The sequence below is a fragment of the Cavia porcellus genome, unplaced genomic scaffold (assembly GCF_034190915.1).
Source record: "Cavia porcellus strain 051 isolate PalLab524CR breed Dunkin Hartley unplaced genomic scaffold, mCavPor4.1 scaffold_30, whole genome shotgun sequence".
NCBI classification, from domain to species: Eukaryota; Metazoa; Chordata; class Mammalia; order Rodentia; family Caviidae; genus Cavia; species Cavia porcellus.
Window position 1 is genome coordinate 17,983,226 of NW_026947513.1, and position 144,179 is coordinate 18,127,404.

Genomic DNA, 144,179 nt, shown 5'->3' on the forward strand with positions numbered 1-144,179 from the left:
CTTAAAAATCAAGGGATGTGGGAAACAAGTTCAGATGTTGATAATCATAATTTAAGTACCTCACTCATGAGGATCAGGGAACATCAGCAAAACAGGAGTAGCTGAATGGAGAATAATCCCCAGAACTATTGTTCAGAGGTGGGAAAAAAATACTGCCTAATACTTTCCAATAAAACAGGCAAAATTTGACTGAGATTTCCAGAATTATTTTAACACTCTGGGAGGAAGGACGATTACAAGTCAAGTGAGAATCATTCTGGATCAGAGATTTTTAATATCAGCACAATTGATGTTGGGGGCTGCCCTGTGTATTGGAGGATGCTTAGCAACATCTGTGATGTTATTATACACAGCTAAGCCAGGCAGAAATAGTACAGGCAGGCAGATAGGGCCAGGGCCTGGGAGAAGCCTGGAATTTGGTGCATATATATTTAAGATTGTTATCTCTTTATCTTGAAGTTTTCCCCTAACTAGTATGTAGTGACCTTCTTTATCTTTTTTTGATCATTCTTGGTTTGAAGTTCACATTGTCTGCAACGCAATAGCTACCCCCTGCTTATTTGGGGGGTTCCTGTTGCATGGAGTATTGTTTTCTATCCTTTGACTTTCAGTCTGTGCGTTTTCTTTTGGGTTAGATGAGTTCCTTGTATATAGCATATGGTTGGATGTTGCTTCTTGATCCATTCTGCCAGTCCATTTCTTTTAATTGGTAAATTGAGGTCATTTACATTAATGGTTATAACTGATATATATTGGTTTATTTTTGACATGTTATCTTTCTGCTGATGATTTTTTACCTTTTCACTCTTTTGTTGCCTTGCTTAGTGGGTTTTTTCCTATGCCTGTCTAGAATGTCTTTGCAGGTTGGTTTGGTGGTCATGAAATTTTTCCACTGTTCTTTGTCATGGAAGTATTTTATTTCTCCATCAATTTTGAATGACAGTTTTTCAGGGTACATCAGTCTGGGTTGAAAGTCATTTTCCTTTAGGATCTGAAATACTTCACTCCATGCTCTTCTTGACTTCATTGTGTTGAGAAGTCCGCTGTGATTCTGATAGGCTTTCTTTTATAGGTGATCTGTCTCTTCTCTCTAACAGCTTTTAATATTCTGTTCTTATGCTGGATTTCTGGGATATTGATTATTATATGCCTGGGTGTAGTTTTATTTTGGTTATGGCTATTTGTAGTTCTGTATGCTTCACTGATCTGTATGTCAGTTTCCATTCTCATGTTTGGGAAATTTTCAGCTGTTATTTTTGTAAATAACCTCTTGTTATCATTTGTGTTGTCACCTTCTTTTTTGTTTATACCTATCAATATTATGTTGCTTTTCTTTGCATCATCTCGCAGCTGTTGAATTGTTATTTCCTGATTCCTTGTTATTTTTAAAAGATCTTTCCTTTCCTGTTCACTAGCTGCAATCTTGTCTTCAGGGTCTGAAAGTCTATCTTCACTTTCATTGAGTTTTGCCAACTTTCAATGAAATTTTTAATTTCCTGTGTATCTCTTTGAATCTGCTTCATGTATTCTGTTTGTTTCTTATATTGTTTGTTCAAGGTTTCCATTGTTTTTGCATTGTCTCTCTAATTTCTTAACTATGTCTTCTTTAGATGTGTTCAGCTTTTCTTTCATTACATTTACCATTTTTTCTTTTACCTGGGGGATTATTTCTGATCTGAGTTATTTTATAGTTTCCCAGAGTTGTTTCTTTATTTCAGTTGCTATCATTTCAGGAGCCAGGTGTATGGCTTACATTTTGTTCTATGTTCATGTCTCCTAGGCTTGCTTGGGATGGGCTGGAGGTTTGAAATTGCATTTGGTCTTTTGTTTTGTCATTTTCCTATATTCCCTTAGGAAAGCTGAGAGCAAGATCTCAGTTATTTCTTGGGTTGTGAATATCTATCCCTATTGCTGGGAGTTTCCCCAGCCACTTGGTTGAAGGCAGGGCCTTACCAGTCTTGGAGCAAAGTGCCAAAGCTTTCCTGTGGGCCAGAGAGTGCACACTTTTGGCTTGCCAGGCAGAAGTAGGCAGCTGCCTGCCAGCTCAGGAGTTGCTGGGTGGGGCTCAGCTAGGCCCAGAAGGACCTCCCTCCCAGTGCATTGTCCTCCAGGAGGCTGGGCTTATGAGTCTAGAGAGTCTCCAGGCTCGAGGGAAGTGCCAAATCTTCCCTGTGGATTGGAGAGCACTGTGCACTTGCAGCTCGCCAAGCAGAATGCAGGCAGCTGTGGACCTCTTGGGAGTTGTTGGGCAGGCCAGGTAGCAACAGTTTCATTTCTGCTGATAAGTCCAAGTCCCAAGTCTCCTCTGAAATATAAGACAAGCTTTAGCTGCAAGCTCCTGTACAAATGAAAACAAAGTTAAACACTTCCAACATTCAATAGCACAGGACAATCATTTTCATTCCAAAAATTACAAACAGGAAGATACAAAGGATTGGGGGGAAAACAAGTCCAAAATCAGTGGGCAAACATTGAGTCTTATAGTTTCCTGTGCAGTATATAAGGTAATCTGTGACAAATTGTTAGCTCCAACGAGCTTACATGGCTCAACACTTCTGGTGGTTGGAACTCATATAACTTCTCTCTTAGGCCTGCTCTGCTCCCTCCTTGCAGATTTCCTCAGATGATCCACATACCTGGTTCCTCCAAATTTCTGAGGTCTCCACTGCACCTTTGATTTCACCTTCTTCACCTGAAACATTGCCCTCTCAGGGCACCCTGCCTGCTCAAGGCCTTCAGTAATTGGAGTGGAAGTTTTCTTAACCCTGCAACTCTTGCATTCTGCATACACCTAAAACTGGTACAACATGGGTGAAGCCAAGGTCTGCTGCCAGTTGGAGCAGTAGCCAGGCTTTCCTCTCTATTGGTTTTAGGATTTGAATCCCTGGATCTTTGGGCACTCTGAATCCAATTCTGAGGAACAAATTTTCTATGCTACTACCATTCTGAAACATGGTGCTCTGCAGCTTTCTCCACAAAGCAAATCTTTCACTTTTGCAGTTTTAAGGCTGCAAAGAGTGGTGACTTGCTGCTTCTTGTGATGCTCTCATGCTATCTTTTATATTCTTCTGTTTCTTCTCAGAAATCAAAACTTCCTCAGTTCTTTGTAGTACACAGATTTACTGAAGTTTCCTATCTGGCTAAATTCACAACACTTTGAATCACCCTTCTGGGCTCTTTGCTCTTAATTCTCAGAGTAAAGCTGGCTAAAGCCCCACAATAGACTTTCCACTGTCTCAAAAATTTGACTGTCTTGAAATTTCTTCTGCCAGATTAATTTGTCCACTACCTTTAATTGTAGTCTCAGGCAAAATCTCTGGACATGAGCAAAATGCAAGCCATAACCCACATCATCTGGAGTCCAGCATCCAGTACAATCCTTCTTCCCAAACATGGTCTTTACTAGCAGGATTTCTATTAGCCTTCTGGTCTTCTGAGTTCTGACCAGACTCACACACAGAACAGCCCAAGGCAGTCCAGAATTGCTCTATCAGGCAACATCTTTGAATCTTTCCAAACTCTTCCCACAAGCCATTCCCAAAGATTCTTGAACTACGTGGTCAAGTATGATCACAGCAATGACCCCACTGCTGGTACCAAGTTCTATCTTTGTTACTTTTCTCTCATTGCTGAGACAAAATACCTAACACCCAAGATGAAGGGAAAAAGGTTTATTTGTCTTATAGTTTGTGGAGGTTTCAGTTCATAATCAGCTGGCTCCAAAGCAGGTTGGCATGGCAGAAGAGCAACAGTTCAAGGCATCCAAAGACAGCAAAAGCAGCAAGAACAAGAAGAGAGGAGATAAATCTTCTTTTCCTTCCTTATACTGTAAGCAGGTTACCACTCTCTAGAGTGGAGGTAGCACTTACACCATCTTCCTTACATCCTCTTACACAGGATGAGGATGTTTATAAAGTTAGGATGCTGGCCTCCTGCTGAGTCACTTCATTAAACTTCTAAACTTCTCAAATTGACACAATGTATGAAGCATTACACAGTGTAACAGGGTTGAGAGGTAGTGGCCCATTAAGAGATTATTTAGGTCAGAGAGGCTCCATCCACATAAATGGATAGCACCTTTCTTGAGACTGTTGAATCACTTGAGAAAGGATTGTTTCTCTTAGTAGTAGATTGGGTTTTCTGGAAGTGCATTAGTTACCTGGTGTCTTGGTTACTTTTACTTTTGTCTCATTGCTAGGAAAAAATACCTGACACCCAAAATGAAGGAAGGAAAAGTTTATCTTACAGTTTTTGGAGGTTTCAGTCCATAATCTGCTGAATTCCAAGGCAGGGTGGCACGACAGTGGAGCAACACTTCAGAACAGCACCCAGAACAAAAAGAGAGCCAGAGAAAGCCTCTTCTCCTCCCTTATATTTTACACAGACTATCCCCTCTGCTCCCCACAGTGGGTATAGCACTCATAAAATCTCTATGAGTTCCTCTTGTACAGGATGAGCATATTTATAAGTAAGAATCCTGGCTCCCGGCTGAGTCTCCCAGTTAAGCTTTTAACCTGCTCAAATTGACATAATGTATCAACCATAACACCTGGTTATTATAAAACAAGGTCATTCCTGGTATTTTCCGATTTCACACAAGCTCACTTGCCACTCTGGTTCATGCTCCTGCCATAGGATGTACCTTGCCATGTTAACATGACATAGCATAAAAACGTCACCAGATGTGGCTTGGACATTCCAGTCTCTAAAATCACAGGCCAAAGTAAACCTCTTTTTCTTCAAAAGTACTCAGTCCCAGGCATTTTGTTATAGCAACACATAAGACACTGACTACAACTTCCAGTAGAGGTATCTTCTAAAGGCAGATGTGGAAACTGTGGCAGGCATGTGACTTAGCATGAATTTTTTTTTCCAGTCTTTGAAACCTCTATGAGACTGATCATTTTGCAGAGGAAGACACTGAGGATCACAAAGATAAGACAGATTTCTCAGTATCGCAGTAGTGAGTGGCAGAGCTGGATGTCAAATTCAACAGCAAACATTGGGCTACTTCTCTGAGATGAGATTTCTTGCAGTAGTCACATCATCTCCATGAATAGATTCAGGAGACAGTGCCTCTTCTGAAACAAGATACAGTCTTCTTCCAGAACCCACAGGAACTCAGCCCCCAGGTAAGAAACTGAAGCTTCTAATGAAAAAAACAATAAAGATAAACTGCCAGGGTCAGAAATTGGTTCGGAAAACCCAAACTTGACATTTTATTCTCATGAAATAGCTAATGATATTACTTCATACTTACAGGTAGAATTTTGTAATGAATTTGTGTATTAAAAAAGCAAGGATACTTTCAACACTCCTGAAAAAATCACTAACAAATGACCAAAGAAGCCATCTCTTTGCAGTCTCACTTTTGGCCAGAAGATGGGGCAAGGCGCCTCTTTGTGCAAGGTGGATGAACAAGAACACCTCCTGGTCAGCCCAAGATTGCCAGACAAGGAGGCTGCACGTGTCCTTTCTGGTGCTTGGAGACACCATGAGGGACATCCGGGAAGACCTGATAATAGTCCTGCAGGACGGTGCTGGAAAATAAGGCAAGAATCCTTAGGTAAAAACCAACCTGATCCACCAAAAACAAAAGTTAGGGGATGCAACAACTGGCAAGTGGGACCCTAGACCTGTTGCTAAGTTGTGTGACCCCACTCAAGCCCCCAACATTCAGTTGTATGGGCAGGAGGCCCTGCTCAGTCTTTGAACAGAGCAGCCTGGCTATGTACAGACCTGAGCAAGCTGCCAGGAGTGGACCCTGCAAAGCCAGGGACAGCCCCCTGCCATCTCCGGAGCTGCTAACATGCCAGTGTCAGCAGGGGGTGGAGCCAGTACCCCAGGTCAGCACTGCTGGTGAGCATGTGTCCTCTGCCACACTCCCAACTGCTCCCTTCTCCCACAAGGAGCTGAGCAGCTAGTGATTCGTCACCATCCATTCTGTATCTGTCCAAAAGGCTGACCTCTTTAAACAAAGAAATGAGGAATTTCTACCGTCTTCCCTGGTGCTTCTGTCCTAAATCCTGGGGCAGAAATCAGGTCAGCTTCTCCAGTCTCACACACACATACATATACACACACGTGCGCACTTCCAAATTAAAATTCAATGAGATCACGAAGAGTATAGTTTGCTATACACACATTTAAAAACATGAAATAAAAGTTGTATTGCAGGCAGTGACAAATGACTGTTTTATGAAGGAACCATGTAACTCCATTGAAGAGGGTTGGTAACAAGAGAGTTGTACTTAGTCACACTGGCAGACTTCTGACTGGATATCTGAAGGCTAAAAACACAAAGATCTGTGTACTTGCACTACACTAATTGGTAAATATATTTCTCAAAGCGGTATATGTTCAGGCTACATGTAGGCTATGTATGTTAATAACTTTCTTGTTCCTGGGACAAAATACCAGACACAACTTGAGGCGGTTTACTTTGGTTCACAGTTCCAGTCCACAGCGATCTCTAAGGCAGAAACAGGGGTGACTGAGGGCTGAGGGGCAAGGCAGAGGAAAATGTGCTTAGCCAGTGGCAGTCAGAAACGGACAGAGAGAGAGAGAGATGAGACAGAGACAGAGAGAGGAATCAGGGACAAGAATATAAGCCCCTAACAACTCACCTCTTCCCCTCCTAAAAGCAAATGAACTACAGAATTCATCACTGGATAAACCAATTGAATATAACAACCCCAAAAGCCAATCACCTTCAACATGCATGAAACTTTTGGGGGGCATTTTAGATATAAGCCATAACACTAGATTGAACAAACACACATGCAAAAATTTGTAGGTAATAAGAATCAGGTTTTCTTACTATACAAGAAAAAATATATAAATAAGGAAAACAAGAAGGTCAAAACGAATACCAAGGAACAACACTGGAATCAGAGGTATCAATATGTCTTGGGCTTTTAAGATAACAGAAACACCAAAAGATGTGTGCATATGCCTGTGTGTGTGTGTGTGTGTGTGTGTGTGTGTGTGTGTGTGTGTGTGCGCGCGCGCACAAGGGAGGGCTAGAAGCTGAGGTGCCCAGTATCAATGAGCACATCTCCTATCTTTCACTTTTGAACATCGTTCTCTAATAAAAAGTTTCCCTGGATTTGTTATTGCTTCCAGAGCTGTGGTAAGGAACACACAAAAAAGATGAGCCTGGAGCATCTTGAGGTGCCAGAAATAAAGGGTAAGAGAAAGGGGAACAGAGAGAAAAGGAAAAGCATGAAGTCACATTGAAGGATAGAGGCAGGCACCTGAAAGAGATCCTATCCCAGTGTACGTACTGCAGGCAAAGTCCACCAGCAGATGGTGCAGTGGGCTGCTGGACTCTCATCAAAAGCTAGGCTGATATGGAAGTCCTAACTCTTAGGACCTATGGATGTGTCCTATTTGTAAATAGACCCTCTTTGGCACAATGTAAGTCACACTGGATTACAATGGGCCTGAAATCCAATGAGGAATACCCTTCTAAGGACAGGAGATACACCACAGGAAGGAGGCCATGTGCAGACCGGGGGATATCTGGAGGTGAAGCAGCTGAGAAACAAGAATGCCAAGCACTTCCGGCAGACACCAGAAGTCAGGAGGAGGCTTGGAACAGACTCTCAGAGACTCCCGAAGGAACCGACTCCTTAGACAGCTGGATTCCAGGGAGTGGCCTCTTAAACTGTGAAGGGATGAACTTTTATTTTAGGTCACCTAGTTTTGGGCACTCTGTTAATGGGAGCCCTAGGAAAATCAGAGCTAGTAAGCCTTCTGACTAAAGGTTTAGGTGCAAATAGGATATTTGTCTACTCTCCATAAAATATGCTCTCAAATATTTTTTTAATTACAAAAGGGAAAAAATAGTAAATTTACCAAAGTGACACTTGTTGGACATCACTAGGTGACACATCACCATCAGCTTCCCCTGACATCATAGAATGGGAAGTTACCCTATGGTAACTTTCCCTAATGCAACTTCAGTCTGCCACAGAAAACAGGGAAGCCGAAGTTGCAAGGCATTCTACAAAAAAACTGAGCCATGTATCATAAAGTGTCACGATTGCGAAACAGAAAAGCAGTCCTGGCTACCAAAGATCACAGGAGACGGGGAACACTGGACAATCCAGTGCAACAGAAGTCCTGGAATTGAAGAGGTTTAAGCAAGTGATGAGGTCTAAGCAAGCTGATCTTTAGTTAACAGTATTGAACCGCTGTTCTGATTTTAGTGTATGTGCTGCTGAGGGGAGCACTGAGCCAATGCTGACTTCTTAATCAATTGCCCTGTGGTTATGTAAAACGTTAGCATAAAGGGGAACAAAGTAAAGAATATACATAATCTGTTGTTTTTGCAACTCTTCTATCTAATCTAAATTATCTCCAAATTGAAAAATATTGGGGTAGAAATATTGCAGGAGGGAAAATCCAATGAATATCTTTTCAAATGATGACTTCCTAAATCAAGACACAAGAAATCAGGCTCTGCAAGATTAAGCTCCGCCTTGTTGCAACGGTATTTTCAGTATATAAGGAACCACGGAATGAATCATACAAAACGAAGTTTTTAAGTTTAAGTTTTTTATTTTTATTTTTTATTTTTAACTCTGCTTTGGTAGTACAAAAGTTGTAAAAGTACAAACCAGACAGTTAAAAATACATTTGACATTCAAGACACTGAAAAATTTCCTTTACAAACTTTTTACATCAAGGTGGTAGCCAATGCATTTATTACATCAAGAAGCTGTATCTGGCATTAGTGTTTTGTACAGTGAGTTCATTGTGGGTCCCTGATCCTTCTGAGAAGGAGGAAAAACACATGAGCTGTAAACATCAGTTGCTTTGGGAACACTTAAGAATTCTCATCAGATAGTACAAACGAGTAAAAAGCTTATGTGTTGAAAATAGTGAATGCTTAACTTTTGGCATATTTGGAAGCCAGCCAGACAAAAACTGCTCAAGTATGAGAAAATATTTAAAATGTACTCTCAGTATAAATACAGTTTTAAATATTTTGAGTATTCTCTTGGTTTGCTTATATTGCTATAAAAGTGCTCTGACTTGAATAAAATTAAAAAAATAAAGCTGCAGAATATCTTACATTTTTATCCCTCAACATTTAGAAGGCAGAGTATATGAATATCTTAAGCAAAAAATTATGGATTTTATTTTTAAAGAAAAACAACTGGCCTAGATAGCATGTGTATTATTTACACTAATGCACACCCCAAGATCCCCAGACGGGGACTTTCTGGACAGCCATGAAACTCACTCCTATGCTGACTTCTCTTCCGCCATGTAGATGAGGCTATGCAAGATGCTGTTTACTAGTGGTCAGGAAGAAGTCACATGAAACTGACTCTACCATTCACCGAAAAGGTTATATATTTTTAGTTTGATGCAAGAAACAGAATTAAAAACAGGTATTTATAGTAAATACTTTGAAGTACATTTTTATGGAAATCATATTTTCAGGAGCCAAATGAGAAAGGTGCTTTTTCTCTTTGAAAGAAAAGAAGTATTCAAGGTGCATTACCAACACTGACATAGAGGCAGGAGTCTAGTCTTGGAGATTTCCTGACCCCTCACCCCAGATCTACTGAAAATACTATCTTTTGCCTCTGTATTCTTTCAGGTCGTTTATGAAGTATAAAGCTACAGAGACAGATACAGAGAAACAGAGTCAGAGAGACAAAGAGACAGAGACTGACAGAGACAAAGAGACAAGAGACAGAGGACAGAGACAGGGAGAGTTGGACAGAGAAAGACAGAGAGACACAAAGGGAGGGTGAGAAAGAATGAATGTTTCCAGGCCTGCAAGGAAAGAAGCCACTAAGTATCTTAAATACCAAGCGTGAGTTAGGAGACGAGAAGCAGCTGCACAAGGGAAACACACAGAGGTCGCATGGACCTGTGTTGCATGAGAGAGATGGTTGTTTTGTTTTGGGCTCAGTTTGTCATATTTTTTTAGTGAATTTAAGCCATTTCCCCCTTTATTCCATGGAGTTAAAAAAAAAAAAACAATTGATTAAGTCAAAACAAAACAGAAAATTCCCTCAGTATTTTGTGAGCACCCAAGGAAGGGCGTGATGGGAGCAGGAGTGAATGCCAAGTTCCTGCCTGGCCCAGCATCCAACCCCATCAGACTCTATGACCTTCAAGGGGTCACTTTCTCAGTGCTAGATTAGATTATTTTCCAGGATTTTCTGCCACAAAAGATTCATCTTTTGTAACAGCCAAATTATGTACAAAGATCACCTTACAACAAAAATAAAAATGGGATATAAGGTTTAGGGTAATAGCAACACACACACACACACAGCATGAGCTCACACTGCACACAAACAGTTCCTCTCCACATTACATAGTGGTCCTAAGGGGAAAGCCGCAGGGTGGACACCAAGACCAGAGCTTGGCGACTGGGAAAGGGGGTGACTGGGGGTGCGTGACAAGATAAAAGAATGAATTCTTTCCTTTTGTAGGAATGTAACGAATTTTTCACCAGACTTTTTAAAACTAAAACTGTTTTCAAAGCAAACAGTTGTGTAACCAGTGCAGCAACAATATTCCCTTTTAGGCTGTGTCCACATCCTGGCTGGCATCATGATAGGAACTACAAAATATATAAAAATATTCCTTAGGCAACTTCATAGCTTGTAAATGTTCAGTCTCTCAGGACTCTTCAAATAAAGTCCTCACTGCAAGAGAAAAAGGAAAAAGTGAAGCTTTAACAGGAGGGAAACATTACACACTGATCCACCTGAATATTTAAAGACACAGAACAACTGAAACCCAACCTCCCCCCATCCCCATCCCACCTCATCCCTTCCCCTATGACGCACTTCTAGAATTCAGTCAATGGAAATTTAAGTATCACAATTTCAAAAGGATCTCATTAACAAAGCTTGAGGAACAACAGAAGAAAAAAAAAAAGAGTTTGAGACCCCCAGGAGACTGGGAGCATCTAAGGTGGCTTCTAAGGCGGAGGAGGCAGCTGTGCTCCCTGTGGGTCCTGCAGTGCTTCTCCTGGGAGCACATTCTTGAATGCCTGTTACATTCAGTCACATAATGAGCTCCACAATGATGATCTCAACCACAAGGAACCTTGCATGTATCAGATAGGACGTCATTTCAAAGCCACACCACATGCGGATCACCTCGGGTCTCTACTGAGCATTTGAAACACTTGGGTCTTGGTTGGGTTTCATTGGCCAAGAACAGTGTTCAATGTGATGTCTTCCTTATCTTTTGAGGGTTTTTGCTGCACTGGGATTGAACACATACAGGGCAAGCACTCTTCTACTGGGGCACACATATTACCAGCACTTAGCTCTCCATTGAACCTAGAGAATGTTGTGTTGTGTTTTTATGGCATTCTAACTACTGGCCCTTGTTATGTCTACATTTACACTGCATTACAAAGAAAGCCGCCAATCTTGTAAAATACTGTAGTTTCCTGCTCTCCAAAGGGATTTTTACAAACAATTTGTCTGGTTCACAGCTTTGTGCTCTTTTACTTTCATGAATACTGAGCAAGATCAACATTATTGAGCCATCACTATCCTCCAGTGCAGGTGAACGTACACACACGTGCAGGTGAGCCTGTACAAGCCTGAGTAACAACATGGTCTGACTTCCCAACACCGTGTGTGCCTGTAAATGTCAAGCAATGCCAGAGATAAAACCGGCTTGCAGCAATAAAGAAGTACCAAAAAGATAACAAAGCTCTTAATTTAAAATTATACCATTCACTTATTTTATAGCTCAATTTTCAAGATAAATACTCCACTATCACCCATATTTCCTTTTCTGCCATTGATAATATTCATAGTGTTCTGCAGTAATTATGAGAGAAATCAGAGACAAAGACACATAAACAGAGAAAAACTGATCTTCCAAAAAGATGAGTTAAAGGATCATTATTCCCTTAGCTAAAAATAGAAATGAAATATTGTCCCCCAAAATGGCACAAATCAAGTATTTAGTGATAATTCCTAATACTGCTTTTTCACAACCCAACACAGTTGAACCATGAATTTGTACCATCTAGCTGACCACAATAAATGTGAGATTGCTTTCAGGAAAGAATCAATAAACATGAAAAATAATAGCACAGAAAAAGCTAAAATGACCAGAGATAAAGAAATATAAAAATGATCTGAGAGGGGAAAAAAAAAGTGAGAATTTTCCAGGAAAGCCTTAAATTAGGCTATTAACTAGAAACTAGGGATTTCACTATTTTTGCCTCCTCTTTTTTTCTCTCTTAGAAACTTGCATTTTTGTATTGAGAAAAATAGCAAGAGATATCAGGTCTGGTGTGTAATGTCTCATCACAGAAAAAGTTTTAACAACCCATTTAGAGTAACAAGAAAGTGACTAAGAAAGATTTTGATATCAGAAAAGCGGGGTCACTGCTCATGTTACATGACTATACAACACAGAAGCTTTTGGAAATGGTTCACAGGAGGGGTTTGGAAATGTCTAGAGATGCCGACTGATGAGGCCTAAAATGCTGTAAGCCAGAGTTTGATGGTAGATTTGTGTTGCAGCTCAGACCAGAATGCTGATAAAAACACGAATGGCAAAGACCAGGCTCTATAGACTCCAGCTGGGAAAAAAATGCTCCATTGGTAGCTGGATTTGACGTTATGTTGTGTTTTACCCTAAGAGAAAATTTGTCTATATTCTGCTCATATTCTGAGACTCTGGGAGAGACTGTGATTAAGGATGGCAGACCAATCTGTATATTTCAAGACAGCTGAACATTCACGCTGTAGCATGGTTACTTGCTTTCAGCAAGTGAGAAAATCAAAAACAAGAAGCCCATTTAAAAAGTTTTCAGTTTTTCCAGAAACGAAATGCCAAAAAAGATGGAGCAGAGCAAAGATTGCTGGAAAGATTAAAATTAAAAAGAAGTACAAGAAGTACTTGAAAGCACCACAGAACCAGCAAGATCTCACCCTTCATAGCCTCAGAGGTGCAAAAGTAAAAGATTTTGATTACAAAAGTTAGCTCCAAGGCACCCTGCTCAAGAATGGATGTTTAGGGAACTGAATCCCTGGGACTGGATTCACAGTACTCAGTCATCTATGTGTTCCAAAGCCTCTGCAGTCAGGGTTCAAATGGGGCCTGGCTACTGCTCCAGTTGGCGGCAGACCGTCTAGCCACATGGCGCTGATTTTATAGGCATGCAATACAAAAGTTGTGGGGTCAAGAAAGATTTTACCTAGATTTCAGAAGAAAGCCTGAGAGGCCAGGCAGTGTATACCTGAGAGCACAGTGTGTGAAGCTATAAAAAGAAGCTAAAAGTGCAGTGGAGACCCAAGAAGTTAATAGCAGCCAGAAATGTGGAGTATCTGAGAAAGCTGCAAGGAATGAGCAAAGTCAGCCTGAGAGAGGCCTTGAGGGCTAAAAGCCACTGGCAATGCTGTGGGGGTTGGGAATGGCTTTGAAGTATGTATCTTGCCACCACGTGCCCTTGGTTCTGGACATGGAGCTGTAAGATTTAATGATTTAATCATAGGGGCCTGATGAATTTCAGCTTGCTTTGGTCCTACTGGTTTCAAGCTCCATGTTCCTCTCTTTTGGAATGGGAATGCTTACCCTGTACCATTATAAGTCAGCAGCATTTAACCTTCTTTTTTTTATTTTTACAGGGGCTCACAGCTAAGAGCCTCTTAAATCTCAGCAAAAACTTTGGACTTGGAACTTTTCAGCAATGCTGGCACTGTCAGGTTTCTGGCAACTCTTAGAGATGGATGAAATGCGTATCACATAAATGGCTATGCCTGCGTCTTTGGGACCCGAGGACCAGAATGTGGTTTACACCTAGATGTACCCCAAGAGTACTTACACTCATAGGAAGGGCTCTTGGGAAATGACTGGATTATAGGGTTTATAATGAATGGGCTTGCTGTTAGAAAATGGGCCTGTGAGAAGAGGATCTCCCTTCCTGGCTTCTCCCTTGATTCTCTCTGCTTCCTGGCCACCATGACATGAGAAACTTCTCTGCCAGGTCCCTCCGCCATGAAAGCCTGCTGTGAAGCCAGCAGACTAAGCACTGAAAACTTCTACCAAATGTAACCCAAAATATATGTCTCTCCCTTTAAGTTGTGGGTTTCAGGTATTGTATCCAGTGGTGAGGAAAATGACTAAGACACTCCTTTACACTAAAAACACAATTCACAAATCCCAAGTATAATTATTTCCCTCCAAAAATGAGATTGATGAACAAAAATTAAGAACTTCATTCACCAAACATTTATCAGCAGTAAAGAAAGAGGCCAGGCCATCCTTTTCCTCGCAGGCCATAAGCCTGGGTTCAGCTGATCTCCATCCCTTAGTTTTCCACTGTAAATTTGTACTTTAGCTTTACAGGAGCCAACTTGCATCTCCGTACCTTCCTCTGAGGGATACAAGAAGCAATCTATGTGTTTACCCACTTGGTATGATGAATGGCAAGGAGTGTGCACATGTGCAAAAGTGTCGAAATGGGATTTGGATCTACCTTTATGCTACATCTAACTGATTCTGCATATGTTTATCTGAGCATCCCAGAGGGTCCAACAGAAACCACTGCAGCATTTGTTAAAACAAAAAAAGTTTTCTTCTGACTTTTCTGGTAGAAATAGCCAGATTCAGTATAACAGCACATGAAAAATCAAATTTTCAAGTTTTTGAGGAAGTCAAAAGGAATCATCAGATTGCTCATGTGTGGATGAAGATGATCCATTATGATAAAATACATACTTTCATAACCAAAGAGCAGTGTTGGTAGATGATGATTTTGATACTGACCAATATGAGCCAAACTTCCCATGACAGCAAAATGGAGCAAGAATCAAATGATACAGACACAGGGAATGCAGACCTCCTTGATTTAGATATGAGGAAAACAGCCACGTGAGTACATATTTGACTACTCAAATTTTGTAGCCACACAACTAAATGGAGAAATCCAACGTTAGAACTATGTTCAAAAATCTAGTGAGGCTCTTGGCAGAGATGAAATGTACTGGACAGAATGTCACCACAGCCATTATGACAGACAAAATCCTACAAATACTGTGAAATACACGAAGGCTGAAAGGCAAATAAAAAGTTCTGTATGGACAAACAACATATTCAAAAGTGTATTTATTACAGTGCCTCACTAACTGAAAGCATTCATAGGTCTACTGTACCTAGCACAGATTTCTCATGGTGAACACAGGAATGTAAAAGACTGATGGAAAAGCAATGGGTCAAAATATGACATAAAAATTTATGCCCTTGTAGATATAAAGTTTTTTATTCTTTCAATTTAGACATTTATCCTGGAGCTCAGCCATCAGGTCCTTGTTCCTATAGTAATAATCCAAATGATGTTGTAAAAAGACTTGTTGCTCCAATCTCCCAAACTAATCAAAATGTGACATTCAACAATCGATATACCAGTTTTCAAATGATATTACATTTGCTAACAGAGCTCAAGTTGACTAGCGCAAGAACTGTACACAGGAACAAAGCAGAAATTCGAAATGAGATGTTATAATTTCCTTGAATTTCAGAAAGATGTAACATTGGTCTTGTATATGGCAAAGAAAAACCAACTGGTACTGCTGATGTCAACATTTCACCATGACAGAAATACTGATACAGAAACCACAACAAAACAGAAGCCTGAGATGGAGGCTTCCAACAACAAAACTAAAGGTGGAGTAGATGTTGTTGAGGACTTATGCAGCAACTGTTACTTGAAACAAAAGCCTAGGCCAATGGTTGTGTTTTACTTGATCCTAAACATGTGTGGCACAGTTTGATTACTTACAAAGAAAATAACAAGTGCAAAATATCACAGAGATATTTTCTTAGAGGACGGGGACTAGAGCTCATAAGAAATCATTTACAGCAAAGGAAAAGTAAAGTGTTTCTGCCCAGCGAAATACACTGTAATACTACGGAGCACACTGTGAGCTGGCAAGTAAACAGACAGGTGCAGAATCCCAAAGACCTACCGTGACAACAGGAAACTAAAAAGATGTCACCTGTACTCTACAAGAAAGGACAGGAAAACAAAACACACGTACTATCAGTGTGAATGGCACATGCAGTTGTCACATGTGGAGACTGCCTTGGGTGTGGCAGTGGAAGTAAAGCTTATTTCTGTGGTAGAGTTTTATGGGTACTTTCATTGTAGTTCACACAGGTTTTTATTTCTGATGTTATCTTTTAGGTTTTATAACCAGCTGATATGAAAATGTGACAGCTATTCTAAAATACACAATACATATTAAGAATTTAATAGTTTGTTTTATTGATATTTTCTATTCCTGTTAACTACACATTGTGTAATATTAAAAAAAACTCCTGACAGGGGCTGGGGATTTAGCTCAGCGGCATAAGCACCTGCCTTGCAAGCAGGCAGTCGTGAGTTGGATCCCTGGTACCGATAAAAAGGAAAAAGACAAAAAAAAAAACAAAAAAACAAAAAAACAAACTCCTGACAAAACAGTAAGACCACTGAGACGCCAAGTATGTCCTACAAAAAGACCAGGAAAGCAAAAGACAGTGTAAGAGATGCATGTATGCTGTTGCCATGTGTGCAGACTGCCTTACATGTGATAACTGAGGTAAAGATTATTGTCTTTGTAGAGTGCTATTGGTAATTTCATTGTGGCTCATATGAGAATTTACACTTTTTTAAGACTTTGTACACCAAAAACCAACTGATGTTGAAAATGTTGATGCTGGGGCTGGGAATTTAGCTCAACGGCATAAGTGCCTGCCTTGCAAGTATGCAGTCGTGAGTTCGATCCCTGGTACCGACAAAAACGAAAAAGACAAAAAAAAAAGAAAATGTTAATGCTTCTTGAAAAACACCCAATAAGTATTAAAAACACAATACTTTATTTTTGTGATTTCTTTCCTGTGAGGTACTCATTATTTAATATAGTAAAACCCATAACATTAAAATTAATAATTCATTAATAGAAATAATCTAAAGAATAAACATGGGTCTGAGAGACCCACATTTATGCACTTTGATAACAATATTAGTCTTATGTGCCAAGAGGTATAACGTATTACTTAACGGTAAAGATGAAGCCGTGATTCTATACTTATGTGTGTTTCCACAGAAGCTATAATTCATCTCTGATTAGAATTTGGATATGCGGGGCTGGGGATTTAGCTTAGCCGCCTAAGCACCTGCCTTGCAAGCAGTCGGTCATGAGTTCAATCTCCAGTACCGATAAAAAAGAAAAAAGACAAAAAAAAAAAAAAAGAATTTGGATACGCTTTGTTTAAAAGGACTTTTCAGGGGGAAAAAATCTGTTCTCTTTAAAAGTTAGAAACATGTTTTAAGAAACTAGAACCCTGGGCATATTAAGGGACAGTGAATACTAGATCAAGAAGGGCAATGGATTAAGGACAGATTTATAAAAGAAATAGTACCTCATAAGAGGACGATAGAAAAGATAGCTTGAGAGCCCCACAAGAACCAGCAAGACCTCATCCTTTACAAACTCAAGAGTGGCAAAAGTAAAGACTTTGATCACAGAAGAAAGCCCAAGACACCCTGCTCAAGAGTGGCTGTCTAAGGAACTGAATTCCTGGGACTGGATTCACAGTGATTAACAGTCACTGACATTTACAAAGTCTTTCTAAAAAGGTAAGCATTCCAGGTTCATTAACTCCACCTTTCCAGTGGTTCCATGAGTCAGCAACAATTCCTGTCTTCACAGGAGGAACCTGAGGCTAACAGGTCAAACAAGTTGCCTACAGCCACACAATTAAAATGGGAGAGCCGGCAGTCCAACCCAGGTGATCAGACTAGAAAGGCCAGCGTCAGCCCATCCCAAAAATACTACCACCTGATGGCCATGGCAATGTCTGGGCATCACTGAGATCTTCTGGTACTCTCACTTCTCTCCCCCTATCTACATGGTGGGGTGCTGGGGGGCAACAGAATAGAAACTAGAAATGCTTGAGGGCCTTCCCCAGGGAAAGTCACTGTGGTTCTGTGAACAGTTAAATGATGTTAGTAACCTGTATCTAAGAGAGCCCAGCCCCTGAGAAGATGGAAAGTTCACCTATAGAGCTGGGGATGTGGCTCAGTGGTACCATGTTCTGATCTCATTAAAAGACATGGACCATAGAACCACTGGAATGTTAATTTTCTAGAACACTTTTAAATAAAATAAATGGAGAAAGTTGTTGATGGAAAGAGTCAAGATTATAAAATCAACACTAACACTAAAGTCTTGGGTATTACTACTCATTATTTTAAGTATCAAACTTCTTTGTTAGAGGGGGCTGGGGATTTAGCTCAGCGGCATAGGCGCCTGCCTTGCAAGCAGACAGTCATGCGTTTGATCCCCGGTACCGATAAAAAGGAAAAAGACAAAAAAAAAAAAATTCAAAAAAAAAACTTCTTTGTTAGAGGACTTTCCTGTCCCTGTGCCTGCTGAACAAAATGTTGTTACATGCCCACAGATCACTGTGGCTGAAAATATGATGCCACAGTCTGGCAGTCATTCTGCCTGCATAGGTTGGCATCTTGGCAGATATAGGTTAACAGGAACACACCAGGGTGCACATTTTTACTTAAGGTACTTAATGTCAGCAGAGCTCAAATCTCAAAGCACAAATTAAGAAGGAAAAAAACCCTCGTTATAACTACTAATTCCATCTTTGCTTAGTTTCAGGCAAAAATGTCCCAGAAAGCATTTCATTTTGTGTTGCCCCTGACCCCTTTCAAGGTCATCTTAAGATTTTCCAAAGTCTTCCTGAGCCTCCACTGCTGCAGAGATTCTCTGGGGAAAAGAGCAGCTGTTGCAGGTGCTCTTAAGTCTTCTCAAAGGGCCGGCAAAGGCAATGGGAACACTGATAAATGTTCCAGTCTGTTCTTTGCAGAGGAAAAGGCTGTGGAACAAAAACTGAGAACATGACAGTCAGGTAGATTTCTAGGTTCCCTCCTCCCACTTAGGGCCATAAAGGTACAGCAGCTTTTCCAACAACAAAGGACAAACAAGGAAGGTCACTTTTTAATTATGTCCAGCATTTCTACTCATCATGGCTAAGTTAACATGGCAGAGTAAAAGCCTCAAGTATCTGTGCATGGAGTAAAAACTCAACAACCAGAGAACCAAGAACTAAAAAGTCATCAACTCCCTCGAATCACGGAGGTGGCAGGAACCCATATCCTATTTGTGTAGGACAAGAGCAAGGGTTTATATACAGAATGATGTTGCCTGAGCTTGTGTATGCACAGTAAATTCTGACAGGATACTGAGAAACTCATGACCGTGAGTCCCTTTTGAGAAAGGGACAAGGAGATAATTTTGGTAGCCGAGGTGCAGGAGGAGTGAAGATTTACTTCTGTTTTTAAACTTTTTACCCTGAAGATCTTTATGCTGTTTGAATATTTTATTGTGTACATATCTTTAAAACTTGAAAAAATGATTGCATCCCTGCAATCAGCAGGCAGAGGTGAGTTGGGAGTTTGAGGTCAGCTTGGGCTAACAGTGAGTTCAAGCTCTGCCATTAACCATCAGCATGACCTTGAACCACACAGGAACCTCATAAGGACTCGGTCTGTAACTCAGAAACCAGGAAGCCCAGGGGAGAGAAGTCCACTGCAAAACTACAACAGAAGCCCCATGAGAGCACGGCCTCCGTCTGTCCATATGTCTTACAGCCTGCTGCCTTCCCGATGCTGGCCAAGTGCCTGGCACACAGTAGGGGCTCAGTAAATACCTTTTAAAGATTCAATCTTACATGAATTAAACTGAACTAGCAGTCACAGTTCCTTCTAGATCTAAAAGTCTATGATCACTATCTACCTGAGTGAAGACCAGGTAACACACAAGCCTGCACATGACCCAGACCAAGCTTTAAAAGCCAAATGGAATCAGATGATCTCACGGTGTCCAAAGGCAGCCATCTTACAGTGAAAGCCAGCAAGGCTGAAATGACCACAGCAGCGAGCTGGGGCTCTGTGGAGAAAGGCGCGAGTGCTTCTCCCCTCACCAGGGAAGGTGCAGTGCCCTCCGCCCACAGCCACCCGTGTGTTACCTCCAAAGTGTGCATTTCTCTCCATCAGAGACCTGTCACTACTCAGTTCTGGAACCTGGGAAGCGTCCATCCCTCTGAGACAAGCTCTTCACTGTGAAGTGGGGACACCGTTACCCACAACTCCTAAAACTGCTTCTGACTACCGTCCTCCCCATCTTTTCACTTCATTCGGCTGATTTTACCTTCCTCTTCCTCACACAGCGCACCTGGATACATGCAGCCTCTGTCCACCTCTACATGTTGGACAGATCAGTGAAATGAGGCCCCTCACAGGAGCAGAGGGCATCATACTCCGTGGCTTTACCTGGAGAAATGTGTTAAGCAACTGAAAATTGAGCTAGACGGCTACATCTATAACTATTTTAGCTGCAGTGTCTTGCTATTAACTTCTATTCCATTGTGTCTATTCTGGACCAGTGAATCAAATTAAGGGACTTCCATCGAATCTGAGATCCTTTTACTTTTTAACAAATATGTACTTTAGCTGGACAAGGTGTTATATGCCTATAATCCCAGTTAGGTGGGCAAGAAAATCACTTGGCCCAGGAGTTCAGGACCAGCCTGGGCAATATAACTTAAAGTCCACTTTTAAAAGAGATTTTTTAAAAAATGTATTTTCTAACCAGAGGTAATGGTGTACACCTGTAACCCCAGCATTCTAAGAAGATGAAGCAGGAAAACTAGGGCCCAGCATGGGCAACTTAAAAGTGAGACTAAATCTCAAAATAAAAATTTAAAAAGAGGAATGTAGCTCAAGGCAAAGGCCCTGGGATCAATCCACAGCACCCTACCCCCATATTTTCCCTGGAAAAAATAAGTATGTGAGCTAGGAAGAAAAAAATAAACTACTGATACTTGGCATTTCTCCAAGGAGGCATCACCTCCTTCCCTGGAGACTTAAAAGCTGAAAATCAGTTGAGAGAACTGAAAACAGCTGCAAAGTCGGGGGATGCCCTCTAAGAGCCTACATGACAGAGGAAGGAAAGGGGAAGCTTTCCTGCAGAGGACAAGGCTGGTGGAAGGTCGAGAAAGCCTACTGTAGTGGGCCATGGACGCTCGGGCCTCAACACAGTCTCGATAAAAAGCAGACTCATCCCACAGCAGAGCAGAGCACAGCAGGCTGGGTGTAGTACAGAAACCTTCAGCCCGCATGACACACTCATCTACCCCTCTTCTGATCTTTCAGACGAAAAGAACTTAAATCAGTGAAACTTTCAATCACCTTTTTCCTAATTTTGATTTTGCCTCTAAGAAAGATGCAGTTATTTCCAAAGTTTCCTTAACACAAATGGAAAAGTGGCCCACATTCCTGAAGGAGTTGGCAAATACTACTTATTTCTGAGATGTCCTAAGAATCAAAAGCACTTACAGTCTGATGCAGTAAAAAGAGCTTCACAGTGCCAAAAGCTGATGATTGAGAAATGACCCGATACATAACAGCACCCAGCAATTTATGAGAATTCTTACTATTAGTGATCATTCAGCAGATACTAACTCTATGTCAAGGACCAATTTAAAAACTAGACATATGTCAGGTCATTTAACAACAATCCCATCTTAAAGAGGAGAAAACCAAGACTGAAAAGGATAAGCAACTTGCACAAAATTATTGGTACTTAAGTGGCACAGTTATAATTAAAACTAGGCACTTTAAAAAACTTGCAGTAAAATAAAAATTAACAATCATCTCAATAATAAAGCTAAATAAAAAGAATTGTCAACTGATTAATTTTTGTTTGAATAAAAATATTAACTATAAAACTACTAGAGGAAAACCGGGAGAAATCTTTGACATTGGTCTGGGCATGGATTACTTTAAATATGATGCCAAAAGTACAGGTAGGTACCAAAGGCAAAACAAGATGAATGAGATTACAGCAAACCAAAAAGCTGCTGCATAGCAAAGGAAACAGTGAAAAGACAAATTACAAAATGAGGGAAAATATTAGCAAATTCTATACGTGACAAGTGGTTAGTTAGGAATTCACAAGGAGCTCAACTAATAGCAAAAAAATCTGAATAATCCAATTAAAATGGTCCAAACATTGAATACTAACAGTGAAAATGTTTAATATACTGTCATGTGAACTTAAACAAAGCAGTGCTTTCAGTAAAATACAATGAGAAAATGGAAAAAGGGGCATATACTTCAGAAACATGCAATAGTGAATGCTTACTGCAGGATCGTTTTTAAAAAGCAAAAAACTGGTTACAATGGAGACAAGGCAGTGGCATTTGGAGACTGAAAGCAATTCGATTTATTTAACTTTGAAGAACAAAAGCTTATTCTTCTAAGAAGAAACCAAAACACATTTTCTGTGGAAAAAAAAGAAGCCATTTTAGCTGCATTGCCAAAATAAATCAGGCAGTGTGTAAGTTAGATCTGACCACCAAAAAAACCTCCAAAAAACAAAAAAACAAAAACCCTCAGGCCAAAAAAGAAGCAGAGTGAGAAGAACAAGGGGGAGGAGAGGACAAATAACAGATATTGTTTCTAAAAGAGCAAATGAAAGAGCGGGAGAGAGAATTCCTGCCTTGTCATCTTAACAAATTATTTAAAATATTCATCCTTTGGTATCCATAGGAGATTGGTTCCAGGAAACCCCTAAGGATATGAACATCTGTGAATGCTAAAGTCCCTTATATAAAATGGCACTACACTATTTCCATAAAACCTCCACACATCCTCCTGTGAACCTTAAATCATCTCTAGATTACTTATAATTAAAAAAAGCAATATAAATGCTATGTAAACTGTATTGTTTAGGAAATGATAACAAGGCCAAAAATGTGCCCATGGTCAGGACACATTTTTAAAAATACATTTTGGATCCACAGTGGAATCCACCACTGTGGAGCCTATGGATGCGGAGCCCTGCCTGTGCCAAGTCTACTTTCTGCTAAAACAATGAAAGAAAGGAGGAAGGGCAGGCAGAGGGGAGGGAAGGAGGGAAGAAACCATTGAGTGGATCTGCACTTACATTCAAACACTTGAATCTGCAGTAAGACCAGGGAATCCAGTAAAACAGCTTAAGGAAAAATCCAAAACTTTGAACAAAAATATCTTTCAGGAAAAAAATACAACTGTAAAGATTATAGTCAACTGTATAAAAGACACATACTAGTCCTTTACTACTTTATCAGCTCTATTCTAGGGCAAATCTGATTCTTTCAAGAACCACACATTTTGGTCCAGAAGAAAAAGTTTCAAGTTGTTCCAGTTGAAAAATCAAGTCATATTAAATCTTCCCAGAAATACTCTTCCTTATATGGGATTTATAAGCAAACTAGCAGAAAAAAACCTTACTGGTTATATAATATTTAAAATGCCAATGACAATTCCCTTCTTCATCTATTTGAGTCCATGCCTATTGGAAGAATCACATTTGGTCACTGCAATAGCGTCCAGCCTAAGCAGGGACCTGCTTTTCCTTGAACCAAATGAACGAAGCTTGTGATACCAAGCTTCCTGGGTTTGACTCTAAGTTCATCGTTTTATTCCTGATAACTCTATACAAGATGCTTAAACTGTGCTTAAGACCTTCATCTGCAAAACAAGGTATTAAATAGCATCTACCTATTCTGTCATATGATTAAATAAATCAACACATGACACATGAAATGGCCTTTCAAAGCATGCCAGGTGCAGAGGACTGCAAAACCTGTATTATAATTAATTTATTTCATGGATCATGGGCATTCATGTTCTCTCTGCTTTTCCATAAGAAAAAATTTTATTTTTAATTTCAATATTACAGCAAACTAGAAGCTCAGAAAAGGCCCCTGTCTAGGACTGGTTGCATGTTGCTGATGTGGTCAGCACAATGCAGTATGAATGCTCTCTATGGAGCGTCACCTGCATCCCAGGCACTCCCTTAAATCAATGTGCTTAACACTTTTATTTCACATTCAAGGAGAATAAAAGGTAAGGGCATGTAAATACAATTTTCAAATAGCAAATCTCTCCAGTACTCTGGATTGGATATGACCCTGCTGGATGACCGTGTGCTTTGCAGACAATATCAAATTATAAACCAGTTATTTATGGTTGGGTCATCAGATGATTAGGTCAAATTTCCATGGTCAAATACAAACAGAATTTGGGCCAAGAAAACCAAATGAGCAATGTTAATTCCTTGGCCTGGTCTAACCCGGAGGAGTGTGACAAGAGGATCACCTTGCGGTTCCTGCAGGGCTGAGCCAGATTCTTACACAAACAACCTGCTCCATCTCTCAACTCGCTGCCACGGCAATAACGCCATCCACACACACTCTGACGAGTGTGCCACACTGCCCTGACAGCTAGCCTGGTTGGGCTTCCCCACCTTAGACTTGCATAGACGCTTCTCTTCCAGACAAACCCTCCCTGACTGGAAACAAACACTTTTCTAGCTTACCACTGTCACTTGCCAGTCCAACTCTAATATCCAAGGTACTGTTTTCTCTGCTCCATAAAACTTCCTGTGTTGACAGAGATGGTCTATATTTGTAATATCCAACAGGATGCCCCCTGGCCACCTGTGGCTGCTAATACTTGGAACGTGACTAAGTGCAAGTAAAGAGTGAAATTTTTAATTTAATGAAACTTAGCCACAGATGAGGAGTGGCTACCATATTAAACCACGAAGTTGAGATTACCAGGAGTCCCCCTTCATCAGCCCTGTACCTTGAAGGAAAGGGAGAGTGTACTTGATCTCGGAGCTAGAGACCCTGGTTCGAATCTCAGCTCCTCTTTTCAGCTATATGCTTTTCGGTATGTACCCTACCCTTTCCTGTATTAATCTCATCTGTAAGAGTGGGAAGACCCTCTCAAACCCATGAGATGTTTATAATGAGATCAGGATACTGACAATACGAGATGCGCTTACTGTTCACCTCGTCACCTGCCTCTTCCTACATTCCTCTTGGCTCTTTTGTGAACGTTACCAGGAACTGGCTCAGATACCTAAGACAGACTTTTCTATACTGCTCCTCCTCTTTACAGAAAACCCCTAGGTGCCTCCTAAGCTACGAGGAAGGGCCCTTATCTCCCCAAAAGCAAGTCTGTAAAAACTGGTCCTAAGAGGATACCAGAGAATTCAGGAACACGAGTGCTCCAGTTTGCTTCTTGGAACATCTTTTTAGCCCCTCTAAACCTAGATGATGTTAAGAGAAGCCTCAACCAAAACACCCTTCGTCCCTTCCACTGACCGAGGGAACTGACACACAGCAAGCAGAGCAGACACGGATGGAGCACTGCTGAGCTGTCAGGCCTGGCTTTCCTGTTACTCCACCAAAACCTCACAGCCACCCCTGAGGGAGCATCCTCTGCATTTGCCAGTGAGGTGTAACAAGCTGGCACAGCTTACCTGTGTCCACATGCCAGCGAGTGGCAAACTAGGATTTAAACTGGCAGCTGACTACAGGGGTCAGGCTGAGCATTACTATTTTCCTGTACCTTCAAGGCCAGGCTTGAGCACCCTCCACCAGCATCAGTTCTACACCTTTGTTCAAATAAGCACTTCTGTCAAGTTCAGGAACGACCAGCTCGATTGGAACTCTTAGAGCATGTGTACTCTCTTGCCCTTGTACATATAGTAGGCATAGAATGGGTAAATGTTACTCAATCCAGAACAGAAGGAGTAAAATGAAAGCTAAGATAGTATTGTGTTATCACAGGTATTTTGCTTTGCTCTGGTAAAGCAGTTATTGTCCAAAATTAAATTAGCCAAATCAAGAAGCATTCATCTTGCTTTTTAATTGCTCTAAAACACTTAGTGGAAAGAGTAATGTTCCTACTGGAGGTTTTCAGGGCAATGCTCCTATTGAGAGTATTTCCTTTGATGTAACGCATCAAAGAAAATGGTTTCCAATTCAAAGGAAAAGGCATTGGTTCATTTGCTCTTGCCTTTTTCAAATCACAGTTTACTTAAAAATGACGATATGAATACATGTGATTCAGCCTGAAAGTTGTTTGTTTGTTTGTTTTTTTTTTTTTTACAGAAAACAATAAGCTGCCTGGATTTTTACCTTTTTTTTTGGTAAGAAGACACATGCATTTCTTGCCTTGTGGTTTCTAGTTCCCCTCAGTCCCCGCACCACTGTACCTCTGCAGCCTCCACGTTCATGACCGCAGGCCAAGCCCCTGATGGCCTCCATGTGAGGCAAACGTGATCTCTCGGCGCCCTCGCCTCACCACTCCCACCAACCTCTGCCACTTCCCCGAGACACAGACTGAGCACGGGAGGCTCTCAGGACCTTTCCCACCCCAAAGCTGCCCACGCTGCAGCTCACCTGCTACTCTGCACCACTTGGATCTCTGTTCACAGGAGTCACAGGCGCCTCCCCATTAACACTCTCAGTCCCGCTAACAGACATCAAACTTCTCCGGTCCTTCTGGTTTGGCTTGTGTTCCACTTTTGTGACTCTAAATCTGAGGAGGAAAAAGAGGTGGTGTAATGGCTTTCCTTTTCCAGTGAACAGCAATTATGAGGGAATCAAAAAGTATTTTATCTACAGGACCCCTAACAAACTCAGCCAAAAGTTAAGATAGTAATGGAAAACATACTCAAAAGGAGTGACACTTCAGACCAGCAAATACCCCGTCCCTGCCCTTCCCGCCAGCTTGTTTTGACTCAACCATATCACAGACTGGTTATTTTACAGAGTATGAAAGTGCATTAGAAAACACAGGTATTCAGATACAAAATAGCCTTAGCATTGTGGTTTCTGACAATGAAATGGGTTTTAGAGTTTCTTTAACGAAAGTTCAGAAGACTGGGGAAAAATATAACAGGTCAACAAAGTACACAGTCATAAGCAAAATAGTCACTAGATTTAGAAAAAACAGTCACTAGATAACTACTTCACCAAAACACACAACTGTCAGATGATTTTAGCTCAGTGCATACATGTGCACACACAGAGGAGAGCCCCAATAATGCATTCTTTCAGTACTAGTTACAAGTAGGATCTGGGGGTTTGTTTCTGTTTCTTAAAGATATACTCTTCATTAAAGACTAAGGAAAAAAAGACATTAAGGAAGAGATTTTCATTGAGAATTGGCAATCTAGAACATCATGCTCAAATCCCTATAGTCTTTCAATAATATTTTCTTTCTAGTTTTGGTCTTAATTTCCTTTAAAATAATGTAAAAATTCTCCTTCTTTGTCCAAATGTGATCACCAGCCATGAGGAGGAGGAAGCAAAAGAGCACACAGACCTATTCCATTCGACTGGAAGACTGTTGGGCAACACATGCTGGAAAACAGCCTGTGATCATGACATGCTCACAGGGCCCCATATCCAAAAGAGAGAGTGGGATTTGGGGCATTTAAAAATGCCATGTTAAATCTAGGTTGAAAATTTCAGCAGATTTTTTTTCCAAGCAAACAAAATATGCTTTGTCCGAAAAGCTCCAGGTTCTCATTCATCTGCATTCATAAATTCCCATGACTCTGCCTCTTAATAAACATTGTGGTCATGAGTTGTACTGTTTTGCTGCAAGTGGCAAACAGCCCTCAGTTTTCTTGTGGTTTGTGCAACAACATGATGAAACCCAACTGAATTAAAATAGTAACTATGATAACAAACATTTCCTGAGTGCATAAATGCCCCCAACAGGTCTAAAACCTTTGCCAAAGTCATTTCATTGAGTCTTTAGAGTAACACTATGAGGTAGATGTCACTGTCACCCTCCTTTGACACAGGGGGAAGCTGAGGCACACAGACTCAGTAACGTTTGTAAGCAGTAATGCCCGGACTCGGCATTACTGTAAGCAGTAATTTCCCGGACAGGAAAATAGTGATGTTCAGCCTGACCCCTGTAGTCAGCTGTTAAGGAGGCGGCTGCAATGAGTCAGGCTCCTGTGCCCAGAGGTTGTCAGTAGAGAAAGAAGGTGCCATGGAAACAGCTTTTTCTCAGTGCTCCCCCTGTCCCCAGCATGCACTACCTAAGTGCCTTCCCAAACGTGGCCTTCGCAATGAGCTTCCTGCAAGAGCCCCAAAACTCAAACTGCAGGGACTGCAGAAATGCTTCATGTCAGGTTAATGTGTCCCTCCAACTGCAAGATCTCATTTCACAAGGAAATGGTACTTCAGGACTGAGATGCCCAGGGCACAGGGGAGGTAAAGTGAACCAAGTGGCCACCACAGTTTGCAACAGATCTCACGGGGCACAGAATGCAGAGTGCCGGATCCATTCGTCTCTTCTCCCTGGCACATGGCAACATGGTATTTTCTGGCTGCCTGGCAGTTAGGTGTGGCCAAGTGACTAATTCTCACAGTGGATTGTGAGCCACAGTGCCATCTGCCATTCCCAGGACTGTCTCATGATGAGCCAGTCTGTACACAGTAATGGTTTTAAGCTCTGTTACAAGTAATTAATCATTTCCCTTAATTAAAACATCTCCTGATCTAGCAATAGCTACCTTTTAGGAGTCTTCTGTTATTAAAAATATCCGGATAAGGAAACATCCAAAAGCCTACAGGTGTGATCTGAGCCAGGCATATACTCTACATTTAAGGCTAAGCACAAATCTGGACATCATAGCAACTCACACAAACCAGAAGCATCCTAAAGGACCTTACCTGCCGACAGAGAGGACAGTGACCTCCCCTTGGCGTCGTGGTCGGGCCTCTCTGGACTTGTTAGTGGGCTTTATGAAGTGCCACCGCTTGTGCCTGCACCGCTGACACACGTCCCGCTCGACAGCTCCGCCCACAGTGTGCAGATGGTGGCCACAGACATGCTTCCCTGGGGTGGCTCCCGGTGACAAGGGCCCAGGACTCACAGGAGGGCTCCCAGGGGTGCTGGGAGTCAGGGGGCTATGGAGAGGAGAAAGAAAAAAGGGAAAAAATAGCAGTGGTCTCATAAAAGAAATCTTAGCCAAAGCACTCTCTGGCTGTAGTGTAAGAAGAGGATTAAATTGGGGGGTGGGGGGTGTTGCACAGATGAACTTTATGAACTAATCTTACATGCATGCATTCAGCTCTCAGGACCACACAGGGACAGCTCACTTCAAACAATACTAATGTGATTTATCACTTCTAGAACTCAATTAATTGGCTAGAAATAAACCACTGCTTCTCATGATGACATGGAGTATTAGGTTTCTTTCTAAAACATCCATCTCCCTTCTCACGCAATTTCATTAGTTTCTCACACACAGCCGAGTGCCTGCCTTTTCCCCAGCAAGGCAATCTCTTGAACATTTATGCCCTGGGAGGCAGAAAAACTTAAATTCCAGTGAATTATCAGATGATTTATAATAGTAAAAATATTCAATCCAATCTATTGTATCATAGGACAAAAGTTTTAGGTCAGGTTATCAAAAGTGATGCTAAAAACAGATGTCAATGCTGTTGATAATAGTAATAAAAAATAACATTTAGCATTCCAAGAATTTTATGTTAATTCAATTAACTTTTATAAAACCTTATGATACAAGAATTAATAATTTTCTTATTTAAAAAAGGAAGACTGGGTTGGACATGGTAGTGTATGCTGCTTACAGTCCCAGCACTCAGCAGGCTAAGACAGGCGGATTGCCACTAGTTTGAGGCCACCCTGTGCCACACAGTGAGTTCAAGGGCAGCCTGAACTATACGGTGAGACACTGTCTCAGCTTTGATCCCCAGAACCACAAAGGGTAGAAATAAAAATGAGGGCACTGAAGCTTAGAGAAGCTAAGTAACTTACAAATAAGTATGGATCAAGATCCAAACCTGGAAAGTTAAATTGCAGACACCAGTCTTACCGACCATACTATATGGTGCTTCAGAAACAATAGAGATCACTTTTGATCATCTATTAAGAAATTTAGCCAGATCAGTCAAAATATAAAAAGTAAGTATATAAAGGCTAGATATTGGCTACTTTCTAAAGGCACATGTCCAGGCTCTGGCCCCTGGGAGAGGAAGGATTAGAACAAGACAGGGCAGGACTGACCAGCTTGAGCAGCCTCTGATGTGTCACAGACCTGATACTTGAGAGGCAGTAAGAACCCCAAAGGCACGTGGAAGGCTAGTGATCGCAGACACTAGCTTTGGGCTGCTGTCACCTGTCCAATGCACACATATTTCGAAGAGGTACAGGCCACCAGTGAGGGGGCAGTATCCACATTCAGCCAATTAAAAGTTCCTTAGTGCTCTCTAGTGATGTTCTTAAGTTATTAAATAAAGAGCCCCAGCAGGACCTGCCTAGAGGAAAAACGTATGAATCCTACATCATATGTTGGGAAGCTGCGTTTATGCTTTCAACTACAGTCACTCCACAAGCATTTATCAAACACTAGCTGTGTACACAACCCAACAACAGCTACTACAGGACACCCAAAGATGACTGAGACACAGGCACCGGAGGTTGATATGGTTTTAACCTTAATTGTCCACAGTCAGGGCTGGAGTATGTGAGCAGTCTGCACTCATCTGTGAATCACATCACCAGAGCTTCCCTAGCTCACCTCTCTGCAATCAAAGGACCCAACATCCAAACCCAACGCTGCATTAATATTCAGGATGTGCTATGTGCATGCCCACCCATGAAACAGAACAAGATTCACCTCCCTGCCATGTATCAGTGCCAACTGGCCTTCCTGCTGCCGCGATAGCACATTCTCTGGCACCCCAGACCAACCACTGCACCCTACATTTTGGTGCTCCTGCCCCAGCCCTGCCTAGGGAATACCAGGTTCAGATGATGCCTCTTCCACAAGCCTCCCCGATCTTATGCTAGCCCCACAGAGCACTCAGACTCCCCAACTGTGCTTCTCCTGCAGCACATTCATCTCCATCCCCTGCAAGGCCTCGAATGGCCACCTCCATCCCTGGACTGAGCTCCTCCTGGAAAGGGCTATGAATGCCACAGGTAACAGAACCCAGCACATGGTAGACAATCAATGCTCCTCATTGGAAAAGTGAAAACTGAACAGTCATCCTATTATGAGGGAATATGGTGCTCAGTGACCATAACCTACAAGTAGAAAGATAAAATTATGCTGTACCATGAATCCCCAAATCAATTGTTCATTTAATTGCCATATTCATAATGGTATTTCAGTGCCCCAGTACTTCGCATTCCTTCTAACAACCCAATGAAGTCAACACATAGTCATCTCCATTCTACAGATGATGGAATGGAGCTCAGTGTGGTCAGTTAATTTACCCAAGAACCAGTGGTCAGAAAGAGGTGGAGAGAACAAAGTCTCCCAGTGCCAGGGTGTTGTTCCTGCTCTTTGGCCTCCATGCCTTACTCCTCTGGCAGCGCTGATCTCTAACACAGCAGCGCTGACCAACAAAGGATCTCCCTGGGAACACTACAACGTGCAGACACTTGAGGTTGTCACACTTTGTGGGGACAACGAGGGGCAGTGCTCTGACATCTGGGAATGGAGGCCAGGGACACTCAGAGATCCCACCGTGCACAGACAGCACCTGCAGCACAAAGGGTGCCTGGCCTGGCCCCCCACACCCACAGGGCCGAAGTTGGGAAACCTGCTCTTTTCCAGCAGCATTTCAGAGAGCACATGAAGAGACGCTGAAGACACGTTCCCCTCAGGGGGAGGAAAAGCACTTACCTTTCAGCATCAGCCATGCTGTTGTCTGCTACCATCGCCTTCAAAACATCCACATTTGCTAAGGGATACAAAGGAGATTAAAGAATTAATATGGGATGAATGAGTAGTCACAGCATTATCATCTCAGAAAAGCTGCTGAGAAAAACACGTAATTCATGTCATTCCTTCAGTCCCTGGATGATGTCCTGGGCCCTGGGTCAGGGAGAGAGGTGGGCCAGGCTGAGCTCCACTACTGGACAATTCCAGCCCTGAAGTCTGGACAGATGTGGGAGAATTTCAAGAGCTGATCACAACACATAAGTTATAGAATACAGGATGAATTAAACTAGGCTTAGAAGTTTCTCTTTTTTTAACTCCAACTACGTGTGAGAGGGGGAAGCAAGGCTACAACAAAAGCAAACTGAATCCATGCTTCTTGGTGCCCTGCCCACACCCACACCCACACCCCTTCTTCCCTGCACCTCCTGTGGAGAGGCCGTGCTCTCAAGTACACAAAGATATGCTCAGTTGCTCCCAGCTCTTTCACTGGCAAGGCCAAATACCATGGCTGACTCCTAACCTTTTCCATTGATCTTTAAAGCATGGTTCTCATGACTAACCACAATAAATTTTCTAGAGGAGAGAATAAAAAAAATTCACTGTTTCGCATGTTAGCCACTACCACTTAATATGCAAATGACATCCCCAGAGCAGGATGATGAACTCCAGCTCCAACTCTGCTGTGTAAGAGCTGAGAGGTAAGGGTTTGAGAAGCATACAGTGCTTCTCAGCCTGGGTCTCCTTCTGGCCCCATCCAGGAACCTTTTTGTATATTTTCCCCTTATCAGCCAGATGTGAAAGTATTATGCTAAAGATATATCATCTGTCTTTTTCTGTGCGTATCTGTGTTGTAGGAGACTAAGAATTTTTTTGGTTCTCCTAAGATCCAATCTGCACCCTCTTGAGGGGTACACCCTTGAGAATCCATGAATTGTTTTTAGTAAGAAATATTTGTTAGGTAAAATGGTGTATACCCGTAATCATAGCACTTTGGAGGCTGAAGCAGAAGGACTACAAGTTCCAGTCCCATGTAGAAAATTAAGCAATTTAGTGAGATCTTGTCTCAAAATTTAAAAAAAAATTTAAAAAGGGATGGGGATGCAGCTCAGAGAAGGCCCAGGGTTCAATCTCAGTGCTACAAAAAAAAAAAAGAAAGAATGGAAGGAAGGAGGAAGGAAAGAAGGCAAGGTTAACCCAACATACCATTCTTTGCTAAAAGAAACATTTTCTTTGCCCTTCGTAAGTTTCTGTGAGGATGTCAAAATTCATTTCCAAACACAAGTTTTGACTTAAAACAAGGTTCTTGTCATTACAAAAATACCAATCAGGGACCCATAGTATCTCTCCCATACACAAGGACAACTGAGTTATTTTCCCTTTTGACTAATAAAGGGGATCCAAGAAAATAGTTTTCTTTCAAGTAATGGGTGGCTGTAGTTTGGATGTGATTGGTCTCCCCAAAAGGTTCAGGTGTTGGAAGACTATCCCAAGCGTGGCAATGTGGGAGGTGGTGGGCCATTTAGGAGGTGGGCGGGGCCTACTGAAAGGTGGTTAGGTCATTGGTAGCGCTGTCCTCAGAAGGAACTGATACAGTTCAAGGGGTCAGGAGTGCCCACCTGGAATCCCAGAACTCTGAGGTTGTCGAGGAAGACTGCTGTAAACATGAGGCCAGCCTTAGGCACACAGTGAGTTCCAGGCCAGCCTGGAGCACACAGCAAGACCCTGTCTCAATTAACTAATTAAAAAAATAAACCAACAACAAAAAACTGATACAGTTCTCATGATATCCTGGTTGGTTCTCAAAAGAATATTGACACAACAGAGGGCTGGAGATGAAGCCCAAGGACAGGCAACCTGTTCAACATGCTGAGGCTCTTGGGTCCACTCCCAGCACCAAAAAATAAAAATGGAAAGCCCAACTCCTGATTTGCTCTCTGATTTCCCCTTGGTACATGCTTCCCCTGTGATGTCACCCACTGTGATGTGACCCAGCCACCCAGGCCATCACCAGAGCCGAATCAATGAAGCTGCCTGACTTCAGGCCTAGAGCCTCCAAAATTATGAACTAAATCAACTTGTTCACTTTATAAAATTCCCAGCTTCGGGTATTTCAATATTAGTAACAGAAAAAAGACTAAAACAGACATACAGTTCCATATATAATTGTGTATCTTATTGTACACAAAATATACAATAATTTGCCAGCATACACTTAATAAATACCGTCATTTACCAAAGTATAAACAGAAAAAAAAAATAACACAGGGTATGAAAACAAAGATACCAATTAACAACTTAGAATAATGAGCTTCTTAAAAACAAAAGTTTAAATAGCTCCCTGAAAAAATTAATCACCATAAAATGATGAATGCTTTTAAAATGAAACACCAAATCATAAAGTGATACCAGGAAGATAAAATATAGTACAGTCATTACTCGAGTTTGTTTCTTGTATACTTGTGTTTCTCATAATTTCATGAATTCCTGTGATTCACTCCAGTCTCTTAGAAATAATTAGCAAATAGCCCCTTTGGGCTGAGCGAAGTTTCTAAGAGTAAACTCCAGTTTCTTTGTAAGCATCATTCACACCCACCCTGTATAAAAAGGGAGAGCACATGGGACTGACACATGTACACACCTGTGCACGTACGTGCATATCCCATCTCTGGGCTAACTTGCAAGTCTACAGAGGGAGTACCCTTCAGTAATGTGTCCTTTGGAAACATTTCTGTCTTCTTGTAACAAGAAGACTTTTAATATAACATCGCTATTAGGGCTTAAACACATGCTTTAATTTGGTTGTAAAATTATAGTAAGAGTAAGTTTTATAAAGTTTGTACTTACTTTATAAAAGTAAATTATAGTAAGTTCTGTTGAATAAAGAGTTATCTACGGTATCCACAGAGGAATGGTTCCAGAGCCTCCCAAAGATAACAAAAGTTCAACTCCTTTATGTAAACAGTATTTGCATATTATAACCCATGTACATCTTTCTGCATATTTTAAATCATCTCTAGATTACGTAGATATCAAATGTAATGCACATGGTATAGAAACAGTAATTATACTGTGTTGTCTAGGGGAAAATGACAAGAAAAAGTATGCATGTGTTCAATATAGATGTGATTTTTTTTAACACTTTTTTGGATAGAATTCATGGATACGGCCAGCCTCTCTCCTCTCTCTTCTTTGCATGTTACTCATAATTCCAATAAGCCAAGAGACAGTGTCCTCACATGTGCCAACTTGCTGTCAACTGTTCTTCATTTCATAGGTGTCTCGAGAATGGCAGGAACCAGTTAAAGGGCAAAAGAATAAAAGAAATTTTGTAATTTTCAGTTTTTCCTCTGTTTGTCCTGAATTTCTTCTTTTTTAATTTTAATGTTACATTTTATTAAATTTATTATTAATTTCTTTTGAGATAGGGTCTCACTGGGTAGTTCAGAGTGGCCTGGAATTCACTATGTAACCCAGGCTGGCCTCAGACTCACAATGATCCTCCTGCCTCAGTCTCTCAAGTGCTGGGACTTCAGGCATGCACAATTTCTGCTTGATAATATGCACAAAAGTCAAAATCAAGCAAGAAAAAATACCCTGCTGTGTCTCCTACCAGTATTTCCTCAAACTGTGCTGCATATACTCCACAAATTTCCTAAGCAGCAACTAGTATTGCCATCACCAAAATTTATATGCCAGCTAAAACTTTATAGACCTTACCATACTAGGCTCTTCCAGTGACTCTAACTACAGGAAGAATTATCACCATTTTATAGATAAAGAACTGAAGCGTAAAGATGGTAACTGATTGGCTGGGGTCACAGTAGAGTGACAGACTTGGCCACAATGTTAGGTCTGCTTCACCCAAGAGCAGGTGCTTTAAACCCTCCCAATCTCCTCTCTGCTGCTTCAATGTCCTGGTCTTCACCCATTGACTCAGGCTGAATACAGTTAGAAAGGTGGGCCTGCATAGTCATCAGAGCGCCTTGCAGAGCCCACGCCACAGTCATTAGTTGTAAAGGTATCCTTTCTGCCATAAGATAAACAGTGTCAAGGTAAGAACTTCACAAAAGATCTCTGGCCTACCGTGAATAAGCAAGGATCTTTAGGAATAACTGCTGCACTCTCAGTTTTTACTACTGCAGACAGTTTAAGGACCCACCAAAGAAACTCAGCTAGAGTCCCTCGTACTTTCTAAACTTCCATACAGTGCAAGAAAACTCAGACTACCCAAAAGCTACTCAATTTGGCTCTCTCTTACAAGTTAAAAGACAGAACTGGCATTAAGCCAACTCAGTGTAGGGAGGACTGCAGTCTAAGCTCCTAAAACCTCAGAACTTCCTGAGTGATGGGAATGTCTTTTGTTATTCATAATAAGGCAGGCACCAGATCATACTTGAGTCTAATGGGATGCGCAAGGGCGGGGCCGGTCATCAGAAAGACTGGGGGATTAGAGTTTTGGAGCTTTCAAAATTTCCGGAGCTTCCAAGCTGCTGAACCTACAGAGATGCCAGGAGAGTGGCACACTAAGGAATGGAGGGACAGCAAACTGTTCCCACTGCTCTCCCCAATAATTTGTCCTATGCATCTATTCCATCTGGAGGTTCATGAGCTACATTCTTTATAACATACCAATACATGTAACAATCAAACGTTTCCTTGAATTCTAGAAAACATTCCACCAAATTATCAAACCTAAGGGGCAGTTGTGATTTATGTCTTGTAGGTCACATGTACCAGAAGTCTGGACTGGGGACTGGCATCTGAAGCAGAGACGGTCTTGAGGGACTGAGCCTTTAACCAAGGGATCGCATGCTAACTCCCAGGCACACGGAATTAGAAGTCCAACTGCTGAACACTCAGCTGGTGTTTGGAGAGCTGGAGAATTGCTTAGTGTGGAAAAAGCCCACATATCTTGTGTCAAAAGCGAGGCGTGAGGGTGTAGGGAAACAATGTGTGTTTGCCCTGCAGGTCAGCTAATAGATCTAACTTCCAACAACTGGTGCATGAGCTAAAATTGATTTCCAAAATCAAAGACGTGTTTGAATAATAAACAAGAGTGGTGAGGGGTATAAAAAGAATCAAGATGTATTACATATATGTACCAACTCTCCACGACCAATTTAATCATTATGTACTGCAATACGTGCACTAACAAAATTTTTCAAAACTAGATTAAAAACTAATGCTACCATGAGTACAGTTTGGCTACCTGATTTCCATGGACTGCAGAAATTAAGAACTGCAAATTAAAGGACAGGAAAGGAAACACAGTGGCTTAAAAGGACACAGGATCTGTAAGTGGACAGAAAGAGATGGGCTGCTCACCACTCCTGTGAATTTAACTCTTTGGAAACCATTTCTCCATCTGTAAGGTGAGTATACCAACTCTGAGCATTTGGTGAGAATACACATATCAAGTACATACATACCCAGTCAAATACATAAAGCACACTCTAAAAACAGACCTGGAAACTATTCTGAAGCATCTGAAACTGCCGTTCCTCCAAGTGAAAAACAGTCAGACAAGAGTTGAACACACTGAGAAACAGCCCGAGCCAGACAGGGTTGGGGTACCTGCACGGGGAGGGGCAAGGGCAGAAGTGTGGGTATTTACTGAATATATATATGGATTTCACTTAGGCAAATGGTTCTGCTCTATCAGTGAGTGCCGCATGAGTCAACCAGTGCCAGATAGAACAAAGACAGCCCAGGGAAAACATTTTCTTTTAAACTATTGCAAGTACTCAAAGTAGGCCAGGCATGGTGGTGCACACCTGTAATCCCAGCACTTGGGAGGCTGAGACAGTAGGATTGCTGCAAGTTTGAGGCCAGCTTGGGCCACAAAGTGAGTTCAGGGCCAAGCTGAACTGCATGTTAAAATCCTGTCTCAAATGAACAGCTACTTTGAAGAAAAAGAGATATTACGGTATCCACTGCTGATTCCGTATGGTCATGCTGTGAAATCCAGGAATGCTTTTATTCTTTGTGCAGAGTGGTTTTAGTCTGTTTTGTATTGTTTAATTTCAACATACATGAAGGTATGGACAGCTATTTTGACAAGAAAAAGAAATATTACAGCAGCCATTGTTGATTTTCCTATTGTCTGGTTGTGAAGGCCTTTAACACCTTCATTACTCTGTTCTGATCAGTTTTATACCTTTTTGTTTTATATGAATTCATTGTGTATGAAGATATAGACAACTATTTAGAAGAAAACAAGAGACATTATGGTAGCCACCGTAGATCTCCTGTTGTCTTGCTTTGAAATCTGTCACTTACATTGTTTTCTTCTGATCTGTTTTGTTCTGTTATGTTGTGTTTTACCCTCTTTAAAATATAGGGATCCACGGCTATCCCAGACATCTCCACAACTCAGAAATTACTCAGGACACAGAATCTGCAATGGTTTGGCTGGGTCCCCATAATTCACGTGTTGGAACTTAATCTCTGAAGTTCTATGTGTATGGTATTTGGAGGTGTGCCTTTGGCAGGTGTCTGGGTCATGAAGGTACTGCCCAAAGCATGGATTAAATCATTTGTGGATTGATGGGCTACTGAAAGAGTGACTTTGTTATACAGCAAGCTCTCTCAGACACAACCATTCTTACTGCCATGTGATGCCCTTGCTAGGTCATGATTACAGGGGCCCTGACCAGATGGAGACACAGATGACAGGCTCTCAGGCACACCAGCACCCGGAGCCGCAAGCCACACAGCCTTTGCTCTTCCCAAGCGGCAGGTGTGGCGTTTAGAAACAGCAACTGGAAACAGGGCAGCGCGTTCTCGACACTGCACCAGTGGTCAAAACTATGATCATCGCTGAGTTAATAAAAATTAAATGAAGCTTCCATTGAGGAAGATGGAAGCTAGACTACATTTCCAGGGAAAAGACACAGATTCTTTAAGGGGTGAGCTTCCTAAACACTTTCACACATAAGAACAGGTGACACAGAAACCAAAGAGACAAATCTCAGAGACGGAAGACGAGGAGGACAGGCAGTGAGCGCTCCATGTGAACAGTTTCGGTTTGGGGTGATAAGAAGTCTGGAACTATCTGTAGTGATGTTTATACCACACTGTGGATGAATTCAGTGCCAACAAATTCCACACTTTAGAACAGTTACAACAGCAAATTTTATATATGTTTTAAACAAAATTTCAAGTACCATAAATAGATAATATTTGAGTGCTTACTTTTATATTGAGCATTTCATGTGCTGGTCTGCAACAGCGCTACAAGGTAAATATTATTATGACCTCGTCTCATAAGCGGAAACTGAGGGTTCATGAGTAATGTGACTTTCCCAATGGCACACAATTTGTAAGCTGGGAGACCAGGATTTGAAGAGAAACGATCTGCCCCAAGGCTGGCTCCCACAACACTAAGATCAACTGGCACTCACAAAAACACTAACGTGAATTCCCTAAGGCTGGATAAAGTGGAAAGCCTAGGAATTAGTGAGTTTAGGTAAAATCAATGAAAGCCTATACTAATCCTGACTCTTCAGAGCAGATTTGTGATAAAACAAGAATTCTCAATTGCTCTACACCCCTAAAATATCCATACCTTCATTTTTCATGATGTAGTGGACAATCTGCCCAACAGTGTCACTATTTTCATTAATGCTGTCATTCAGTTCTGAAAGAGAAGAGGGGAGAGCATGTCACACCTGGCCACTCACAGGAAGTCACTTAGACATTCAGTCTCAGAGCCCAAGATAGCACTAAACAGCTTCCAGAAAACTCAGCAGGTCATGCGGGCTACAGAGATTCTAACTTCCTGCCTTCAGACCCAAACTTTCTAGTGTCACGTATTGTTGCGCTTATTGGCATAACAAACATAAAAAGAAAGTACCGGACTTATTTACCAATCTCTTCTCCGGATCAAATATCAACTCATTTTGCACAACAGTATAGAAATGCACTCACGGACTCTTGACTGCCACTGTTTTTCTCATCATTTCCTTATGCCCTTAGAGGAAATGCAAAGAAGAAAGCTAATAAAAGAAACAAACTCCCTTAGCTTTTCATTTCAGCTACTATACAAATTTAAGAGTACTGATTTATTTAAGTGAGTTAGTCATTCTTATTTATAAAACTCTCTTATGCTTTTGAAAATATTTCCTGATTATCTAATTTTTTTTCTAAAACTGGGAATCAAACTCATGACCTTGCACTTACCAGCCAAGCACTTGAGCTACTAAGCTAAATCTCCAGCTCCATTATCTAAATTTTGACCCTGGTTATCTGCCCACAAAGTACACTTTGGGGTCTCTGTGATAAAATGTGATAGTCATTGAAAAAGTATCAAGGCTCCAATCAGACTGTATAATTTGTATAATGTGTTTCACTATACCAAGAACGAAGAGAGAGGGTGAAAACCTCTATTCTAGCTCACCAAGAACAACCAAGGTGTTCAGGGGCCACCCTGGGTTGGCTACTGTCTAAACATGAACATGCATGTGCAGAGGCACAGCCTGGAAGTGGATGGCCAAGCCAACCTACACACAGCAGTGAACGAGCAGGGGGCAGGCCCCACTTTCTGTTGACAAACATTCAGCTTTGGTTTGGTCATAAGCTTACACATGACTCATCCTGCCCATGTTCTGCCTCAGCCTTAAAGGTCAGTGGGGGCGGAAAAGATAAACAGTCCAGCAAGCTGGCAAGGAGTGAGGAATCTCCCCTCTGTCATCCTATGGCTTTGCTCTGTGACCTACTCCAAATGTCATCTCTCTGCAAAGATTGCCCATATGGGGCTCAACAGGATGTGGAGAGTTACCTACTAATACTCAAAGCCCAAGTTAGAAAACCTCCTGAAAATATGACTGGAGAGAAATGACAGGAAAACAGGATTCATGTCTCAGATTTATCCAAACACTCCCTAAGACTCCAGGTGAAAGAAAGGAAGGAACATTGCTATCCATGCTAAGGCACTAGTTCCTACCATACTTTACTGTTCTGTTCCCACAGTCATTTACTTTATAAACATACATGTCAATCATGCAGACTTAAGACAAAACAACAATGCAACACTACAGAATGCAAAAGTAATACTACAAAAATGATGAGACTTATTTAACTTTCCCACTATTCTTATTAGAGTCAGATTCAGTCATAATTGTAAGGATTAATGTTTACTGAGAAACCGTATGTGCCAATCACTAATGAAACTTCTCTCTAAATTGCACAACCATCCTACAAAGTGGAAATTATTCTCATTTAAATAAAATTAATATGTCAATTACATGAATTAGAAATAAATTTCAGCTTAATTATATACAGCAGAGATTCCAAGCACAGGTACCTTGCCTCAGGTCACAGGACCAGTGTAGGTAAATACCACATAGCCAGGAAAGCAAGGTTTCAACTCTAGTTGTGATTCCTGGAAAAGGTACACTTCTAAACCGAGCTGTGCCTTGCAGAGATAGGAAGTATATATGCATGGCTTCTTAGGTAAAAACCGTCTCACTATTCCTATCCCACCAACAGAACCAATTCAGGTTATTTACCTATCTTTTCAGCCTTTTCCTGTTCGATATCTTGCTCAGCCTCTGTGGTACAACGATAGCCTTTCTTCTTAAGCAGGTGACAGATGAGGACGCCAAAAAGACCCATGATGAAGAACACAGGGACAAGCGCATATGCAATGTACTCTGGGTGTCCATTCCCAGTACTGTTAGCAGGTGACGGGGTCGTCTCTGTCCTCGAGTGCAACATGTGGCTGCCACCATTGTCTACAGGAAGGAACAGGCACAGCCGTGTTAGATATCTGCGAGGGGCAAAATCCCTGATGACCCTCAGGAAATGTTCATATTAAATTAGTGCCCACACAAGTGGAAAATACCGTGTGGTTTTTCTTACACGAGAAACCCAAACTACAAATAAAGAGCAAAATAATAGACAGTAAGAAGTAGAAAGACAGATTTTTCTCAAGTGAGAATGGGACCAAACAATGCAGGGAGAGCAGAAAAGAGGGGGCATAGTTAAAAAGCCATTAAAATTTGTTATGTACAGGTACCAACTTCACACAAGGAATTATGTACCATAAGCATGTACTAATAAAAATAAATAAATAAAACATAAATATGCAATCAGTGTCTGTGTGCTCCCCAAACCTCAGGCCTGCCAAGAATGTGCGGGTGAGGGTCCCTCAGCCTAGCACAAAAGACAAGAACCCAGGATGGGACTGCAACTGCCCAAGTTCCTGCCTTTGCCATTCACACACTCGGTCCCACTCTGAATCACTTTTGGCTTTTTAAACCTCTTGAGGTCAACTATTACGTCTTCATCTACTGAGAATCCCTAGAGAGTATGCAATGAAGATACAGGGTTTTAGTGATGTATTCAGGATAGAATATGCACATAAGTATTAAGAGGCCTTATAGCATAGTACTCAGTGGTTAAAAGCATACATGCAGGGTCCCTGGATTGGACACCCAGCACCAGCATTCAGCAGCTGTGTGATAATGAACAATGATTTAACATCTCAATACCTTCATTTCTTACACAGTATCTACCCACTCTCGCAAGGTCAACGTGAAAATGAAACAAATGACTGCATGCAAAACACTTAGAACCATTTCTGAAACATAGCAATATTTACTGAACATGACTATGTCACAGAAATATGAAAACATGACCTTCTTGCCAAGCACCATGCTAGGTACCTGGGAACAAGTGTATCACACTAAGCAAAATAGACAAAGGTCTTGCCCTCATGGAGCTTATTTTTTACAGAATTTAGTAAAGTAACATACATAGAATGTAAAGAACATGGAATAATGAGGCAGAATAGCAATATAAAAAAGGAAGCCTGTGCTTTTGTTTAACCATGCATCAATCATTTATTGCACCTACTATGTGACAAGCCCCCTGTTGGAAGCTGGGAAGAACAATAAGCAACATAAAGCACAGGCTCTGCCACCTCAGAGCTTGTAGGTAGCATCAAAAACAGGCTCTGAGCAAGTTAGCACATGGACAGCTCATGACAGATGGCAAGAAATGACGCAGAAAGAACATTCAGTCACTGGGGGAAAAATCACACTGGGGATCTATCTAATGACATGAAGAGGAGAGAAGCTGTTCTGTGAGGCAGCTTGGTTTAGAAAAGAGGGAAGATCAGCCACATCAACCAGAAGAAAGTGACACAGTGGCCTGTGGGAATGCCACATGGCCACTGGAATAAGATGGAAAAAACCCAGAGCAGCCAATCGTAAGGTACGGCTGATTAAGAGAAAGATCAAACAGCACAGAAAACCCTGAAAGTATCACAATATGGACAAATAAAGAGAGAAAGACAGCAAGGAAGGGAGGGCTCAGAGAATAAAGACTCAAGGAAAATGTGGAATTTGGCTGAAGAACTCTCAGCATCTGCAACATTATTGTGAAACAACATGGGGCTTTCCATATCAAGAAGATTCATAGATACCACTTAAGAAATGCAGAAACTAGAAAGCTAGAGACACTGAACTATAATGTTTCTCAACAATATTTGGTAAGAAAAGAATAACTGCACTGAACCAAAAAGTAGTGTGAACTGAGCAGAGCGCATCATGGCCACAAACAGTATCAAACAAAAGCTTAATGCACAAATCAGAAGCCATGGAACAAAGGACCACCTCTCTCTCACAGGGACAAATCCACTGGCTTTGAACTGGGAAGCAAACTGTTTCCTTCAGTTTGTGAAAGCTGCATTCATTATTTTATCAGGCAACTTCTAATATTTGAGATAATCTTTACATTTTTCTCATTTCTCTCCCAAGAAAGTATATATACAACACACACTGCATAATGACAGTTTGATCGACAAGGAACCACATATATTAGGGTGGATTCCAAGATTATAATGAAGCTTAAGAATTTCTATCACTTAGTATTTTCACTGTGCCTTTTCTACATTTTAGTACACAAATACTTACCAACTGTGTGATAACTGCCAATAGTATTCAGTATAGTAATGTGACAGTTAAGCTTAACTATCAATCTGATTGAATTATGGAAAGGTGGGTGGATTACAGGATATTATAACCACTGATAGTCTGTTAGGAGATGGGTCACTGGAGGTGGTCTCTGGAGGACATCTCTCTCACTGGTGCTGTTCACCTGTTATGCTTCCCATGAACTAAGTAGATTTGCCCCACCACACTCCTCCACCATGTTTCTGCTTGGCACCTGGACTACTATGGACTGAAACCTTGAGCCTCAGTACTGTAAATCCCTTCTCCTTTAAGTGGTAGGTATCACGTATTTTACACCAACATCATGAAACCTAATACAAGTCACACGCTGCACAGGTTTGGCACCTAGGAGAAACTAGCTGCTCCTTACAGCCCAAGTGTGCAACAGGCTATACCACTGAAGTGTGTAAATACACTATCACCTAACAAAACAGTTCTCATAATATATTCCCATCATTAAGCAACACATGACTGTGTGCATGTGAGGTGGGGAGCTAACAGGACTTTAAAGCAGGCCAAATCACTTGCTCAAGGCCAAAGAGGGAACAACTTACAGAGACAGATTTCAACCCACAGGCTGACTCCATGGTGTAAATATATAACTGAGGCAGGCAGCTAACAGGACTCAGAAGGTGCTGCCCGATAAAAAACAAGCAGAATGTGTGGGAAACTAGGGTGAGACCCTATAAATGTGAGACACGAATTTGGTCCAGTGCAGCTCCGACTGTGGAATAGCCATCTCAGGTATGTCTATGTTGCTTTCCTGTAATAAGCTCATTTTATTTTATTTTATCTATACACTGGCCCATATATAATTGCCATCTTATATGTGGCTAAGAATCCATGCTAACCAGTGACACGTGTGTGTGTGTGTGTGTGCGCACGTGCATGTGTATATATATATATCCATCCCTAAACTACAAAATAAATTTACTGTCTAAATTAGGGTTTAACTTTAAGCCTTACTATCAGTAACAACCAGGAACATTTACTGAGCCTCATTTACAGTTCTAAATGTTTGATTGATTGAATGACTGACTGATTTTACCAATGAATTTTCCATACAATGGGAATAAGTGAAGACTTGAATTTTCCTCAGAATCACGGTCCATTTCAATCTGGTCTGGGTCACTGTTAAATTCTTTAAGTGGCAGTGGGGAAAATGGAATGAAAGCAGAAGGGATGAGAACCAAGCACCATCCCTTGGATCAGACAGCTGAGGATGTTTCTTCATTATGAATTTGACATCGAGTAAACCTTTACTTACACTTACTACATATTTACAAGGCTTTGTGATTCACAAGCATGTATAATTCACTTCATTTCATAATTATTGCACCATGAAAAAAAAATGAGCTATGAATCTCTGTTAAGGTATGTGGTACAGGAGACTGAATGCAGGGCCTGTGCACTAAGTGCCAAGTCAGTAAGTCGTCAGGGCTAGAGTTGAACTTGTGATCTTCCTGCCTTAGCCTCCTGAACACTGGGATTATAGGTGTGTGCCGCCATGCATGCTTTTCTTGAATCTAAATTCTTAAAATATATACATTATGTAGAGAGGAAAATATAGCACCATGGTTAAAAACGCAGACTACCTTACAGAAATGATAGCTTGGCCACTTAGTAGACTCAGCTTGGGCAAGTAATTTCATTTTCTTCAGTTTCCTCATCTGTAAGATGAAATCAAATGACCATCCCCATCTCCAATAACTTTATGACATGGCTCCCAATATTTTGATACTTCCGACCCTGAAGAGTAAAGTCTCTATCTCTTCCACCAACACACACGCTGTTCTGCTGGCCCAGAATTTGTCAGAGTTGATGCTTTGTCAATTTCCTGATCTCAGGTCTGAAGAAACTGACAGTTTCCTCTTCCTCTATTTTGTGGCACTTGCTAGTGGAACCCAGCAACTGTGCTGAGGACATCTTGCCTGCCCCCTGGACAGAGACCAGCAGTGGGCACTAACTTGCCAAACAGTAACTAAGCCGGCTTAAAAACAGATCTACTGCCCATCTTCAAGGAGCAAAGATGAGATATCTCTGATGAACTCAACCCAAATTGTTAATCCTTAAGCCAAACCAATCATTGTTGGTGTCTGACACCACGAAGCTTCTGAAAAATGTGTTAATGAGTAATAGTAACCACAGTCTACTTCATCAAGTCACTGGAAGGATTAAATATATTAATATGTAAACCACTCAGAAGAGTGATTAAGAAAAGCTTAGGGCTATGAAAGGTATTAGTCACCGTCATTATAGACTTGCACTACCCAATATGGTAGCCATTAGAGCTACATGTGGCTACTTAAATGTAAACTGAAGTTAGCAGAACCTAAAATAAAAATTTTAGTTCCTCCATTGTATTAACTATAGGTCAAGTACCCAGCAGTCACATTTGGCTAACAGCTACCATCTGGACAGGTCAGATAAAGAACATTTCCATCACCCCTACAAGTTCTGCTCAGCTCTGTTAAGGACTTACAGGGAATAGCTGACAAGCAAACTGTTGCTCGGAAAATCTAAGTTTTGAAAATGGAAAAGGAGAACTAGGAAAAAAGGGAGAGGGGAGGATCAGAAGGGGAAAAGGGATTAGATGATCAATACACTTTCCATCTATATTTATTTATTCACAAAATGAATATAATTATTAAATGTCAAACATATGCTAATTTAAAGATGGTACTATGATCCACCTAAACATTTTCATGAATAATAACTTATAAATAACAAAGTAATTATTTACAAATAATGCCTAAAACACTTGTTAATCTATTTATGCTTAGCTTTATTTTAATTAACACTAATAAATTGATTTGAAACACTGTCTCTCTTTCTCCTTTACCCGCAGATGAATCATGTCTGAATTATGAAAATATTATTGGCTAAGTTCAAATTAATAGCTAAGAGTCTCAGCGTTATTTTAAGAGTCAAAAAATAGCAACACCTGTATGTTTGATAACAGGATAAAAAGAAAATATGTTGATATTGTATCTCATTTGATGGAATAATATGCACCATTTAAAACTATTCATGAAGAGTCTGTGGAGATATGGTATCTACACATATAATGTGATCTAACTAGTAAACAACCAAATTCAAGAAGGAACTATATAAAGATTAAAATATTAAGTGATCTATACAGTAGAATAAAATTTATCTTCATTTTTTTCTGTAACTTTCTAAATTATTATGTATTACCTTTGTACCAAGGTTATACATATTTAAAGACATAGCACAGTGGTTTCTGACCATCTTCAAAATCTTGTCTCCAATTTCCACAAGCTCTTGGACCCCAAAGTAATGTATCAGCAAGTGACATGTAAAGATGATGCCCACGCCCAACACAGGGGACATTGCTGCTCTCCACTGAGATGGAAAATATCTAGACAAAGCAATTTTGTTCAATGTTATGCACTGAATTTTATCAACCCCAATCAAACTGAAATTTTTAACAACCAGTAGTCTAGGATGTAACAATATTTGGAGACAAGATATCTCTACAAAGGCAATCTAGTCAAAATGAGGTCACTGGGAAGATTCAGATCCCATTTAATTGATGTCTATACAAAATCTGGAGACAGATACGGACACAAGAAAAATACCATGTGAGGACTAAGGCAGAGACCTGATGACGGTTCTACAGGCTAGGAAACACAAGATGACCAGAAAACCACCATAAGCCAGGACAGACTCATGGAACAGAATCCCTTTCACAGCCATAGGAAGGAAGCAACCCTGCTGATACCTGGATCTGTTTCCAGAAGTGCATAAGACAATAAACTTAGGGTGTTTAAAGCCACCCAGTTGATGGAACTTCGCCATGTAGCTCTAGCAAACTAACACACTTGGCATGGGGAGGACATCATGACATCAGTTTTGAACAATGCTGTTGTTTGAATGTCCCCTCCAAAATTTACGTTGAAATTTAAAGGCTGTGGTAATAGTATTATGAGGTGGGGCCTTTAGGAAGTGATTAGGCCATGAGAACTCCACCCTTATAATGGATTAATGTCATTATCCTGGAAGTGATGAGTTGTCATGGGAGCAGGCTCCTGATCAAAGGACTAGTGTGGCCTCTATCCTTTCTCTCTCTGTTACACATACTCACTTTCCTTTCTCCCATGTCATGATGCAGCGTGAAGCCCTGCACAGATGCTCATGCCATGCTCCTGGATTCCCAGCCTCCAGAACTGTAAATCAAACACATTTATGTGGCTTACAAACTAATTGGTCTGTGGTGTTCTGTTGTAGCAGCCCAAATGGATTAAGACAAGCATGCAGACATACAAGTAAACAGGGGAACATCCAGAGAAAAGTTCACCAAGCAATGGCTCTGCTCCACCAGGAGCCAAGGAAACTCAGAACAGAGAAGATGGGAGCTGGGGGTTTAGCTCAGCGGCATAAGCGCCTGCCTTGCAAGCAGGCAGTCGTGAGTTCGATCCCTGGTACCGATAAAAAAAACGAAAAAGACAAAAAAAAGAAAAGAAAAGAAAAAAAGAACAGAGAAGTTTCCAGAAGCAAGGAGTGACCAGCTGGGTAAAATGCTATATGAGAGAGTAACTGAATTAGGAAGAGATTTTGAAAGTGGTGCCACTGCTATGCCAAATAGTGTGGAGGGTCTTCCAAAAAGTAAAACAGAACTACTATGTTATCCAGCAATCCTATTTCTGGATATGAATCCAAGAGAACTGGAATTAGGATTGGGAAGAGATACCTACTGTTTCATGTGGCATTATTCACAATAGGTATAAAAACCTACATACCTATTGATAGATGAAGGGATAAATTACGGAGTACAATCCAATGGAGTCTATGGATCTGCATATGCAATAACAGGGATGAAACAAAGTAAGTCAGCCACAGGAGAACACCACATGACTCCACTTAGGTGAGGTATCTAAAATACAGCACCTCTCCCAGTTATCTTCAGGGAACACATTTCAAGATTCACAGTGGACACCTGAAGTCACCACATAGTACCAAAACCTGCTCCATACTATGCTTTTTCCTATACACATATACCTAAGAAAAAGCTTAATTTTTAAATTGGGTATAGTATGAGAATAAAAATAAATAAAAGATTATAACAATGTATTACAATAAAAGCTACAAAAATGTGCCTAGATCTTGTACTTTGAACAACTTCTATGACTATGACAATATGCATTGTATTGATTATTGCTACTTTCCAGAAATGTGGTCCCTCTCTTAAAATCTTATTGGTCTTTAAACTTTCCATGTAAAAGAAGCCCTTACAGCTTCTCTTTGGCTTACCTGAATTTCTGCCTCATATTCTTCACTAGAGACCATTATTAAGTGAAATAAGCAGTCCTTGAATACAAAAACAGTGATATGGAAACAACCTGATAACTGAGACTACCACGTGACTGACTACCAGGCTGGCGGTACAACTGCATGGACACCCTGGACAAAGGGGAGATTTGCGTCCCAAGCCACATGAAGCGGGACACAGCAGGACAGCCAAAGATTTTATCACGCTACTCAGAATAGTGTGCAAATTAAAACTTATGAATATATTACTTCAACAATTTTCCTCTTAATATTTTCAGACCACAGTTGGCCACAGATAATTAAAATCACAAAGAGCCAAACCACAGAAAAGCCAAACTGAGATAAAGAAAGAGTAGAATGGTGCTTGCCAGAGAATGGGAGAAGATGAAACTAATAGTTGCCACTCAAAGAGTATAAAGTTTCTGTTACACACACACAAAATTTCTACAGATCTGACAGCAGTGTATTGTGTACCTAAAAATTTGCTGGGAGAGTCGTATTCATGTTAAACTTTCTTACGAAAAAACAAAAACAAAGCAATTTTATATATGATAGATAATTATACTACTAATCTGTATTCATTGAAAAGAACAGTCTATGTTTACGTTGTTTGATCACTTTTTCATGTCTATATCTCATTATCTGAAGATATAGTTTTTTTATCATGTCTAGGTCTTATTATTTGAACATAACAATACACAATATATTAACCATTGTTAATCTCCTGTTATCTTGTTTTCTAATTCTGTATCACTGTTTTTATTTTTTTCCTTTAAAAAAAAAAAAAAAAACCTAGAGGAATCTTTAGAAAAACTTGAGAAGAAAAAGCTACAAATTGGGTCACATACAACTTTCCTAAGAACACATGGGAAACCTTTGGTTTCTAATTTAGGAAGCCATTTGGAGTTTTTAAACTTCTCTCTTGCTGGATTTTACTCCCTATTTCTCTGTACTTTCCTGATATAAACATTCCTTTAAAACCCAAAAAATAAAAGAAAATAATTTGGAAAAAACAGAATAAAATGGGAAGGAAAATCAACTCTCAGAACAACGCCAGTCACAGCCCTTGGCACTGAGACCACCAGCAGACACAGACTATAAGACTCAGGTCTGTGGGCACACAGAGGGTAAGTCCTATAAGGATGGGGTGCAGCCATTTATAAGACAGTGAAACAGTGGGGTGGGACCAGGGCAGGACCCCAGGACCCCAGGGGAGGCCTTGGTTACTGTCATTTCCAATGAACCAAAAAGCAAGGCAGAAGCTAGATTCCCTGGGTTGAAAAATGGAGACAGTGATGTCAGTTCCCAGAAGCTTTCTAGGAGGTATGCACGCCCCATACCTCCACTTGTACTAACATGCTGGGGGAGTGTAACGCAGCATGCAAAGCCCAGGAGAGCAAGGGACAAGTGGAAAGTCAGCAGCGATAACATAAGGAAGTTATCAGTGTAGACTGAGAAGAGTCCAGAAGTGCTTGGCGTCTGACACCATTACTCCGCTATGACTACTAAAGAGTACTATCACAATCATAGAGCACTCAGGAGGCAGCAGTATGGAAGCATTTAATATTTATGATAAAGCTATAAAACGCTCACCAGTGTTATCCCGATGGGAATGTTATCCCAGATGGGAAAATGGAGGCACAGAAAGGTTAGGCAAGGCTCCCAAAGTCACACGGCTACCAAGTGGTGGTGCCTGGTTTCAAACCAGGTAGAATGGATCCCACTTGCTTGTTACCCTCACTGTCTACATAAGTAAGGTTACAAGAGTGCAGTACTCAACCATCAATGCCTGTTAAAAGAATATTCTAACTGCTTTTTTCAACATCTCATCATTCAGTCATTCTCTTCTGTTGAAATGCTAAAGGCTGGCTGTTCTCTCTCATTTTACAATTCAGTTTAGATGACAGACTCCCCAAACTTCAAAATCATGGGATTTGGGGCTCTAAGGAGCCCAGCAAGACACTTGGCATGTTTAGAAATCTTCCCTATCAGACAGACTCCAAAGCAGTTTATGAAGTGAACAACTGTAAATGTGTCCTCAGTCCCCAACCCCAACCCCACAGCTCACCCTACAAATGTCATACCCTGGGTCCCCACAGCCTAGCTGCCTCTCCAAGAACAAACCCATCACCTCAGTGTGAGAATCATCAGCATAAAGCAAGTGCCATTCAGACAATTAGTCAGCTCAGACTGGTTTCCCTTCCGCAGCATTAAATGACATCCAACAAAGGACAGTGTTTGTCGCTTAGGCATTTGGTCAGTTCACTATATTCTTAGCACTTTCTATGGATGTGTGCTTTGCTAAGATCCTGCTGAGAAAATTCCAGATGAAGACTAGGGTTAAAAAAAAAAAGATGGAAGACAGCAGGGAAGTAAGGAAGAGGTATAAGAGATGGCTGGAAGTCAACCTAAAAAAAGCCAAAAACAATTTTCTAGCTCGATTCCAAGTAAAAGTCATATTTCCAACTCACCTCTTATTCAGAGGGGCTGAGATGGGGTGGCCTAGAAATGGCATTCCTCAAGCCTAGTGGGCACAGTGTGAGGGTTGCCAATAATGAAACAAAGACAGTCACCAGAGACTATATGAGGAGGCCCTTGGAACCTCTCCCAAGCCTTTGTGTCAACCAAGGCCAAGAGCACCTTCCTAGCTCTGAGAGTAATTCTGCCCCTCTTATCAGGAAAGGGTGTGCATTCTCAGCAGCTAGGATTTCCCAGCAGAGACCCAACAGACTTGATGGGAAGGAGACCTGGCTAGAGAGCAGACAACCCATGCCAAGGTTGACTGAAAAATAGCTTTGAAAACACTTCTACATATATACTTTTTAAAAGCTAACAGTTAAATCATAGTATCCGTGAACATTCTACTCTTGGTCTAGATTACTGACTGAGATGGCGAGACATGCATTTCTCTAAAGGGTTTTTTTTTCATCCATCTTTGCCACCAGCTACCTCTGTGACACTGAACAAGCCACCCTCTGGGTGACTCATCTAAAAACCTACCAACAAGAGCCTATATCCTTCACAGTTCTCATAACTCCTGAATCTCTGTAGCCCAGTGCAAAGATCACTCTGGGTGCACGCTACTGGACATAAAAACAGAAGCCCATACTCCACCACCTCTCCTACAACTGATTTTACAGAAAAAAAAAAAAAAAAAAACTAACAAACTCCGCTGGTAGCAAAATGCATACTATCCTGATACATAGCAATCTGCAATCTCAATTCGACTTGGTTTGCTGCATAGACATTATGAGATTCAATTAGACCTTAGGGGGTAGGAAGGAGTTATACAATTTAGAGTTTAGGCCATAGATCTCAAGGGTTTCTAGTTGTCACAACATAGTAAGGCAGGCACTACTATTTCAAAAAAGCAAAAAGGAAAGCTCGGGGAAGGGACAGTACCCAGGGTCACGCGGTTAAACACCAGAGCCTGGACAGAGCCCAGCAGATCTGTTTCAGGGCTGCATTGGTAATAAGTGCACAGACTGCCTCTCCAGCCTACCACAGTAGTGCTAGGACTTCCTGGGTAGTACAAAACCACCACCTTTATGTTTAAATCCATTACATACATAAATAAAACCAGAAGAAGCAAAGAAGCAAAGAATATTCTACATAACCTTCCAAAGTTGTTTTTCTATGGCTATGGAAATAACTAAAGTCAAGCCTCTAAAACTCCTTCACACGGCTCAGTTATGGAGACACATCCTTCCCCAAACTCAAGAAGCTTAAAATGGATGGGGAGACCAAGTGAGCTTATATGGGGCTGGGAGGACAGCGTGAGTCAGTACATAAATAGGCGCTAAGCTCTGTAGTGAAACCTAAGCTGCACCAGCCTCCTCCAATCAACTCCCTGACAAACAGCTACTGCAGCCCCACCCTCCCTTCTCATGCAGCTGTGACAGGGTGGGGAGCAGGGTGAGACCCCAGAGAGCCTCGACAGCAAAGTCCATCCACCAGAAAAAGTCACACCACCCCTACTGCACACACCTAATCTCACTGCTCTTTATTTTGTCCAAATTCTCAAAATACTACCATGACACAGGAGTACTGAAGTCTGATTTAGCGCAACAAAAACCGCTTTAGAAACAGATGGAAGTACACACACAGCTCCGCAGAAATACTTGCACAGACCAGGAATCCCAGTGTCAGAACCCCCAGTGTACAGCGTCACTTGAGCAATTATCATTAATGATAATCATCATTTTTAAGTGGAAAAATGCACTTCTATTTCCAACCCCATTATGAAAAAGGAATTGCCTGGGATGCACCTCCATCCCAAACTGGGATTTACTTATGGAAATACACAGTGTTAAGGAGAAAAGTAATGAGACCCATCCAGGAAGAAACAGTACTTGAATATTAAACCTCAAAAGAAAAAAATGAATTTTGCTGGACATAAAGGAACAAACATTCCTGACAGGCAGGAGGTTGGAGAACAAAGGAAAATCATCCTGAACCTCCAGCTGCTCCCAGAACAAAGGACTCGAACAAATGTGATGTCAATATACAGAAACTTATAAAAAGATGAAATGTAAATATTTTCCATCCTGTATTGCAATTGGGGAAATTTTACTTTATAGAGTCACGGAAAGTCCCCACCACTTTCCACTCTATCTGGGATTTATTAATGAGATAAATTTTGCTTTGTTTTGTTTTGCTTTGGGTTTGTTTTTGCTGCTGTTTGTTTGTTTTCTGTTTTGTTTTATTTTCAATGAGGGATGTGCTGTGGATTGAAACTAAAATCTCCCTCATGCTGGAAAAGTGCTCCAACTCTACACGACATCCCTACCCTTTTTATAGTTTTTGATTTTAGTAGAGGATCTCACTAAGTTTCCCAGGCTGGCCTCAAACATTCAATGTTTTTACCTCACCTCCCAAGCAGCTGTGAGTACAGGGGTGCACCACCACACCTGGCTTAGAAGTTATTTCTTAAGGTCACAAACTCCCCAGTTGAATGTAGATCCACACAAATGGCTACAGCCCAACCCACTCCAAGCTGCTCCCAGGGAAGGCAGAAGCAAGGAGTGCAACTTCTGCTTCTGGAATCTTCCTGCTGCCTCAAATAATGGTTTACATTCAGGAGACAACAGAAAGCTCATCTGACCAGGCCTGACCCAGACTGGAAGAAGGTCAACTCATCAACTGTGCTCTGGGACACAGGCCAGGAAGCCACAACCACATTTCTGAGGGAGAAAAAGATGAGGGTCCCTGGTACACCCCAGGGGACAGGGGGCAGAAATGGAGTCCTCAAAGGCCTATAAGGAAGGACAGGCCCAAAGAGCTACAGGGCCTGGAAATCCCTCCGCCAACTCTTTTCCTGCTCCCTTCCCTCCTTCCTTCCTCTGTCTCTCCTCCTTTTGTGATCTTCAGTGTGGTCAGCTCCAAGACTTCTACAGCTTTACTGGCCCTGGTTGATTCTTTCAAAGGGGCTGGATGGCCTGAAGACAAACATGGAGACTTAATAAAGATCCATCTGCACCATCCCAATTATAAACTATACTCATTCAAGTAATAAATGGAATTCTTATTAAACATCATCTGTTTGAAGTGACCTTAATGAAACTTCAGAAACCTAATATTTGCTTTGGGTTGTTTGGAAAGGGCATGCTTTATCAAGAATGAGTTTCTACTTTAATGCCACTAACACAGCAGCATTGACTGAGGGTTTATGTCTGACGATGTTCTAGATGTTTGTGTTGTCTCGTTTCCACAACATCTATAAGGAAGGTTCTCTCATTGCCCCATCTCCAAATGAGGAAAACAAGGCATGAGGGATAATAAGCCCCAGTGTGCAGCTGGACAGGAGCAAACTAGGCACTGGGACTCAAGATCCACACTCACCAGCAGTGTAAGAGTGCAGATGGCCTTATGTCTTAGTTACTTTTCTCTCACTGCTGAGACAAAATACGCAACACCTAAAGTTAGAGAAGGAAACAGTTACTTAGCTCACAGTGTGTAGAGGTTTCAGTCCATAGTTGGCTGGCTCCAAGGAAGGGTGACATCACAGAGAAGAAACAGTTTATGGTGGGCACAAGGTAGCAAACAACAACCAGGGGACAACAATTCTTTCTATCCCTTATATCTTACCCAGATTACTTAGGGCAGGTAGCACTCACAGTCCAAGCATAACACACACTAGATCCAGCCACCTCTGAAAAAAGTCCCATCTATGACCATAGGAGGTTTGGGGGGGCATCCAGACACAAACCACAACACGGTGGGTTTTACTGAATGGCACACCAGAGAGGTCGCCTGCAGCCCAGGTTAACCTATGCCCATCCTACTGCCCTAAAATGCTAGAAGGCTGCCTTCCTCCAAACAGCCCTGTCATATACAGTTAACAATGAACTCCACATGCATCTTTCTTTAATGTAAAAATCATCTGCATGAAAAAGTATTAAAGTTAGCTATAATTAGATAAAGTCTGTACTGACTTAACTTTTTTAAAAATCTCATTAGCATGAAATTTCCCAGTATTAATTTTAACTGCAAAAAAAGCCAATGATCACTCAGTTTAAAATATATTTCATACTTTTATAACTGTCATGAAGATAATAGTGAAAGATACTTTATCTTTCAGTGGAAAGGCATCTCACTCACATATGTGTGTTCACATCATGCTCACAAACCACTGCACTTGGAGTTTATGATAAGTGCCACAAACATAATTTGTACCAGCAGTGTTAATGACATGGCATCTGAAAATATTTCAGGAAAGAAAGAAGGGAGGATGGGAGGACGGGGGGAGGGAAGAAGGGAGGAAGGGAAGGAGTGAAGAAAAGAAGAGGCCAGCAAAAAGAACAAAGGGCAAGAGGAGGGAGGAAAGGAAAAGAAGGAAGAAAATTTCAATCATACACATTAGAGACACGTTGTATAAGATATAAAAGTCCCTGTCCAAATAACATGATGCTTTTCAATGCGCTGTCACACTCAATTTATTTCAGACCCCTAGTCCCAAGAATGTCAGATGATATCCTCGTGTTAAAAAGAAACCAGAGGCCTAACATGACATTACTGCACTGGGTAGAGACAGGGAAATGACTCCTGCAGAAAAACTAAAACTCAGCTGTCATCTCTCCAGCCACTATCACAAGAGCACACCACTCAGCAATACTGTGGTCACAGTCAGCAGACACAAATGGGACACAGAACTTAAAGGAAAACTTGATTCAAATCGAGTACCTCTGTGTCTCCAAGGAGAGAGAAAGGCGTCCTATCTGGCACCTCTGACCTCTATCACCAAGGGCACCAGAGACACCCACATTAAATATGGTGCCTGTGGGAGCAAAAAGAGGACTCCTGGGTCATCAATGGAGTGTCCACTGTCACTCTAACTTGGTAAATGGGTTTGGCTAAGTTCCTACTTGGGTAAGATAGAATGTCCAGTGAATTACACCCAACCTGACAAACTTCAACCATGCCCCAAATCACAAATGAGGAGAGTATCCTTGGGAGCTGGCCATGTGACACAGCCCACAGCCTCACACACCTCTTGGGCTGGCTCTTGTAGAACGATGGCAGTGCTGTACACCAATATGCTCCTGTGCTCCACAATTCTGAGGAAGGCTCCAGTTTGCAAGACTCAAAAGAAGGCTACAAATAGCAGCACATTCCAAAGCCCAGCGTTAAGAATTGGCCCTCAGCTCAGTTTTCACAGGACTCCATCTCATTTCAATATGCCAGATATCTAAGGGGACACTAAATCCAACCTTAAGTAACCTCACCCAAAGGCCAGACTTTCCAGAGGTCCAAAATTTACAACAGATATGTTCATGGACATTCCTTGTAAGAAGCCAAGCAAGAACTCAGGAATTATTTATAAACTATGGGAGAAAGGCTAAGAAGCACGTGCCAGAAAAAAGCCATCAAACAGAAAGCAGAAGACAGGTCCAGATGGCCATTTCCAGCAGAAGCAGAAGCAGCCAGGCCAGTGGGTGTCCTTCAGAAATGAGCAGATCCCCAGGAAGTCAGAGCCAGCCAGTGCAGAGGACAAAGCCCGGGGGGGGGGGGGGGAGCCCTGGAGGGCTTGGGAAATGAGCTAAACCATTTGCAGCACCCAGGCAACCACGGGGGGGGGGGGGGACAAGGAAGGAACAGGGCTGAGCTGAGCAGTTGCAGCTGAGAAGGGCTACAGAAGGGAACCTGGGTCCAGGGCCTACCCCAGCCCCACCTGGCTGAGGGACAGAGAAATAGTGATGGATCCCCACAGAGTGATGAAGGGTTTTGATTCCATATTCCAGGCCTCCAAAATGCTCAATTACTCTACTACCAACTCCCAAGAGCAACTAAACTTTACTGAATGCTTACTGTCCCAGTCCCCACCCCAGAACTAGGGATTGAACTCAGGACCTTCACACTGATTTACATCCTCAGCCCTTTTCTTAAATAGTTTCTTTGTTCGGTTGGTTTGAGGCAGGGTCTCATTATATTACTAACTTGCCCAGATTAGATTCAAATTTGCAATCTTCCTGCCTCAGTCTCCCACAATGCAAGGATGACAGGCCTGCCCATCACACCCATTCTCCACCATTCTAAATAGAGATTATTATTAAACCCACCTTAGAAATGGAGAAATAAATAAAGAACAGTCACTCGTGTGACTGGGGGATGGCTGGGAACTGAGGTTTGCTGCAGCCAGGACCCAGACTCTGAGCCAAGGCTGCCAGCTATTTCTTGGCTGCACTGTGTTCACCCTGCATCCTAGCTGTGCAGGCTGCAGGCAGACTGATGAATTTCTCTGTGCCTCTGTTTCCCTATTTATTAAGTGAACTATTGCTGAGTATTAAATGAGATTAATTTAGGTTTAGCCACGTGCTCAGTGGAGAGTAAATGCTCAGTGATTGCTTATCTAGGATTGCTGAGATGATTACTATTACCAGGGGCAATTATTATTATCAGTGTAAAGCAGCTGCTGTCCACATAAAGCTTTCAGGGACCCATGCCAAATACACAGGAAGAAATCATTGACCACAGGAACTGGATGGCAGGAGATGACACAAAATCCGTAAGTCCACAAGGTAAGGCACTTGGAGGCAGAACCAGAAGCTCAGTGGTGAGCCCCTACCCCCAACATTCCCACAACCAGCCCGCAGCTTTACTTCCTTCCAGGAACAGGAAGTCAATAATGAATAAGCAGAAACCCATAAAAGCCCTATACGGAGGGTTTTCCAATTAGTCATAGGTTAAACCAGGCAGTTTTCTGGCAAGACGACACGTGATCTGGCTTCTGAGAATCTAAGAACTGAGAAGTGAAGGTGAATAACCGTGGAGCCTCTAGGTTCTGACCTTGCCAAAATTTCCTGTGTAAAATCTCCACAACTGCTCTGGAGACAGTGCAAAGGATAAAGAGGGAAACGAAGAGGAAGTAAACATCAGATCAGGAAAGATGAACATGGAAAAGATTAAGCAGGAGCAATAAAGAAAACCCTAGAAAAACCATAGAGAAGCTGACTGTAAGGTGGAGAATGAATGCGAAGGTCATGAGCACAAAACTCAAACAACTCTGAAAACCAGAAGTAGTAATCTAGACACAGAAAAAATATTATGAGTAACAGTCACACACTGATGCGTATTTGTACAGTTCCTATTCCAAGTACTCTACCGATAACAGCTCATTTACCCTTTAAAGTAGGTACTATTGTAACCAGCTTCCTCAAGCTCTTGGGGTTCTTGTTTTGGGGCAACTAAGATTGAAGCCAACAAGCAGCAAGCAGTAGTGAATGCCAAATGCGTGTTTATGAGAAAGAATAAAAGAGAAAGCTCTCTGCTAGTTGGGGAGGGGTTCCATAAGGCAGACACCACAGATGGTTAAGTCCTTTGGCCTTGTTTGCAGTGTCTGGGACCAGTGAAAGGGACAACCAAGAGTGACATGCTCTTGGTTGCAGGTGGACTCTTGACTTCAATACAAGTTGCTTCATTTGCATTTCACTTCCTGCAAGTCTCTCCCTTTGTTTAGGGACCTGTTTTTTTACTTTTGCATTCCTTTAGGCCCTAATGGTCAGTTTGCTTAAGTTAATTATCCCACCCATCTGGTATGTTAACTCACTTAAGCAGGAACCTTTAGTTTACTTTATGTTAACTATTCAGGACTAGCATCCTATCTGCCTAACTTCCCATTATCTCCTTGTTTCACTATTATTTTTAATCCCATTTTATACACGTAAAAACTATGCACAGAGAGATCAAGTGACTTACACCAGGCACACAGCAAGCAGCAAAGGTGAGATTGTTATCCAGGAAGTTGGCTCCAGAGATCCAGAGCCCCAGAGCCCCACACTTGATTGCCTCAACCACTAAAATTCCATGGAATCCAGTTACTCATAGGTCACCTATACTATAGGGAATATGATGTTCGAGTACTTGGGAAAGAGCCTCACAGGGACAATCTACAGTCATTACACAACTAATCCAATAATAAATTTGCAGTGACAGAATGGTTTTTCCTAGCAAATTACCTAATAGGAAAAGAGAATGCATTTAAAATTTACGTCTTTTCCAGGAAAATGTATCTATTTTTAGTAAAAAAAAAAAAAATTTACTAAAAAAAGTGCTATCATCTATAAGAAGCAAAATTTAAATGCCTAATCTGCATGTAAGTTGGTTGAAACTGCTGATTACCTCTCAGAAATACTAATTCCCTTTAATTCTTAAAATAGGAAGTTTATAGATTTATCATGTCCCACTTTGTCCAAAATAGTCTCAACTGCTAAGAAAAAATGTTAAGTGAAAAAACATATGCAAAGCAAGATTCAGTGATATTATGATCCCAATTTTTATAAGGCAAACAAAGAAATCAAACATTCACAGTGGTTATCTTTGAGTGGTGGTATTAAAATTATTTTTATTTTCTTTTCAGTGTGCTTTGTATTTTTACATTTTCTCTTATTTTAATTAAACACAGAACAATCACAAAAATATTTTTTGAAAGCAGAGGGTGCTCTATAGGTAGAAAAAATCAGCCTGTTAGATAATACTTTCCCAATAAATCCACTATTTATCTTTGGTGGGTGGAACTTGAAAGTTATCTTTATATTTTCCACTTATAAAATTTTCAAAAATACCTTAGTATTTATCAGTACAGTTGGGATTTGATTACAGGTAACTGAAAGGTTTTTGCCCCAGATGGGACAGTGCAGCCGGTGAAGCCTTAGAGGCGGAACCAAGGGGCTCCATCTTGAGGTCATCTTTCCCGCCCCTAGGCAATATACCTGTGGTGGGAAATGAATACCAATGGACTACCTATGCATCAGTAATGCCCCTTAAGTACCAGCCAAACCTAAGCTACACGTATGCCCCCACACCACGTGTCTGGCAGAGAGAATGCCAGACCCGAGGGTCATGCAGTCTCTCTCCACATTCTTAAAATAAAGGCCGCTTTTACTTCATACTTATCTTTTTAGCCGTGCCAAAAATCCTATCAGATGATTCCCTTCTGCACTGAAAATTCTATCAGTAACAAACTCAATAAAGTGCTTCAATATTATTAGGTTAAGAAACTGTCATTGCCGTAGATCAAAACTATTTGAATAATTGCAATATGGTAATGCTGTAGCGATAAAGAAGAATACAGTACTGGAAATCTCTTTCTAAGGGAAATGCCTAAAACTACAATCCAAAATATTAACATACTAGATATTTCTCCTCACTGGAGGCAGAGATGATGCTGTGAAACCTTTGGTTTATATCACAGGAAACCAGAGTCGAAGAAAGCCATATAATGCTATGACTTTCACTTTATTATACTGTAAAACAATATAAACACACAAGACAGTAAGGCACTAGCCTGGCTTTTTTTCTACTGATATTTTAAATGCCTTTGAGCTGTTTTCTAAATAGAAAACAAGTATAATTTCAGATAGTTCTGGCACAATGTTTCAAAAATCCTGAGTTAGTTTTTCCCAAGGAGAAAAACCTGATGGCTTCATTTCTCCAACAACAATTGGAGGTCCCAAAGTTCAATTCAGTTCTGACACTAACTGCCTAGAGTTCAGTGCTGACTCACAGGTAAAGGACCCCATCACCCAAGATGATCCCCACTTTAGACACCCACCTCAAACATGGTCTCTGGACAACCCAGCTGACACAAATTTGGGGGCTTCCTATCATTCCCCCCCACATACCTTCAGTGATTACTAGAATGACTCAGAGAACTCAGGAATAAACTCTATTTATGATCACAGATTTATTATGAATCTTACAACTCTGTAATAGCCAATTTGAAGAGATGTGCAGGGCAAAAGATAAAGGGCAAAGTATGAGGGAGAAGGACAGTGCCTCCTTCCAGATATACCACCTTCCAGCTCATTCTGCAGTGACCATCCAGAAGATCCCGCAGCCTCTGAGTTTCAGAGTTTTCAATGATGCTGTTTTGCACCGGTGAGACTGACTAAGCCACTGACCACTGGCATCTGAACACAACCTCCTCCAGAATAGGGGCCGGGGTGAAGCACCCACCTTGTAGTCACACAGTGGGTTCCTAGGCAACCAGTCCCATCCTAAAGCTATCTAGGAGCCCCACCAAGAGTCACCTCACTGGCATAAACTTAAGTACAGCCTAAATAGGGTTCATTATAAGTAACAAATGACGCTACCACTACGTAATAAGCCCTAAGGAGTTTAGGAGTTCTGTGCCAGAAATCAAGGACAAGAGACAAAATACATACATTTTTATTACACCACCGTGACTCAAAGTCAAGAGTCTTTCCTTACTAGTATTCCACGGTGCAGCAGTGAACTGGCATGAAAAGGTCAACTATTCTATCACATGGGTCAAGCAAAAGAATTGTCTTTCCTCTCTCAAGTCTCCTCCCATTTCTACTCATCCCGAGACTAGGTCCACAGTCTGTGTAACTACTATTTTCATAACACAGAAGAACCAAGGTACAAGACTTTCACTGATTATTTTTCTTTGCCCTGAACATTTGATCACATTCTAAGACAGAGAGATTAATAAATCAACTCCTAGAAGGTGACAGAAATGGAGCCTAGAACCAAGCAGGGATTCATAAATCATTCTCAGGCTCATTTTCGTATTTACAGATATTGATCACCCTGACACTGACATCTCTCTAGCTCTAGAAGGAGAAGAAAACAATGTGGACTTGACCAACAATAGGACTAAAAAATGAAATGTCCTATAGTCTTCTAAAAATAAATGCTTAGAGCTGGGTACACACCTATAACCCCAGCACTGTGGGAGGCTGAGGCAGGAGGGTGACAAGTTTGAGCTCAACCTAGGCAACCTACTGAACTTGCTAAGGTCTGTCTCTAAATAAAGAATTAAATTTTAAAAAGAAAGAACAGAAAGGCTGAAGATGCAGTGCAAAGGCTCTAGGTTTAATCCCCAACACAGAAAGAAAAAGAGAGATCAAGCAAGCAGGAAAGAAAGAAAATGCTTAACAGTTCAGAACCCAGTAGTCACACTGATTTGTGTAATTTTGAGGGATTCACTCCAACTGAAGACAAATACATAAATAACTAGCTTTGACCATTAATGAACATTTCTTAGCTTTCATACCATTAATATGACCATATACACTGCACTCATTTCTTGGTACTCCTTAAACTGAAAACAACTGCTTGTATGTGTCTTTGAATTGCATGAAACTTATTTTATTGAATTGGTCATATTTGTGTTACTTACAAAGGACTATATTATTCATTTATTCTCTAGCAATCTATACAGAACAAAACAAGTATTATTTGCTTAGTTTTTCTCTCTTTCTTTGTCTCTCATTTTCTCTCTCTTATCCTTTCTCCCTCTCCTCTCCCTTGCTCTCTGACTACATGGGGTCCTGTGGGAAGCTCAGGTCCTGTTCAGCTCAGCATCTGGGCCTCCAGTCACAGGGCAGTGACTGAGGGTCTCTTCTGGTCCTCCGTCCTCCCTTCCATAACCCATGCTCAGTGCATGCTGCCTGCAAAACAAGCGAAGGATGCCAGGTGCTCCACAGCTGAGTCTCCCGGTCCTCTTTGGAGTCTCTGCTCACACAGCTGTCACTAAGGAACTCCTGTCCTCACCTGATCCGCACTGACTCTCCAGTTCCCATCTCTGTGCAGGACAGAAACTAAATTTGTTTTCCATCTGACACACTGACACAGTACCAAGCCTAATCTCAAGGAAAACTTCATTTTTAAATTAACTGCACACTGTAGGTAAGAAATATCTACAAGTTTTACCTGTAAGACTAACGAAAGATATTGACTTGGCAAAGATGTACATGAAATCCGCCACCCAAAACCAGTTTTCTGGCTCTATCACTCAGCTTTCAGCGCTGGGCGAGGCCTGTGTTGTGCTGTGGCTGTTTTCTGTGTCCTTAGCAGGAGGGAAGGAAAAGAACTGAGGAAGCAATAAAAGCGTTCAGGCCACACAAGCATATAGCACAAACTTGCAAAGAAAAGTGAAGGAACGCTGTTTAGAAACCGTCTGCTACCTTGCCAATGCCAGAAAATCCTGGCCTGCTACTTTTTATAATGTGGGTAGTTCACAAGATTGTGTTAGAGACTTGCATCTAAGAGGCCCATTACAGACTGAAATTTAGTGTTCCCAAATTACATTATAAGACAGAACACCTAATGAATTCTTCAAATTTCCCCCTTTTAAAGGAATCTTAGAAAACCACATAATGTTTACATAGACATACAGGTTAAGAAGGCTTGGCATGTTACTAGTACTGAAAGAAATTTTTTGTTGGTTTGTTTGCTTTTAGCTCTTCCTATCATGTAACATGTTATATACAGGTCCTTTATAAATCTTTAACCACTCAGATAAACTTACCTGATTAAGGCAAACTTCTCTAATTTCTCTCTTTAGGAACTGAAAGCCATTTACCCTTCCTATCTCTACTATGCCAAAATTTTAAACAAATCCTAAATCTAATGACATATAAGTTGAATCACCCCTTTAAATATTTACTCTAAAAGCAAGTGGATGATTCCTGATAAATTTGTAAGCTAAACACCCGATTCCCACTAAGAACAACAATTCATGTTGAATTCCTTACGGTGCCTTGATTTGCTCTTGAAGTAGATGGAACTACAATGAAAACGTGAGACTAAGTAAGCCTAAGACGTTCCTTCTAACAGTGACATAGAGCACAGATCTGAGAACAATACCCATCAGCTTTGGCTTCCCCACTGTGAACTGAGCAACAAATCCCACTTCTGTTCATCTTTGCTCTGCTTCTGTCGCAGTTTCTTCACTTCTACAAAACAGAATTCAGCCATTTACTCCTGACAGTGCTTGCAGAAGTTAAATTTGAGCAAGCAACCAAATACTGGAGCACATTTCATATACTCAGCTGCCTCAAGGTATCCTTGTTAGACAAACACATAGAGTGCAAACATATGCGTGTAATTAAGGGTTAAACAACACAGAACAGATGCAGACCCAACATGTGCTCTACAGAAGGCAATAATCTGAAGGAATGCAACAGAAGTATTTCCAGGACATGTCACCCTTGACCTCCGCTTGAAGCATGAGCAAAGGACAGGGTATGGACAGTCCATGAAGTTCAGAAGGAATTCTGGTTAACGAGGACAAAACCCACTTCTTTAATCTACTTCTCGCAGCAATCCTGCTCACATTTCATACTCAGCCAGCATAAATGGCAAATTCAAGGGAAAGCAAATTCTCCAGCGCATCCCAGACCGACAGTCTCAGCCTTTCTGGGCAGGCCTGTAACCTGTGCCAGGGCTGCCCCCCTGCAGCAGGGCTCCTGCACACTCAGGTTTTGGAACCACTGTTGCAACTTTACTTGTTTATTCCTCCTGTATTTTTCTGTTGCCAATAACACAGACTGGGTAAAGAAAAAAGAGGTTTACTTAGTCATGGTTCAGGAGGTTCAAGGCCCACATCTGGCGATGTCCTTCTTGTGAGTCCCAAGAAGACACAGGGCATCAGTATGCCAAAAGAAGGAGCACATGCATGCACAAGTATACGTGAGTCCGTGTGTGTGTGTGTGTGTGTGTGTGTGTGTGTGTGTGCCCACCCTGTGTTTCTCTTTCTTTTAGCATGAAGCCATCAGTATTTATTTAAAAGGCTCCACCCTGATGACCTTATACGATCCTAATCACTTCCCAAAAGCCACACCTCTAAATACCATAGATGAAGTTTCCACCCTCTCAATACCCACAGTAGAGGTTACATTTCAACACATGAACCCCTGTGGACACACCAACCCACATCCAAACCACGGCCCATCCTCTTTCCCATGACAACTAGTTCTTTGCACCTGGTTAACTACATAGCTTTGCATGTGTAAATTTAAACTGATTTTCTTCAGAAAGCTTGCCCAACCTGTACTAGATTCTTGTTTTCCCACCCATGTCCCACTTCCAGCCCTGGGTTAGGTACTCTGGCCATGTGCCATACATATTTACTGAGGTGCTAGTGACACTCTATCATTAAAGTGTGGTTACAGTTTGAATGCATCTCCCAAAGTCTATAACTTGGAAACTCAATCTCCAAATTCAAATGTCAGTGGTGTACGTGGGGGGGGGGGTCTTTGAGAGAAAGAGCTGCAATTAGATGACATAGTAAGGGTAAGGCAACCATGATGGTATTAGTGGCTTTAAAAGAAGAGGAAAGGAGATTTGAGCTGTGGAGGGGATGTAGCTCAGTGGTAAAGCACCTGGCCCACACTCGTGAGCCCTTGGCTGATTCCAGCACCACACACAAAAAAAGCAGTAAGAAGCCTCAGCTGGGACACTTGCTGTATCCATCATGTGACGTCCTGTGCCATCACCAGATGTCAAGTAGCTACCAGCACCACACTCTTGGACTTCCTAGTCTGGAACCATGAATAAATACACTTCTATTATTTCTAAATTACTCAGTCTAGGGTATTTTATTGTAGCAAAAGAAAATGAACTAAGGTACCTATGAAACAAATGGTTTAGAATGTGATGAACTACTCTGGTATTAGGAACAGGAAATACATGTAATTCATAGATGCATTTGAAGCTCTGGTTGTGGAAACACAATTCAGTTTAGTTTTCTCTAAAAAGAGCTTCATGAGTGGATCTGAGTTTTAAAAATCTCTGCACTGCAACTTCTTCTCAGTATCCTGAATAAGGCAGCATTTGCTTATTTGTTATAACAATTCTTTTTTTCTCTCCCTGTAGATTTTTTTGCGTTCAGAACAACAAGGCCCATGAAGGCTCAGAGACAAAAGAGCCTCTTGCCTTTACGGCGAAAGGATGAAGCTTACAGCTAAGATTTGGGAGTGAATACTGGAAAGAATAACTAACTTATCATATTACTGTAAAGAAAAAGCTTTGGGCCAAGAGTTACAATACCTGGATTCCAGCTCTGGCTTCCTTCATTCAATCTCAAACATCTACTCTATTCTGGGTCCCATGTTTGGGTCTGCTACGGTATGCATAAGACATATGCAGTCTCCCCTAATCACTGGTTCCTCAAGGGCTAAGCCACATCTGACTCCACAAGCCACTGAACCTTTTGGGCTCAGTTTCTTCATCTGCAGGAGAAAGACATTAATAACAAGATGACATCAAAGTCCCCTCTGAACTCAAAAGCTGACTAAAAACAATACAATTATCGCCGCAAGTCAACCGAAATCATTCTTTTCATGTCCTGCTCCATTTCATATTTAAAGACCTGCGAAATGAGACCCTTGAGGGTGCAGACCAAGGAAGCTGTAAACGCAGAAAACCTAGGTGTACTTCAATGGAGAGACAGCTTGGAGAAAAAGGGAAAGTCCTCCAGGGAGTCAAGCGGATTGCCATGTCACAGTTGCCTCACCTGCTGAGTAAGCTGTCAAGGTCCTTTCCAGTCTTAAAACTACAGGCTCCTGCTTTCTCATCATGAGAGGCTACACCACCACAGCACTCACCACTAAGCAATGAGAAGATGCCCAAGAGCCAGTCAGACCCCAGAGAACCAAAATGCACTCTGACTTGAAAACTACATCCTAGGAACTCTCATGCTATTGTGACTACACCTACAGATGGCTCACTAGAAAGTAACCAATTACTGAATCTTAAACAAAGTTCTTACAAAAGACAGTGCCATATTCTACCTTGATAAAGACAAGGGCTTCCTTCTTTCTTCTTCCTGCCCTCCCATGCCTGACTATCACAGTCAATGCTGTCCCACAAATCTCCTTCTTCCCCAGCTCCTTCTCCTTCTGCCTAGGGCCTGGGGTGCTGCCCAGAAGTTTCCTCAAAGCCCACTCTGCCCTTTCCAAAACACTAGCACCCAGTTCTCAAGAGCTACAGGGTCAGGAGCTGCTACTACCTGAGGACCAGAAAGGACATCTCTAGAGCAGGTAGGAACTTTCCCGTCCTTCAGCTGTGAAGGGTAAGTGTTTGGATAAGAACAAACAGTAATTATATACCTTGCAGGCACTTACCATGTATACCAAGCAGTCACTTATTTTATTTCATGTGTCTGTGACATAAACACATGAAGAAGCATGATCATATCTTCTCCATATCCCCAACAAGGCAGTACTTGCTTACTTGTTATAATAATTATAAATGGGTACTTTTATTGACAAAATGCAGCTGTACACAGGAAAGAAAACTTGAAGGAGACAGTATAGGGGAGGGTTGGTAGGTGGCACAGAAAACAGGAAACCCCAGGCTGGCAAACTGTCACTTTTTGGCATCCTGGGAGCAAAGACAAACCAAGCGCCTTTGGGAACTACAAGTGGGAATGGAAAATGAGGTCCCCTGAGTTCAACACATTTGGCAAAGGGATTCTCAAGGCAAGGTATGGGTTCCACCCATCCCACCCTCCAGAAAGTCCCTTGGGTGGATTCCATTTCCTTCTCTTACAAAGAAAGCTGTGTCAGTAACTGGAAGAGAAAGGCAAAGAAGAAATGTAGTCCAATCTTTCCATCTATCCAACAAGTTTCCATTACAAGGGCATTCATCCATAAAGCCTCATAGAGTAAATGAAAACTAAGCTTGTCCAGGTATCCTTATCTTATTCCATTCCCCATTAGAATATCAGGGTAGTACTTCTTTTCCTGAAGGTCTGTGCATTTAAGAAGATATTTTCTTCAAAGGATATTTATCTCTTATAGAAAAACTTCACAATGCTTTTGCTACTTCAAAAATCAGCAGATATTTGCTGCTGCTCAACAGGGTGTTTACGTGTAGACCTCAAAATAGATGCACCAAAAAGAAGAAATGCAGGACCATAATTCTTCATCTGAAAATCTATAGTTAGATGTGCTTCAAAATTCTGGCTTTGTGATTCTAGAAAGGCAATGCAGTGCATTTAACAAATATCATGTAGCACTCAGAAATCAAATTTGGTAATAGTATTGCTGCAAAACATGAATAATCAAAGTGAGATAAATATGTACTTTAGAACTGCATATGGATTTAGCTTATGTTTTACCAACAACAGACTATACCAAAAGCCCACAAAAAATGTGTTTCAAAGTTTTTTGCATTTGAAAATGTTCCATAAAGAATTATACACATTTAAAAATGGCTCAAATGTTACAGAAAATATCAACTGATGAGTAATCAAATATATACAAAATTAACCATGTTACCAATCCTTTCCTAACAGATTAACAAATATGTTTTTCAGAAAAAAAATTGAGTATGAAAAGTAAGTCCTCTGGACCTCTGCAGTAAGAACATAAACTGGGCCAACCTCCAGATCAACAATGGAGTCATCGATGGTATCAAAAATGTAAATACCACTGCACCTCAAATTGCTTTTTCAGAACTCATTTTCTGTGGAGCTCCCCAATATTTAATTTAGATAAAGCCTTATGCACAAAGGTGTTCACTGAAACCATCATCTCACTTAAAAATAATTCTCACTTAAAAATAATTGAGTAACAACTGAAACCTCCTAAAAAGGTACAAATGGGGTAAAATACAGTGATCCTATATAATGGAACATTATGCAATCATTTTTTGTGTGCATGAGGGAATGGAGGAAACTGTACACATAAGGTTAGCAGGACGAGATGCAATAAGATTGTACTACGTAATGATCCCATCCCAGTCAAAGGTGCGTGTTCAAAGACTAGGACATTAGGCTTACAAGGGCAAGTGATCAGAGTAATGGGACCAAAGATTATTCTCTCTCCTTTTGTCATAAACTTTAAATCCTTGGGGGAATGAGAAAATCTCAAAATTCCTAGAGCACCATATTTCAGCTGAGGGGGAGTGAATGAGAAAAGAAAGCTGCACCGCAGAAGTATGGGAAAGCTTATGAATCGAGGTATCACACTGAGCTTTTAGGAAATGAAAATGAACCTACCTTTTGCAAAGCTACCACGTCCAGAATTGGGGAAAAAACCTTAAAGAATATGCAACCTATATTTACCAGATTTTTAATTAATTTTTTATTATAATATAAATCAAGCCTAAGGGACACTTTGGGAAAGACATACAGTAAAGAAAAGTACACACATAAAGAATAAAATACACAGATATCACAGCTCATTTGATTCTCACTGGCAGCCAGGATGATACAGAAGAGAAGCTGGCATGATGTCATGTCACAGATGGGGAAATAGAGGCAAGGTCTCCTGACTTTTGACTGCAAGTCTAAGGCTCTGATTCAAGCACAGTGCTATTTCCACTGTATCATGTCACCAGACACTTCTGAGTCTTTAAAAACACCTTAGAATTAAGGGAATTTTCTCACAAGAAAAAAATGATTTAGTAATAGTAAGAATGAGCTTCAGTACTGAACAAATCTAAATCAATGTCAAAGCACAGCTTACACAGCTGGGTGACTTTTTCAATTTAACTTCTCAGAGACTCGATTTTCTTCATCTGTAAACACAGGAATACAATTATACAGCTTACAGGGTAAGAGTTAACTGTATAAGTACTTAGATCAGTGTCTACCAAATAACAACAATAAAAAGTGAGTTCCTTCTTTCAAAAAAAAATAACATTTCTACAACATGTGCAAATTCAAATTTTCGTCCTTATAAACCATACCAAATTCATTATTCTACTGGCTTTCGGCAGCCCACCAAACCTTTATCAATTACTAAGTACACGCTTTAAAATATTAAGACTAACTTGATAAGGATTATAACCAATAACAATGACAATCATTCTGTTAATTTTAAATCATTTACTACTGTTGTCTCAGTATATAATTAGACTTCCACATCACAGCCAAACAATGCTTTAAAAATGATGACATTTTTGTTTCTATCACCTGGAACCAAGGTCACTCTTATTCACATACAGCTACTTCAGACTCCCAAAGAATTTGCTTGATTCACTTGTTTTATGGGTGGGCAGGGTTACAGAAAGAAGAGAAACTGATGGGAACTTTTCAAATTTTTCATTTCCTCTTTACCTTAAATTTGCGCACGGAATCCTAAGTTCCAAGAGTTGCTTTTTCAAAACAGTCCATCCCTACTGTGTATTTTGTGGATATACAACTAGGCAGCTCCCTGACCTAAAAAAAATGCAGAATTTAATAAAACTTATCTTTAGCATCTAAATGAGGAGTCAGGAAGTTGGATGGAAGCCCGCAGAACCAAGGATTATGCACTTCTCACCTCATCAGCACCTGGACCATTTCCACCCCTCCCTTACTCAAGAGCTGTGCTTACTGTCTTTTAGAGAAACAACAAGCCCAAAGGTTGATTAACCAGAGTACTGAACATAATTCAGCCAAGATGTGGAAAATCATCCCTTGTAGCACTTGTGGTACAGTTTTGAATGCTGCTGCCAAGAGAAAAAGTTTAAGACTCTTCCATTAGGAAGTAAGAGACTGCCACTGCCCACCATAGAGCTGCATATCCTACTTTACAACTTCTTACAATTTTATGATATACTTATGATTTTATGATGTTTTAAACTGTCTTAGAATCTCAGCTACATTGCCGAGGTTAATTTATCTTCAGTTTTCTCTGGGCAACAGTAGGGTACAGTGGAAAAAGAATGAATTCTGGAATCCAGCAGGATGGGTTATCCCAGATAAACATATAAAGATACACATATCTCTCCTAATGGTCCTGCTTGCTGATACAGTACTTAGGTGATGGGGGGGCCTCAGCTATCCCACTGAAAATAGGGTTATGAGGGTAAAATGTTTACAAATATATAAAAGGCCTAACCCAAAGTCTAGCAGGTAGCGGACTCTCAACATCACTTCCCATCTCTTCCTGCTTTTCATATAGATCCCAAAGAGAGCAAATGCTGACTGCTAAAACACACTGACAGGTTTTACTTTGTGTCCTTTTTTAGATACCTCATTCTTCTGAAGCATTAACTTTCATCAAAAAGGTTACTGTGTAATTAGATAAAGATTTCTCTTCAATCACAGTGCACTCTAAGACTTGAATATTGCTCAGAGATTCAGGGAAACACAAATCTACTCTAGGGATAGATTCTCCTGCCAGTGGACATGTATCACATGCTAAACTTTTAAACAATTTTACTCCCAAGTTAAACTCTTTTTTCTAAATTCTAGAGGAACTGATTCTAACTTTGTGAGCATAGTCTACAGTCTCAAATCCAATTTAAACCTAATTATGGACAGGGCATGGTAATCCCAGCACCTGGGAGGCTGAAGCACGAGGATCTTTGCAAGCTCATGACCAGTTTGGGCTACAAAGTGAATTCAAGGCCAGCTCAAACTGCATAGAAAGATCCTGTCTTAAAAAGACCAAAAAATTTAAAAATTTTTTTTAAAAAATCTAACTATGTCCCTATATACCCTATCACTGAAAATCAAAATCTCTTATTCAATAAAACATATCCATTTTTGCTACTTCTCCAGGATGGATGCTGAAGGAAATATATGTCTGCTAATAAAGGCTCGGGAGTCATATTATTCAATCTGCTCCATTCCTAACCCATTTTGGTTCCTATAAAAAAAGCAAAGGCCACATTGACAAGCCAGTTTAAAAGCTGTAAGTGATTGGAATGCTGTCAGGAGGGAGGAGCAGGGTATGTATTCTATGGAGGAGATAATCATTGTTGGGAGCTTTCCAGTGGCTTATTATTTGGACCTAAAAAGGAGACACCTCTGAAGACAAGCTTAGTAAGGCTTGCTGACGTAAGATTCCAGGCCTTGGTAACCCCAAATGGCCAAGAAGGTTTACTTTTTAAAAAACTACTGCTATGAAATGGCAATTAGGAGGAGGAACAACAGTAAAGAATCCCTGGTGTCTGTCTGCAGTTATAAAAACAAAAGAGTGCAAGACAGGAGTTTGGTAAAAGCTGCACACCCTTTGAAGAAATTTCAATTAAAAACTCCTACTCAAAGCTCATCGTTGGGTACAAGACTTCAGCATCTCTGCTGGTGGCTTCCCGCCCTGGTTTCTTCTGTTATGACAGGAACTGACACAAGAGAAGAAAAACCAAATATAAGTTTATAAATGGTCCCTCCTTTTTTGCAAGCCTAATGTAGCCAGAAACAAGGGATGGGAAAATCCGAAATCCCTGACCTGTTGCAAGAATCCATCAACCACTTAAATAAATGAAAACTTTGACAGATAATGGAGCGCTTCAAGATTTTAAGACTTTGTTTTTTTAAAAAGGAGGAATGCGGGACATCACCCAGGCCTGTGTCACGATCCTCCGCTCTCAGGGCCTTGGAGGACCAGGGTAACAGGGATGGGGTCCCCGGATACCCCGGGAAGGAGACGCCGGCAAGGCTGCTACTCTCCGAAAGGCTCAGAGTAGGGGCGATCCAGGATCTCAGCAGAGGCCTGGGGAAGGGAAGGCGGGAAGGGAGGGACGACAGCAGCTACCACGCGCCGCGCCCCGCCCGGTCACCCAGATGTTGGGCGTGGGGTCCCGCAGCTGCGCCGGGGCTCGGAGAGCTCGGGGCGCCGCGGAGACCCCGCGCTTCTTTCCGCGCTGTGGGATCCGGCTGAACACCTGGTGTCCCGGCCCCGACCCGGCACTCACTCACCAGACGCCGCCAGCGGCGAACTCACGACGCCTCCCACGAAGACGGCAGCGGCGAGGATGGCGGAGCTCTGAACTCCTCGTGGAGCCATAGCCCAGTCCCTTCGCCCAGCTTTCCCCGGGGCAGAGTCCCGCGTTCGGCCGGCGGCGCAGCTCCTCACCCGGCGGGCAGAGCAAGTGGCAGGGCTGACTAGACCCCCGCGCCGCAAGCCCGCCCCGCCGTGGCCCCGCCCACCGCGGCCCGGCCCCGCCCCGCCCCTTTCGCCGCTCTGGGGAACAGCCTGCAAGGCCCCGCCCATTTCAACCCGGCCCCGCCTCTCCCTGGCTTTCCCGCTTCATCTCCAAACACAGAAGCCGCGCGGATTAGGCCACCGCCCCGCCCCGCCTCTCCTCTTCTCCTCTGCTCTTAGCTCCACCTGCGTGGTACCCCTCCCTCAAGGCCCCGCCCACCTGGGCCGGGCCCCGCCTCTCCCTCCGTCTCTGCTGCTTCCGCTCCAAACCCAGCAGCTGTGTGGCCGGGCGATGGCCCCGCCCTCTTGTCCCGCCCACTGCCGTCCGGCCCCGCCTCTCAACGCCCGCTTCCTTTCTAAACCCAGCCAGACGCAGCGGTTGGAGCTACGCGGGAGCCGCGGGCGGTGGTGGATCTGCTGTGGCTCGTCTTCCTGAGACTGGGCAAGCGTGGGAAGAAAAAGAGGGTTTTTATTTTTTAATCGTATGCTTCTGTACGCATCTTGCAAATTCTCCCTCAAAGTGGCCCTTCTAGTCTCCAGTCACTTATTATCTCCTTATATGCTCACCATAGCTCTATGAGGCGAGTATTATCTCCATTCCACAGGAAGTAAACCCACGTCTAGGCCTCCGTGATCATTGTAATTAACTCGTTGTCATTGCATTCGCTCATTGCCGTGCCCCCATTGCCTGGCTCAAGGACAGCACACCCTAAGTAAGAGATCAAAAGTCTTTTTCTTAAGTGGATCATTCAAGCACTGATTGGACTGAGCCTTTCTCTGAGTGGTTCCCTGGTTACTGGCCCTTAGACTCCGGAAACAGGGCCTTCAGATCTGCACTCCAGAGCCATGGGCCACCCCTGAGCAAAAGCTTAATGTGGGCCAGTAAGAAGGTGCTGGATGGAGGCTGGGGCATTTTCAGAATGAGCCTCTTCTTGGGACTGACTGATAGCCCCTAATTATTTAGCCTGTTACTGATCCTCCCTGAAGATCATCCCTGCAAGTCTGTTAGAGAGTTAAACATTTGCACTGATGTGAGTCTTACCAGTGACAGAAGGTGTGGGCACTACAGAAGGCTAAAGGTGGAGGGTGGAACACTTGCCCTTTGAAGCTAAGAGCAGTCCTGCCACTCCCTGTGCCCAGTTGGTGGCACATCCTGCAGTCTGGCAAGCTCAACAGCCAGCCCTTCCTACTTTCATATCAACCTAAAAACTGACTGTCAATGCAAAGAAAAGAGATTTGTATGGTGCCTGACTAAAAAAGGAGAAAAATCCCAGGCCTAGAAGTCAACCTGTAAATTATTAATTATAAGCAAAGCCAGCTACATAATTTGCAGTGCCCAGTGAAAAACGAAAAAGCAGAATATTTTATTTATACATCACTAAGAATTTCAGCAGCAAAGCATTAAAACCAGTTCTCAAGCCCTCTAAACATGGGGATCTCCTAAACGTGGTCACACTCCCATCAAAGGTAGCCCTGGTTTTAGAACTGTAACAAAATAGTTGTATGAGATTGTCTATTCAAAATATAAAATATCACATGAAAGTTGAATCGTTTCACATTGATTGAACTTACCATTAAAAAAGGATAGTTTTTAATAATATATTTGAATTAAACATTTGGTTAGAGTCCTAAGGAATTGAAATGAAATCCAGTCCTTAAAACTGGAAGCAAACAGTCAGGTGTGGTGGTGCACACCTGTAATCCTGAGGCTACGGCAGGAGGATCACTTTGAATTCAAGGCCAACCTGGGCTACAAAATGAGTTCAAGGTGAGCCTGAACTGCATAGTGAAACCCTGTCTGAAAAGGAAGGAAGGAAGGAAGGAAGAAAGAAAGGAAGGGGAGGAGGGAGGAAGGAAGGAAGGAAGGAAGGAAAAGAAAGAAAGAAAGAAAACGTTATTAATCATCTCCCAAGTTCCTGCTTTTCCTGATGACATCCTGACATCTCATATTTAGGATGAGCCAGGCCTAGAATCTATAACTCTTGGTATTTTCCTTCCCAGACTTTCCTCCTTGATACTGATATCTTATTTTTACATAAACTCATCTGCACATCTTGTTTAAGAAAGAGAGGGAGAAAGGAAAGCAAGGAAGAAGAAAAGAAGGAAAATCAAGCTTAAATCATTTTCCAGGTCCTCAGCCCTACAAATTTGTTTATATGAAGAAAAAATTTCACATATACAAATCTAAAAGGCCTCTTTTATTTTAAAAGACTCCTATGTAGTAGGAGTTGCCTACTATATTATGAAGGCAATATCATATTTCTTCTGATGAAATATAGCTTTGCAAAACTAAGTGACACTATTTTTTAAGAAATAAGATTAAAAGTAGATATCATTGTAACAATAGTTCTCATTTATTCGTACCTTAGGTTTAGCCCAGTCTTATAGTTTTTTTCCTGTGTTCTTTCATCAAATCCTCACAAAGATGTTATATTTGAGGAAGTATTGTTAATGAGCTTCACTTCAAAGCTCTGGAGACTCTGACTTAAGAGAGTATAACATTTACTTGAGTCACACAGCTGCTGTCTGGCATTGCCAGTATGCAGATCCAGAATTAGCTCACTGTAAGCCTGAGCTCGCAACCTCCACATATAGTCTTCTGCCTCTGAAATGCGTAAAACCAGTGCATCAGCTCTTCTTTTCCCACGTAAAGTCTCATTCTTCCATCCAAGTATTAACCAGACCTTACCGTTAGCTTCAGAGATCAAGTGCCTTCAAGGTGGTGTGGCTGTAGACTGACATTTCTTTCTCTTATTCTGTCATCACCCCTAACCCAGCTTCTTTGAACTGTTTTGACAATCACTTTCATATTTTTCCTTCAAGGAGAATAATTTATTTAGTTTAGGAATGGGTTATAAATCAGAATGCAGGGGCTCAAACTAACAAACTTATACAGTGTGCTGTCATTTGTGAATTTTGTTGATTTGTTTTTCCCAGTTTGTCTGAGAATTCAGTTCATCATTTCCCTTCATAGAAATCTTTCCTGTTTTGCTCTGTACTACTAAGTTGGTAATTTTCAGCACCATCATTTAAGTGTATAAGACTGCCCTGGCTGGTATTTATTTTAATTAATGTTAAACTAACATAGACGTCTGTTATTGAATTTCTTCTTTGTGTGAGTTAGATATAGTCATCTAGCCTTTTGAGAGGTTATAGGGGATAAGCTTACCATTCTCTAAAAGATATGTCTACAAGGGAATAAAATAGTGTTTTATAAAATCTAGGGCTATTTTGATCTGTAATAAGTACCTACTGTATTCCTAGTAGTAGACTGAGATTAGTAGGTTAAATAATTGCTACAAGTTTAATTAAAAGATGATAAAATTGCTTATAGAAATTTCAAATGTACCTGGATGAAGGGAAACAATTACATAGTGAAGTAGAAATGTTAACAGTTGGGACAGGAGATGTGCTCAGTGGTAGAACAATCCCCTGTGTTCAATCCCCAGCACTGCAGAATAGAGAGAGGAAAAACAGCGAGACAGACACAGAGACAGACAGAGACAGAGACAGAGACAGCTAATGGTCCAGAGCCCAGGGGACAGAGCACGGCTAATGACTTCCTCACTCTGTGACTCTCCAAGTTTCCCTGAGATTAGTCTTCTTACTCATAAAATTCATAGAAGATGAGATAAACAGAATAATTTCTAAAGGTGCCTGCCCAGGATTATGGTCCTACAATATAATGGTAAGATGGTCCAAAGGTCAGGACTTCTCAACACAGTGGACCTTCTTGGCTAAGTAATTCTGTCATAGAGGAGTATTGTGTGCATTGTATGATACTAAGTCACATCCTTGTGCTTTATCAGCTAAATGTCAAACACACCCTATCCCAGTTGGGACAATCAAAAAACTCCAGAAATCAAATGTCCTAGGTACAAGTGCAAAAGCACTATAGTTTGAGAACCACTGGAATCCTTCCTTAGAAGGATTATAACTGGGGCTTTAACAAGGTTTCATACAGAAGGTTATAACTTGAAGTTGAGGCTTGAAGGAAGTACAAGACTGGGGCTGATGGAGAGATGAAAGTCCAAGGGCAACATACAGTGAAAGAATTAGCATGATGAATGTTCACAGTGATATAGGACGGAGAAAACAGGTCAACAATAACCATGGGTAATAGTTGGTAAAATGAGGAGTTTCAACTGCACAGATGATTGTCATACGGTATAATAAATGACTATTACCAAAATAGATTGGGGAAGAGGGAACTATTCCCATTGTTCAGATATTTTCCATCCTAAATCAGGAAGCCTTAAATAAGAAATCTCGACTTTGCCAACATGTTCCATAGAAGTTAGAGGAATATGATCTTGAGTATAGTAATGGTGTCCTTAAGCTCTGTCCACATTGGATGACCACACTGAGTTGTTTCACGGATACAGTCACCTTGCAAGTAACTCTGTTTCCTACCAGAGCCTCAAAGAGTGGACATAATATTGATATTGTTGTCCTCAGTTAATACTATGAGAGAATTACAATAAGGAGCCATGTGTTTTGGAACCATTAAAATCCACAAATGTATTTGTCAGAGGATAAATTCTGCAAGGTGAAAAGTGTTTGTTTTAGACAAGCCTCCTTCAGATTAGAGTCAACATAAACATAAACACTAGTTCAATGAACAGTAAATGTGCTATAGTATTGTATAAGGGTACAGTATTCATAGATATGCAAAGCTGACCCCTCCCATAGCTCCTCCCCCACTCAGCATGGCCTCCACAGATTGGCTAAGGAATGGTTTTCTTTGATTTAGGAGAATGTGAGACTGGGCAGCCAGGACTCAGAGTGTGGCTTTTTACTCTAGAGAGAGACATTGGACATGATCTTCCTACCAACTGATAAATTCTGTATGAAGGAATATTATTGAAACTAATGGAATCAAGAATTTGCTGAAGAAAGGAGTTATTTTGTGGGAGACAACTCCAGTATCTCACTTTGAATGTAGAACAATTGTTGTAACTTTGATTATATGGAGAATTGTTTCTTTATACTGATATGTAGAGAGCTGGCTATGGTATTTTTTTTTAATTGGCTCTAAGCATAGTAAATAAGGCTAGCCAAGGCACTGATATGTAATCTCTAAAGCCAGCATAGAGCTCTACATAAAAGATATGAGCACCACAGGACATGAGAGCCATTACCTCTGGGAATGTCAACTGGGTAAGAGCCTCAAGGTAAAGAGGCTATGACTCCCCAGGACACAAAAGTTTACATATCAAAAACAGAAGCAACAGCCTCCTAAAACAATTTAGTTACTACCTTAATTAAATCATTTAAATTGATCCTTTTGCATATACTTATCTCTGCATTTTGTAGAGATGCTTTTCTCCCTACCTGGCCAGCCAGCTCAAGTTATGTAATGCCCACCATCCTCACTATCACTCATCCCTGAGCCATCCCCCTTCTTCACAAGATAGTAAATTCTGGGAGAGGCCTAAGATCAGGGCCTTTGTCCACACACCCTCACAAGATTAGATTTAGGACCTCTTGGCTGCTCTTAACTTGGAATATGTCTTGATGTCTTTGCTCTCGCCATGGGTTGCATTGGAGGTGGTGGATTGGAATTAACTTTCTGGGATTCTAATAACGTCTCAATGGGATTACAAATATAACTTTTTGGATTGGGAGGAAAACTAGGAAGAGGATTACAATGCTTAGATGACTGTACATAATATTTGGGATTACAATAATTGTCACTGTCAGGTACACAATAAAAATAGGATTAAAAAGCTTCTAGTGAGTCAGAGAATAGAGAGCTTTGCAGAACATTATTAAAAGGTATTAGTTGTTGAGGACAAAGGGTGGTGGTTAGGAAAGGAAAATTGTAGTAGAGATCTCTTTCCAGAAGTGTGGCAGAGAGAAAAGCAATCGAGTACTAGAGTGGACCCTGAGGTCAAGAAAAGGTTTTTTTGGAATCAGATTGTATGGGACAGCTGCAAAGTACATGCAGAGAAATACGTGAAGAAGTCAGAGAGAAGAGGGGAACTAATGTGACAAGGCCCAGAGGAGCTTCATGATGGAATCAGGAGCATAGGAGCTGGTGACCTCACACAAAAGGCAAAGAGCTCAGGCTCTGAAACTGGAGAGAAAGCAAAAGAAAAACACAAATGTGAATAAACTTGCAGGTGGAGAACAGAAAGTTGAGGAGGTTCTCATTACCAGGGACAAAGCCTTCTGGATGGATGGGAAGGATAAAAAAATATTTTTATCCTTCAGTCAGAATCCACATTACAGATGTCTGTCCATGTACTGTGTAAGGGTGCTATATATTAACTTATCCAAAAAGTGAAAGCTAGAGATTTTGTTCAAGTTTGGGGAAAACAGAGGAAAATCTTCTCCTGGACATATGTGTATTGACACTGGAACACACACAAACAAGCACACACATTTAGGCATACATGCCATTCATGTTCTGGGCATCCCTTAAAGCTGCTTCTCCTGCCCTCACCCATGCTTACCAGGCTCCAGCTCTGTTGAAGTAGACATAGCACAGTGTGCAGGCTGCTGACCCTGTAGGGACCCAGCAGAGGGGAGTGGTGGTTGTAAAGATGCAGGCGCATATGTGTGGGAGCCAGAGAGGCTTTCTCCTGAGACTCCGGACATCTGCTGTCCTCTACCTACTGAACAGGATGGTCCAGACTGAGTAGTAGTCTCATAACAAACTAGCTGGAAGAAGGGGCTTTTATTCTCTGATTATCAGAGCCCATGAGAGTGGTAAGGGTTTGAAGAGTTAGTTCTCAAGGGAATGGGAGGGCTGCCCAGAGTATACACTAGGGCTCATCCATTTTTTATGGGCCAATTTTCACAATTGCCTGTTCCCATGCCTGGCAGGTCAGGATGGGAATGCGGAGGCAACTTTCTTCTTTCCAACCTAGGCCATATTGCCAATTTCTTTGGAATTCCTTATGGGCCATTCTGATGCCAAGGCCTAGGTTAGTGACAAAAATTATCCTTTTCTTCCTTTCAATGCTGCCAACAAGTTAGTCCACATAGCCAGCCTCCTAGTACCTGCTGCCACAAACACTATCCCTGCACAGAGGATCATCTCACCCCCACCCTGGGTTCAAAGTGGACCATCACACCCATCCTCAAAACCCCCACCTCCATGAAACCCAGGAGCAGAGCAGGTGGCTCCTTTGAATGTTAAAAGTTTTCCTGAATGGATTACACACAGCCTAAGAAAAGATAAGAAAATGAGGAAGTTGCAAAGACTGGATATACACTACTTTAAAGTAGGAAAGTTTTATCTGGGTTCATAGTTTCAGAGGTTTCCATTTATTGTTGTCTGGCAGCAAAGCAGAATGTCTTAGTTTCTCTCATTGCTGAGACAAAATACCCAACACCTAAAGTTAAAAGTAGGAAAAGTTCATTTAGCTCAAAGTTTGTAGAGATTTCAGTCCATAATCTGCTGGCCCCAGGGGAGGGTGGCTCATGGCACAGAGAGAATTGTTCCTGGCTGCAAATACTGCAATAGCAACAAGAGAGAGAGAAAGGAGAGAAACCAGTTTCTGTCCCTTATACTGTATCCAGTCTACCAGGATTATGGTGGTACCAGTCCAGGATTAGGGTGGACAGAATCACCAACGCCTGATCCCAGCATCCTGAATCCTAGCACTGAACCATGAATCAGTCACACGCTCTAGATTCAGCCACTCTGAAAAAGTCCCATCTATAACTGCATGAGACTTTGAGGAGACATCCAGACACAAACCATAACAGCAGATAATCATAGCAGATGGGCATGATGGGAAACCTGCCAAATTCATGGCAGCCAAATAGGAGAAAGAGCCAGAGAGGTACAGGCCAGGGACAAGATATTATCCCCAAGCCACCCCCACTTGACGATCCAGACACACCACACACCTAACAGTGTGCTTTACTAATACTCTCCTAAATGTCTCTTAAACCAATAATGTTGACAATCAAGTTTACTTATCACATTAAGTTTTAAAATCTATTATTTTACATTCACAGATCATCTCAATTTGGACTCATCACATTTCAAGTACTCTGTAGCCACATGGGCCTTTCAGTTCCATAAGGCCTGGGTGCTGGTCCCTGTATTCCCCAAGGAGTCTATAAAAGAATTTAAGAGGATTATGGACCTGGGTGATAAAAATTAGAACTCTATTTTTAATAATATCCTTATTTAAAGGATATCCCTATCCTTATTTAAAGTAAAATTTGGCATTGCCATAGTAATAAATGCAAGCAACAAATCACAGTCAGATTAACAGTACCTAAGACATTGGTACCAGCAGAATTACAGGTATTTTCCTGTCACCTTATAGTCATGCAGAAATCTCAAAACCCTGAGTGGATCTACCACTATTTTAAAAATATTTGATATTTAAATATATATATATATATATATATGAGAGAGAGAGATTAACAAGATTTTTGAAATAACATTTGCTATTTAATATGTAAAAAGGCGTGTATCAGTCCATCACAGTTATCTTAAATATTTGAATGATAATGTTTAAGTGCAGCTGGTTTTCTTTGTAGCACTCCATACTTTCTACTATGAATATGACAGTTGACGAGAGGTCGATGTGTTTCAAACCAGAGGTCCCCTGGGTTCTAGGAGTCAGCTAAGGGTATGCAGGTGCATGCAGCCCCACGTCTGGAGCCTGCCTTCACATAAGGAATTTTACTCTTCAAAAGTTGTCTTTCTAGATGCTGCTCCTATGGAAACTGCTGCACCTATAAACAAAACTCGGGAATATAGGGAACTTTATTTAGTGGCTACCTAATTCTGTAGATGTATTGTGTGGGGCTATTTCTTTGCTTGCTCTCAGATCAAATGTAAATAAAATCCTTTAATTTTTTTGATACTTTTAAGGAAATAAAGCTACCAAGGAAATTATTATAAGTTCAGCTCCTTAGAAAGCCTGCACAGTGGAGCTGGGTTCACCAAGTGCCCCAGACACTGCAGTGCTCTATCCACAGGACGCACCATCCCCAACCTCCCCAGGCTACAGCAAGTGTGGCCCCCGAAGGCCCTCGGCTGAGTGGCTCTGTGGAAATCGTCCTTAGCAAAGGAAAACTTACCCAGCATCATGAGTCCTCTTCAAGGGCAGCCCTTTTCCATTGACTGGTAAATGGGAGTGTCCAGATATGCCGCATCCTTCTCCAAGGACAACTGAAGAGGAGAACCCAGCTCCAGAACTGCCCCACAGGAAAGGCTGAGGCCCCTGTTGCAGCTGTGTCTCAGGTACTGTCTTCCCTGCCCTGCTTAACCCTACTCTTCCCCCAACACACCGCATGTGTGCAAACCTCTATCTCAGAGTCTGTGTTCTGGGGAGCGTGGCCTCTTTCCTTCATGGGCAGGTCTTTCTGCTCCTCATTCCCCACCCTGAGTGTTGTTGTTTTGGTTTGGTGTTACTTTCATAAGGCTTAGGCTATGACGGAAAGAGAAGATAAAGGGCAAGATGGTCTTCATCAGAGCTAAATGGTACTGGGAGGTGACAGAAGCAGACGTTCCCTTCTGAGAATTTTCATGGATTCTTTGCAGAACCCTTCATATCCTCTCTGCCCTTCTACACAGCCTTTCAGGCCTGGGAACCTTTCCTCTTCTTTTCTCCTTAAGCATAGCATCTACTCTGGCCATCTTTTCATTCTGTCTGTGGTCTGCAGACAGCAGGGCTACTTACAGCTTCCTTCCCTGAGGGCTGCTCACTCCTTCTGAACAGCTTTGCAAACTTACTGCTTGTGTTTCAAGAATATATTCTTTTCTATGCCAAAAAAAAAAAAAAAAAAAAAGTATGGGATTGGCTTCAAGTAACAGACCCTGGCAGAACAGTGTCTGGGTTGGTGTGGTTGGCAAAACAGTGGCCCCTAATCCTGAGAACCTATGATTTAGGTAACATGGCACAAAGGCCATTAAATTATAGATGAAATTAAAGTTGCTAACCAACTGACTTAAAAACAGGGAGAATATGTTACATGAGCAGACTCAATTAGTCAGAAATGTCCTTAAAAGTGAAAGAGGGAGCTGGGCAGGATGCTTGTAATCCCAGTATTCAGGCAGCTGTGCCAGAAAGATCTCAAGTTCAAGGCCAGCCTGGACTACCCAGCAAGATCCTGACTCATAAAAGGGGGGTGGGGAGTGGGGCACAGGTGATACAGGAGAAAAACCCAGGGAGACTTAGTGTTGCTGGCTTTGAAGGTGGAAGGGTAGCCATGATTCAAGGAATGTGAGAGGGCTTTACAATCGGAAAAGGCAAAAAAATCTATGTTTTCTCCTGGTGCTTCCAGAAAGGGACACAGGCCCATCCACGCTTTCATTTTAGCCCAATCAGACCTGTTTCATACTTCAGTGTACCATCATGGGATAAGAAATTAGAGGCTTTAAGCTAAGTTGGTGCAAACTTTTACAGCAGCAATGAAAAACCAATACAACGGAGCACTCAGCCTCTCACAAAGCTCTTGGAGGACTGGATGGCCTAAGAATGTGAACCTCTTGAACTCAACTCCCATGGGTCCCTCATCAGAAGTGACATTTGGGTGGTGCACATGAACACGGAGCTGTAACCTTGGAGTAACACCCGTGCGGTGCCAAGGGCCCAGAGCAGCCAGGTGTCTTAGGAATCCTGGAAAACATCCACAGCTTTCAAAGAGTCCAGTCACTATCAGTAGTGTTGCAGGGTCCAAAATAAAATAGGTGCACCGACCAGTCTCCCCTCCCACCCTCTCTTTCCCACAGACTGAAAGTGGGACCATTTCTGCATCATCTCAACCTTTCATAAGAAAAATAGCATAAGGTTACAAATACTGAAGCTTGTTATAACTGTCATTATATTCTTTACATATAACACAATGCCCAGTGTTGAAATGATTACACACTCAATAAATGTGTCAACATAGTATCTTAAACTTTATTCCTGATGTGAATAAATCCAACAGTTCTGGAAGGACCATGTGAGTTTAAAAAACAATCTAAGCTAAGATTATTATGCCAAAAAGATGAAAGTAAATACAAGTGCCTTTTCTTTCTCTAATGGACTTTAGCATGATCTGAATCAGATGCATAATGAAAATATTAGTTCCAATTTTTCTAACAAGCTTTGTATTCAAAATTGACATTTGCAAACTTAGTACAGTTTGCTTCTACTCCTCTGACAGTTGAAGACTGTTGGAAATGCTAAGTAGTTTGTTATGGCCACAAAGAAATAAAAGACAGAAATGTCACTTAGAGAAATAGGTTCCTGGACCTTCTTAAGCAGTTGACAGGTAAGTAGGAGAAAATATTAGATGGTTATTTAAGTGTTAAAATGTCATGTTAAAATATTTAAATGTTAAAGTGTTTTCAGAGGAAGATTAAATTACTGATTATTAAATGACCTATAAGTGACTTGGCCTTCTCTTAATCAGTGGTAAGGACTATAAGGTATACAGTGTGTACCAAGTAACTTAATGCAAATGCTCCAAAAGGAGCTGACTGTGGCCCAGGTTGGCATCCATATGGCACTGGGCAACATTGCAAAGTGCATAAAGTTTGCTTTTGATGTCTGCCTATGTTGTTTAATTAACCTTCTTTCTATCTCTTCCTTGCATACCCTCACGAAGTGTTTCCTGCTACATACAGTATATATTTGTTCATCTACTCATTAGATTAATTAAAAATGTTCTCAATGAACTATGTTATTATGTTAAAAAAAAACAACTACAAAGTGTCTGAGTATGTGATATACTCATAGAAAAAATTAAAAATATATAGCTTGATTTATTACAGTGGCTAACGTATAGAACTTGTACACATATTTCATCTGTCTTTTTGTAAATCTAATTATATATGTGTGTGTGCCTATTAGAAAACATCTAAAATGCACGATATGTGAGATTAGACCTTCTTTATGAAATTGCTATAATTTCAGTTGGCTGTTCATCTGTGAGATGATATACAAAGACTTCCTGAGTAACCAGGCATGGTGGCCCCTGTCTATAACCACAGCACTCTGGAGCCTGAGGCGGGAAGATTGTCACAAGTTCAAGGCCAGCCTAGATACATAGTGAGTTCAAGGTCAGCTTGAAGTACATAGCAAGACACTATGTCAAAAAAAAACAAAGACCAATTTTAAAAAGCATCAAACTAATTAGTCACATTAAAAGAAGAAACTGCCTAAGTGTTAAAGAAATTGCAAAACAGATTGCATTAAAATTACCTGTAAAAGAAAAAACTTACACCCATAAATTTTAAAATAATCTGAATTAAATACAGGAAAACTATATTTTGAATGATTTGATTAATTTAAAAAAGGTGAGGTTTTGAACTCTTGCTTCCTATGCCTGACATTTGGTGTCCCTGTGTTTAAAGCTGTTCCCACACCGCAGCCTGGGGATGGCTGGGTGTGTTGCTATTAGCTTCCGTGGCCCCCTCCTCGACAGATCTCAGCCACAAAACTCACCTTCTGAATCACACTTATTAGATTCCTTGTGGGTGACAAGACACAGAATGAGATGGCAATCAAGGTGCTTTTCATGCCGCTACCCTTTGATTACCTGCCGAAACAGAAAGAAAGTCACCCAATGATTTGCTGTATGCTTCAGATTTTATTCATCTATCTACCCGTCTCAAATATTTGTACTTTTTAAAAATACTTATTTCTGGAAACTAAATAATGAAAACAATTCCTTTTTGAAATATGGAAAAATGTAAGCACTACTGTAAGTTAATTGTGAAGAAATTGCCATGATGTTGACTATAGTTTGATATCATTGGTGGGTTTCTAAAACTAATATTATATATTTGCTGTTTTCTTATATTATTAAAAGGTCCCCCAAATTGTGATTTTACTGACTGTGAAATAGTCACCATTCTCTTACCTCAGTTATCTATGTTAATTCCCATAATGACACCAGGAGAGGCAGTCTTGTTGATTTATCATTAGCAGTGTATCTATATTTTAAAGACATACTTCTAGAAGTAACTTTAAGTATTCTTTATGTTCTTATAGACATAAGAATAAAAAAATCTCATTTCATTCTAATTCTGTGCAAGGATTCTTCGTAGATCTTACCAACTAGAACTTCTCAAGCAGTAATATATAAAATAATGTTTCAATAATAAATTATTACTTATCTGTATTAATGTGTAGCCACAGCCACATTGGGCCATTAAATACTTGAAACATGAGAATGAAGCACTCAATGAGATTAAATTTTACTTAGTTTTTGTTCATTTAAATCTAAATGTTTTCATTGGCCACTTTAGTGGGCAACATAATGGAAAAAAAGCAGAGCATATTTGACTGTACCTGGGTTTGCCAGGTAAATTTTTTTTTAAAAAAATTCAACTTTAAGTGCAAAATCCATGTTCTCTTTCATTATTGGGGTGCGAAAAGTTAATTTTTAGCTTTAAGCACTCCCCTCACCTAGTATTTAGTTTAATAGTAGGTTTTGATAAGCAGCAACATACAAATAGCATCCAACAACCCAGACAACTCATACTTCTACTGAACTTTCGGCAATTTTGAGCACCACAAAATACATGGACTCTTAAGAAATTACATATGACAAAGACCAGTGATGCTATTCATATTTTGTAAAGCAGCTTGAGATGTAATAAAAATGTAACATGAGTCAGAGTGCCAGAGAGACTTACAAGACTGCCCCAGAAAATATTGCTAAGTGTTGCACACTCTAGTCAGCACTAAAGCAGCCTACTCTGTGGTTCTCATGTAAAAAGAATTTAAATGGCATTTGGGTCCATATTTGGGGGAAAATTCACAGACTGCACATTTTCAGGAAAAACTACCTTCCAGTTACAATTTTACCTAATTTGAATTTACTTCTGGTCTGAACACCAATTACTTTACTGTTGATTCAACCAACAGCCTCAAAGGCCTAGAATCCTCTCACCTTCTCCCTCTTGAAATGTTCCTCCTGCCTCTAGCTGCCTTCCCGTCACCAGGATGGCTTTTAGCTCCCCTTACTAAAAAAAAACGGTCACTGCTGTCTCCCTGTTGCACTGGCCTGTGGCATCCTGCACACGCCTTACAGGCACCTTCACCCCACTCCTCACTTAACATTCAGGGCCCTTATTCCCTTCTGAATATAAGCTCCTTGAGGTTAAAGATCACGCACCATGGTGTCCTCCTCGTGGTTGTACCTGCAGTTTCTAGTACTTATTTAGCAGGGGTTCCACAAGTCCTGAAAGAATGCATACATTTATTTGATCGTCACATGAAGTTTTTTTTGTGTCCATGGTGGACAAGTGAGACTGGAAAGTCCCACAGCTCAGACGTGAGAGAACCAGGATTTGAACCAAGTTCTTCTGACTTCAAGTCCAGTACACTTTCTATTACCAGAGAGTTCCCCACTCATTGACCTCCTTCAGGCTGGCATTGAGCATGGCGGGTTTCTAAAACTAGTATTATGTATTTGCTGTTTTCTTATATTATTAAAAGGTCCCCCAAATCATGTCTATATTCTCTATCTTCTTGGCCTGAAAGATGCACAAGCAATGAACACAATTCCTGGACAACAGGACTGTGATGGGAAGACCTGGGGCTGCAGGAGAAAGACTTGCAAAGGTGGAGTCCATGCTGTTCTCATTCAGAGTGAAGTGCCACACCTGCTCCAACCTCAGAAAGCAAGACCAGGCACTGCAACCACCTTCCTTGATAACACATCTCACAGCTCAGTGCAATTGCTTTTAAAGGTCTATGTGGAATCCTGCGAGACTTTAGGAATCCCTGTTGTGCCACCACTGTGCTATGGATTCTGCTTCAGTTAGTCGAATTGTATCACTGCTTAACGTGATGACATATCTCTCCAAATTAGAATGTGATGGGATTTTAGAGTCATCTTTTGCTTCATATGCAGGAGGTAGGTCAAGAGGAGTGAGAAGACTATTAAAGCTATGTGGCATCGTCACAAGAACAGTGTTATTGTGCCACCCTTTCCATGATGTCCAGACACCAGGTTGCAGTGCTCACCCTCCCCTAAAGACACACCTCCAACCAGTCCTAGGAAACGTTGCATTCTATTTATCACAATTCATGATTGTTTCTGGTCTATTTGATCTTTGTCTGCCTTGTTTGTTTTTTTTGCTTTGCATGGCTGAGAGCACTGCATGGCCATCTTATAAAGATTCTTTTCTTTCCCACCTGGAAAACTCCTACCAATCCTTCAAAACTTGGCTCAAGTTTTTCTCTCTCTCCCTCAGCCAAGCTGAGGAAACTTTGTACCCATGAGTACTCACGTCCATTACCTCCCATCCCTCATCCCCTGGTAATCACTAATCCACTTTCTATTCCTATCAATTTACCTATTATGAACATTCATTTCATACAACTAGAATCATTCAATATGCTGTCCTTTAGATCTGGGTCCCTTTCTTTTGTATAATGTTTTTAGTGTTCTCATCCTTGGTTGTAGTGTGGATCTTCATTTTTTGTTATGACTGAATAATATTTCACATGTAGACATGCCATGTTGTGTTTATCCATTCTATTGATTGACAGACATTTGTGTTGTTTCTTTTTTTTAAATTACTCTGGAAAACATTGCCGTGAACTTTTGTATCGATGTTTTTGTGTGGACATAGGTTTTGAAATCTCTTAAGTATGTGCTTGCCTTCTCTTAGAGCGCAATCATACACACAGTTCAAGGCTATGGTAGATATCAATTGTTTGCGTTAAAAGTTACCGTTGCTTTTTAAAAGGCCGTATCTCCTGCATCATGAAGTAACTTGGACACCTGGGGGAACTATACCCGCTGCTGTGTGTGATGCACTTCTCTCCTCACGTGCACTTCTCTCTTTCCACAATGGTGTTAGTGCAGAGGCAGGACACTGCACAAGGGCTGAGCAAGTGTCATATGGAATCACAAGGAAGTCACATGCTTCACATGACACAACCCAATGATGTGAAAACTGTTGATTTTAAGAGTGGTGGTTGAGTGAGGGTGGCCATTAGGACCCAAAGTGCGTGCTGTCATCTTCTCCTGCTCCATAGACCTGACAACAGTGATGTGGTCAGAGTAATAGAGGCATATTTCCTATTCTTCTCTCTCTCTCTCTCTCTCTCTCTCTCTCTCTCTCTCTCTCTCTCTCTCCCCCCCCCTTTCTTCTCCTTCACTTGTTCCCTTCTCTATCACTCCTATTTTTAGTATTTTAAAATCGATAGATACTTTGAGTAAATATATACATACACAATATAAAGACTTATCAAAAGAATATATGTGCCTACCAACCCAACTGAAGAAACAGTATTACCAAAATCCTGGAAGTCACTGTTTCTCCCCAAAATGTTCACCATACTGAATTTTGTGATAGTATTTGTTATGCTTGTATTATATTTGTGTGCATCTTTAAGCAATATATTTAGTTTTATACCTTTTAAACTTTGCATACGCAGGATCCTATTATATTCTGCCACTTTCTTTTTTCACTCAACATTATGTTTGTAATTAATTTGTACTGATACATTTTGCCATGGTTTACTCCATCCATTACTCCATTTTATGTAAATATTATAAACTATTTGTACTTTTGATGACAGCCAGATGATCTGTGCACTTTTCCTTTCATGAAAAATGTTGTTATGAAAATTGGGTTAGGGGCCAGGGATTTAACTCAGCGATATAAGCGCCTGCCTGGCAAGTGCAAGGTCGTGAGTTCAATCCCTGGTACCGCAAAAAAAAAAAAAAAAAAAAAAAGGAAAGAAAAAGAAAATCGGGCTACATATTTGCATTATGTATGTTTCTGATACACAAGCACAAATATGCACAGGAGTGAAACTGCCTGGCTATGAAATATTTTGGCCACAAGATAAGTGGTAACACCAGTTTGCATTACTACTGTGTTTTTCCCTTGTTTTATGACCTCACAAACCCTATCACTGTCAGATTTCTTAATTTTGCTAGTCTGGGTAGGTAAAATTGTACCTGTATCACTTAGTCCCTGTTACACACCAAGTATCCCACAACTTAGTCTTTTCAAATAGTAACCATTTGTTATTTCTCATTAGTTCTGGGCACCATGAGAGGTTTTTCTGAGCTGGGCCAGGCACTGGAGATCTCAGCTGAGTTTGCAGTTGATGGAAGGAGAGCTGGTGGTCACCAGGGGGTTGGCTGGCCTAGTACAGCCCAGGACTCTGCAGTGGTCAGCACGAGCTTGTGCTCATAGCTGAACAGAGGAGCACAAAGGAGGACAGAGCACAGAGGAGCCAAAAGAGGGGAAATAAGCAGCAATTTGTATAAGCTCGGCTTGAAGTGTGCTCTTGTCCAACTGACTCTCAAGTTCAGAGTCAGAGGAAGGGGGAAGCATGGGGAAGCATGAAACCTTACGGTGTTAGTACAGTCAACCCATGGTTTTAATTTTGTTTGTTCCGTTACTATCGGGGTTGAGTATCTTATAATACATTTGTTAACCACTTGTTTCCTCTTCTGAAAAGCTTCTGCATGTCTTTTGTTCACTAAAATTTTGTTTTCATATTTATTCAAAAGCCCTCATTATTATTAAACTAAATGCTAATCTCCTGTCAAGTATATGTATGTTTCCCATATCTCCTATTTTCTATCTTAAGTTTTATGGGTTTCTCCCCCTTGGTGCTTTTAATAAGGGAAAAATTTACACTCCACTATAATCTTTCTTTGTCTTTTAAGAGACAGGGTCTTGCTATATAGTTCAGGCTGGGCTCAAACTTACAGAAATCCTCCTATTTTAGCCTCTTAAATGCTGGGATTAAAGGTAGATGCTGCTACACCCAATCATGATTTTTTTTTTTTTTTTTTGGTGGTTTGGTTTTTGTTTGTTGGCTGGTTAACAGTGGTGGGATTAAACCCAGAGTCTCACATATGTGGTATACAAACTTTAGCACTGAGCTACCCACTCTCCTTACAATGGTGGGAAGGGAGGAGAAACAGGAAGTGCCCTTCCCATGAGCCAGCCGGTGCACAGGCTGGGAGCCCAGGAGAGCCCAGGTGGTCCCTGCCCCCAAGCAATCAGCTGATTCTGAGGACACAGACTGAGTTGACAGCAACTGAGGTACAAAAACAACTTAATACTTATATTGTTTGATTGACTTTGCAGGCCTAAGCTGGCAGTCTGAGCATCTTTTTAGAGGATAACAATATGCAGTATAGCAGCTATGGAAAATTTCCTTCTGCCTTGTTTTTGGAATCTAATATTGCTCTCACTATTTTGTTTTGCTCCATTTTATTGGCTTTTTTAAAATTCAATGTTGATTTTTGATGGATTTTATTCTGTTTTGTTTGATTTTATTGTGTGTGATGGTATGGGCAGCAATTTTGAAGATAACAAGAGGCATTTTGGTAACAATGGCTGACTTCCTATTGTCCTGTTTTGAAGTCCTGTATCACCTTCACTGTTTTGTTTTGATTGGCTCTGTTCTGATTCATTTTGTTTGGTTTCATTCTCTTAAAAAAAAAAAAAAACTCTATAGTTTGCTTGTTTTTGTTTTATTGCTCTGGCTATGCTGTCTAGTTCATACTGAATAGATGAAAAATGGCAATAGAGGCATCTTTACTGTGATCTTGATCTTAAAGAAAAGAATGCTTCTAATACTTATTTTTTTTCTTTTATTTATTACATCATTGCTTTAGTTGACTCAGAATCATAAGAAATATCCTCCAACCACAAAATGTGTCCATGTTTGCTGATTTTTAGTGCCTTCACAAATGCACAGCAGGTATTACTTGTTAGTTTTGGTTTTTGAGACAAGGTCTTGCCACTGTTTTTCAATCTTCATTGCTTTTTAAGTGCATTAGACACAATTTTCTCCTGTTTTTGGTTTCTTGCTGTTGTCATTGTTTTTAAGGCTGTTTGCTTTTGTTTTTGTTTTATTGTAAGTGTGGTATTAGGAATTAAACTCAGGGCTTCTGCACTAAACTCATCCCCATCCCTTTTTCAAAATCTTGAGACCTAGTCTAAGTTGCCTAGTTGCTCAGGCTTGACTTGAACCTGTGATCCTCTTGCCTCAGCCTCAGAGTGCTACGATAACAGGTATGCACTGCCATACCCAGCATCAATTAAGATTTTATTGTTCTTTTTGCTCTTACAATGTTGCCTCTTCAGTATCGTATCAATTGTTTGCACAGTTGTTGCCTTTTTCTAACGATAAACTTTCCCAGTATTTTTATGCTTCTTTTATCTGTTTGTATATAGGAATATTATAATCATGTCTTTCAAACCTTTAAGTTTTAAACAAGTTACTAACCAAAAAATGAAGGAAATTAATTAATATTAACTATTTTCTATATATGTCATTTTCATTTTAACCTATTCAAGAATAACCTTAAGATGCTTACTGTTTTATTCTTTATTGACCCTAAATCACAATTTTAACATTTTTGAATTAAGAATACATAACTATGCATTATTACATTATTATAACATATGTGATAAAAAAGTATACTGTTATAGTTTAATCAGTCATATTTTGTTTCTTTTTGTTTTGGGGCTCTCTCTCTCTCTCTCTCTCTTTGGTACTGGGGTTTGAACTCACAACCTTGTGCTTGCCAGGTAGTTGCTGTGCTGCTGAGCTACACCCTCATCCCCATGATTTTTTCCTTAACAGCATATAAAATAATAGTGCACCTTAAAATTAATAGCATCTTTGGCTCAAGGAAATACACTTAATCAATCTAAGTCTCAGAAATGAAGTATACTGCTAGCAATTAGCATGTCTGAAATCTGAACTCAAAACTGTCTTACACCAAAACTTATGCTGTCCTTTTCAAAAGAGCCCACAAGGTATGAGACAATCAGCTCATGCTCATTGTTAGTTTCAACAATAACTGCCAGCTACTTTACTGTTAGCTTTTATACCTATTACATAGTCTAGTGACACACATTGTCTTTGAAAAATATGCATCTTTATCAAGCTTCTTTTCCCTGTTTCAGTCTTTCAGCCATGAATATGTTGTCTGTAGGCAGAATTTTAAGTATCGATTAATATCTAATCCTATATTTTATAGAGAAATGATACAACATAATATCCCAAGGTCAGGTTCTGGCATCCAACTCCATTGGATGAGTATTCTATGTGTGTAGAATAAGGGAAAGTCACTTGTCAGGTATAGAGCTGTCCCAGGAATTGAATGGGATAATACTGTATAGCACTTAGCTGCTTAGCACGTAATTAGCGCTCAATGAATATTAACTGCTTTTCAATTTGGCCTTGATTAGAGGTTGCACACACCCTGGCTCCCATCCGCACATCCCCATGCTGCGGATCTAACCCAAGGCCGCCCACATCCTAAGCAAGTGCCCTACCACTGAGCCCCTGTACTTTATTTTCACATCAGGAAATTTTTCAGTTTAACACCTACAGAGTACGCACAATGATTTTACTACATTTTCACTTTGAGTAAAGCAAAAGACTAAATTAAACTGTTTTTCCTGTCATCTGCCAAAACTAATTTAGGACTGCAATTGTTCTGAAGTAGCAAAGACAGTATAAAACCTCATCCTCCTTCTCACTTCTTACCTACATCAACAGCAACTCTGCAAAATGAACTAGTACAGATCTAAGTTCGCTTTTCCCCTAGTGGATCAGCTAATTTAAATTATCTAGTAGTTTGTGTGATGCAGGAAATAAGTGTAAAAAAATGGGCAAACTTCCAAATGCCTGGTCACACAGTTTAGATAAAAATGCAAGTGTATATGTTTGAGCTCCAATTTCCTGAACTATGCACTGAGTAGTGAATGGCTCTGTTCTTTCCTCAGTTGTCTGCAGACCTGCAGCCGCTTAACAATGGTCTTAACAATGTGAGAGGCGTTACAGTCTTTGCCCTTGGAGTTAATGTCTGTCCTTTAACTCATTTGGTCCTCGCATTCTCACAAGTGGTTTCATACTCAGATCTCAGTCCTGTTAATTGCTATGCGTCCAACTGTATAGCTATTTATACTCAATACTGAAAATAGAACCCACTGTTGATGCCAGTTAGGCTAGAACCCTACATTTCTCTTTTCCTAACCCCATGATTCTAGGCGGACAACAAAAAACAAACAAAACTCAGCAACAACAGAAAAGACCCAAAAGCCCTTTGAGTTGATTTAAATCATCTGTATGTTTAAAGTTACCTGCTTTCTAAAATATTATTTCTTAAAGATCATCTCAGAAAGAGTGTATTTTCCATTGAGCATTTGATCTACAGGAGTAGAAAGTAACTGGAGAGAGGCAAACAGGTTCCAGAGGGAGAATTAACTCTGAGAGGGAGGATGTTGGCCCTGACGCAAACAAGTCCCACAGGGACAAATTGTAGTTCACTTATCAGAAGTTTGGTGTTACAGAAGCCTTACAGGGAGCACTGATAGACACTAGCTTGTCTCCAAAAGATTCAGAGGCATGTGCTTGCATAATGTAATGGGTTCTTAAGAAACTCATATGCTTTTTAAAAGAATTGAAACAGTTTGGACTAAATTGGACACAGCAAGCAGAATTCCTAAAACTCAGTAAGAAAAAGATAACGCCAACAGCAACAGATAGATAGATAGACAGACAAGCAAAAAGACACTTCACAAAAAAAAGCATTTCCAGGAGGCTAATAAAGGACTGGAGATATGGCATAATTCTTGAGCTTGTGCCTTCTTTGCATAAAGAGCTGGGTTCAATCCCCAGTACACACACACACACACACACACACACACACACACAGCAACAAACAAACAAAAAATCCAGTGGCTAACAAGTAAATGGAAAGGTACCTAACTTCACTAGTCATTGGATAAATTCATATTAAACATACCTGCATCAGAACAATTAGAATTAGACATTGATAATATAAAGCATGAGTAATGATAATTCTAGGACCTGGAATTATTCCAGAAACTTCTAGTAAACTACAGTCATTTTGAAAATTGGTTGAGCAGGAACTGCTAATCTATTCTAAGCCCATGGCTGTCTTATAATCCAGTAGTTCCACATGTAGGTATCCATCTGCATATCTAAAATCACCCATGTAAAATGATATATGACAATGCCATAATAGTTTTAGTTATGATAGCCTCAAGACAGAAATAACTCGATTGTCTGTCAATAGGAGCATGAGTGAATAAATGGTGATATAAAATACAATAAAAACTACACAGTGAAAGGACAGGGCAAAGTGGTCAGGGTGAGCAGAGGGTGCTGAGGTCCGGGTGCTGGCACCAAACGCCTGGAGAGACCCCAGCTCTCACCTCACAACTCCTTCTTTGACCCTTGGAGTGCAGCAGCCAGGGAACGAGTGACTGAGCGACGGGATGGCAGACGAGGTCATTATCCAACTGTTAGAGAAGATGGATCATCTACATAGAGGTGAATTGGTTGCTGCAATGTTCCATAACCATTTTAGAAGATTAAAACAGGAGAGAAGATAGCAGCCTAAACCTACTCATAATTCTTAGTAATAGATACAACCCAATGAAACCAGTTAAAGGTCTTCCAAATGATCTGGTCACAGTAGTACATGCCTGTAATCCCACCATTTAGGAAGCTGAGGCAGAAGGATTGTTGCAAGTTTCAGGCCATCCTGTGCTACAAAGTGAGTTCAAGGCCTACTTGAACTGCATAGGAAAACCTTGTCTCAAGAAAAAAAAAGTCTCCCAAATACTCATCAACCAAAGAATGGAAAAAGAAGATTTGGGAGACTTCCGGGAGAACATGGCGGACAGATAATATCAGCCATGGAGGCTCTCTGAGATTGCCAGGTTAGAATCCAGAAATGACGTGGTGTGAGGAGTCCTAAGCAAGGGGAGATATACCCTGCCGACCCAAGAATGAACTAAGGTGAGAGAAACCAACTGAAAATGCAATCCCGATGCTACAACAGGAACAAATAAAATCTCAGCATGGAAGCTGGAACCCATGCCACTGGAAGCTGCGATTTGAATTTCCTGCTATCACTGCTGCTTCCCAATCGGCACAGCAGGGAGAGAGATGCGCAAAAGCTCTGAGAGCAGGAATCAGCGAACAGAGTTGAGAGCGGAACTGGTAGGGAGCCCTGCATTGACCTGTGGTGAGTGAGAGGAATGGGACCCTTTCATAGACTAGGAGGCCTCAACAGAGGACATTCTGGGACCAGGCAGACTAGCCAGAAAAGGATGCTGTAGTGACTTTAGTCACATATTCCCCTCTCAAGTGGGATTGGTGAGGAGCACTTGGCCTGGTGATGCAGCAGACTAAGACCCGTAGGCTAGCCCAAACCAGGTCTCAGCGCCTGGAGGTGCACCTTAGTGGTGAAGCCTTCAGTAGATTGACCTGGAGGGGCGGGCCTAGCAGAGGCTACCCAGGTCTGTGTCTCCCTAGTACACTGCAGTGGGCGGGAACACCTAGCCAGCACAATTCAAACAAACTGTAACAGACAAAGAGAAAAAAACTGGGCCTCTTATATTTGCTTGTATGGAAGGAACAAAAAGCATGGGAAGAGGGAGCAATAAGAAAGGGTCCTCAGTCCCCAATCCTGGGAACACTGATCCAGGAAAAGTAAATGCAAAGGAGAATGAGGACAGAAAACATGCAATATCAGACATGGCACCAAAAGACGTAAAGCGATATCTCCGGAGCCTCATAGACGAGTTCAAAAATGAAGTATTTAATGAAATAAAGCAAGAAATAAGTAGAATAGTTAGAGTAATACTAAGCACCACCCAAGAAAAAAACATGGTGGAATGGAAGAACAGAAAGAAAGGGGAGAATTGTTTGATGGAGAAAATAGAGAAAACATAGAATACGTGAAGCAGGTTCAAAGAGAGTACCAGGAAACTAAAAACTCTATTGAAAGCTGGCATAACAGCTTGAAAGAAACTAAGGATAGTTTATCTTAACTGGAGGACAGATTTGTAAGGTGGGAGCATGAAATGAAAAACTTCTTAAAAATAAGAAGAAAACAAACAGCAATAATACAAAGGCTAGAAGATGATAAGAGGATCTATAACTTAAGAATTAAGAACATAAAAGAAGAAGTAGGGACACAAACAAATGAACTACAAAAGCTATTCAGAGAAATAATCCAGGAGAATTTCCCTAATTTAGCAAAAGGTAAAGATACTCAGATGTATGAGGCATACAGGACCCCAGCCACCTACAGCTCAAACAGAGCTACACCCAGGCATATACTAATCAAAATTCCAGAAATCCAATATAATAACAGAATATTAAAAACCGTCAGAGACAAGAAACAGATCACTTACAAGGGAATACCTATCAGAATTACAGCAGACTTCTCGGCACAAACCATCAAATCACGAAGAGCGTGGGGGGAAATAATTCAAGCTTTGAAAGATAACAACCTCCAGCCAAGATTGAGATATCCTGCACAACTGTCCCTAGAAATTGATGGAAAAACAAGGTACTTGCAGGATAAAGAGGAACTAGAGGAATTTGCAACCACCAATTCAACTCTACAGAGAATACTGCAGGATATTCTAAAAAATGAAAATACCAACATTCCAGAAACAGTCGTAGAGAGGCCACAATGAATGGAGCAGAAAGCGAAATGAAGAAGACAAACTGACAACTAATGACAGAAAAAGAGCTCAACAGAAATGAGGCAGAGAAAGTTAGATTGTAGGAATAGCTATTTTGAAGAAAACAAGACATCATAATAGGTAGTGCTGATTTAATATCATCTTGTTTTGAAGTCCCATCAAGCTTTTGTTCTTCTGTCTCCATCAGTCTTAACATGTTGTATCTTACTGGATTTTATTATATGTGATAATATAAACAAAAACTTTTATAGACAAGGAGATTATACAGAAACCATTGTTCATTATCTGTTAGTTGATTCTAAATACCCTGTAATACTGTCATTCTCTTGAACCATTTTACATTGTCTTGATATGTTTGATGCTACAGTATACGAAGTTATACTCAAAGATTTGAAGGAAAGAGACACTATGGTAACTACTTTTATGTCAGGATTATCTTGTGGTGAAACACTATTTTACTTAAATGGTTATGCTTTGACCTGCACTGTTTTGTTGTTATGCCCTCTTTTATCTCAATCTCCTTTTTTTATTATTTGATTTTTCATTTTTATTCTTTTTTTTTTTTTGTCTTTTTTCCTTTTTATTGGTACCAGGGATCACACTCACGACTGCCTGCTTGCAAGGCAGGCGCTTATGCCGCTGAGCTAAGCCCCCAGCCCCTATTCTTTTAATTAAGGGAAAAAATAAATAAAAAATAGCAGGATATATTATGGTAACCCACTTTGATTTCCTATTAACTTGATTTGAAACCCGTATTGCTCTCACCATCTTGTTTTGACTGATTTTCCTCTATTCTGTTTTGCTTGATAGTACCAAGTTCGAAAGTATAGGCAACAACTGTGAAGACAATAGGATTCATTATGTCGCCCATTCTGGTTGACTGTTATCTTCTTTTGAAGTCCTCTAATGTCTCCAATGTTTTCATTTTATTGATTTTGTTCTTTACTGTTTTGTTCAATTTTATTATAACATGATATAGGCAATTCTTTTTAAAATAGCAAGAGGCATTATGGTACCCATTGTTGATCACCTTGTATTTTGTTTTTACATTATGTATTATGTTCATCCCTTTGATTTGACTGACTCTGTCCTGTTATGTCACATTTGGTTTTACTCTCTTCAAAAAAAAGTAATAAGAACTGTGGAAGTAATAAAACCCAAAAATGTGTAATTGTCATTGTACAAAAGAGAGGAAAACATAGTGCTCTAAAGGATATAACTGCATGTATATTTAAGCGTATAAAATAGATAACCATATTACTGAGCTTTTGTTGGATCACTGAACAGAACTGTTCGCAGTCTCACCGTTTGAATGTCCACTCTATATGCTTTAATTTTGTAACTTGAACAACTATTTCTAAGATGATAATATGTAGTCTATTAACTAGTGATTTCCTACTGTTTATTTTTTCTAAAATTCTGTATAACTTGTACCCTTTTTCTTTTTTTCCTTTTTTCTCCTTAAATAAAATCTAAAAAAAACTACACAGCAATATAAAAATGAATACGAATGACTCAGATATATACTATCATTCTGCTTATGCAAAATTTAACAACAGGCAAAAGTAAACTATGGTGACAGTTTTTCTTTCAATCGCTTTTATTGCTGGGAGATAATGGCATTCTCTGGGAAATGGAAATGATGAGGGAGCTGATTAGATGTCAAAATGTGTTATATCATGATATGGTGGTGGTTACCATGTGCATACATAAAAAAATTCACTGAGGGCTGGGTATGCAGTTCAAAAGTAGTGTGGAGTTCTTATATATCAGTGAGCAACCACTAATGTCTAAAATAGAGGGACATGTGCTAAGAGATTTGAATGGAACCAAGCTCAGTATCAGAGCTGAAATTATCTGGGAAGAGAAGAAAACACTGGAAAATAATGAGCTATTTACATAAAGGAAGAATATTTTCCACAGTCCTGACATATTGGTAGTAAGGCCCAAAGGAAAGAGAGAGAGGTTGGCTATACCCTTTGAATAGATTTATATTATAACTGGGGAAGGGCTGGGGGTTTAGCTCAGTGGTGTAAGTACCTCCTGGCAAGTGCTAAACGTGGCAGTCCCTGTCACCGGACTGATTCCCAGTACCAAAAAAAAAGAAAAAAGAAAAAACTAGGGCACTTTGAACTGGGCATTGTGGTACATGCTTGTCACCTCAGTATATGGGAAGGCACAGCAGAAGAATCAAGAGGTTGAGACCAGCTTTGACTACATAGAGAGATATTGTTGGGAAAGAGAGAGGAAAAAGAGACAGACAGACAAACAGGCAGAAATCAGGGCATACTGAGAACTCTTCCCTAAGCAGTTTGCCATTTCTTGCAAGTTTCTGTAGGAAATGCCATGGTGAAGTATTGGTAATTCCATTATTTTAATGGCCTCCTAGAGTGATACTCTCTTGAGGGGCCAAGATATATTGCTCTTGCTACTTCTTATTGTCAACATTAAAAAGTTGGAGAGTAATATTCCCTGGGAAATAAGTTTGATATCTTTAAAAGGATCCCCAAATTAAAGGTTCTACTCTTGAGCCAGAGATACTCACTCTTACCCTGAGACTTGAAACATGATTGAGTCAGCAGCTTTCTGTTACAGTCTTAGAAACCTAACTCATAAGAAAAGTTGTACACTGAATGTAGACTCAAGTGGTACACAGTTCTCATATGATCTGGAGTGTGTTCCTTCACCCATTCAATGTTGAAATCCAAAACAAGACGTACTTCATTTCAGGAATAGGAAGAGATAGTGTCAGACTTTGTGTTTGCTCCACCTTGTGACAAAGCATAATTAAGAAGTCCCTGCTCAGCACCTTAATGCTTACATCAGGCCTAATGAGTAGCAGCAGTGTAAAGCTACTATCAGGTATGGAGGTTCAGTGTGTCTAAATGTCTGCCAAGAGCCAAGGATTTTTTCCTATTTCTCCATTCTAACAATGCATACTCTTTTCAAAAATTAACATTCAAGGTCACCAAGAGAATTTCAGGTACCTTTGGTGGTATAATAGCTTCTAGTTCTGGTGTCTGCAACTATAACAAGAAAGCAATAGAATGAGATCATCCGTGCACTCTAAATCAATCCAAACACTTTCCAGTGTCAATTTCTGATAGGAAATTCCCTTGGGAGCAAGTATATACTGACAGGATGTAATCAACAGTGAAGAAAAAGTACTAAACTACTGAATATAGTCTACTCAAATCACAAAAATACGTATGAATCACAGTTGCACTTGAGAATTTTCTGCAATGTCTGGTTGAGAACATTTTTAAATATTATCCATAAGAATAAATTTATATACTCAAAAAATGTACATTATTTGAGGATAATCACAAAACCAGGTCCCTAGCAAAGTCTATATGAATTGTGATTATATAGTATATTTTATATTCTGGAAATACACTGCTTCACTTCTAAGTTTAACAACATAATTTTTTGAAAATCTTTAAGTAATTCGAATGTGTATTAGAGACCTTCAGAATCAAAGGGATCTGTGTTTGAATATTGTCTTCTAAAATAATACGTGAAAATTATTTTTACCCACTTATACATTCTATTTTCCATGGAAAATTCTAATAAGACCATTAAACTCAATAAAACAAAGGTTTCCCAGGGACTTGGAAAGTAATAAATATATATAATTACAATGGAAACAAAAACACTGTAGTCAAAAATGTCAGTGAAAATTTCTCAACTTCCTCATTGTTTCATCAATGAAAATCAAATCTGTGTATTTGTTTTAAAGTGCAAAGGTCAAAAGGAAACTTTTAGAATTATACTGTAACATCATGGAGATACTGATTTATTAATATAATTCAATTTAGATACAAAGGGAATCTTTGCACTGTCCTAACTACAAATAAATTGGCAGACTTCCCAACAAATATTTATGTACTAGAGGCCAGCCTTTTTTAATTTGCAGCTGAGTTTTAACAATTTGCATCCAATAGATCACACCTGACATTGCAAACATGGTCAGTATTTGTGTACTGGCTGTCTCTGAGTAATCACTCTACACTAATTTGAACATTCTGCACTTTGTTTCTAGACATCTGCTTATTCAACTAGATCTTGGGCCTTCTTGGGACACATCCCAGTTCTTGTACTCTCCACTTAGTTTTGGATGAATCATTACTGATCCCCAAAGTCACATTTTTCAGTTTCTCAAATAGGATAATTGCCCGCCAACTTGTCCATCTTCTATTTTGTACATCTTCCAGCACTAAGCAAGAGCATCCTCTGGGATTCGGATGAGGTCAGAGCAGATAATGCTGAAGCTCCTCAGAGGAAAGAAGCTGGGTCAATAGATGTAAGGCGTCTATTAGGATGCTGTTCAAGATCCTTACAAAATATTGCAAACAAGATAGATAAAAGTCAAACTGCCTAGATAAAAGTCAAATGTTCAGCATGAGCATCACGTTTATGATTATGAAAGTAATGCATGTTGGGTTTAGTAAAGATAAAAAATAAGGAAAGTCGAGTAAAAAATATCAAAACATCTCCACACATAGATAGCTGGAAACATAACAAACATCTATGGTTGGCAGTTTGCTCCTTCCCCCACAAGAATAAGGCTTAGAATAATACACTGGTTGCCAAACAGGCACCATTATTTAATTACCAAATCTCTGAAACATGCACCTGTGAGGCTATTGCTGTAAAGAGGTTAATAAGGTGAACATATACAGCACACTGACAAACACACATATGTATATAGTATCTGAAGTCATTGGGATTTTATTTTTCCTCTTTGGTCTACCTGGAGTCTGACATTTGGATCCCTACCCTTCTCTCCTATTGTTCCTTAGTCAACCCTTAGTAGCTTTGTCTTGCACTCCATGTCCTCTAGTTATGCTCATGTCATTCCCTCCACATGCAGGGTCCCCTGTAATAGCTTGAATCCAAGGCCAAATTAAAGGTTATGGCAGTTAAGGAATGTGGGCTTTGGAGCAAGCCAGTTGTGATCAAATTCTGAACTCTCTGCAGGCTACAGGACCTGAGCAACTTATTTAATTTCTATTTGTCTCTGTTCTCTCACCCAGGAAATAAAAATAGTAACAGTTCTTACATCACTGGTTTGTTACAGTGACTAAATACACTGAAATGTGTAAATTACTTACACACCTGACTCACAGGATGCACTCAGATGAAGTCACATAACTCACTTCATTTTGCCAATTTTATCAACTATAGGTACACATTTGGTCTTCGCATTTCAACCCCTCCAAAATTAAGCTGCTTCATAAAATCAGTGTTGCCTCAAAATTGTTCCTAATTTAGGTGGCAGTTGTGTTACAGTAACTTGAGAATCTCCCAGGGACACTCTCAGATAGAAATGCTGGCGTCAAAAAGTTTGCATTTCCACGAAATGTGGAGCTCTCCTCCTACCAAATAGTTGAGGGCAAAGACTTTGCAGTCACTCGCCTGTCTCTGCCACTTCCTGTTGTTAAAGTTTCTTAACCTTTCTACATTCCTTTACCCATTTGTAAAATGGCAATAATAGTGACATCTACCTCATAAAGTCTTGTATTGAAGTATATTATGCACGTAAAGCACTTAGCCAAACACACAGTGAATACTACTTAATAGTAACAACTGCAAACATTTTCTCAACACTCGGTATGCACCAGTAATTGCATATAGTAATTGGTTCCCAAAGCTTCTCACAGCTAGTTTTCTTAATATTCCCAAATTCTATGGCTGGGTGCTATAAACATCCCTGTTTAGTAGTCAAGAAAACTAAAGCACGGAGGGATGACTCAATGGTGTTATTAGACAAATCCATACTTCAGAAGCCTCTGTCCTCCCTGGGCTGCTGTGTCAGGTCTGTGTCAGGTTAGGGTTAGGGTCGTGTCCCCCACCAGCCTTACCTTGAACTCCAAGTACAGGGACAATAAATGATGGGCTGGACAAGATACCTATTGTCTAGTTCCACCAGGACTGACCTTTGTGGAGTTGGGGCAAATCTGTGTAAGAGCCATTGATTGTAAAGTGTATGAAAAACACAACACAGGAACTGGGCTGCACATTGGGTCTCTATCCATCAACAAATAAAACAAAAACACCAGAGAGCCTCTTGATCCAGGGATGGAATGCCCATTGTTAAGGAATCTTAACAGTTTCCCTTTGTGGTGAAACTCCAGCTACCCAGCCAAGGAAGGCTACAGCTTACACTTGCCTCTGGGATTGGGTGGCAGGATGGAGTGTGGGAATTTGCAGAGAGAATTGGAAGCCCAGCCTGGGCTAATGGCTCCCCATTGACCCCTAACAATAATAGCCTTTGATTCCCCTGATGCAGGCTGGGTTTTTTTCTGTTCTCCCATTTCTAGCATATGGTTGGGTTCCTCTAGAAAAATATCACAAGAGGACCATGATATTTGAGGAGTTCTGTGGGGATAGGATGGGGGTTCTTGACTTCAGAGGAGTATTTTTCTGTGCTGAATTTAGAAGGAACACAGAAGCTTTGATGTGCACAAGTATTCTACCCAGAAACGGCTTGCTTTCAAAGCACCGGAGTCTTGGCTGTGGTGGGAGGGGAGGAAGCAAACAGGACAGAACAGCCTGATGGGGAGACTTCCAGGGCTGACCATCAAAGGTGCTCCCAGGTCGGTGTATCTAGGCTGCTGTTTTTAAGCTCTGAGACCACTCTTGAATCCTTACTCATTTATAATTATTTTTCTAAGTTATTTCTTAACTTTATTCATGGTCCTAAGCAGAAAATAAATCACAAGTCCTCAGTGGGAGACAGTGAGTATATTTTTAATTAGGTACCAAAACAAAATACTTCCCTTCCCCTTTTCACCACCAACAAATTAAAGTTTATGTTCTAAAAGGACTGTCTAACTCTTTATTGTCCTCTCAACATCTAGTACATAGTAAGTAGTCAATAAAAAGTTTTCAGTCATTCTTAAAATAAAATGACTCCAAAAATAAGAAGGCTCCATTCTGGTTTTGAGCACAAATGTGATCTGTACAGCAGTGGCCTGTATCTCTGGCTCCCACAGGTACCCACTGTTCCTCTTCCCACCCATCGTAAGCCAGATTTAGCATTTTGAAACATGTCCCCTTTTATCTTCTGGCAAAAACACCTACTTTCATTAGCAAAGCTATAGTTACCTAGAAAGAGCAAGGGTTTCCATTGGTTGGCAATGAGTGGTTGAGTAGATGAAGCACAAGGGTTGTTTTTAGGAAGGTGGAAGAGTTTGTGTTACTGTTAGGATGCACATGGAATTCATCAAAACCCACAGAACTTACAGCACAAAAAGCGAACCTTAATGCACGCACATAGTAAAAACACCAGTTAGAAAGATAGGAAATGCTAGCAGGAGGTGCAGGAAGTAACAAGACACTGCTACAAACGTATGGAACAATTTGTAGGGTGGGGAGAGAAAGGTGCTAACCTAAGTACTTTGGATGTGAGCAGAGTCTGGAAGACTAAGGTCGTAAGAAGCCATGCATGAGCGCAGTGTTCTAGCTGAAATAGGTGCTTCCCACTGAATGACAGATTCAGAATTTGATGCAATATACATGGATGGTAAAATTGCATTCCTTAATACACTGATGGCTCCACACTGTTAGAGTAGGAATTTACAAGTACTCAAGGAGAAGAGGCTATGGCTTAGAGTCCAAGAGATCAAGTGAAAACTGATGTTTAGCCTAATATAGATATAGATGGCAACTCAGTCCACACTATTCTCTATAATAATGCTTGAGACTGGGTGATTCATTTTAAAAAAAAAGATTATTGGTCCAATTGAGAAGGCTTGAAAGTCCAGTATCAAGATACTGGCATCTGACACAGCCCTTCTAGCTCAGACATCACATGGCAGAAAGTGAAAGATGAAGACAAGAGTGGGCCCATCTTGCCTTTTTATAGTGGCATCAATTCACCAGAAGAGGTGAACTCTCATAACCCAATTTTGTCTTAAAGGCCTCACCTCTTAATACGCCCAAATGGTAATTAAATTCCAACATAGATTTTAGAGCAGACAATCAAACCATAACAGATGGTTACATACAAAAACATTTATATACATGCAAATATGTACAGGTTAATGTGTGCGTGTGTGTGTGTTTGTGTGTGTGTGTAAAGCAATGGCACCCCAATAGGAAGGAGCACAGCTAGCAATCAGACCTTGGTTTCTAATTCCAACCTCAATAAAGGAATAGAAAAAAATAACTAGATTCTAAAAGTAGGTCAAGAATGTGCAAGATGATCCTGGAGCATCCTGTAGTGCCAGGAAAAACATTTTAAAACCTACATATGCACACACACACATATACACACATACATACATATGCACACACACGCACACACACACACACACACACACACACACACACACACACGCTTAAGGAGTATGTCAAAAAACACAAGAGCCAAACAAAAGATGTCTTAGGAGCTAAAACTGAAACAATTGAGACAACAAAATAAGTAAATACAGAACTATGATCCAAAGTATAAAGTTAGTACCCATAAATTCGTATTTGTGTTGATAAATGATTGACTAAACAGGCAGATGGGGAGAAGAAACAAATATCCATTGGAGAATCTCAAATAATTTATGTAGATATTCTTACATGTGACTTTCTCCCCAAGATAACAGTGTGGAAAGGAGGGTAACAACAGTGGAGAAAATGATAAACAGGTCATATAAACCAACTTGGAGAGAGACGAGTCATATGGATAGCACGTACCTTTAATACGATATGATTGGAAAGGCACTCTATCTCTATAATCTTCCTTTCCCAAACCCATAATTTCAGTCCAATCATGGAAAAAAACAGACAAATCACAACTGAAGCACACTCTGCAAAACATCTGGCCAATATTCCTCAAAACTATCAAGGCCCTCAAATCAAGGAAAGTCCGAGAAACTGCCATGGCCGAGAGAAACCTGGATCCTGTAACAAAAAAAGGACACTAAGTGAAAAAATAAAGATATTTAAACAAGGTGTAGACTTTCATTAATAACAGTGGTTGGGGTAGGAAAGAAGGGGGAAGGGATGGAAAAAGGAGTTAAGATATGTTATGTACAGGTACCAATTCTGCACAAAGAATGTAGAGATTATGCACTACAAACAGGCACCAATAAGAACTAAAATAAAAAATAAGAATGTATCAATATTGGCTCACTAATTGTGGCAAATATAACAATGTGAGGTGTTAATAGCAGGGCAAAGCGGGTGTAAGATAGAGTACATGGAAACTTTATGTAGTGTTTCACAACTTTTTCTATAAACTTCCAACTTTTCTAAAGCAAAAAAAAAATTATTTGGTTTAAAAATTGAGCCACAGATTCTCTGGGGAAATGTGAAGCTAAGCTTAATCATACCCCTCCGTTCACTTCTCCTCCTGTCCAGTCTTCCTTCTGAATCCTCCTCCCCAGGTCTCTGTTGTCTCTTCTGACTGTCTCTCCAGCCTCCGTCTCTACCCTACATACACAGCTTCTAAAAATATCCCAGCAATTCAGTTTTCATCCTCAGCCTGCAGGACAAATCTGAGCACCAATCGGCCTTGTCCCTCAAGCAGGGCCCTTGATACTTTAGGTCTCCTGCCTCTCCAATTTAGGGAGGTTTTCTAAATGCTTCCATTCTGACTCAGTGCGTGGTTTCCAGAGACATTACGGAACAACTCCTGAAATAAAAAGTTTATGTGGTGGAAGCTCCTACAAACCTAGCTTCAAACAGAATGATGTCCAAAAATTTCACAGGTTTGAAGAAGTAGAGTTTATGAAGCTCAATTATAATTGCCATAAAAATTACAGAGAAAATGAGAGAGCTCAAGTTGCAGATGCTTAGCAAGCCAAGAGATGAAATCAATGCCTACCTGAAAAACACAAAAAAGCAAAGCTAAGGGAAAAGGGTTTCTATTAAATTCTAGTCTCTCCCTGCCAAATTAATCTAATGAAAGGTGCTAGATTTCAGAAGGGCTGAGCTTGTACTCAAGTGTGCTGATGGTTTGCACAGACTCACTACTCTATCTCTCAATTGTTTAAGATAAAAAATAAATAATCACCAGAAAAAGAGCCCGGCAGAACCAGGAATACTGAAGGTGACCAGGGCACAGTCATGTCAAATGTACATGAATTTCGTCAAATCCATGTTGTCTTCTACCTTCATTCATTCCGGAGGAAGAAAGGAAAATACATAAACCCTTGAAGTTGCTGGATCTTTTAGTAAACCATGACGGTAATATTAATAATTCACAAACTAACAGCTTAAACCAGAAAGAAGAAACAGAGTGAATGGCATTCATCTTAAAAGCCATTCCATACAAGGGCATGTGTGTGCACATATGTAGACTAATAGTACTCTTTATTTTTATTGATTGATTGATTGATTTGCAGTATTGGAGACTGAACCCAGGAAACAATGAGCTACATCCACCGCCCTTTTTGTTTTATTTTTGAGACAGGCTCTTACTAATTTACTGAAGCTAGACCCAAGCTTGTTATATTTTAGCCTCAGCCTCTGAGTAGCTGGAATTACAGGTATGTTGCACCAGGCCTGACACATTCTACTTTAGAAATAAATGTCTAAAGATATGTTTAAATGTCTTTGAAATAAATGTCTAAAAAATGTCTAAAGATATTTTCTGGGTTTTTTGTTTTTGTAATGGAGATCGAACGCATGATCTCATGCTTGCCAGGGAGTCACTTGTGCCACTGAACTAAATTCCCAGCTGATATTTTCTGCTTAAGAAACAAATGCACCATTTTACTTGGAGTTAATTGTAAACACTAGGCTCTCTGTGTGCCAACGGACAGTCTCTATATTGGCACACAAAGCTCTATAGCTCCCTGCTTCCTGTCTTCCATTTCTACAGACTCAAAAGAAAACAAGCAGTAGAATAAAAAACAAAAAAGAAGGCAGAGTAGTAGCCGAGAAAATTTGGGGATCAGGCAATTGAGAGACTGGACAAGAATGAAGTGGATTGTGCTTTGTGGCCAAAGCAAAGGTACAAATTGTCCCAGGAGGCAGAAGCTATGAGATGCAGTGGAAAGGGTTAGGGAGAAGGTTAGAACAAAGCTACCCAAGAATCATTATGCATCAAGAACAAAAGAGAACCCAAATGTAAAATCTGCACCTCTCCAGTTCACCCACTGCTCACCTTAAGGAATTTTGATATAGTATATGATCTTATCACGTCTCTTCCTAAAGCATCACTCAGGGCAGATCTGTAGAGGTTTTATGTCTTCACATATCCCCTCCTTTAAAGACTTCTTGATGAAAGGAGTGCCAAGAATTTGGGGCCATTTTTAAAAACTTCCGTGGTCCTTTTGCTGTCAGCTACAGATTTAAACTGTCAGTAAGAGGTTTGAATACCCTGAGGGTGCCATGGTCTAAGGAAGCCCAAGCTCCATGGAAACACTACACACAAGTGCTCTAGGCAGCAATCCTGCTGAGCGCATCCTTCAGCCAGCAGGGCCCAACTCCTCCCACCAACCCAGGCATCAGGTGCTTCAGGGGATTATCCGCTGAGGAATGGATCTTCCAGCTCCAAGCATTCTGGTCACTAGCATTTCAAGTCACTACAATTGAGTCTCCAGACATTATGAGAAGTATCATATACCTCCTATATATTCTGAAATTCCCAATCCACAGAACTCATAAGCATAATAAAATGTTTTTGTTTTACCCTATAAAATTTTGGAATAGTACATTGCTCAGCAATACACAATTAACACAGTTAGTATCACTGAAGACTTGTTCTGTACCATGTGTTCTCTAATCCTTCCAAAGATGCTGTCAGATGGCTAGTATTATACAGATGAGGAAACTGAGTCTTAGAGAAGTCCAAGACCTTAGTGCAGATTGCAGCTATAAGTGATTAAATCCTAAAGAAGTGATTAAATCCCATACTTGTTCAAGACTAATGCTGAGTATTTTTACCCTTCCAAGGGACTAGGGGAATCTTTCTGGTCAAAAGAGAGAGTGGAGGAAAAGGTAAAGTAAATGTGTGTGTGTGTGTGTGTGTGTGTGTGTGTGTGTGTGTGTGTGTGTGTGTGGTAGAAACTGAACACAGGGCTTTTGCACTGAGCTATATCCTCAGCCCCTGCTCTTTACCCCCATCGCATCCCCTTTTGAGACAAGGTCTAAGAAACTGAGTTGTCCACACTAGCCTTGGACTTACAATCCTTAGTGTCTCAGGCTTCCAGAGTGCTGGGATGACAGGCATGGCCCCAAATATGTGTTGATTCTCTCACATTAAAATATGTCCTATGCTTTGACTATGTTTTGCACACCACCACCCACCCCATCTCCCTGGAACTCATGTTTAAATTTAATTCTCATTTTGAGGTATTAAGAAATTGAGTGTTATTTAGAATTGTGGGTCTTCAGAGGCAATTAGGATTATGTAAGAGTGAAGCCCCCACATTTGAATAGTGGTGACTTTATAGGAAAAGAGATCAGGACACACCTTTGTTCCCTGTCCCTCACCATTTGCTGCCTTGTGCTATGGTTACCAGGTGCTATGCTTTGATTTTGGACCAGAACTATCAGTCAAAATAAACTCTTTTCTTTATAATTTGTTCAGTTTTGGTATTGCGTTATAAGCAACAGTGTATAGACTCAGACAAAGTGCTTTAGTGTCTTAATTCTTTTAATTCTAAATTTTTCCAGAAGCACCAGTGATTTAATTCAATGCGTAAGCACCTGCTTGATAAGCGCAAGATGGTGAGTTCGATCCCTAGTACCAATAAATAAATAAATAAATTTTTCCAGAGATGAAAAAATTCTTATCCACTAAGAAATGACTCTGTTTTTCCTTATAATTTGGAAAGGGAGAGTTCTCAGTTCAATTTTTTTCCCTTTACCTGTAATTAACCCAGGCCCTCCCACTGAGCTATATTCTCACTTCTTTTTGTTTTTTTATTTTGAAAAGCAAAACAGAAAAAAAGGATAGAAATGATATAGAATTTTTTTTTAAAGTGGGAAATTAACACTAGCTAATATATTGCATATCGTTATCTTAGAAGTACTTGTTCAGGTTACAAGATCTAGGCACAAAAATAATCAATGAGCACAAACTGTTCATTTTGATGAACTGACAGAGATTCTTTTTGTCTTTTTTGGGAAGGGGACTTGGTAAGTCACTCAATTTCTCAGGCTGTTTTTAGATTGCTTTCTTTGCTTGCCTGGGGTTACAAAATGGCCTGACCAAGCTGCTTTCTAAGTTTTTGCTGGTGACTCAAATAAGATATTTTCATGTTTTTCAAAAAAGAACCAAAATATTTTGAAATTATGTGAAGATTTCTTCCTTTGGCTAGGTTTTGTTTACCTATCACCTACTCCTTCTATCTATTCCTAAAAGCTTGTAACTCCTACCTATGTTGATCACTTTAATTTTTTTCTCATCTCTTTGGCTTTAAATTCCAATGTTCTTTCTGGGACCAGGCAGACTTGCGGGAACAGGGCGCTGCAGTGACTTCAGTCACCAATCCCCCTCTCAAGCGGGGATTGGTGAGCAGTGCCTAGCCCACGTGACGCTGCTGGCTGAGACCCAGTAGGCTAGCACAGCCCGGGTCCCAGTTCCTGAAGGTAGATTGACCTGGAGGGGCAGGCCCCGCATAGGCTGCCTGGTCTGCAACTTCCTAGTGCGCTGCGGTGGGTGGGAACACCTAGCCGGCGCAATTCAATCAGACTGTGGCTGACAGGGAAGGAAGCTGGGCCTCCTATATACACTTGCATATATAAGGAACAAAAAATATGGGAAGGGGGAGCAACAAGAAAGGCTCCTCAGCCCCCAATCCTGAGAAAGAGGCAACAGCAGACACAGCACCAATAGATATAAAGCGCTATCTCGAGAGCCTCATAGACAAGTACAGGAATGAAGTTATTAATGACCTGAAGCTAGACATAAGCAGAATACTTAGAGAAATGCTAAGCACCACTCAAGAAAAAACAGATGGTGGAATGGAAGAACAGAAAAAGAGGGGAGAATTGTTTAATGGAGAAAATAGAGAAAGCATAGAATACATGAAGCAGGTTCAAAGAGAATACCAGGAAACTAGAAAGTCTAGTTAAAAATTGGCATAACAGCTTGAAAGAAACTAAGGACAGATTCTCTGAACTGGAGGGCAGATTTGTAATATGGGAGCATGAAATGAAAAACTTCTTAAAAAATAACAAAGAAACAAACAGCAATAATACAAAGACTAGAAGATGATAAGAGGGTCTATAACTTAAGAATTAAGAACATAAAAGAAGAAGTAGGGACACAAACAAATGAACTACAAAAGCTACTCACAGAAATAATCCAGGAGAATTTTCCTAATTTAGCAAAAGGTAAAGATACTCAGTTGTATGAGGCATACAGGACCCCAGCCACCTACAACCCAAACAGAGCAACACCCAAGCATATAATAATTAAAATTCCAGAAATCCAATACAAGAACAGAATACTAAAAGCCGTCAGAGACAAGAAACAGATCACTTACAAGGGAACACCCATCAGAATTACAGCAGACTTCTCTGCACACACCATCAAATCACGAAAAGCGTGGGGGGAAATAATTCAAGCTTTGAAAGATAATAATCTCCAGCCAAGATTGATATATCCTGCACAACTAGCCCTGGAAATTGATGGAAAAACAAGGTGCTTCCAGGATAAAGAGGAACTAGGGGAATATGCAACCACCAATTCAACTCTACAGAGAATACTGCAAGATATTCTAAAAAAGAAAAATACAAAGAATCCAGAAGTAGCGGCAGAGAGGCCACAATGAATGGAGCAGAAAACAAAATGAAGAAGACAAACTGACAACTAATGACAGAAAAAGTGCTCAACAGAAATGAGGCAGAGAAGACTGGATGATAGGAACAGCTATTTTGGAGAAAATGACATCTTAAGAGGTAATACTGATTTAGTATCATCTTGTTTTGATGTCTCATCAAGCTTTTGTTCTGTCTCCATTGGTCTAAACAGGTGGTATCTTATTGGATTTTATTATATATGATAGTATAAGCAAAACCTTTTATAGACAAGGAGATTATACAGAAACCATTGTTTATTTTCTGTTAGTTGATTCTAAATACCCTGTAATACTGTCATTCTCTTAAATGGTTTTACGTTGTTTTGATATATTTGATGCTACAGTATACGAAGTTATACTCAAAGATTTCAAGGAAAGAGACAATATGGTAACTACTTTTGTGTCGGGATAATCTTGTGGTGAAACAATATTTTGCTTAAATGGTTATGTTTTGATCTGCGCTGATTTGCTGTTATGCCCTCTTTTATCTCAATCTCCATTTTATTATTAACTTTTTTATCCTTTTAATTAAGGGAAAAATAAATTTAAAAATAGCAGGATATATTATAGTAACCCACTTTGACTTTCCATTATCTTGATTTAAAGCCCTGTATTGCTCTCACCATCTTGTTTTGACTGATGTTCCTCTATTCTGTTTTGCTTGATAGTACCAGGTTCGAAAGTTTAGGCAACAGCTGTGAAGATAGTTGGATACATTATGACGCTCATTCTGGTTGACTATTATCCACTTTTGAAGACCTATAATGTCTCCAATGTTTTGGTTTTATTGGTTTTGTTCTTTACTGTTTTGTTCAATTTTATTATAACTAATAATATAGGCAATTCTATTAGAGATAGTGGGAGGCATTATGGTAACCATTGTTGATCACCTAGTATTATGCTTTTACATTATCTATTACATCCACCCTTTTGATTTGACTGACTGTTCTGTTATGTCACATTTGGTTCTACTCTCTTCCAAAAAAGTAATAAGAACTGTGGGAGCAACAAAACCCAAAATGTGTAATTGTCATTGTACAAAAGAGAGGAAAAGAAAATGCTCTAAATGATATAACTGCATGTATATTTAAGTGTATAAGATAGATGATGATATTACTGAGTTTTGCTGGATCATTGAACAGAACTGTTTGCAGTCTCACTGTTGGAATGTCCACTTTATAAGCTTTAATTTTGTAACTTGAACAATTGTTTCTGAGATTACAAAATGTAATCCATTAACTAGTGATTTCCTACTGTTTATTTTTTTTTTGTAAATCTGTATAACTTGTACCCTTTCTCTGCTTTTTTTCTCTTTTTCTCCTTAAATAAAATTTTAAAAAAATTCCAATGTCCTCCAGCTGACATTTAAAGACCGTAGAATTCTGTGGGTATAATTCACTTATTCATGTGCTCTCTAGGCTCTCACTGTTCGTGTGGATATTAAAATAAGTAATATTAACTGAATTTTGGCAATCTCATGGCTTTTTCTGGCAAGTTAGTGACTTCTTATAGAATCATTTTGATGACACTGTTACACAAAGATTATTCTTGTTTTAAGGATAAAAAGAACAAGACTCAGAGATGTTATATGATTTACCTTAAATAACTTATACCATAAGTACAAAAAAACAAAATTGACCTCATGTCTCCTCTCATTCAGTTTTTCTATTTAATGAGATGATAAATCTATAGAATACAAGTCACAAACTATCAATTTTTAAAGCACTATGTTTAAAAACAGAGAATTTAAAGAAAATCCCAATTTGTCCAGCCACTAAATATGCTACAGTGATGAGAAACCCAGGTTTCATTGAAATTTTATTTCCAAATTATTGTCTTACATCTCAGGCATTCATTTCAAAAGGTGCTGGCATTTATTTCTCTCATTTCTAATTTGAAATCACTTCATATTAATAATTTATCTATTAGTAATGCTAAGCATTTTCATTTATAATTTAGAAGTGGAAAGAAAAATTTCAAATTCGAATTTGAATTCTAAACTGATCAACAACTTGTGGGACTTTGGTAATTGTTATCCTGAGCCTCCATTTCTCTAAGGTTCTCTTCAATTTCAAACAAATCTAGTGCTTATCACCTTGCAAAAGACTGTACATTTATGTCTCTCCAACATCAGAATGCTGAAATTGTAATCCCAGCATGAAGGTATTTTGAGGTGAGGAATTGCAAAGGTAATGAGATCAAGAAGGTAGATACTGAATGCGTGTGATTAGTATCTTTATTTTAAAAAAAAATAGTTTGTGAGTGGTGCTCTCTTCTTCCTCCATGTGAGAACGCTGCAGAAAGACTTCTACAAGCCATAAATCGAGGACTCTCTGGACACCAAATTTCTGGCATCTCGATCAAGACATCTGAACTCCAGAAATGTGAAAAATGACTTGTATAGGTGAAATTCCACCAGTAGATACTACTTAATCATAGCAGCACAGTCAACAGAGCACTACAGGAAGCTGAGTCGTCACCACATAGGAGCAATAAGCATGGAGGCTTTCAGAGCACCCAGTAGAGCTGTCTGGCAGGACCTGGCTCGGCCTGGCCCTGCTGTTGAAAGGCTCACGGAACCCTCAGCAGAACACATACAATGGTGGACTCTGCCGACGCAACTTCCCTGAGTCATGGACCCAGATTAGTTTTAAAGAATGTTTATATTTCTCATCTGATTTCCTGGCTTAGGACTCATTCTTTTTTCCTCAGATGACTTTACCTTTGCTTTGGTTCCTTGTAGGTTGCTTTTATATTTCAGAACCTCTTAAACCACCTGTGAGGCTTTTTTTAACTTTCCAATAATGTCAGATTGATATTACTATAAAATAAAATACAGATTTGTTGAAAATAAACTGCAATATGCATACAAGTTAAAATATAAGAACAATGCACACGGAATCAAGGCAGATATAAAGTCATCTAAGGACAAAGAATGGGACGTAGGCCAAGAAACTGGATGGTATATAGACTTTAGAAAGTAATTTGTTCAACCTCAGGGTGGAGAAGATGGATCAAGGAAGTTGTGTTGGCAGTGTTTGCCCTCATGTATAAATTTAACCCCGAGCCTTAAAACAAAAGAGGCACACAGTGAAAGAGGATGAAAAGAAACCATGCAGTTCCATTCATGTGAGCTCCAAGAAAGAAGTAATCTGTAGTCAGAGAGGAAACTTTTCCAAATGTCAAGTTTAAAGGGTCACATTTCTCTAGTTTCTAAATGCTAACTTATTGACTATAAATATATTTTTCTAGCAATTAATATATTCACGTAAATCATTTTTAAAATAATAGTGCTTATTTAGCTCTGGAATTTAATATGAAATACAAAATTTGCAAAATGAAGAGAGCTTTGAATTTAACACTTGGCCTTATCATCTTTTATACTATTTCTTACATCACTAAGCACATTATTCCTTTCAGCTGACAAATTTCTTCCATAGCAAGACTTTCTTGGTGAAGTCAACCAACAGTCAGGACTCCTACTTGAGGTTTTCCACTCTCGATAACATGTCTATCATTATCTAAACGTACCTTTACACAAAACCTAAAACAAAAAGTACAAGGGCAAACATCAGTCGGGTGGCTGGATTCCATGGAGGTATTAAACTGCTCTGAAGGTTTCTAGTTACTCTCAATTTCAGAATCTCTCTCACGACAGGTAGGTCTCACGACAGGTAGGTACACACAGTTCATACATCAGTGCTGTAATTATACTCAGATAACTGGCATCACTCAGATTTGGATGTTGTAATTATACTCAGATAACTGGCATCACTGAGATTTGGGCGCAATCAAGAAAAATCTGCGTTAGTAAATTAATTCCAATCACTGTTACTACTCTTTAGAGTCCATGAAATCTGAAGTGACAATACAGAGCAGTATTTGTTACAATATGACCCATCGAGATACACTGAGGTCCTGGAAATGTTTCATTTTGCTGTAGTTATTGACAGAGCCTTGGCTTGTTAAATAGATAATCCAGCTGTTGTATAATCAACAGAACATTGGATTCTAAAATATAACACAGCAGGGACGAACCCGACCCTAAAATGACAATATAACTCTCTTCTTAACCTAGTAAGTAGGTTGCAATACTCAATTTGTTTTTTGAAAATAAGGTAGTTTCTCGAGCATCTGCTATTGTATACATCCTCTCCTGCTTTCCCTGTCCATTCAGTTTTGCTCACATTTCTCCTTTCCATTTCCTGCCTCTCTCCTAAGTCCATATGCTGTTGCTTCCTCCATCTGGAGCTCTCAGCCTCTACTTCCTGTTCTTGTTCACTCTCAGAGTTGATTCATGTCCTTCAAGGGGGTCTTCATTCAGCACCAGGCCAAAGGAGACAGGCAGCCCAGCTCACATCTATTTTGCAAGTCGCTGCTCAGCATTCCTCACTACTAAGGTCTTCAGGGTCTGTCTCCACCCTCTAGCATGGGGCTCTAATTGGAGAGCAACATTTGCTCCCGTTTAGCACAGAGCACGGTCCGTGGCTTCCTGAATAGTAAAGTGCTGAGTCAATGGATGAGGAATAAAAGTTATACATGAATCCAGAATTCATTCTTTGAACACAACTGTGGCTCTTGTGCTCGGTTTAATGGGAGACACAGAGGTGTGGCAGGGTCCCTGCTCATAGCATTGCAGAGATTTGTACAGTTCTTATTTCTACACTGGAGAAATGTTGAAATCAAGTCAGAACTTTAAGTTAACTCAGTGTAAGGTAGAAAGAACTGTAAATTACTCTCATGGCTCAGAGGGAAAAGCATTAGCTCTTAGCTTAATAAAGTCTTCATATCTGGGCTGTGCCTCGAGTGATAAACATGATTTGGATAAAAGAAGATTTTTAAAGGCAAGGCAAGAATCCCCATGCAAACATAACCTTAGCTGACAAATCCAGAATTGTGTGTGGAGTGTGGCTCAAGGTCTTGTGTGCACAGGGAATTAGAAGTCTGTAACTTAAGCAGCTCCCTGAACGCTCAGGGACACTTTCCCTGAGACTGTTTTAGAGCCATGTAAATGTGCCTCAGAGCTATGTTAGGAGGAATAATGTGAATGGAGTTGCTCAGCTAGTTTCTGAGCAGTCCTGCTTGGCAACAGCTAATGTAAACAGTGCAGCATGAAGAGTTTCCTGTCTGTCAAACTGCCTGTGCCCAAAGGTCAGCCCTATCACCTACCAACTGTTGTCCTCGAGCAATTTATGTAATTTTTCTAGAGCCTCTATTTCCTCTTCTACAAAAAGACAATAATACCTTCATTAAAGTAGTTTGGGAGGATTAACTAAGATAATCAATGGAAGATCTCTGGTATAAACTAATTTCTCAATTAAAACAAATACATAGACGTACTCTCCATTTGGGCATTGGAAGCACTTCCAGCTGTTCTTTAAAGTCTTATAATATCCAGATAAATTTGGACTCATTAATTCTAGATTAAAATGTTAACTACACAAAAGTATATTTCCAAATGTTTTAACTAAAGAAGGGCTCGTTGTTTATTTAACATGGATTTATTTATGGAGCATCTACTATGTGCCAGGCACTGTTCTGGGCATGGGAAAAGAGCTATGTATGGCAAAGACAACATTTTTTGCCATCGTGGATCTTAAAGTGGGCAAAAATATAAATATAGTGGATGGGATGACAGTATCTATTAAGGAAAAAAATAAAGCAGTCGTTATATCTTATATTTAGATGTCCCCCCACAGCCTTATGCACTCATTGGTGAGGCTTTTGGAAGTGGCTGGATCATGGGTGTGTGATACTGGGTTCGTCCACTGCTGGGTTTATAGCTAGCTTTATAGTTGGGAAGGGAAGCCTGGTGGGAGGAGTCATTGTGGGTGTGGCCTGAAAGGATGTGTGTCTCTCCTGCCTTTCTGGCTGACTGCATCCTGCCTGCCACAGTGTGGACTATTTCTCCTCTACCATGTGCCTCTGCCATGCTACCCTACCATGGAACCAGCCAACCATGGACTAAAACATCTACAACTGTGAGCTAAAATATACCTTCCCTCCCTTAATTTTTGGGTGTCAGATGTTTTGTCCCAGCAATGAGAAGAAGACTAAGACTTCACTTCTTATTGTCAGTAGTCAGGAGGCTGCAACACTGGCTCCAAGACTGAGGGACTGCCGTGGTCAGAAAATCTCCTGCCCCACTCCAGCTCCCTTTGGTGTAACGTGAGTCTCCTTGGGAGTGGCTGCCTGAGAGGAAATGCTGTCAGTATCAGAGAATTGACTGCAGAGGTTTCAGTTTTCAGGCTGCCGTTCCAGTCACGAAGAAGCTGGAGGGGTCTGTGGAGGGACTGCAGGTGACGTATGTGTCCTTGGACATAGTGATCACTCATGGAGATGCCTGGGAGGCTGTATTTATCCCCAGCCCCCCTGCCAAGCACTTCCCAGGTGAGGCTGAAAGCCAACAGAAGAAAAGCTCCTGTGCCTGAGCCTGTCTCCTGGCCCCTCCTGAGTGCTTCCTCCCACAGTGAGATCAGCTGGCAGGTTTTTCCTTAGGCAAGGAGCTGCAGAATGTGGGACACTTGGTTCTTTCTCTCCAGCTATGTGAAAGCCAGCAGATACCTTATGTTCCAGATTACAAATAGATTGGGACAGGGTTGGAGAGTCCCTGGAGTCTGCATTATAGTTGTCATCAAGGGACTTAAATACTGTCTAGTGGTCTCAGGAGCCAGACTGTCTGAGTTGTCTAACCAGTGGTTTTCTGATGTTGGGGACAAGTGCCCATGCTTTCTGATCTTGATGTCCTTGTCAGTAAAATGAGAATAAGAATTCTTCAAAGAGGATTAAGTGAATCAACATATATAATGTAACATACTTACAACAGTCCCTTAAGGCAGGCTGTTGTTGGAATTCAGTGAAACCCCGTAAACTGTGCCAGCCAACAGACCACATCAGGAAGTGGAGACTCACATTCTGCAGGCCCCATCCTTCCTCCATGACCTACACATTAGCGCACACCAGCACTCTGATGTGCCTGACCAGCCCACTTCCTGCCCAAGTGTCCTCTGGCACCCCAGATGGTGGCCACAAGTAGGAGTCACTTTCCCAGCATCTTACTTTCACATCCCTGGTACAATATAACCTGACACCTACAATTTAAAGAAGAATAGGTTTATTTTAACCCACTGTTTCAATCCATGGTGACTGGCGCCAAGGCAGAGAGGGTATGGTGGAAGGGGTTGGGGGAAGGAAACCTATTCATCCCATGGCAGCCAGGAAACAGAGAGAGAAAGGAAGAACATGGCACAAGAATATATACTTCCAGGTTCCACGCCCAGAGACCCCCTCCAACTAGGCCCCCTCCTAACGGCGCATTATGCTCCTGTACTCAATAGATAAATTCACTAATGAGATGGTACCTGTCTGACCCAATCATTTTCTAAACACATGAAATTTCTAGGGAAAGGTTAGATCTAAACTATAGTACCCAGGCACCTAGCACCCCTCAGGTGCAGCAGCCAGTCAGTGCCCAAGCCTTCCCTATGGGAGTGATTAAAGTCAGCAGTCTTGTAGTCCTGTTAGGTGAGTCAAGCGGGTGGCCAAGGGAGTGATCCTCAGAAGGCCCCGGAGGATGGCAGAGTTGAACTGAATGAAGCTTGTTGTTTCCTAAAGCTTGTTAACCAGGCCAGAAGGCAAGAGCTGGATTTCAAAGATGACTTTTACTGGCCTCACCAGGAACACCCTATACACACACACACACACACACACACACACATTCTACAAATCTTTCCATTGCTGCTTCCACAGTCCAACCTTGCTCTCCACGGTGATTCAAGGATCAAGAAGAAGATTTTTCCCTGGCACATTAGACTGTACATATCTGTAAGCCAAACCCTAACCAGAAAAAGGCCTTCTAGAAAATAGGACTGTCATTCATAATGTATTGGAGGTGGAGTTAAAATCACTTTATGTGATTTTGTGTACAGGATGAGACAGGTCCTGGGTGATAAGAGAAACTTCAATCTCCATACTGGATCATGGAGTTAAGGTAAATTCCAGATCCAAACGTTGGTTGAACTGTGACATCAGTTATATTCGAATGCTGAGCCTCTGTGTCCATCATGGCAAACCTACGGTATGTGTATCACAGTGGGCTGTTTGCATCATTGAAAGATCTAAAATGTTCACCATCTCTGTATGATCTGGATGTAGAATTTTCACCTCAGGGTACCTTGAAAAGGCTGTAGTCTTCAGGCCTGTAGAAAGTTTAATGTTCCTAGAGTAATGGTCAGTTCTAATTCTAAAAGCTGAAATGTGACACTGGAAAGTGTTGTATACTGAGCTTGAGCCTGACCTAGTACTGGAACTGTTAGTTCTGGACATTGGACTATGACTTCATTGGGTGGTTAGGAAGACTGAGTTTGGGTCTCCTGCATGGTTGGAGAAAGCTCAAGCTCTGTCATAAGCTCTGGAGTTATGGTGAGTTCCAGTCTCAAAGGTTGAAACCTGATGTGCGGGCGATGCTGAATACTGAGGTTGATCCTGACCTGGTGTTGAAACTGTCAGCTAATAATATTCAGGAAGTTGGCTTTGGAAGCTGAGAAGGGACCACCTGCTGGACTGGAGGGAGTCCTCCCGTCTGGAGGAGCATCTTGGCTGAACACAACCCTGGAGATAGTTCTGCCTGCCGAGGGAGCTCTGAAGGCTGAGATGGGGTTGTCTTCTAAACTGGAAAAGGTTGCATCTGACTAAATGGCTCTGAAAGTCGAACTGCAACTTCCTGGGGGAATGGAAAAACTCTACTTTCTCAGGTAGCTCTGAAGCCTGAGCTGGGATGTCGTGCTGAATTGGAGAAGTATTTGCCTCTTTGTTTATCTGGAGTCTGAGCCATGGCTTTTTGATTGTCTAGAGAAGGCTTAACCTGTTTAGGGAATTCTGGACAGTGCATCTATTATAAACTTTATATCCACAGGTTTAATTGTGACATTCAGTAACTCTGAATGATAAGCTTCATGCCTACTTGGAGATAAAGCATTTATCTCTAAAGGACAGCTAGCCTATACTCTGTCTTTAGCAAGTTCATGCTGAGCTGGGGTCTCCTGCTGGGTTGAAGAACGTTCAACTTCCTTGGGGGGCTGTGAGAGTTGTCCTGGGGCTTCTTGCTGAGGTGAAAGGACTGGACTTCAGGAGTCTCTGGATTCTAAGTTTGGCCCACCAGCTAGAATTGGGAAAGTTTGGCCTGCTCAGGCGGCTGTGGAGGCTCATCCAGGTTTTTCTCAAATTCCAAATGTAAGCTGCCTTGGTCAGCTATTTCCATATTTGGCTCTTCATAATCATCTTGGAAGGTTTGTTTCTGAAGCTTAGAGTTTGAAGTGATGAAGAGTTCCAACGAAAGCCTTAGTATGTTGCTAATATTAAACTAGATTCTTCTTCTGGTTGGGAGTTGAAAAAGTAAATTTTGCTGCTTTTAAATTCTATCTAGATGAGAAACAAGTGTTTCAAATGACTGGTGGTTCACAGCTTGATCTAAACCGGCATCTGAATCTTATTTCTCACTCCAACAGGCAGAGCTAGAGCCTGGTTCTGATGGCCATCTAGCACGGAAACCAGCTCTGGGGTCCTCTCTTGCCAAGTAAGCCTGTCCTGCAGATCCGTATGAGAACTGATGTGGCTGCAGGTTGGAGGGGGCACCGCCAGTACTCTGGCAGAATCTGGGTCTTGGAATAGAAACAAACTCTCAACTCTCAGTCATCTCCTAAGGTGGGGTCAACCTCTGGAGGGAGCAAAAGACCAGAGGACCACCCCTATTTTAGCTATGGGGATTAAGGGATGATACAGCTAGGAGATCAGAGTTTTATAAAGAGTGGGGTTCAGTCCACCCTAGGAGGCTCTGAGGTCAGTGCAGTCCACTGCAGAAGTTGAGGCACCAGGAGGAGTAGCCACATCTGTTACCACATAAGAAGACCCAGAGCCCAGAGGCATAGCGAGAACATGACAGGGAAAGGCTGGGGTGCAATAATCCAGGCTGGTGGCCAGTAAGATATAAGCCAAAAGACATGGCAACATTTAGGAGGCCTCTTTAGAAGATAATTGAGTCTCTCTTTGCATTTTCTTATTGCTGTCTTGCTGCCTGGAAGGAGATGATGACTGGTGGTCTATAGTAGTCATCTTGGGTCATGAGACCGGAGCAGGCTGGAGGGGGTCACACCCTAGGAATGATGAATTCTCTTTTGTAACGTTTCATCGTTCATACCATCTTGGGAAATTCTTGTATAAGTTCTTCAAAGGATCAGTACAGTGATTATTGTTCTTGTTTCAGAGACAACAATGGGTCTAGAGAGTAAATGGGTTTGTTTTGTTTTTTAACTTTAGAATTTGTAAAGAATAAAAACACTGTGGTACTGGCAAAAAATGGACCCAAGCATCAGTGAAACATATTAGAAGATGCAGAAATAACCCCAGACATACGCAGTCACTTTATCTTTGACAAACATACCAACCACATTCACTGGAAAAAGCATAGCCTCTTTAATACATGGTGCTGAAAAGCTGGCTTTTCACATGCCAAAGATTAAAATTGGACCCATATCTTTCACCATGAACTAAAGTAAATTTGAAATGGATTAAAGATCTAAATATTAGAGATCTGGGGTGCCCTCACTGGCCTCTCTGCGTGTCTGGAGGACTCTGGATTTCTGCGCCCCAGACTGCTGGAGTTCCCTCAGGCTTCCAGGTGCAGTGAAGGAGAGAGGTGGGTTTAAGGCTTCCACATCAGCCTCCCCATTCCCAGCTTCATTTGGAGACCTGCTGAGCTCCCAATAGGTGGGCTGGCCCACACTACCAGCCTAGCCCAGCCTGTTTAGCTGCCGCGCCTGGCCACAGGTCTGCAGAGGAGGAGCTGGGCAGATCTGGGGTGCCCTCACTGGCCTCTCTGTGTGTCTGGAGGACTCTGGATTTCTGCGCCCAGACTGCTGGAGTTCCCTCAGGCTTCCAGGTGCAGTGAAGGAGAGAGGTGGGTTTAAGGCTTCCACATCAGCCTCCCCATTCCCGGCTTCATTTGGAGACCTGCTGAGCTCCCAATAGGTGGGCTGGCCCACACTACCAGCCTAGCCCAGCCTATTTAGCTGCCGCGCCTGGCCACAGGTCTGCAGAGGAGGAGCTGGGCAGATCTGGGGTGCCCTCACTGGCCTCTCTGCGTGTCTGGAGGACTCTGGATTTCTGCGCCCAGACTGCTGGAGTTCCCTCAGGCTTCCAGGTGCAGTGAAGGCGAGAGGTGGGTTTGAGGCTTCCACATCAGCCTCCCCATTCCAGGCTTCATTTGGAGACCTGCTGAGCTCCCAATAGGTGGGCTGGCCCACACTACCAACCTAGCCCAGCCTGTTTAGCAGCCGCGCCTGGCCATAGGTCTGCAGAGGAGGAGCTGGGCAGATCTGGGGTGCCCTCACTGGCCTCTCTGCGTGTCTGCAGGACTCTGGATTTCTGCGCCCAGACTGCTGGAGTTCCCTCAGGCTTCCAGGTGCAGTGAAGGAGAGAGGTGGGTTTAAGGCTTCCACATCAGCCTCCCCATTCCCGGCTTCATTTGGAGACCTGCTGAGCTCCCGATAGGTGGGCTGGCCCACACTACCAGCCTAGCCCAGCCTGTTTAGCTGCCGCGCCTGGCCACAGGTCTGCAGAGGAGGAGCTGGGCAGATCTGGGGTACCCTCACTGGCCTCTCTGCGTGTCTGGAGGACTCTGGATTTCTGCGCCCAGACTGATGGAGTTCCCTCAGGCTTCCAGGTGCAGTGAAGGAGAGAGGTGGGTTTAAGGCTTCCACATCAGCCTCCCCATTCCCAGCTTCATTTGGAGACCTGCTGAGCTCCTGATAGGTGGGCTGGCCCACACTACCAGCCTAGCCCAGCCTGTTTAGCTGCCGCGCCTGGCCACAGGTCTGCAGAGGAGGAGCTGGGCAGATCTGGGGTGCCCTCACTGGCCTCTCTGCGTGTCTGGAGGACTGTGGGTATCTCTGCAACCAGGGAGGGTCCACAGGTTCCTGAAGCACTGCGGCCTGTGGTGAGTACCCTAACCCGGCTGCGATTGAAGAACTGTGGAGCTTCCAAGGGGCAGGTGGGCGCACAGTGTCCCTGAGGCCCAGCTTGTCTGGAACTGCGGAGTTCTGAGCAGGCAGAGGAGGGCCACTGGTTCTGTAGGCCTAATGGCTTGGAGTAGCGCGGCGCCAGAGTCCCAGTAGCTCCAAACATAGAAGGGGATTTTCAACAGATCCTGAGGAAGCTTTCAAGAAACACTTGAAACACAGAAATATAGGAAAATGACAAAACGAAAGACCAAATTACAACCTCAAACCTCCAGCCCATCTCAAGAAACCCTAGGAGCGATGTATATAGAAGAAAATATATCCCATCCACCTCATATATCGGACACAATAGCCACTGAAATTGACAAGCAACTCCAGGAAGCTTTAAAGAAATTCAAACTCGAAATAATCTCCCAGATAAAAGAAGAAATGATAAAAGAAATGAAAGAGACTCTAAATATATCTAAAGAAAACACAGATTAAAAAATTGGAGGAACTAAACAAAAAGATAGAATCCCTAGACGAGCAATATAAGAAACAAACAGAATACATAATGCAGATGCACAGAGATATACAGGAAATAAAAAACTCCACTGAAAGTTGTAAAAACCGCCTCAATGAAAGTGAAGATAGAATTTCAGACCTTGAAGACAGGATTGCAGCTAGTGAACAGGAAAGGAAAGATCTTTTGAAAATAACAAGGAACCAGGAAACAACAATTCAACAACTGCAAGACGATGCAAAGAAGAATAACATAAGAATGATAGGGATTAATGAAAGAGAGGGAGACAACATGAAGGATGTCAGGAGGATATTTAGAGAAGTAATAGCTGAAAATTTCCCAAGCATGAGATCAGAAACTGACATCAGGATCAGTGAAGCATATAGAACTCCAAACAGTCATAACCAAAATAAAACTACACCCAGACATATAATAGTCACCATCCCAGAAATCCAACACAAGAATAGATTATTAAAAGCTGTCAGAGAGAAAAGACAAATCACTTATAAAGGAAAACCTATCAGAATCACAGCAGACTTCTCAGCACAAACGATAAAGTCAAGAAGAGCATGGAGTGAAGTATTCCAGATCCTAAAGCAAAATGATTTCCAACCAAGACTGATATATCCTGCAAAACTATCATTCAAAATAGATGGTGCAATACGATACTTCCATGACAAAGAACAGCTGAAGAACTTCATGAACACCAAACCAACCCTGCAAAAAATATTGAAAGACAGTTTAGATACACAAAGGAAAAAACCACTAAGCAAAGCAAATAATTAAACAGAACCGAAAGATAAAGATGCAACAGCAGAGAGATAACATTCCTACAATTAACCAGCATTTAACAGTAATAACCATTAATGTAAATGGTCTCAATGCACCAATCAAAAGAAACAGACTAGCAGAATGGATCAAGAAACAAAATCCAACCATATGCTGTTTACAGGAAACCCATCTAACCCAGAAAGATACTCACAGACTGAAAGTCAAAGGATGGAAAACAATTCTTCATGCAGCAGGAATCCAAAAAAAGGCAGGAGTAGCCATTCTGTTTGCAGACAAGGTGAACTTTAAACCAACAATGACCATAAAGGACAAAGAAGGTCACTACATACTCGTAAGGGGAAAACTCCAAGAGGAAGAGATAACTATCTTAAATATATACGCACCAAACTCCAGAGCACCCAGTTATATAAAACAATTATTAACAGAAATGAAAACTCAAATTATCAGTAACACAATTGTAACAGGAGACCTTAATACACCACTGACACCAAGGGACAGATCAACCAGACAGAAAATGGGCAAAGAAATAACAGAACTGAATCACACCTGTGAACAAATGGGTTTGATAGACATATACAGAATGTTCCACCCAACAACATCAGAATACACATTCTTCTCAGCAGTACATGGATCATTTTCTAAAATAGACCATATATTAGCTCACAGAACATATTTAAGCAAATGCAAAAGAGTTGAAATCATCCCTTGCATATTATCGGATCATAGCGCTCTGAAATTAGAAATTAATGACAAAGGATACTGCAAAAATTCCGCAAACACATGGAAACAAAATAACACACTCTTGAGAAATCAGTGGGTCACAGAAGAAATTAAAGAAGAAATTAAACAATACCTAAAAGAAAATGAAAATGCAGATACAACTTACCGGAATCTGTGGGATGCAATGAAAGCCGTTCTGAGAGGAAAATTTATTGCACTGAGTTCCCACATCAGGAAAACAGAACGAATACAAATAAATAACCTGATGCTACAACTCAAACAGCTAGAAAAAGAAGAGCAAGTCAAGTCCAAAGCCAAAAGAAGAGAGGAAATTATAAGAATCAGAGCAGAAATCAATGCAATAGAGACTAAGAAAACAATCCAAAGAATCAACGAATCAAAGAGTTGGTTCTTTGAAAGAATAAATAAAATCGATAAGCCCCTAGCCAACCTTATTTAAAAAAGGAAAGAAAAAGCTCAAATTCATGCAATAAGAAATGAAAAAGGAGAAATCACTACAGACCCAATAGAAATACAGAGGATCATCAACACCTATTTCGAAAACCTCTACTCTCAAAAGTTTGATAACACAGAAGAAATAGACAGATTCTTAGAAGCATATGAAGTACCAAAGCTAGATCAAGAGGATATAAAACTGTTGAATAACCCAATCTCTGCTAATGAAATTGAGAATGTAATTGGGTCCTTGCCCACCAAGAAGAGCCCAGGCCCAGATGGATTCACTGCAGAATTCTACAAGAAATATAAAGAAGACCTAATGCCGACACTCCTCAAACTATTCAATGAAATTGAAAGGGAAGCAATCCTTCCTAAGTCATTCCTGGAAGCAAATATTACTCTAGTACCAAAACCTGAGAAAGACCCAACTATAAAAGAGAACTATAGACCGATCTCCCTAATGAACACAGATGCAAAAATCCTCAATAAAATATTGGCAAATAGGATCCAGCAAATCATCAAGAAGATTATACACCATGACCAGGTGGGATTCATCCCAGGAATGCAAGGATGGTTCAACATATGCAAATCAATAAATGTAATCCACCATATCAATAAAGCCAAAAATAAGAATCACATGATCATCTCTATAGATGCAGAAAAAGCCTTCGATAAGGTCCAACACTTATTCATGATAAGAACTTTACAGAAAATTGGAATAAATGGTCTTTACCTCAATATAATAAAGGCCATTTATGACAAACCAACAGCCAGCATCATACTAAATGGCCAAAAATTGAAAGCCTTTACTTTAAAATCGGGTACAAGACAAGGATGTCCTTTATCACCACTCCTATTTAATATAGTACTGGAAGTACTAGCCAGAGCAATTAGGCAAGAAAGAGAAATAAAAGGGGTAAAGATAGGAAAAGAAGAAGTTAAATTATCATTGTTTGCAGATGACATGATACTCTACATAGAAGACCCCCTAAACTCCATTGAAATACTCTTAGATACAATAAATAAATTCAGTAATGTGGCTGGATACAAAATCAATACTCAGAAATCAATAGCATTCCTATACACGAACAACAAAATTACAGAGAGGGAAATAAGAGAAACTGGACTATTCACATTAGCAAGCAAAAAAATGAAATATTTAGGAATTACTCTTACGAAAGAAGTGAAAGACTTATACAGTGAAAATTATAATACACTGAAAAAGGAAATTGAAGATGATCTCAGAAAATGGAAAGACATCCCTTGCTCATGGATAGGAAGAACAAACATTGTGAAAATGGCCATTCTCCCAAAACTTTTATACAGATTCAATGCAATCCCAATAGAAATACCATCAACATACCTTATAGATCTAGAGAAATCACTCCTAAATTTCATCTGGAACCAGAAGAGACCTAGAATCGCAAAGGCAATTCTAAGCAGCAAAGACAAAGCAGGAGGCATCACAATCCCTGACTTGAAGTTATACTACAAAGCAACAGTAGTAAAATCAACATGGTATTGGAATCAAAACAGAGCTGAAGATCAGTGGAATAGATTAGAAGATACAACCACAACTACGAACACACTCAACCACCTTATTTTTGATAAAGGAGCCAAGCAGGTTCACTGGAAGAACGACAGTCTCTTTAATAAATGGTGCTGGAAAAACTGGCTCTCCATTTGCCGAAAACTAAAGCTAGACCCATGTCTATCACCATGTACTAAATTAAAATGTAAATGGGTCAAAGATCTGAATATTAAAACAGAAACACTAAATCTATTGGAAGACAAAATAGGTAGAAACCTTGGGGACATAGGAGTAGGTAAAGAATTCATGAACAGGACTCAAACCGCACGGGAAATACTTCCCAGAATCAATAACTGGGACCACTTCTTATTAAAAAGTTTCTGCATGTCAAAAGAAATCTCCAGCATAGTGAAAAGAAAACCCACAAACTGGGAAAAGATTTTAGTGAACTCTCTCTCAGACAAGGGCCTCTTGTCTAAAACATACAAAGAATTAAAGAAACTCAGACCTCCGAAATTCAAAGATCCAATCCAAAAATGGGCATCTGAGATGAATATGCAATTCTCAGATGAAGAAATGCAAATGGCAAATAAATACATGAAAAAATGCTCATCATCATTGGTCATTAGAGAAATGCAAATTAAAACCACACTGAGATACCATCTCACTCCTGAAAGAATGGCCAGGATCAAGAAAACCGACAACAAATGCTGGAGAGGCTGTGGGGAAAAAGGAACTCTCCTGCACTGCTGGTGGGAGTGTAGACTGGTACAGCCTTTGTGGAGATCTGTCTGGAGATTTCTCAAAAAGTTGGGACTGGAAATCCCATTTATTCCAGCTATTCCACTTCTAGGCATATTCCCAGAAGAACTGAAAGCATCATACCACAGTGATATATGTGCACCTATGTTTATAGCAGCACAATTTGTAATCGCCAGATCTTGGAAACAACCCAAGTGCCCATCAACTGAGGAATGGATAAAAAAGTTGTGGTATTTCTATACAATGGAGTATTATTCAGCTATAAAGAAGGATCACATTGAGATATTTATCAATAAATGGGCACAGCTTGAGACCATACTCATAAGTGAAATAAATCAATCTCGCATGTGTGAATACCGAATAGTTTCCCTAATATAAGTAATGATTCAAATATATAAAAATATGTGGTAATCATGATTCCCCATTAGGTGGCCTTGAAGCCTTATAAAGTTTTCACTCATTAATTAGAAAGGCTTTATTCTGGGCTTCTTGATATGAAAATATTTGAAGCTAGAGTATATGAAGTTTTACCCAAATATTTCAAGGAAAAAGACACTATGGTAACTACTATTAAGTCAGGTTATAAGGTGGTGAAGTACTAGGTTATTGAAACAGTCATGCTGTGACCTCTATTGTTATATTGTTATGTCCTGTTTTATCTCAATCTCCCCCTTATTGTTTCAAAAAAAATTATTTAGTCATTTCTTATGTTTGTCTTAATTAAAGAAAAAATTCAAAAAAATTAGGATATATAAATAGTAACTCTTTTCGATTTCCTATTAACTTGTTTTGAAGTCCTGTAGTACTCCCACGATCTTGTTTTGACTGATTAGACTCTGTTCCATTCTATATGATAGTATCAAGTTTGAAGACATAGGCAACTACTTTGAAGACAATAAGATTCACTAAGATACCCATTCTGGTTTGACTATTGTCTTCTTTGGAAGTCCTGTAATGTTTACAATGCCTAAGTTTTATTGGTCTTGTTCTCTACTGTTTTGTCCAACTTTATAATATCTAATAATATAGACAATTCTTTTTAAGGAAACAAGGGACAACGTTGATAACCATTGTTGATAAACTTGTACTCTGTTCTACACCATGTGCTACGTCTATCCTTGGTATTGACTGACAGCTTTGTTTTGCCATATTTGACTGTATTCTTCCCCCCCCCCCAAAGAAAGTAATAAGCACTAAGGAGTAATAAAATCCAAGATGTGTAAATTTTGTTGTAAAAAAGAGAGGGAAAAAAAAAAAGAAGAAAAGGAGCTCTAACGGACATAACAGCAAGTGTGTTTGGGGGTGTTAAATAGCTGACTTTATCAATGTTTTTGGAACATTGAACACAGCTGTTTGCAGTCTCCCTGTTTGAATGTCCACCTTGTGTTCTTTGATACTGTGATTTGAGGAACTATTTTCAAGAAAATAGTGTGTAATCTACTAGCAGGTAATTTCTTACTGTTATGGTTTTTTGTTTTGTTTTGTTTTGTTTTGTTTTGTAGTTCTGTATTGCGTGTACCCTTACGCCGCTTTGGTTTGTTTTGTGTTTTTCTCTTTTTCTTCTTAAATAAAAAAAAAAGATCTAAATATTAAAATAGAAATGATAAATCTGCTGGAAGATAGAATATGTAAAACTCTTGAAGATATTGGTGTAGATAGAGACTTTATGAATGAAATACTGATTGAACGGGAACTATCACAGAGAATAAACAACTAGAATTTCATCTTATCAAAAAGATTTTGCACAGCAAGAGAAACCATCAACAGAATCAAGAAACAACCTACAGTCTAGGGAAAAAATGTTTGCCATCTATCTCTCAAACAAAGGATCACTATTGAGAATATATAAAGAACTTCAAAAAAATCAGACCTCTCAAATTGAGAGATCCAATTTAAAAATGGGCATTTGAGAGGAATATACACTTCTCAAATGAAGAAATATGAACAGCAAACAAATACACAAAGAAACTTTCAATGTCACTGGCCACTTGAGAGATGCCAATTAAAATAACACTGAGATTCCAAGTCACCCCTAGAAGAATAGCTATTACAAAGAAATTAACCTACAACAAATGCTGGAGGGGCTGTGGGGGGAAAGGAACAGTTCTCCGTTATTGGTGAAAGCATAGACTGGTACAATCACCATAGAAATCAGTGTGGAGACTTCCCAAAAACCTAGGATTAGAGGGTCCATTTAACCCAGATATTCCTCTTCTGAGTATTTCCCCAGAAGAATTAAAAACACCATATCATGTTGATATGAACCCATGTTTAATAGCAGCATGATTATTTTTATTTTTTTAAAGGGAATTAAACCAAACAAGATAGAACAGAAAAAAGCTAGTCAAAACAAAACAGTGAAAGTAATACAGGATTTCACAACAGTGTAATAGGGAATCAACAATGGTCACCATAATACCACTTGTTGTCTTCAAAATAGCTGTCCAGACCATCAGACATATAAACTTAGCCAAACAATACAAGAACTAAGTTGCTTCTTTACTTCAGTTGTTATCTTTTCAGAAACTTCAGGTGTGTGACCTCTAATTTCTACTATGTCTGTGTCTCTTGAACTTGTTCTATGTGGGTTGCAGATTTGAGATTCTATTTTGCTCCTTAATCTAGACATTTTCCTGTGTTCCTCCGAACCAGGGGCTTTCTGCACTGGTTGCCAGTCCTTCAGTGTAGTGGATTAGACTAGGCAGGTGGCTGGGTTCTTCCAATCTGGGGTTCCTGGAGTGGTGGAGAGGCATGGGGCAGTGGTTCACCAATTCTCCCCCAATGGCAGCAGGGCCTCAGGGCATGACTACTTCTAGCCAAATCTCTCCAGGTCACTGGCACATGACCTTGACGAGTGGCTTCTTCCTATTAACAGGTTTGGTTTAGCCCTGCTATTTCTTTGCTGATTTTATGTCTAGTTGATCTGTCTCTCTGTGACAATGGGGTATTGAGGTTTCCTGTTACAACTATATTATTGCTCATTTGATTTTCTGGTCTATCAATAACTTATATAGTTGGGTGCTCATGTATTCGGTGCATATATATTTATAATTGTTACGGCATTTATGCTGTCTCCAACTTTCTCATTGACCCCATTCAATCTTGTGTTATTCTTTGCTTTGTCTTGTAGCTATTGGATTGCTTTCTCATGATCTCTTGCTATTTTCAAAATATCTTTCTTTTCATGATCACTAGCCACAGTTCTGTCTTCAAGATCTGAATTTCTTTCCTCTGTTTAATCTGTTGCGTATACTTTCAATGAACGTTTTAATCTCCTGGATCTCTATTTGGATCTGTTTTGTGGATTCTATTTATCTCCTGTGTTGGGTATTTTTTGCGTTTTCTAAGCTCATCTATTCTTTCTTTTTTTCTCCTTTGGTACCAGGAATCAAACTCAGAACCTTGTACTTGCTGGGGAAGCACTTATGCCTCTGAACTGTATCCCCATCCCTCATCTATTCTTTTATTTGTGTCTTCTTTAGTACCTTTGATTTTTAAGCATCATTTCTTTTTGTACCTGAGAGGTCATTTTCTCTATAGTCTTTTCCACTTTTTTTTTTACTTCTGTTGTTATCATTTCAAAAAGTTTCAGTGTTTGACTTCCAACTTCATCCATCCTTTTGAGTTCTAAGCCTGTCCTGGGGACCTGGAGTTGCACCCCACCTCTGTGTCTTGCCATTCTCCACTTTCTTTTTTCTTTTCTTTTGTCTTCTGTGTTGATGCCCACCAACTTCCCATGCTACATGGCTGTATCACTAGCACTAAGGTCTCTCTCAAGGAGGAAAAGATGTCTGTCCCTCAAGGATGTCCTCCATATGTAGCTGGTTCTTCATAGCTACCCAAGAACCGACCTTCTTCTAATGTTTACAGTAATGTGGTAATGTCCATGTTACATCCCAGAGAAGTGCTGGGTATGGAGCAGATTTTGGCTTCTGGATGTGGAGGCTGGGATTGTCTTCTGTTGGTGGAGTTCTCCAGTGTCCAACTGCTGGCGTCTCACTGCTGTTTCAGATGCTTCCACACTTCCATGTTACTGGCCTTGCTGATGACTTTGCCCTCCAACGATGTGTGTACATCTGTGTTCCAGGCTGTTGTCCTGGGCCTTGAGGTTCCTGCTGGTCTATTTTAAAAATTTATTTTGAAGAGAAAAAAGAAAAAACATAAAAATCAAGAAGCAAACAAACCTAAAAAGAGTAACAGCAAAGCAGAAAGAAAGAAAGAAAGAAAGAAAGAAAGAAAGAAAGAAAGAAAAAAAGAAAGAAAGAAAGAAAGAAAGAAAGAAAGAAAGAAAGAAAGAAAGAAAGAAAGAGCGGTTCTATAGGTTTTCAAAACAAGATGACAGAAACCAAACAATTGTTGTTATATTGCATATTGTTATCTTCAAAATAGTTGCTCAGGTTACCAGATACAAGAATAAAACAAAACAGTAAAGTAGAACAAAATGTTGGATTTCAAAAACAAGACAGAAGGAAATCCCCCACAGTTGCCACAGTGTATGTACACTGCCGTTCTCCAAATAGATGCCCAGACCACCAGTCACAGGCCTGCAAAATCAACTGAACAATACAAATATCAAGCTATTTCTCTCATCTCCGTTACTATTATCTCACTCTGAGTTCCTCTGAATCAGCCAGTTGCTTATGGGGAGGGAGGTGGAATGCTTTTCTGGTCTCCCAGCCTGCGCACTGGCTGGCTCACAGGAAGGTGTAGTTCAGTTTCTTTCTGGGTCTCTTCCTGCTCCCCATTGTGGTCCCTGGCTCACAGGATGGCATTGTTGGATTTCTTCCTGCTTCTTGTGGCAGATCCTGGCTCATGGGAAGGCATGGCTCAGCTGCTTGCTGGGTCTCTTCCCCTCCATGGTGGACCCTGACTCATGGGAAGGCATGATTCAGCTACTTGCTGTGTTCCTGTTGATCTTATCCTCTTTCAATCAGCTCTGTCATGCAGGAGTATAATGGGGCACATTGTGAACTCACTATGTTCCCTTCAGCCTCTATTCCGTATATAAATAGGTCTTGTAAATTTTGTGGTGAAACATCATAATTTATATTTTAATATTCTTGTAACTGATGTGTTTTGTTTTCATTCATTACCATGAAGTGGAAATATAGCTGCTTTTCAATAAACCTTTTTAAAAGAAGAATTTGTAAGCAGTTAAGATTTAAACAGATCCTGTCAATCAGAAGTCAAAGCCCTTTCATTTACATCCAGTGATCCTGGGAAAGCTATAGTATGCACCCATCTGAAGATCTAAAAATACTTTCCACTGAGCATGTCATTCATCTTCAAAGTATAAATATTTATTTTATATGCATTTGTAACCACAAAGACAACATAAACAATCTTTTCAAGTAATAACCAGTGTCAAAGTAAGCAAAAATCATGTCACTGATGCTGATTGCATGGAGATATGACCTAGAAACTTGCAGGGTACAACTGAGAATTTCAACTCCTGTCAACACAAATTTGTTGAACTCCTACTAAACATTAGATGTATTAGATAATGGGGCATAAAAAACAAAATGAACAAATATGGCTTCTACTCTTCAGATGGAAAATTCTGGATAGTTTTGAGAATGGAGGCCTTATTTAGGCAGAATGACAAGATTCTGACATATCAGACCTTAAAATGGGAGACAGGAAAGATGTTTTGGTAGAGCATTAGCATCATTCACAGTGTTAGTATCTGGGTGTTACCCTGGTGACGGTCAATGTACACCTGCAATTTGCAACTGTAGTCTCACCACAGAGGTTATCATTAATATGCTTCAGACATAAAAATTTTGAAAATATACATCTAACCTCAGAGGCATATGTTTAGAGTTGGGCTTTCAAATCTCATTTTATCGAAGCATTTCTGGTAGATGAATCCCCACTGCCAAAATAACCACATAGGAAGTCACAGACAGATGGCAAAGCAGAAGCTCTAGGGAGCACATAATGGTATTCCATATGGCATCTTGCTCATGGCTTATCAAAGTGATTCTAATATCCACAAATGAATTAACTGGCAATCACAGGGGAATGAAATCTTCTTTCATGACCTTCATTGCAGTACAGAACCCATTTCAAATCAGCACACAATGCAAGCAAGAATATGCATGACAAAATAAACATGCAGGGTAGAATGAAGTACAAATCAACATTCGGCAACAGAGCGTTAAAGCTTTAGGTGGCTACTAGAGTGAGGTCCTCCTAACTACTAGTAGGCGAAGTACTGAGATTTTACATGAACAGAGTTGGCATTTTAATATAGAAATAATACTCTAGTAGATGAGCACACTACAACCACAAGGCAAATAAGGCCTGCCTGTTTTTATATAGCCTGCAAGCTGAAAAAGGATTTCATGTTTTTTAATGACAGAAAAGCATCAGAAGATGATTTTTACAACACATAAAAAATGTTGTAATAAAAATTAAAATTTCTGTTCTGCTGTCTTGGTAAGCACCTCCCCGGCGCAAGCCAAGGAGGAAAACCAGTCAGTAGCTCCCAAGATCCAGCCATGGTAGAATTTAGGCGGCTGCACAAGAAAGCAATTTGCCTGCTGTCTTGGTAAGTGCCTCTGACGTGAGCCAGGAAGAGAGGCACTTGGTAAGTGCCTCTGACGTGAGCCAGTCAGCATCTCCTGTGAGCCTACCACCACGCAAGCTGAGAATCAAACATCCCAACACCCGCGCTCCCCCCCCCCCGCCTTGGGACAGAGGTCTGAACATCTTTTGGGAGGATGATTATATGCAATATAGCAAATATGGGGGGATTTCCTTCTATCTTCTGTTTAAAGGCAAATATTTTCACTTGTTTTGTTGTGATTAGTTGTTTTCCTCTATTCAATACTCTCTTTCAATTGGTTTTATAATGTTTTTGGTTTGACTGGAAGTCACAGAGGAATTAAATCTTCTTCCATGACCTTCATTGCAGTACAGAACCCATTTCAAGTCAGCACACAATACAAGGAAGAATATTTACTGTACAACTATTGTGAAGATAACGAGATATGCTATGGTACCTATTACTATTATCCTGGTATTCTGCTGTGAAGTTCTGTACCAATTTCACTGCATTGTCTCGATTGGCTTTGTTTTTTCTTGTTCTGTTGTATTTTTACTACCTTCAAAATAAAATTTAAAAAAATTCAAAATTCTATTAGGATTCCAAGTAGACTTCTCAAACTTCCAATAAAGATTTATTGTAGCATAGCCATGCTCATTGGTTTATGTGCTATATGATTGCTTTTGTGCCTCCACAGTGGTGAATTGTGACAGAAGGAATCCAACCTGTATATTCTAAAATAATTACTCTCACCCCTTTACAGAAGTTTTCTGTCCCTGTTTAAGATGGGACACAATTAATTGTTAAAGTTGTTTAACAATTTAAACATGAAAATCAGAAGGAGTTTGCCACAAAAATAACTTCTTTAGCACTAAGGACCATATACTTATGACTGGATTTGTTATCTTGACTGGCTAGGGCATGTGGTTCAATTGTCTGTAAGTGTCTCAACTGAATCAGTATGGTTCTGGGTGTGAAGGCCCATCTGAGGACTGCTGCCAATTGCATGAAAGAAGTGGAGGGGATGATGGTGAGTGGTTGGTCCTCCTGGAGAAGTTTGTCACACTGATATAAACTCAGCTGTTCTCATTCTTGGAGGAGCTCAGGTCCTCACTATCACTGAGGATGACTGTGGTTCTCTTCAGGGAAGTTCTCTCTCTGGTCCTTACCTTGAGCGTTGCTTCCTGCCTACAGTGTAGATCTCTCAGCCAGCTGGCAGATCCTGCACGCTACTAGCACAGACTTTCTAGCTTCTACCACTGACCTTTGGGCCTCCCTAGTGCAGATCTTTGATATAGACTTGCATGCGACATTGTCGTAGGCTATAAGTCTCTAGTTGGATTTGTGGAGGACGTTGCTATTGGCTCTAGTTTTTCCGCTGGACTCGTGCAGGACATTGCCATGGGATCTAGGGCCTCAGCTGGATTCTTTGGATCTCTAATGTGTGTCTCTAATCACCTGCACTCTTCTGCATTTAAATTTTTGGGTGAATATTATAAAATAGTGTTGCACACTGTGTCCTATATTAAACCTATTCCCTTGCAGTGCTGACTACAACAATGTATATTGGGTACAAATCTTAGATTCCTTTCTAAATTTCCTCAACAGCCTCCCTCCCTCTTACTCAGTTCTCCTCTGGCACCCCATAAGTCCTCCCACTTTGGGGCCTGAATGAAGCACCAACTATCAGGCATAGAATCCAGCTTCCTATGTGCTGCTAAGGGTCCAGAGCACCTAACTAAAAAGATGAATGTTGATACATTGGAAACAAGAGACACAGTGAGTCTGGAAGTTAAGTTTTCTACCTTTGTCTCTTCCATGGACCACTCTGAGATTTGGCAGAGATATTTGTAACTCTTCTGCAGAAGCACAAGCTGGGTCTCTCTGGTCTCTCTACTCACCTGGTGACACATGGGGTGTGCCTTCTCTTGACCCACTCTCCCTCTGCCTTATGATCACTGTCCTGGCCTTGTACATCTCAAATTAACTGCTAGCTTTGCTTGCTACAGAATTCGATCTAGGACACAGAGATCTTCCTAATTCTTTTTATATAGTTGCATAGTTTCGTATTTATGTATAGACAAAATATATTTTAAGCAATCTTCTATTGCAGGATGTTTAAATCTTCCGTTTTTGCAGGGTTGCATATCTAAAATATTAATTGACTTGGGTTCTCCATACTTTTATGTCATCTCTTATTTGGTGGCATCACATTGCTGAAGAATTATTATTTTTACCCTAAAAACTAAAAGGTAAACATTTTTCAAGGATCTGGAGCTTGCTCTTCCATAGGGATTCATTTGCTGATACTCATTTTCAAATTTCCCGAACCACCAGTAGGTTTAAACCAGAGCTCCTTTAAACCTGCCATCTTTGCACACGGTCCTCTCTGGCTGAAATGCCCACAAACCATCTGCCTGTCAAACTCCTATTTGTCCTACAGTCAGTGTCTGTGTGTCCCCCACAATCTCACCCCAGTCCCCATCCAGGTAGGGCTCCTTTTTCCTTGACTTAGCTCTACTCTGAATATGGAACCCAGGTAGCAGGTACTGGATTGTTAGGTGGTAACCATTTGCTTGAATTTCTGTTTTTCTACTTGTTTAGAACTTCTCTGTTGGCAGGAATAATGTTTTTTACATTTGTAACTCCAAGACTATAAGTGATCAACAACAGTTTTCCAAAAACGCTATACAATACTCACCTCTGGGGATAGCAACAGTAATTCAGTTTAAGGGGATAAGATGCTCTTTTCATGAGCAGCTCGAACACCCACAGGATAATACTTTGCCCTATAAACCTTGTCAAAATATAAATAAAAGCATGTACCTGTAGAAGAATATGGCACAGGTAAGTGGGACAGGAAAGAAAGCACAACTCAGATAAGTGGGATGGAATTGTGTTTGCACTATTGTTCACTAACTTACTACCTTGCACAACTTTCTGAGTTCCAATTTTCCCTCTGGTCAAGTGGCTGGAATAATACGTTATGGGGTGATTTTATAGACTAACTGTATGAATACGAGTGTCTGTATATGATCTTTTCTTTCCTGGAATAGAGGGGACCCCCAGTGATACTTTAGCATTCTCCTCAGTCCCTTGTGCTGGCTTTAGCATCACGTCTTTGTGCAAACTGTGTGGTTTCTTTTGATTTCAAAAGAGTGTTAAGACCTATGACAATATCAAGTGCTTCATCTATGTCAAGAAATATGTACATGTCAAGCATATGTACTATACATATGTTGACTTACTTACTGAAACTGACCAGAGCTATGTGTTGGAAATGTTATCCTTTGATCCTCTGAACTAACTCTCAAAGCACTAAGATGATAAAAATATTCCTTTGTACCATGTTGGGTTCCAGTAGTGACACACAAGGCTAGAGACATCACCATCCCTAACTCCACAAGTAGTGCGTCTCACACAAAATGTGCACTAAGCATATACTTTATGGCATCAGAAAACTATAATCACACACGCAAAAAAATTAAGTTGACATTGTTATTTAAGAAAAAGAAAAAAAGCCTCTCTCCGTTTGTCTGCACCCTTCGTGGACTGCGGGAGATGGGGGGTAGGGCGGGAACCAGGGGCCTCACCAGGAGGTGATCCCCACCATGCACCAGCTGCTGCTGGAGCGGGGACAGCCACGCCCAAACCTCTCTCAGCAAGTCAGAGCCACTCTTGGATTGCATCGGGGGAAAGATTCAGGCCTCACCAGAAAGGGATCCCAACAGGAAACCCTATCATTTTCATTGTACTGTTGGGTAGGGTGTTATTCTCTTTTGTTTTGTTTATGTTCAATCAGATGGCATGAACAGCTACTTGAAAGATAACAAGACATATTATTGTAGCCATTTTGGAATACTAGTGGCTTGTTTTGACGTCCTTTATTGCATTCACTGTTTTGGCTTTATTGCTTCTATTCTATTCTGTTCTGTTCAATTTTTACTATGCCTGAAAGTATCTACAGTTATTTTGAAGAAAACAAAAGGCATTATGGTAATTATTACCTGTTTTGTAAGGTTTTGAAGTCTTACATCATTTCTACTGCTTTATTTTTTATTGGTTTTACTCCATTGTATTTTTCTTGGTTTTATCCTCTTTAAAGAGGATAAAAAGTACGTAAAACAAGAAAAGAAAAAGAAAAAGAAAAAACAAAAAAGACACACATTGAAGTAGTTGATAAGGCAGGAAATTTCTGAAATTTATATAAAGGGCTGAGAGTGAATGGCAGGGAAGACCTTCAGCCCAGCACCTGGAAGAGTCCTTCACAGCACAGGCCAGCTGTGTTTCTGGGGTAATCCCAGCAGCCTAGGCCAGAGCTCCTTCCTTGCAAAACCAAGAAGTGTGTGATTTCTCAAGTCCTCTTTCCCCTCTTCTTCCTCTTTTCAGTCGTGTTACTGCTTGCTCATTGCAAGTATTTGGGGACTACTCGACAGCCTGTCACTCCACTTGTCTCTGCCAGCAGATCATCTCAGGGAGGGGACATCTGTTGCTATTGTGGGTGATTAATCATGTTTGGTCTAAACCATCATGTTGTGCCATTTCCCTTCATCAGTGTTGTGTTAGGTAGAGATGTAGGTTTGTTCTAACCAAAGTGATACAGGGAGAAGTTGGCTAGGGAAGTTCCCTTCTCAGATAATTACCAGAACTTCAGGGGGATAAAGTCCTTCTGTATCTCTTCATTTTACCTTGAAAAGCTGATGTGAATCCAAAAAATACCTAAAGCTGTATCTTGTGACCATGAGGCAATGAGAACAAAAATAAGAAGCTGGTCTCCGAAAATGTCTTCCTCGGGGCAGGATAGGAATTCTTCACAACTATTAAGCAAACCGTGGTGCCATCCCCACACTTCTTGTTCAGCACAATTTAGTTCCTTTTGAGTTTAGGTGGCATTACCTGAATTTGCAGCAAATTTTAACGAGAACATTTCTAAATGATGGGTTTCCTTCCCTATAGAACTTTCCGTGTTGTCATTTATAAAGATAGAAAGTCAGGGACAATACAAAGATAATATTTTAAAATTATTTTGCATTTTCTTTTCTCCATTTCCCCTGTTATCTGCATAAGAGAAAACTGTGATGACTTCAGAAAAATATTCAGAACTAGTAATTTACATCATTAATTCTCTTTGCTGTCACAGATTCTTATTTTTAGTACCTTTGTTTGAAACATTTTCAAAAGATAGCCAAGGCTATGAGAATAGGAATTTTCTGAACACTGTAGCACCTCTCTTCTAAAGACTAAAACACGAGGCCAGAGATTTAGCTCAGTGGCATAAGCACCTGCCTAGCGAGCACAAGTTTGTGAGTTTGATCCTGGTACTAAAAAAAAAAAAAAAAAAAAAGACTAAAACATTTTGCATCTCAATCTCTCCCTCCCTCTGTAGACCAGTGATGGTGAGCCCATAGCATGCATGCCACAGTAGACTGTTTATATCACTGAAAGCACTAAAAGGTTCACCATAACCACTGTAGACTATCTTCCGCTATGCCCTCACACTTCCTGTTATTCTCAAATAGACTTGCATGTGACGTTGAGTGGATACAGTTGCTAACAATTCTAGCTCTAATTCAGCAACCCTGTTTGTCTCCACAGTGGAGCAATAACTACAAACAGTTTCCTATATCTCTCACCTCAAGTTTGTAAGAAGAATGCTAATGAGGTGCTGACAAGCCAATTCTTTGGCTCCCTGCACTCAGGTGTCCACCACTGATCCAATGGACCATGTGACACACATAGGGTGCCAGCGCCTGTTCTTTCAACGGGAAGTAGAGGAGACACTGGTACGACAAGTGGTTGGACAAGGCCCTTGGTGAGCATTATCTAGCTCGTGTCAGGTTACTAAGACATTTACAAGGTTCTCATGTATTTACACAATATGAATTGATATAATCCTACAATTACATTTTGCATGCCAACCAGAGGAAAAAGTATTGAGGACACTGTTGACATTATAATGGCTTCCTGGGGTGGGGTATAGCTCAGTGGCAGAGTATTTGTGAGCATGTACAAGGCCTAAATTCCCTCCCCAGCAAAACGCCACCCAATGATGTCCCCAGCTCACTCTGAACCTATGAATATGTCACACCTTACATGGCCGAAAACACTGAATGTGGTAGGTGGAATTAAAGTTACTAATCAGTTATTTTACAGCAGAGGCTATCAGGATAGGCCCAGTATTATCACAAGGATCCTTAAGTGTGGAAGAGGGAAGCAAAAAAAGTGTTAATCATATGATACAGTACAAATCAGATGACTGTCCATTGCTGACTTTAAAGACAGAAGATGATCAGATGCGGTGGTGAATGGCTATAATCCCAGCAATCTGGGAGACTGAGGTAGGAGAATCTCAACTTCAGGCTCATTCTGGGCAATTTAGTGGATTAGTAATACACTGTCCAAAATTCAAGGGTCGGGGAACTGGAGATAATGGCTCAGTGCAGAGGCTTTGGGTCCAATCCAACCCTTTGTAATGGGGAGAAAAGATGAAAGGTTAACACCACCACATAGTACAGGTGACCTCTAGAAGTCAGAACAAGGAAGAAAACAGGTGCTCCTCCAGAACCTACAGAAAGGAACACAGCCCTACCACAGCTTGATTTTAGCCCAGTAGGACCCTAGTGTGTGACTGAACTCCAAATCCATAGAACAATACACTTTGTGATTTAAGACACTTTGTGGCAGTTTGTCACAGTAATAGAGAACTAACCCAAGGCCTAAGGTGGATATTATGATGTGCTGGCAAATACACTCTTTTGGGCCAGACAATAAAACTGTCTACTTGCTTTCCTAGCGAGGAAAAGCAGCATAGCGGATTGACTCTAGAGTCCATGTCCTTTCCAGCACACCATAAGTGTCTCTTCAGAAGAGCCTGTGGGGCAAAGGGTCCAGCGCCTAGCCACATGTTAGAATCACCTGGAACCTTTAAAATGTTCTGGAGCCTGTACGCCCAGACATTCCCACTTAATTGGAATAGGATGCAACCCAGCTATCAGGAATTTTAAGAACTCCTAGATTATTGTCATGTATGGGAAAATTAAACAGCCACCATTCTGGTGGTAGTTAGGTAGTGCCTTGATGTTAACTGACATCATAATTACCTTTCCTTTTGGGAGTACTTTTTTTCATTGACTCCCACCGGGGCTGCCTACCAGAATCACCTGGAGAACCTTTACCACAAACCATGCTGGGCCTGCACTCCTAGATTCTGATCCAAATGGTCTATGGTAGGGCCAGGATGGAGTTTTAGAGTCCTCCGGATGATGCTAATGTTGAATCAGGTTGCAACGCCAGTATCAGGACAACACAGTGGAACTCCTCCTAGCCTCTGAGTGATTTTGAAAACTCTGCATGCTAGTGTAGAGGTAAAGAGGTTTTCATAGCAAAGCTGAATGTTTCCAGTTGCCTCCAACAGGAAATGTTTACACATGTTTGCAGAACTTCTCCAACAGCATTGTGCAAGGTTGCATTGTTTTTGAAGAGCAATTACAAGAACACTTATAACCTAGAAAAAGACTTTAAAAGTTTGTTGAAAGTATTTTATGAAAGCTGTCATGAAGCCTGCTTGAAATATTTTTAAACATTCAAGCTGAATAAGATTGTTGTCCTTAAAGACTAAACCATGTAATGAAAGTAACAGACAAGGACATGTACAAGATGTGACGTTATCTGCCCAGACCATCTCATTGCCAAGGAGAAAAAAAACAGCATTTCAACAAAAGCTTCTGTTACTGACTTAACCTACTGCTCACAATCATTGTCAGTTGTGGTAGGCCATTGTAAGATTCCTGATGAAACAGAATATGAGGTACACAGGTGACCTGTGACGTATTCATGCCCAAGAAGTTTAACCTAAGTCTTGTCAATCCTTTAAACTTAATTTCCAGAGGACAGTTAATACCCAAGCAAAAGACACAAGGTGAAAGCACCTTGAAAAAACAAACATATTAATTCAGAATGTGGAACATTCTTCAAGACAGCAGAGCTCATCTCTTAAAAAAGACAAGGTTTAAAAAAATGAAGTGTGCAATATTTTAGTATAAAAGATACAGAGATATAACACAAAAACTATGCCTTGATTGAATCCTAGTTGTTTTGCTTTGTTGTTTGTTTTTAATGAAGAAGAAAAGAAATATCTACCAAAGACATTTTAGGGGCATTTTGGGAGAAGTATATGACTGGATATTGGATGACATGCAGGAATTATAACTCATAAATAACGATATATTACATTGGGGAATTTTCTATTTTTAGCTCTATTATTTAAGGGTGAAATGTCTCAATACCCAAAACATATTTTCATTTGCCACAGAACAATAAATACACACACATTTCCATACAAGCAAAGCAAAATTTTGTTAAAAATGCTCACAGTTGTTGAATAAATGTTGTACTCTTCAATTTTTTCCATGTTTTAAATGATCTCTTTATGTACACGTACCAACTTCACACAAAGAAATTAAACCTTCTTTGCAGCAAGCATGCACTAATAAAAAATTTAAAAATAATGCTGCAGTAAGAAAACAATTACTTCTCTAAAATCAAGGAGGGGGTAACAGTAGTCAGAATCTCTCCATGCTAGAAAATACCTCTTGCAAAGTTGGTGTCTGGGAATGATGGGGGCTAAAGTCATTCTGAGCACTTTGTCTCAGAGTTTCATCTGAG

The 144,179-nt window shown here is 40.6% G+C and overlaps 1 protein-coding gene and 1 long non-coding RNA gene across 2 annotated transcripts; both read right to left on the bottom strand.

The window, feature by feature from the left end:
- Nucleotides 1-8,545: 8,545 nt before the first annotated feature.
- Rell1 (RELT like 1) lies at nt 8,546-72,971 on the bottom strand. The gene is made up of 7 exons (XM_003471534.4): nt 72,765-72,971; nt 41,141-41,365; nt 39,199-39,270; nt 31,593-31,650; nt 28,606-28,842; nt 26,311-26,449; nt 8,546-10,679 (listed from the first exon to the last, which is right to left on the bottom strand). The coding sequence occupies exons 1-6, from the start codon at nt 72,850-72,852 to the stop codon at nt 26,314-26,316; spliced, it is 816 nt and encodes a 271-aa protein (XP_003471582.2). The 5' UTR covers nt 72,853-72,971; the 3' UTR covers nt 8,546-10,679; nt 26,311-26,313.
- A 33,137-nt stretch (nt 72,972-106,108) lies between these two features.
- On the bottom strand, nt 106,109-106,836 carry LOC134474119 (uncharacterized). Its single transcript, XR_010044737.1, has 2 exons — nt 106,762-106,836; nt 106,109-106,330 (listed from the first exon to the last, which is right to left on the bottom strand). It is a non-coding gene; the product is annotated as an uncharacterized LOC134474119 (long non-coding RNA).
- Nucleotides 106,837-144,179: the final 37,343 nt, after the last annotated feature.

What these genes read in the sequence shown, in the direction of transcription:
- Rell1 (XM_003471534.4), bottom strand. Translation starts at nt 72,852, where the DNA reads ATGGCTCCACGAGGAGTTCAGAGCTCCGCCATCCTCGCCGCTGCCGTC. An exon ending in GGAAAAGGCTGAAAAGATAG is followed by an intron (nt 39,271 to 41,140) that starts GTAAATAACCTG and finishes CTTCTCTTTCAG; the next exon opens with AACTGAATGACAGCATTAAT. An exon ending in AGCATGGCTGATGCTGAAAG is followed by an intron (nt 28,843 to 31,592) that starts GTAAGTGCTTTT and finishes TCCTCTCCATAG; the next exon opens with CCCCCTGACTCCCAGCACCC.